The sequence below is a fragment of the Rousettus aegyptiacus genome, unplaced genomic scaffold, assembly GCF_014176215.1.
Source record: "Rousettus aegyptiacus isolate mRouAeg1 unplaced genomic scaffold, mRouAeg1.p scaffold_m13_p_13, whole genome shotgun sequence".
In the NCBI taxonomy this organism is placed as follows: domain Eukaryota; kingdom Metazoa; phylum Chordata; class Mammalia; order Chiroptera; family Pteropodidae; genus Rousettus; species Rousettus aegyptiacus.
Genome location: NW_023416288.1, coordinates 38,116,008 through 38,260,186, shown reverse-complemented (window position 1 = coordinate 38,260,186; position 144,179 = coordinate 38,116,008). Strand labels below are relative to the sequence as shown.

The 144,179-nt window shown below is 40.1% G+C and overlaps 2 protein-coding genes across 5 annotated transcripts in view; both read right to left on the bottom strand.

The window, feature by feature from the left end:
• The window catches only part of PPP1R17 (protein phosphatase 1 regulatory subunit 17), a 16,541-nt gene extending 770 nt beyond the window's left edge, over positions 1 to 15,771 (bottom strand). The window contains exons 1-4 of the mRNA XM_016160277.2: positions 15,690 to 15,771; positions 10,357 to 10,474; positions 7,053 to 7,205; positions 5,552 to 5,704 (exon numbers count right to left, since the gene is read on the bottom strand). Of these exons, the coding sequence (XP_016015763.1) occupies positions 5,552 to 5,704; positions 7,053 to 7,205; positions 10,357 to 10,438 (388 nt within the window). The 5' untranslated portion in view covers positions 10,439 to 10,474; positions 15,690 to 15,771. The remainder of the gene's footprint in view (positions 1 to 5,551; positions 5,705 to 7,052; positions 7,206 to 10,356; positions 10,475 to 15,689) is intronic.
• Positions 15,772 to 39,685: 23,914 nt separating this feature from the next.
• ITPRID1 (ITPR interacting domain containing 1) lies at positions 39,686 to 134,182 on the bottom strand. Of its 4 annotated transcripts, none has more exons than XM_036230465.1 (15): positions 134,041 to 134,182; positions 115,507 to 115,688; positions 113,215 to 113,263; positions 112,884 to 112,921; positions 99,248 to 99,299; positions 97,365 to 97,451; positions 95,213 to 95,415; positions 91,087 to 91,661; positions 86,848 to 86,905; positions 49,808 to 49,890; positions 48,124 to 49,419; positions 44,782 to 44,909; positions 43,924 to 44,038; positions 43,287 to 43,452; positions 39,686 to 41,877 (listed from the first exon to the last, which is right to left on the bottom strand). In XM_036230465.1, exons 2-15 carry the CDS (start codon positions 115,664 to 115,666, stop codon positions 41,765 to 41,767), a joined length of 3,123 nt encoding a protein of 1,040 aa, XP_036086358.1. In that variant the 5' UTR covers positions 115,667 to 115,688; positions 134,041 to 134,182; the 3' UTR covers positions 39,686 to 41,764. The 4 variants fall into 4 exon arrangements, with proteins under 4 accessions (XP_036086358.1, XP_036086356.1, XP_036086355.1 ...); XM_036230463.1 differs by having other exon boundaries at positions 41,751 to 41,877; positions 43,141 to 43,452; XM_036230462.1 differs by having other exon boundaries at positions 41,751 to 43,452.
• Positions 134,183 to 144,179: the final 9,997 nt, after the last annotated feature.

Sequence of the window (144,179 nt, the reverse complement as noted above, 5' to 3'; positions counted from 1 at the left end):
CATCACTCTGATTACCAGGGGACTCTCGACCAGGGAGTCAGAGGCGACCTTCAGCCTCGTCTCTACATTCTGCCTGCAGCTCTGTAGGATGGAAAACACGTGAATTTTGGATTCTCAATGTTTTGGATTTCTCATTCTGCCATTCAATCTGTGTTGGGCCAGTTAACACCTTCATACCTAAATTGTCTCATGAGTAAAATTAGGATGCTAATACTTACATAAAGGTTATTTTGACAATTAAATAAGAAGTATATAATGATGTTTAGCACTGTGCCACACCTGTGAGCAACTAAAAGCCAGTTTTTCCCTTCCTCTCACAATTTTCTAGTTTATTTTCCTTTTGTAAAGAACTGGTAAGCCTCATGAAGTCAAACGTCAACAGATTTTACTAACATCTGGGGAAAATATTGAGCTGAGGCTCTGAATATGCCATTTCTAAATGCCAGTACTGGTAGATAAAGTTTACATACTTTAGAGCAAAGTGAGAAAATAAGGAATGTGTACTGAGGTTTTCATACAGTTAGAAGGCTATAATTTTAAAAAGTTGTTCTTTTATTTCAAGATGATTCTTTGTCTTCTATGGGGATTAAAATCTCCTTTCTTTTATGAAAGTTCAGGAATGTTAAATGGTTGCTTTTTCAGCATCCTACTAGGCAAAATTCAAAGCTTCTTATCCTACGTTGGGCTCCATGATATTTTATTTTTAAAAGTTTACTGGTTTGTGAAATTCAGAAGCCTAAGCTCAATTTTCTAGACTAATCAGCCTAGAAAAGGCCATCCGAGATCTGGGAGGTCCTGCTTGTGCTGTGTGTGACTTGTGAAGTCGGGCCATTTTAATAAAAAGGCAAAGGAAGCTACGATTCAAGGTCGGTCCCTTGTGACATCTGTGTTCTCACTCCAGCCGGCCAGTTTTGCCTCTCACCACCTCCTTGCACTGGCCCCCACTCTCTCATAATTAGAGATCTTTCAGTCCATAAAGCATTTCATAAAGACCTGAACTTAAGGGGAAGAGAGCTGTGTACCACAAGAGGCCTCTCTACAACCCTGAGATCCACTCAACAGCAGCAAATTCATAAAAACTATGTGTTAATCTTGATGGCTATTCATTTGCTTCAGTTGCTAGTTTGTTCACATGGGTTCTTTACCAATTAGCCGATATTTATTGCAGGAGAAAACAATTTCAAGAGTCTAGCTGAAACTAAGCCTTTTACATAAATCACTTATGAAACACAGTGGGAGGCATTTTTCTCTTCTTCCAGCTGCATTGAGGTTTGGGTTTTTATTTGGAATTCAGACTACCTTGGAAGGAGAACACAGAGTTAGCTGTGCGGAGCCTGTTAACTTTTTATTCTAATTTCCTTGATATTGCTTCACAGGAAGCCAAATCGGGGGTCAATTAAAAGTGAGCAAGAGCCTTAAACTGTCCAGATCCCAGTCAGCACTCTGATTATTTTGGGTATCCCTGAAGCCTAGTCATGAGTATCTGAGGAGGAAAGAAGTCTTGAGGTTTTAGGGAAGGGAGGAGCCTGTTTAATCAAGGCCAGCCCTTCCCAAAGTGGGCTAGCTTTCCAGAGGGACATGGGAAATAATTGCAAATGGAAAGTGAACTAGCATTTGTATTAGTATAGTTAAACATTAATTTTTAATATCTTATAATGAGAAATATATGGTAGTTCATCCAAATCTTGATTTCATGAATATCGTGGCTTAGAATGAGGCTTAAATCACTCACATCTATTTATAGCATCTACATACAATTGCTACCTTCTGATTCTTGATGCTTTCTGTTGTTTGGTGATTTGAAGATTGAACAAGTTTTGTTAACACATTGGTCTTTCTGGTTTACCCAGTCCTGATTCCCGTGTTCTCTTGTGGGAAGCAGAAGGTATGTTCTCCAGAGCCCGAAAGCTGCCTTTGGTGGTCATTCAGTGCTTTGGGCAAAGGACTGAACCTATCTGAGCCTTAGTTTATTCATCTGCAAAACTGGGGGAAAAAAATTTGTATCTCCCATAGTGAGTGATGCCACCAGATAGAGTTAGGCTAACATCCTTTCACGCATCCACCACACCTTAATAGAAAGCTTCATTAAAGCACTTTTCACATTGTAGGAATCACTGGAAAATACATTCCTCTCCCCCACTGAATGGTGAGGTTCTCACAGAATATTTTAACATCCATACAGTGGGGATTTAGAAAATGTCATTTTTTCTTCCCTTCTGCTCTCTATGGGGGAGTTTAGGGAACTTGGCTGCTTGTTAGAGCTCCTGTGTTTTTAATGCCAAAGCTGTCAGTCCAAGGTCTCTAAAGGTCAGTTAGCCTTGCAGAAAGCTGCTTAAGGCCATGACCCCACCCAGAGCACCTTCTAAAGCTGGTCACCTGCGTTGTAGATGTATACCTCTGATCTAAGTGAGCCAGGCTAAGATACTACCTCTCCAGGTAAACTACACCTGAGAGAATGCTCTTTTCTCAGCAGGACATAGGTGTCACTTTCAAGGGACATATATCTTCTATCTATAAGCACATACTAAGCTTTGCTCTCCAAATGCTCACAGCTCATGGATCACTTTTCCAGGAGACCCCTCTTCAATAATTCTAGCCTCATGATTTTTTTACTTTCCCTGGTTCCTTTTGCCACAGATTGCAACTAATGACTTCTTTTTCCTTAAGCACATCTCAGCTACTCAGATCTGACCAATCATAACCCAATGCTCCCTGCCCTGCAGCCACCAAGATGGGGGCCCCTGGCAACTGTGGGCCAAGTTGAGAGCAAACCTTGGGGCGGTGATGAAGCCTGAGATGACTCCTCAGTGAGGAGTCGTCTGGCAATTGGAATCCGTCAGATAAACTCATTAACCTAGGGGAATGGGGTAGTTAGTGAGAGATTTAGAAGGAAGAGCAAATCTCTGTCCAGTCTTCTCTTGCCAAGGGCTAATGAGAGAAGACATCTCTGGAGTGCATTTGTCTGTGAGTTCCTCGCTACATTCTTATAAGAACCAATGCGAGTTTCTCTGAACATCTGCTGAAGGCTCTATCCTTATCAGCCTAACTAGCATTTCGATTACTGCCAAATCTTTAGATACTAAAAGGCTCTTCAAAAATAAAGGGATTCAGCTAACATGCTAATAAAAGCTAGAATCATAGAATGCGATCTATAATTGTAAATACGACACAGAGATTTGCTGATTCGAGGAATTTCATACTGTGTACAGAGTCTGTGGATATACAGTCCCCCCTCAACCCCGCCTCCAGCTCTGTGTACTTTTCACTGTTTTACAAACAATTTTTATTCAGCTGGAAGCTGCTCTCTTAGGATGCAGATATTGAGATGCAGGCAGTATCTATTACCAGATAAACAGCTCAACATTTTAGGAAGTCCCTTGAGTCAGCAGGTTTATGTGGAGAGGTAAAACATGGAGGCCAGGAAAATTCTCACCTTTAGAAATGATTTGACTTATTTCAAAGAATAGAAGCTTGAACAGAGAATGAAGGGGAACTAACATTTTTTGAGGTCTTTGAATAAGCTGGTACCTGTCCTAACTGCTTTATATGCTTTGTTTAATTGTGTTAACAATCCTAGAAGATAGGTTTTATGGTCCTCCTTTCAGAGATGGATGAAACCAAGGAGACTCTGTGTTAGTTGCCCAGGGTCACAAAGCTAGAATGGAGCAGATCCAGAGATCAGACCTAGACCTTTCTGACTTTAAGTCCCATGTTCAATGCTGTATACTAAGGTGACTCTTCAATTATTTTTGTTTCTCTACCAAGTCTTACCTTAGAAGGACTTCAATAAACACAAATATAAGAATGGGTAAAAAAATAAATCTCCTAATGGAGAACTTGAACTGCAGAATTATGACTGCCAGATAGAACTTATTAAAAGAACACAAATACATATGGAGTATCGCTATATAGAGGGACTGGACTAGACGTCAAGGTCAATACCAGTAACGTAAGTCAATCACAGGCCGGTTCTCATGAATTCATCAAACGAGTCATTGGTGTAAGTCAACTGAAATAACAGCTACGATAACAGCAACAAGAACGATAAGAATACTAAAAGGGGTGACGGTCTTGGGATTTGCATGCCCATGTCTAATACAGAGCTAGTTCAGGACAGAAAAGATTCACTTTGGACTTGGAGGGGTCTGTTAGCTGAGACTTCTTGCCAGCTAAGCCTTGAGAGGTGACTGGAACCTGGACAGAGGCAGGACTTGGGGGAAACGTGTGATTGGTTGCAGGATCGGTGTAGGTGGGAATGCGTGTAACCTACGAGAAGCGTGGCTCAGGCAGGTTCGGAGCCTCCCAGTTGGCCTTTCTTTGGTCTGTTTCTCCAGAGAAGTGCCTCTTCATGCTCCGCCCCTCCTTGCCTGGTCTGCTCTTCAGAAATCAGTGATTCTGTCTGCACTCCTGACAGCCTTTTCATGATGTCTTCTGAGCCATCTTTCAATTTTTTTCTTTATTAAATGAAATAATGGGGGAACATGGTTTTATAGTAATAGCCAAATGTCACCTCCTCCCTAAAGTGTGCCCTCTGGATTGCTATAACGCTAAAAGTCCAACCAATAGCATAGTATAATGAAAAAACTGCCCACAGGTGAGACAGACCCGGGGTTAGAACCCTAGTGTTCGATTTTGAGCATACTTTGCTCCATTCATGTATCATCTGATCATCTCATTATCAGTCCATTCAGCCAATCATCCATCTACCCATCCACTTCATCCACAGAAGCCTTCAAAGTGGCTAAGTTACTTAAATGTCTTTATCTGTAAAGGGAAACAATAGCTAATTTATTGTGCTATTCAGTTGATTTTTAAAAATCCATGAGACATGCCAAACTCAGTCCCTTACATTTAGTAAGGTCTCAATAAACATTGATATGTTTTCTCCTCTACCACCCCCTACCAATTATCTATAAAACACACACACACACACACACACACACACACACACACACACACACACAAATACACTGTCTTACACTCTGATCATGAATGTACGTGTCTTATTTCCCAACTTGCACAAGAAATTCTCAGGGAAAAGATTATACCTCACACATTGGCTGCCTTCAAGCCTGGGGTTGTGCACATAGTTCAGTAAGATTTCTTGGTTTAATTCGACACGTATTAAGATAGCTATCATTTTTTTGAATCTCTCTCTCCCTCTTTCTCCTGTTTTGATGGTTTCGACAATATATCTAGGTGTCTTGGGAGAATCAGCCATCAGCTATAGGATCGTAATCTGTAGAAGACGGGGTGGGGGAGTCTTCTCAAGGACTCACTGACATTTCTATTGCATCAGTTTGGTAAATCTGACCAGTTTTGCTGAAGCATGAGTAAATCTCTGCCCCGCCCCCCATCTCCATGTCAGCCCTGGGAGAGCTGCAAATGAGGGTAAACCTGAAAGGCAGCCAGAAATGCTGCTCCTCCCCCAGAGCACTTCCCTGCAACACAGATTGCCAGGACAAAGGTCACGCCCGCGGCACCTCCAGATGGTAGGGGTCTTGACCCGTTCCCATCATCCCCTGCGAACAGCCTGCACCAGCTCTTTTACCTGCGGCAAAAGGGGACATGTGCAGGGCAGGTGTGTCTTTTCTCCTTGGCTTTTTCTGTTCCAGGTCAGTGTTATGGAGGGCCGGACTCGTTCTGCCCTTGGGGTGTCTCTCTTGGACCTCGTATCTTTTAATTAAGTGTTCCGAAAGCACACCTGCATAGTTCGGAGAACAGAGGGAGAAACAGAGTCAAAACCATAACCTCATTCACAAAGAATGTACGTCATATTTGTACCTATATGGTCATCGATAAATCTTTTCAAATTATTTTATAAAAGCAGTTTTGTTTTGTTGTTGTTGTTGTTGTTGTTTTTTAAAAAAACAAGAGTTAGTAGTATCTATTGAGGCTACACTGGAGAACATTTTCCAGGTGAGGTTTTTACATGCCTGATTTGAAATTACTATTATTGCCAGCGTCACGTGTCTGAGGAAAGTGAAGCAAAGAAATGAGCCCAAGGCAATGCAGCTCTGAGGGGTCAGAAATGGAGCCCAGGTCCGTCTGCCTCCAAAGTCTGTCTGGTCAGAGGGATGGATTATTTGCTGCTCTGGGAGCCATGCCCCCCACTCTTCCATGACTTAATTAGTTGCCTACCTCTACCTGCCTGGCTTCTCACCTCTCTTCTACCTGTGAAAATTTTTGTCATTGTTTATAAACTCTCTGAAAACAGACTTCTCTACAAATTTTCCAGCATTCACTGACCAGACTAAGCTTCTGGGGTCTTTAACTAAGGGCGTCCCTTATGACGTTACTTCCTAATGTACATTTCAGCTATTTGTGTGCTTTCATTATTTATTGATTTAAAATTAAATTTATTGGGATAACATCGGTCCTTCCCAGAACTCTGCGTTCTGTTTACTTTGTCTCCCTCCAAGTGGGCGGAGAATAAAGAGGGCATTAAATAAGCGACCTGGACGGAAGGAGACAAGGAAAGAAGACGCAACAAATTTTCAGGAATAAGTATGCCACATGTCACAAGCTAGCTTGTTACAGAGACACGTTAGTGTTTATCCGACCGTTTTGCTTTTCTCCCGAGCACATGGCTGGGCTGCATTTCTCAGCCTCCCTTGCAGTTCGGTGAGGTCTGCGACTGACAGAAGCGGCGTGGGCCACTTGCGGGCCCGTCAGTCCTCCTCTCTGTCGCCCTCGTACCTACAGGATGCTGGTGCGTGTGGTGACTCTGGACGCCATGTGCTGATGACGTCTCCACCTCCATCAGCCTGAGTCCCTGAAGGACCTCCGTTTGGAGCAGAGCCTGCCACCCTTCGCCCCAAACTTCCAACTTGGTGAGTGAAAACTAAACCTCTGTTGTGTTACGCCACTCATATTTTGGAATTTATCTGTCTTAGCAGCTAGCCATATTGAAACCAAAACAGATATTGCAGATATTGTACCATTGATTAAGAAAACAGCCGCATTTTTAAGGGAAACATGGCAAGACCAATGTGCTCCAGTGGCAAGCGGCTCCCTTTACAGACATGCAAACTGACCTCATCGCCCGTTACCTGGTATAAACGGGGGCATGTGCAGTGCCGGTGTATCTTTCCTCCTTGGTTTTTTTTGGTCTGACTCGATGTTCAGGGCGACCTGTACATTTTTCCCCTTTCTTGGCTTCTTTTTGAGTTCACAGTCCTTAATGAACTGGTCCGAAAGATCATCTGATTTCGACAGGATGCAAAGAAAAAGACAACATGAATGAGTAAGGGCCTAGTCACAAATCGGTTGGTTTCCAATTCTGCCTGATGAAAGGGGCAGAAACCATTGGTCTGAAAAAGAAAAGTATTTCTTTATTCTGGCTTCTTCTACAGAGAATTTTAGTAGCCTTGCATAATACCTATACCAAAATGGAAAAGTAGAATTCTGTAAAACTCCAAATAAAGAGAACTCAAATGAGATGAGTACCCAAGGCAAAGAGGAACTTTAAAACATCATTAGGCAAGCCGTGGAATAGGTCTGAGTTACATTGCTGATGGGAGAATAAGGTTTTCTGTGCTAAAGGCTCCTTCTCCATGTCCTCTGCTCAAGGCTCGCTCTCTTTGGAGCCTCCCAGGGCTGGAAGAAGCCTTATGCGCTCGTGGGTCTTACATTGGGTCCTCAGTAAATTGCTCACTCGCCTTCACTTCCATGGCCAGGCAAGTCACAATGATGATTCACACTTGGGCTTCAGCGTTAGTCTGTTCACTGTCCTGGCTTCGCGATTCTTCTGTTTGCCCCCTATGTAAACCCAAGTCCCTCTTGTCTTCTTATTTATCTCTTTACTCTTTTCAGTCCCCTGTAGCACCTCACCAGAGCTTTCGAGGTCTGAATCTATCATCACATGTTTATTCGATCTGATCACTTCTTACCCCATTGAAGGACCTTCTTTAGCCCATCTTATTCCCCAACCCTTTGGTTTAAGTTGCTCTCCATTGAGCTCTTTTGTCACGATTCTAGCACCTGTTCATTCTGTAATGATTGATCTTCTGTTCTAGACAGAGCCGTCTTAGAGATTAAAAATTATGTCGCTTTTATAATTTTATTCTTAATTGCCTCTTCTTCCTATAAATGCATATCGAATGGTGAAAGTTGGTTAGACTGATCTGAGTTCAAATCCTGACTCTGTCGCTTGCTAGTTCTGAGAACTTGGGCCTTAATTTCTAGGAACTTTAATATTCTCTCAGCTTTTAGTGTGTGCGTGTGTGTGTGTGTGTGTGTGTGTGTGTGAGAGAGAGAGAGAGACAGACAGACAGACAGACAGAGACAGAGAGAGATAGAGAGAGACAGAGGTGGAGAGACAGAGACCGAGACAAAGGGACAGAACTAAATTAGCTAAGGCTGGTAAAGCACCTGGTACATTTGACACATTTCGGATGTTCACTCCGGCCATCGCTCACCCCCTAACACGTTCCACTGGGCCCAGAGGAAAGACCCCCATCTTCATAAGTCCTTCTATATTGACCTGTCCTGGGTGTTTATTCTCATTTCCTGAACATCCACAGCATTTTTGCTCACGTAACATCTTTAAAAGATAATTTAGTTATTATTTCCACGTATGTTTTCTTTGCCCTCTTTGCTGACAGGTATTTTGTGTTGTGTCTTGTTAGCAATGATGAATAAATATTTACTACATATGTGCTCGAGTGAATGAAGTCAAACATATTATGTATAAGGAACTATTCCGTTAGGATTCAAAGAGGCTATAAGGCAATAAAGCTCTTTGTGTTTTCACTTTAGTTTTGTGGGTCTAGGTATAACCTGTGTCATTCGTTCACTTATTTATTCCAAAAATGTTGGAAAGCCTATTTTATGCCAGGCCTTGAGCTAGACTCTAGGACTAAAAGGACAAGTAAAAATGGTCCTTGATTTCCAGTTGCATGTGGTTTATTAGGCTTAATATCTGGACGATCCCTTGTTTTAGAAAACCCAATACATACAAGGCACTGAACATCAGAAATATTTAGTAACCATACATCATTATGGCTGTCATCAAAAGATCACAATGCATAACCGAAAAAGCAAATAGCGTCATTCTCTTGGGTCTAAATCAAATAGTGCCATATTTAATAGTAGCAAATTATTTCCTTTTACCTAAAATATTTTATTAGTTGCTATTCCATCATTTCGATTTAATAAACATTTATTGAGATTGTACTATGTGATTTCACATCATTCTGGTGTATGGGATGGACTAATATCTTCTCTGATTTGTCAATGCCTGTGTTTTTACCATATCATCTTGAACACATTATCTCTTTTGGTTCTCAAACCAAGGCTACAAGGAAGGTGTACTCCTATCCCCAATTTGCAGATGAGGAAACCGAGGTTTGGAAGGTCAGATAGAAGGCCAAAGGTCACACTGCTGGTGGGTGCTGGCATCAGGATTATAGCCAGGTTCTTGGGACCATTAAACTTAATGCTCAGGTGAACATGCAACTTTAAAGATTTGTTACCACATAATCAGTTAATTTCCTCCCACATTATATATAACATAGACATTTGTTGAATGACTGAGTGTTGCTCAGAGTGGGCGCAGCCTGTCTTTGGGGTCTCCAGGTGAACAGGCTGGATATGAACTAGTCATAGGTCACCATTCAACCCCTGGAGGCAACTCAGCCAAGACATTTGTTTCAATTCTGGCTTTTACTTCAATTACACATTTTCCCATTTTTGGAGAAATATCGAATATAAAATATCTTGATGGCAAATGGGGAGGGAGAGAGGCTGGGGGTGTCATAACCAGGCGAGGCATAAACAAAGGCTATGAATATGCAAAAGGCCCATCCATCAAAGACGGAGCGGCTCATTTTTAGAAATGGGTAGAGGCAGAAATGTTTCTGGTATTTTCATTACAAAGGTTATGCAGAAAGTCAGTTCTGGAAAGGAAACAGATTGACAATAAAGCAGAAAAAGGCTATTTAAAATTCTGTCTTGATAGACAGAGATATTTGAAATATTTTATTGGCACTACACATGGCATGTAAGTGTGCTAGGAAATACTGGATGTAAGCTATACTGCCGCATTCCATTTATTGCCTCAAAAATGCTCTGCCTGGAACTCTTTCAGACCCTGAAAAAGATGATAATGCCTCTTCTCCCTCCCTCTCTCTCTCTCTTTTAACGCTAATGAACTTCTCTCCAGCGCTTCAGCTAATATTTACATGGCAGACCCCACAGACCCATGACTATTTGTCTGTCCATCTGGTGTTGGCTATTATCAGAAGACACAAACCGTCAGGGTCCAGGGGACCTCCTTCTCACTTGCCCGCAAACTGAATGACAAAGACCTCTGCTTTCTGACTTCCACTCGTGACATGCACACTGGAGCTTTACCTAAGTGGCTGCAACGAGGGTCGAGCTTGTCCAGTCTGTCTTCTGAGAGCTCCAGTGGCTGCATTTGCTCAGTGGACATCATCAAAGGCGGGCGGCCGTGTGTATTTATTCTGTGGCGCTACAGAAGTATGAGATACAAGTTTATCAGTATGTCTTCTGTTCATTCATTCATTCATTCATTTTTTTAAATGAGTATATTTATTGAACATATATTATTATGTTCCCAATTCCATTCTATATTTCAAGTCTGTATCTTCTACTTAGTTACTAGAAGCTCTAATGTGAGATTTAAGCCAAAATAGATGAATCTCTCTCCCTTGCCCCCTTGTCACACACACACGTATGTGCGCACATACACATGGATTTATTGGTAATTGTCACGTATCAAATATTCAATGTTTGCCCTCTCTCAGAGGCACTGTGGGAGTTTCAAGATGAACACTTGTCAAGTCTGAATTATAAATGAGTTGGCTGAAACTTACAGAAAATCTCGATTAAACCTCGCCTATATTTCCTATGTTGAGTTCTGCAAAGTAAGATTAGTCCTACTTTGTAGATGAGAAAACTAAGGCTAAGAAAATCTAATTAACTTATTTAATCGCACATCTATTACGTTGCCAAACCGGGATTCAAATCTACTTCTGCAGACTTCCACTAGATACCCAAGTCTCTTAAAAATACTGTGCATTTGGTGAGTCCTAATTGAACAAGGCTTCTGCTTTTTGACCATTAAATCCTGTAACTATAAAGTAATGAGATCTCCCTATCCATATGATGATGGTGGTAGAGAGGTGGTAGGGACAGATCTAGGTCTTGAAATTGATCTTTATTATTTTCTCCTCAGAGATTTATGACAATAAAGCAAGTCTGTTTCCTCTTCCCTTCCCCCATCCCCCATTTTCCCTAGACCACAAATCCATTAAGCTTTTCAGACCTATTAGTTGTAGCAATTGTCCAGGAGAAGTGTAAATCCAGAATGGACATGTGTCAAGTCTGAATGAGAGATGCATTAGTTGAGATTTGTAGAAAACCTTCATTACAGTCTGCCTAGTTTCTGCTACTTGAATTCCTTTCAGATAATTTTTTACTCATGTCCTACCATAGCAAGAATGACTGGAGAGGAATAACATTAAAAGGACCCAGTTGATCCTCTCCTCTTGATTCTTGGATCCCTGGCCTGCGGGTGAACTCAGACCAGCCTTTGTTAACATTTTGAGCTCATAGAATCAGTTCACCTCAGTTGTCTTATGTGGGGTAAGCCAGTTTTCTCAGGGATAGCTAGAGAGCCTCTCCCCCTGCAGGCTGAGATCATTGCGTAGCAGATGGAGCCATTAACGGATTACTTGAGCCGGGCTTTTAGTGTCGCTCAGAGTAGACTGATGATACTGAGTGATTTCAGCAGAAATCAATTTAGACCATTGTGTTTAGTGTTTGTACAGAGACTTCCAACTCCCTGGAACCATAAGAAAGTATGCTGTTAACTTGGGTGGCCCACCCCCACCTGCTTGAGCGGAGAGGAAAACTGTGGGACCCTCTCTCAGGACGAGTGGGCTCAGTGCTAAGGACTAGAGGCAAAGTTACAGCCCTGAACACAGGCTGTGCACCTACATAACCAATCTTCCTCCTCTTTGGGCAGAAACACATTAGCTCTGCCATAGACTTTGTGCTGAAAATCACCCCATTGAGAACCTGGTCAAAGTATTCATTCTCCAGAAGAAACCGAGGCTCAAAGTGGTTCAAATGCCCTACCATTACTCACACACTTAGAGTTAGAGTCATCATTTGACATCATGCCTCCTACATTCTACTCCAGGTCCTGTCTGACAATAGTACCTCTCTCCATCTCTCCAAACTACGGTAACTGTTCTTTATACTTAGACCATGTGGCTGCTCCTGTGTGCTCAATAGATGGTTATTTAATTTAAACCCAAGCGTTCGAGCCAAATGGATCTAGGTTAAATCAGAGCTCTGTAACTAAAAGGCCATGTGACTTTGATGAAGTAGATACATCTTAATGACATAGTGAGAGTAAATGGTGCCTAAGTGCAATATAATCACTTGTTCCCTTTCTCCCTACAACCGATTGCTGCTGTGATGGAGATTGCAAAGGCTGGCACCTTTGTACTGTGCACCTAGACTAATGCCCAGGGACATCTGTCTCTTTCCACACCCTCCCTCCCCCTTCTTACCCTGTTTTCTTATCTGTTATATAAAGATGATAGTATCTGTCTTACAGAATTACTATGAAGATTAAATAAGATAGCTTCTTACGTTGCATATCGTAGGCACTTGAGTGACCATCATTGTTATGTAACATCATTATGCAGACTGATGAAGACCAGGCGTACAATTGAAAAATTCTAAAAAGCCAGTGAATCTTTCATTTTCATCTAGCTATTGAACCATGGGACAACCAGCCCTTATCTGAGCAAAATGGCTATTGCTGTTCTGAACTTGAGAGGAGACTGCCCTTGGGAGATAAACTGTGCAAGCGGTAGAAGTCCCTGAACAAGGCAGGGGTATTCAGTTATTAGTCACAAAACCGACACATGCTTCCTCCCAGGTGAGCACCTACTGTCTGTGGAGAAGCAACACTATTTTAAATCAGCGGAAATGAAAGAATGATGGCGGTGAACTGGCAAGCCTCTGTTTGCTAGGGGGCTGAGAGATGATTTTCAGATTTGGGATTTTCCATTACAAAACTACCCCGTGCTGGGCAGGGATATGTTTTGCCCCTGGGATTAGACGACACTTTTATTGCAGATGATGTCATTACGATCTTCTTGGCAGAAAACCTTTACACAAGGGAAAGAACAAGTAAGGGGAGGAGAAGGATATTTGGAGTTTAGCATTGTCTTATTAATAGCAGTCATGTTACCCGCTTGTTGAGTGTTAGCATGAGATGCCCCCATCTCCTGACCCCCTCTCCATTTCTATCCTCAGTGAGAAGGGGTAAGACTATCCGCAGAGAAAGACTGAGCCACTGTAAGACCGGGGCTGGTCTAATTCTTGAACTAAGAAGCCGAATGCTTCTACTTACTAGTCCTGATTTGTCCTTGCATTCCTCTCTTTAATTCGGTCTCCACCGCAAGCACTGTTCCCTGTCCTGCTGCCCTGGGAAGGTTTCGTCATCTCCCTCGGTAGCTCGTTGTAATTTGGGAACTTTCCGAAGCACCTGCTCGTTGTTTCATGCCTAAATACCTGCTCCTCTGGGTCTTCGGATTCGAACCAGAGGTTGAGAGCCTTAAGAGATGCTTTGCGTGTGTCTCATACCTGTTCTCTAGTACGGAGATTTGTGACCCTTTAATACCCTCTTGCAGTTTATTGCTTCATTGTAGTCCCTGGGTTTTAGAACTCACACTGCGACAACTTGGACTGCCGCTGTGTCGATGTTGGCCTGCCCACCCTCACCTGAAAAGCCTTGGGCCACACATGTGCTGTGGACGTCAGGAAATAATTCTTATTACGACATTCCAGAGGGGCTCGGGATACCACAATCACATGCATTGCTTTTGCAGCAAAAATATGAATATTTGTACTAAATGACTTAACTAAAGACTACAAAAAGATTTGTATCCTTTTAGGTCACATTTTGCTACCAAACGAATTTATGTTGGACCTAACAATAACAACAGCAACAACAACGAACTTTTGGTTTTCAGAGCATTTTAGATTTCTCAATGAAAGTATAAAGAACCGTGGGCCTGTATTATTTTTTCCATTGCTATTGTTTAAAAGAATGTGGGTGGTTTGCTGTAGCATGTATAACAGACCAAGTGAATCATTTCAGGGGTTTTAGGAAGTTTTCAGGCCCCCAATGCTAAATTCTTGCAACTTCTTCTTGCGAATTCTTACATTTGACACCCCTTCCTCCCCCCCCCCACCATGTTCTTTTTACCCCCCACAGAGAGACGCTTGTAAAGCAAATATCACTGAGAGAGCAAATATATTAACTCATGTAAGACGCAGGAATTATTAATGACATAGGTCACTTTCTCTCGAGAACTGGAACTGTAAGGTCCAGGGAATTGGGTGCTCTGGAAGGAATGCCACTAAGGTGCGAAAGGACAGGGACCCAGAGCAGCTTCCAGTAAAGCTGAGGACACAGGTAGGGGAGACGGCTCCACTAGCTCAGAGCCAATGACCACTTCAGATAGCAGTGCTATTTCTGCAGCTAAAAGATGGGCCAGTTCACTCCGAGGTCAGAGGCCAGTCTGGGCATTTTGTCCTCTCTCTAAAAATTGAGTAGATTTCTCAGTTGGGTGTTCGAATACACAGTTTAATTCGTGGACAGAAAATTCCTCGGTGACTACAGCATTTGATGCTGGGAGGCAACGTGAGGGAGAAACAGATGTTAGGTAATGGTACCAGCGCCAGCTGGGTGAACTTGGGGAAATTATATGTCCTCTTAGAAGCTTAGTTTTCCCGTCTGTAAAATAGGCGGGATTGTTGAGAATATTAATGATACAATGTGTATAAAGCTCCCAGCTCAGATCCCGGGACACACACGGACACTTTAAGAAGTGCGAGTTGCCTTCTTTGCTCTTTCAATCCTCCTCTTGTGATTTTAGCATGCATATCTAAGTCGAATGATTGGAATCATCCCCTCGTCCCAGCTCTGGCCTTTTCTGAAGCTAATGATGAGATCAGAACAATACAAGGTATAAACCAGTTGCAAACACCCTTTGCCAGGCCTTCGGAATGTGGTAATGCTGCTTCTTAGGAGTGAGCTGACACGTGGCTTAGTTGTAAGGCGTTCTAAAGAATTTCCCCAAAGTAATCAGGACTGGCTTTACTCAATGGCAGAGAAAGCTAGAAGGTCCGCAGGTCCACAGGCCAATGCGGTGTCTGGTTGCAGTGCCCTCTGGTAATGTAAAATTTATATCCTTTGTCATATCTCTTTTTTACCCTGAGGACTGAATTCAGATCAAAAAATGCCACGTTTTAGGTCAAGGTTGCTCATTTGGAAGACCTAAATTTGCAGCATTCCTGGAGGGGAGACTGTTCCTTGAAGTAGGGCGTGGAGAGGTTTTCTGATCAGCACACTCGCCCCAGCCTTGGAAAGTAAAGCATTCCCTTCATCTCAAAACTCCTCGCTTTAATGTGTAAGGACTCTGGCTCTTACAAGCCTCGGGACTCCAGCTCCCTTGGAAAAATGGCTAAAACGTGGTGACTTTTCTAGTGCACAAAGCCCCAGCTTCAGAAGCTTCCCCCCCCCCCCGCCCACTTCCTACAGCCTCCTTTGTCCCAGCAACAATAAAGAAATTGTAACTTATCGGAAACTTGCTTTTCCCCCCAAGAAAGTTCTCTGAGTGAAGATCCGAAGCACTTACCCGTCAGTGCCGGTGCTGGGATGAGGTGGCCCGGAGGGGAGGGCGTGTGTCCTGCCTGAAGCCCTGCCGGCTCCTCTGCTGAAGTGGCTGCTACTGCTGCCGGGCTCCAGCTCCTCTTATCCAGGGACCAGCTGCCGCCGTTGCCATGGGGATGCTCTGTTTCTCAGGCGCCAGGGCAAGGGGGATGGAGAGAGAAAGAGGACTACTCTCACGGCCGCTGCTCCCAATTGCGATAATTGTCCATTACAAAACACACTACACAGGGTCGTGCTTCGAGTACCCCGTGCGCAAAGCTGGAGAAATCCAGACCAACCAACTAGATCCTTTAATCCCCATGACGACCCTAGGCAGTAAGTTTTTTTCCAGCCTGACTTTGCAAATTTGGAAACTGAGGCACAGAAAGGTTAAGCAGCTTGCCCCAAAGGTGCTACGAGCTCATGTTAACCCACACTTCCATTCGAGTTTAAATGCAAAGTACTTGCGCTCACCTCTGCTGCCTCTCAGAGCAGGGTTATGATGAGAAGAAGAGAAACGGTCTCAATGGCTGAGGTCTAAAGAAGGCTTCCCGCGTGCTGCACATAGGGACTCAGTCAGTCCTCCTCACAGCTTCGTGAGGTAAGCTGCTGGCACCGTCCCCGTTCCACTGACGAGGAAGCCGGGGCACAGAGCTGATCAGCCCTCTGCCTAGTCTCACCAGTGGTGAATGGTAGAGCTATGGTTTGAACTGGGCACTTGGATGCTAGAATCCATGCTCTTGACAGCTTTGCGGTACTGCTCGCCAAAGGGAGAATTTCAGAGAGAAACGGCGCACAGCAAAGAAAGCAGCCTTCACCATAGAGGTCGGGGTGCGGAGGCTGGGAAAAATGTGCTTCTCCAAAGGAACTAAACCAGATGTTCCAATATTAGGAATCCTTATGCACTCCAGGAAAGGCTCGGAGCCAAAGGGCAGAGGGTGTGACCTGCCATCAGACAGAGAGGAAGGGTCTGTGTTTCAATCAGGCTCACTGGAAGGTTGTGTCACTGAGTGGTCTGGGCATCAAGAACAGGAAGGTGAGTCTGGGGTCAGCACAGACAGGAAGGGCTTGCAACACCTGTGGGAAGCCCAGAGGCCACCCACCAGTGATGCCATGAGATGGGCTCTCACAGAAGAGGCATGGGTGCTGCCCACGCATGTTGCTTCCTTTCCCTCCCCAGGTTGCCCCAGGAAGCCCCTCATGGGCTTCCGCTACCTGTTAGTCACTGGTAATGAGTTGATGGATGCCTCTTTTCCAATTGCCAGTATCCCAAATAATAGAGCTAGAACGGCGATAAACTCATCCCAAGGTCGACTAGCAGGGTTAGAATGTCTACTGCGACCACGGTAACGAATCAGTAGGGAATGGGCTTCCTTGTTTGATAGTTTGTCTTGGTCTTTATCGAAATTTCCTAAGTAGAGATGGAGGCTGCCAAAAGGAAGTGCTCTTGGCCAGACGGGAGAACCCTCGCCGCCGACAGGAAGTCCCTGGTCCCTGCGAGCAGCCTCTGCTCCAAACTGCCCGCCCCTTTCTTCTCATGGACAGCCTTGCTGGCCAGCGGGTTAACAACATCTTCATTTCCAAAAGTGGTTGGAAAAAAACATACTTTCTTCCTAAACTCTTCAATTCTTTTTAGAAAATTAAACCTTTTTGACATAACTGTTGATTCACATGCAGTTCCAAGAAATAATACAGGGAAATCTCTTGTACTCTTTAAGCAATTTCCTCCAATGGTGCCGCTTAGAAAACTATAGCATGATATCTCAACCGGTATTTGGATAATAAATACAGTCCTGTCAAGACACAGAACAGTTTTATCACCACGAGGATCCCTCATGTTGCCCCGTGTAGCCACATCCATCCCTACCGCATCCTTCCTTCCTCTCCCTTCCAGCTGTAAAGCGTATAAAGTTGAGATTACTTCTGAGGCTCTTTGGAGAAGCTGGACTGTGTTAAGAATTTTAAAATGCACATTTGTCACTTGATTTCCCAAGTTCAAAGGGAATATTTTCAAAGAGAGAAGAGAGTATGAATTCTTTATTTCCCATTAACCCTTGATCACTACTGATGTGTTTTCCATTTTTATATTTTTGTCATTTCTAAAGTGTTCTGTAAACGGAATCATACACTATGCATCTGTTTTGGGTTTGCTTTTTTTTCCCCATCAGCATTCTTCCTGGTGACTTATCCAATTTATTGCATGTGTTAACAATTCGTTCCTTTCCGTCGATGGGTAGTATTCCACGGTATGTCCCAAAGTTTAACCACTCACTTGTTGTGGGACGCCTGGGTAGGTCCTAGCGTTTGGGAATTATGAATGAGCTGTTATGGAAATTCATGTACAGGCCTTTGTGTAAACAGATCTCTGGGGTAATTGCCCAGGCGGGGAACTACTGGCTCCTATGGCAATTGCATGTTTAATTTTATGAGAAACTGCCAAGCCATTGTCCAGGGTGTCTTCACCATTTCATACTTGTACCAGTCGTTTATGAGTGATTCAGTTTCTCCACACACTTGCCAGCGTTCAGTTCTGTTACAGTTTTTTAAAGTTATTCTCATAGGTGTGTAGGGATATCTCATCGTGGATTTCATTTGCATCCCCATTGGCTAATGATATTAAACATATTTTCACGTGCTTTGCTGCCATCTGTATGTTTCTTTGGCGAAATGTCTCTTTGTGTCTTTTACCCACTTTTCTAATTGGACCGTTTGCTTTTTTACTGTTGAGTTTTGAAACTTCTTTATGTATTCTAGATACTAGTCCTTTATCAGAAAAACACTTTTGCAAATGTTTTCTCCCAGTTCATAGCTCATCTTTTCAAACTCTTAACAGTCTTTCATAGAGCAAAAGTTTTCCATTTTTATCAAGTCTCATTGATCATTAAATTATTTTTAAAGCACATAAAGTCGAGATTACTTCCGAGGCTCCTCAGAGAAGCTGAACTGTGTTAGGAATTTTAAAACACTCTTTTGTCACTTAATTTCCCAAGTTCAAAGGGAATATTTTCAAAGAGAGAAGAGAGTATGAATTCCTTATTTCCCCTTTGAATAGACATGTGTACTTCTCCCAAGTTCAGGTTGTCGTTGGGGTGGTTTTTTCCCAGGGCTTTCTAGGCATACTTTAATTGGTTATGCCCCCCTCCCCCGCCCTTTTAAGGCAGATGTAAACAGCAAGTAGATGGCAGATGGTAATGTAAATCTATACCTCGGGAGAGTTCTAAATAACAGCCGCATATGCGCGGGGTTGAAGTCATAGACACTTGGCCTACAGCGAGTGCTTCCAGTGTGTGCGCAAGGAGCCACTGTGTCCATGACATGATTTGTAGGTCCAAGAGCCCTCGGACGTGTGGCTAGATTGGCTTCTGGCTTCGCTCCTGATTATGCCTAATGGTAACTAGCTTCAAATGAATATATTCACATTTTAGCCTCAAATATTCAATCTTTATGAATAAGAATGATCACAGTGATGCACATTTCCAGACAATTTATTTCGGTCAATAGCCTATAAAATGTGCACTTCAAATATTTGCCTTCCAAAAGCAATCTGAGGCGGTTTCTGTGTTGGTGGGCGATGGGGCTCCAGCTCCTCAGTTGAGACAGACAGACAGACAGACAGAGAGAGAGAGAGAGAGAGAGAGAGAGAGAGAGAGAGAGAACCTTGAACATTTGCAGGCTTGTTTTATCCCAGGGATCTTGTTGGATCTCTTTGGTTGTCTCCTTCAGCCCTTAGGGAGAAATAACTGTTTCAGATCAATATCTTCTCATAAGTAAATGTCTATGTCTCTGCTTTAGGAAGTTTTGATCACATTTTAGCCTTTCATAACCAGACTATTTGAGTTAATCAATATGAAATTCCGATATCATTTATTCTCATCCAATTGAAATAAAAATATAGAACACAATTAACATTTCAGAAATTGTCAAATACTTAAGTGATTATTGAAATAATATTTTTATTTGTGATAAATGTAGATTCACATGCAATTATAAGAAACAAAACAGATAGATACCTTCTACAGTGTGTTCAGTTTCCCCCAATGGGGACATTTTGTAAGACTATGGTACAGTATCACAGCTGGCTATCGACAGCGATACAGTTCACCTGTCTTATTCCTACGTCTCCAGTTGTGTGTGCGTGTTCATCTGTATTAAGTTTCACACAATTTTAACACCTGTGCAGGTTCGTGTACCCACCACCACAGTCAAGATGCTGAAAGTTTCTGCCACCATGAAGACCCCTCATGCTATTCTTTTATAACCACATCCATCTTCCCTTCCTATTCTCTCTGCCTCGCCTCCTAACCCCTGGCAACCTCTAATCTGTTTTCTAGTCCCATAATTTCATCATTTCCAGAACGTTATATAAATGGCATTATACAGCATGTAACCTTTGCTATTGGCTTTTTTCACTCAATGTAACTCTTTGGAGATTCATCGAGGTCATTGCATGTGTCAAGAATTAATTTTTTTTTTTTTTATTGCTGTGATGTACTCTATTTCATGGATATAGAGTAGTTTGTTTCACCATTCACTGGCTGAAGAATATTTGGGCCGGTTCCAGTTGTCATCTACCATGGATAAAGCTGCTGTGTACATTTGTGGACAGGCTTTTGTGTGAATGCAAGGTTTCATTTCTCTGGGATAAATACCAAGGAGTTCGATTGCTGCCCAGTACGGCAGTTGCATGTTTATTTATTTTTTGCACAAACACCTTTTATTCTAATTGCTCCTCAAAACGTATTTCAACATGGTGACCACAGAAGAACACATACACGTGGGAATGAGACGATGCATTTTTTAATCTCATAAGAAACCACCAAACTATTTTCTAGAGCAGCTATTGTCATTTTATACTCCCAACAGCAGTGTATGATAAGTCCTATAGTTTTTCTGCATCCTCACCAGCATTTGACACTGTCACTATTTCTTATTTTAGCCATTGTGATAGACGTGCGTTGATATCTCACTGAAGTCTTAATTTGCGTGTCACTGATGACTCATGATATTGAACACCTTTTAATGTACTTAATTTGCTACCTGCATATCTTCTTCATTGAAATGTCTCTTTGTGTCTTTTGCCCATTGTCTAATTAAATTGTTTTATTTTTACTGTTAAGTTTCATGAGTTACTTATATACTCTAGATGTTAGTTTTTTGTTGGATAAGTGACTAGAAAAGGTATTTTTCTCATCGGTAGCTTACTTATTCATCTTCTTTGCATGGGTTTCATAGAGCAAACGTTTTAAATTTTAATTAGGTCTAATTTATCAATTTTCCCCTTTTTGGATCATGCTTTTGATGTCAAGTCTAAGAACTCTTTGCCTACCTCTAAATTCCAAAAGTTTTCTCCTATTTCTTTCTATAAGTTTACCGTTCTATGTTTTACTTTCATTCTGTGACCACATTGAGTTCATTTTTACATAAGGTGTGAGGTTTAGGACAAGGTTAATTTTTTTTCCCAGCACCATTTGTTAAAAGGCTAAACTTCCTCTGTGAATTGCTGTGCTTCTTTGACAAAAATCATCTGGGTATGATTGTGTGGATCTACCTCTGGGTTTTCTATTCTCCGTTTATCTATGTTTCTACGTCTCGGCCAACATCACATTGTCTTAGTTATGAGCTACATAGTAAGCCTTAATATCCAGGAGAGTAATTCTCCCCATCTTTTTTCCATCTTGTTTACGATTATGAAAAACTTTGCTTAGTATATAGAGATGCAATTGACTTTTGTGTGATTTTTTTTATCCTACAATATTATCAAACTCACTTATTAGTTCTAGCAGTTCTTTTGTACTTTTTAAAAATTTTATACATAAACAATTGCGTCATATGCAAGTAGAGGTAATTTTATTTCTTCCTTTCTACTCTGTATGTCTTATTTCTTTTTCTTGCTTTAGTGTGTTGGCTAAAACTCTTGGTACCATGCAGTATGGCATCCTTGCCTAAGATTTCAGTCTTTCACCTGTAGGTATGATGTTAGCTGTAGGGTTTTTGTAGATCCTTTATCAAGTTGAGATTATTCCTGTCTGTTTCTAACTTGCTGAGAGGTTTTTAAATCAAGAATTGTATTGAATTTTGTCAAAGGCTTTTTCTGCATCAATTCATACAATTATTTATATAATTTCACTTCTTTAACTTGTTAAGGTGGGTTACATTGATTGAATTTCAAATGTTGAGCCAGATTGTATACCTGGAATAAATTCTACTTGGTCACAGTGCACAATTCTTTTTATATTTTGTTAGATTTTGTTTGCTAATTTTTTGTTGAGAATTTTTGCATCTAAGTTCATGAGAGATATTGGCCTGTAGTTTTCTTTTTCGTTTTCTCTTTAGTCAGTTTTGCTATCAAGTTAATACTGGCCTCATGAAATGAGTTGGAAAGTGTTCTTTACTCTTTTATTTTCTGGAGTTATTCAGATGGCCTATTTGATCTTAGTTAAATTTTGGTAGTTAATAGTTTTCAAGGATTGGTCCATTTCTTCTAAGTTATTAAATTTACGAGCATAAAGTTGTTCCTTTATTATCTTTTCAATGACTGCAGTATATGTAGTGATATCCCCTATTTTATTCTTGATATTGGTAATTTTTATTTTTATTTTTGTCAGTCTTGCCAGAGATATATCAGTTTTATTGATATTTTCCCAAATAACCAACTTTTTATTTCATCGATTTTCTCTATTATTTTTCTTTTTAAAATTTCATTAATTTCTGCTCCTATCTGTACTATTTTCTCTTTTCTGCTTACTTTGAATTTATTATGCCTTTCTTTCACTAGTTTCTTGAGGCCAGAACTTAGGTTATTGATTTGACACCTTTATTTGTGTGTCAGGTAAACATTAAATGATATAAATTTCCCTTCAGCATTGCTTTAGCTGTATCTCACATATTTTGATGTGTTGTATTTTCATTTTCATTTAATTCCAGGTATTTTTAAATGTCCTTTGAGACTTCTTTTTTTTACCTACAGATATAGAAATGTGTTGTTTAATTTCCACATGTTTATAGGTTTTTCTGTTGTTTTCCTGTTATTGATTTCTACTTTGATTCTATTGTGGTTAGAGAACACACTTTATATAATTTTAATTCTTTTAAATTTGTCGAGGTTTGTTTACTGGGTCAAGATATGATCTATCTTTGGTGAATGTCCTATGGTTGCTCAAAAAAAATTCTGCTGTGGTTGGGGGGAATGATATTTTGGCCTCAAGGATAATCTTTCCCCAGGAATGTGGGTGAAATTTAAATGCCTTTAAATGCATTGAGCTGGTCCCTACTTTCCAATGTCAATTGACTGGCCTGAATGACTCAGAGGACTCGCCATTCACCTGTCAGGGCATGACGCTGGAACTTTCTGATACTTGACTGGATATTTGATCAGCGACACATCCTCATTTCCCACACATAACCCATCTTTTATCCCACCTTTATCTCTGCCGTTATTTCTCTCCTTTCCTGCAACTGATTCAATTCCAGGGCTTGCCTCACCCAGGTGCACTTCTATTTAGTCTCCAGGTCTTGGCCTATATTGGTTTGTTTTATCCAGTGGATCTCTAGAGCCATTAGATCCTTGAGCATCATTCTGACGAAGGAACCATAGTCTCACTGACCCCGAGTGCCTTTTTGACCCAGCGGGTCATCATCACACCGACTGATCTTGAGCACCGTTCTGGTCCAAACAAGCACAGTAACTCTGACCTAACTACCTTTTATTAAGTTTCTACTTCAATCTCCTAACTATATTCTGGTTAATTCTCCTTACAACCTTATCAGGTGTATGTTATGTTATAGGTTTAAAAGCTGATTTTCAGAGACCCAGTTCACTTGTCAGTGTTGAATAGCTGCTAAAGAGCAATGGGGTAATTTGGATCCAGGGCTCTCTTCACCGGAGTCCATGTTTCTCCCTCTACCTTGTTTTGTAATGAGTGTGACACTTCCCCAGCTGCACGAGTGGCTTCTGTACTGGTGGTCTTCCCATGTTTCATGCGCTTCTACTCTCGTACCGCAACAAAACTGGCGGATCTGACCCATCATTGGCTCCTTCATGAAAAACAAGCTGATTTTATTCTTTTTGAGGGACACGCTTTCAAAGCTGGACATCTGGCTATTGTGTAAAACCGTGATCACCACTCAGCGGAACAGCAAGGGAGCCATGTGGCTTTTATTCGGTTACTAATCCAAAGCTTTGCTTGAATATTAATTCTACCACAGCTTCTCTGATGCTCGATTAAGTAAGTGTACTAAAGATGAGAAACATACTGAAAATATGCTAACTAATGCAACTCTAAGTCATTAAGGGAACCTGAATGCACTCTGGTCACTGGTTACCTCTCATAGCACATGGGAATGAATAGGCCTATGGAGAAGGAATTCATTGCTTTTTCCCATGCTTGCTTTCTCCCAGCTAAGCTATTATAATTTTCCAAATCTGAGACTATCCTGGATTCTGAGAAATCTCCACCGGAGAGGCGGCATAATGAAGAAATAGAGCCTAATCCCTACTGCATTACCAAAGCTTGTCGAATGTTACTGCTAAGCATTCGTATAAGGCTGCCTTGTTGGAGGAAGCCAGCAAGGGAATTGATGTCAGCTACCAGATGGTAATAGTGGCAGACTCAACATACTGTTAATGGGGGCTTCTAAACACAGAGGGAGCAAGCACATATATTTTCCCAAAGGGCACATATGATTTTAAGGTATGTGCAATGTAGTTTAAAGCTTTTGTTGCTCAGAGAGAAGTAGTTAAATGAGGGGTTCTCATGTTTGAATTGCATTGCAAAGATATTAATAAGTAAGTTCATTAACTCTCTATGAGCATAAGGAAAAGTGTTGACTAAGGCTTTTATGATGCGGGGGGAAAATTCTTTTAAACTTTTAGAATTTTGCCTCTTTGGTTTCAACTATGTGAAAAATGACACACAATTTAGGAATATGTGAAAGCAAATTTTAAACCCAGCATGTATTTAAAATAGCGACTATAACTTCTGCGCTGGATTTCAAGGAAATTACATGCCTCATATTACTACACTCATAAAGCCCAGTAGGAAACTCTCTTGCCTTTTTTTCCCGGTGAGGTCGGCTACCCAATGTCTGGCAAGAGGCTCTAGGCAGAGCTCTGGCTTCTGCTCCTGAATGTCCAGTACGGCCTGGCCTGGCAGTGGCGGCCGTAGAGTGCCTACATAGGACCAGCTCCGGAGCTCACTCTGGGTGGAAGGAGAGGAGAGACGACCTGCCTCTAAGCTTCATTTGCCAAGCAAGTACGTGGTTATTGTTAGATTGCATGTTCCTCTGGGTTTGGATTGGTGGTGCACACCATGTGGAGACAGAGCCAACCAGCCCTTTTCTCTGCCAGCGTTTCCAGAAAGACTTTTCGTACATCTCCATCACAACCCAGGAACTTGAAATGACACCAATTGCCCTTCAGGTTAATTTCAAACATCTACATCTAGAGTCAAGGCTCATCTGATCTGATTCCATCTTCTTTCCAAACTGGTTACCCACTACTGCCTAAATGACTTCCTCTCTGTTCCTCACACATCTTGTCTCAAGTGTATAACATACCAAGAAAGAAAGCACAAGATTTGAAATCATAGAGAAATGGACTTAGATACTATCATGGCTAGTTACAGACTGGGTGACCACAGACAATTTAATCTCTGAGACCTCATTTTCCCCACCTGTAAAATGGAGACCTGTAATTCCTGTCTTACAGAGTCGTGATGAGTATTAAGAGAGATAATATTCAAAAAATATCTGATACCATGCTTGACTTATAGCAAGCACCTAATAAATACTATTCCTTTTCTTTTGCCTCATCTTTTATTCTAAAATTCCTGTTAATTATAAAATCAAGTTTAATTTTGTCAAATAGGAACCTCCTGGATCAACTTAGACAAAATCTATATTTGGTGGTTCAATGGAACTTGGAAATCGTGTGTGAGAACATCTAGTAAGAGGTTATAGCTCCATGACCATTCAAAGCATGTTTGTTATGTTCAAAGGTGGGGACAAAATTTTACCAAGTTAAATATGAAAGCTGCATATTTTCATAATGAGAACAAGCAAGACAAGCCACAAAAATTATAGTGTTTTGTTTTTTTTTTTGTAAGAAACCTACCGAAAAGTTGAGGATATAAAGAAAGTTAAATGAGCTAAAAATGAGAGTAGGTGACAAACCTTTTCTAGGAGAAAATAGACCTATGGTTGCCTTTATTGACAATGAGGGATGGGAAGGAAGAGGAATCTATTACAGATAGAGATGTAGAGAAATCAATGTCTGGGTATAAGCTTAAGTGATGGATTAGAATCCTGAAGACCCCTGGCCAGAGTGAATCTATAACAACTTGCTATTACTTTCCCAAGGGTTTTCACTGAATGCAAGAGGGGAGGTAGTGTGCTGAAGGCAGAGGCAAGGCAGGAAGGCGGGAGGAAGGCAGAGATATCCTCCTCGAGACTCATGGCACCTTCTCCAAGGTAAACGTAGTGGTGAATTCCACTGAAGTTTGCACATAAGGCAGGAGAGCTAAGGGAGATTCCCCCGGCAAGTACTTCAGGTCTTGACTGAGTGCAAGGCAGGGACCCACTGAAAGTAAGGACCAGAGCAAGAAAACCAAGAGAAATTACTCCGAGGCACTCCAAGCTATTGCCAGGTACACATTAGAGACAGTCAAAATCTAGACTCCGGGTAACAAGATGGAGAGAAATCTTCCAGAAGTACACAAAACCGGAAGAGGGGCCACAGAGCAAAGAGAATGCCCCAGTGATTCAAAAAGCGAAGAGCTGGGCTGTTAAGGTGAGTGAGATACCCAGTGGTTCTGAAAGCAGGCAGCTGGGCAGTGAATTTTAAAGAGACCTTGAAATCATTAATATGTAGAGACCAAGACCTGCTGAAGGGAAAGTCCTTGTCCCATTCGAAAGTAGCTGGAGCCAGTGGTGAGCTGAACTTAGTGAAGGCTATAAGGAAGCCCCAGCCCACCTTAACTTCAGATTAGCTTTATTCCTGCTCCCATGCTCGTGCCTGACAGAAGTATAAATGTGCCCTTTTTCTGAGGGTAAATATCATTTATCTCAGTCTCTACTGTTCTTTTATCCATGACATCTGGCACACAGTAAATTGTGAGACATCCGAAGAAGCAAGAAAATATGATGCGTGGAAATGGTAAATGTGAAAAAACATAGAATGCTTTTTTAAAATTTTCTCAATTAAAAAAAATTATACCCACATACTTAAAGCATAAAGAATTACAATTGATTGTCAAGATTATATCACAGAGAAGTGAAATGTATGAAACAAGCGAGCAAAGGTTGGAAAAGAAGTAAAAGGAAACATACTATTATTAGGTTCTTATATATAAAATGGCATAGCATCACTTGAAGGTACACTGTAATATGTTAAAGCTACAATTATAAACCATCGGGAACAACTTAAGAAAGAAAATACATTTGTATGTTTAATAAATCAAATGATGATGAAATGGAATCCTAAGAAATATTCGATTAGTTCAAATCAAGGCAGGTATTGAAAAAAAAATGGAATAAAGAATCCATGGAATGGATAAAAAGTATTAAGACTGTAGAATTACTATGGACAATATTTGTGATTAAATTAAATGTAAATGGAATAAATATTCAAATTAAAAAACAAAGATTGTCCAATTGTACAAAAAAAAGGCCAAACTGTATACTATTTATAAGATATGGACTTTAAATACAAAGACACAATAGGATAAAAGCAAAAACTTGAGAAAAATATGTCAGGCAAATAGTAAGCTTAAGAAAGCTTGAATATGTAGAATGTTAATAATAGACAAAGTAGACTTCAGGAAAAGAACAATTACCAGAAATAAAGAGGGACATTTCAAAAGGACAAAAACTTCAATCAATTAAGAATACCTATATATCATAAATGTGTTGGTACCTAATAACAAGATTTAATGAAACAATAATTGTCATAGCTAAAGGAAAAAATAGAGAAATTTATAATTATAGAGTTTTTAACCCTCCTCTCTCATTGATTGATAGTACAAGTAGAAAAACAATCAATAGCAATATAACATATTTGAACAATACTGTCAACCAAAATAAATTAGCTGAGACTTTAGGACATTTCACGCAACAGCACATTCTTTTCAAGAGAGTATTGAACATTACTAATATGGACATGGTGCTAAACCATAAACAAACACACTCGGTTTTTAAACATTGACATAGTACCGAGTACATTTTCTGGCCGCACTGGAGTGAAATTAGAAATTAAAAAATGAAATGTTTGGAAAATACTCAAATATTTGATAATTAAGGCACACAATTCAAAATTGCCCATTGGTCAAGAAATAAAAATAAAATCTATGTATTTTTAACTGAATGATAATAAAAATATAACATCAAAATTTGCAGGGTGTCATTAAAGAAATACTCAGAGGACACAAATTACCAAAATGGGTACAAGAAAAAAAAATAGAAAATCTGAATAGCCCTTTATCTACAAGGAAATTTAATTCATATTAAAATCTTGCACGAAGAAAACTGCCAGCCCAGATGGCTTCACTGCTAAATTTACCAACATTTAAGATGAAAATAACACCAAGTTTACATAATATCTTACAGAAAATAGAGAGAAGGAAACACTTCCCAAAACACTCCATAGGGCCAACAAAATTTTCATAACAAATCCAGGCAAGGACATTACAAGAAAACTATCAATCAATATCCCTCATAAATATAAAACTCAAAACCCTTAAGAATATAAATAAATCAAATCCAGTAATACATAAAAGGGATGCTACATCATAAATAACTGACGTTTATGTCAAGAATTCAAGTTTCACATTCAGAACTCAATCAATGCAATTCACTACACCACCGGAATAAAAGAGAAAATGTGCGTGATCATCTCACTAGATGCAGAAATAGTGTTTAATAAAATTAAACATGCATGGTAAAATCTATCTTTAAGCTAGAAATTTCTACACGTGGTAAAGAATATCTAGGATAAAACCTACTGCTAACAAAATGCTTATTAGTAAAAATCTAAACTCTCTCCCCCCCTAGGATAAGTAATAAGGAAATATTGGAAAGGAAGGTGACAGTCCCTGGCTCAGCTGCACTGGCACATCTTTCGCTTTCTGCCCCAGGCTTCCCTGGCACTGTGCTGAGGAGCACGGCAGGAGCCCGCTCAGCCACTCTGGCGAACGTGCAAACGTGAAAGCATCGCGGTATTAACAAGGCAGTATCTTCTGAGACAGCTCTAGGAGATGGGAACCAGTGGTTAAGTCTGTTTCAGGTGGTGGATTCTAAGGCATATTGTGCATAGTTCTTCAGATGGATACCCTGGCACCTGCTTTGTTGAGATGTTGTCAGTGGATTTGGGTTTTGTTATCCTGTTGTCCTATCTTTTTTCCCCAGTGGATAATTTAGTAAAGAAACTACATCTCCACTGTTAGTATTTTCCCACAGTTTTTCTTTATACATTTAGCACATTTGTATCCCCAATCAATATATTATTTTTGCATCTTTGTGAAACTTATGTAAGTGCAGTTACAATATCGGTATTCTGTTGCCTCCCCCGCTCTTTTTTACGTGTTCTGAGATCCACCTGTGATGTATGTAGTTGTGTGTATCAGTTAAGGACCAGTCAGGAAAATAAACACCGCTCTAGGTATGAAACAAAATGCAGTGCCCTGGTTCCATGGAAGATGGAAGATCTGAAAAGTCAAGTAGAGAATGATGAAGCAAGCTGGCTTCACAAAGCCTCCACTATCCCTAGGGCTGGAAGGACATAGGAGGTAGTTTAACTAGAGCCCAGACCTGAGTTGTCTGGCAAGACCTATGGAGCCATAGCAGGCGTTGAATTCTTAGAGCAAGGAATTATCTAGTGAGTAACAGCAGAGATGTGGATTACTATAGAAGAAGTCCACTAAAGCAGAGAAAAAGAGGGAGAAATACCCCGGATTCCTCCTTCTTCCAATTCCCTAGCCTCTATCCTGTGCATCCCATTGGAGAGAATGTACGACTAACCTTAAATTAGTTAGCAAGGGAACTGAAGAAACGTAATTTGAAGGAGAAAGAAAAAGAATAAATCTGAGAACAATTAGGCAATAGCTGGCTGTAATTCATTCATTTTTAGTGCTGTATAGTATTCCATTGAATGACTATCCCATCATTTATCTATTCTATTGATGGACATTTGGAATATTTCTGATTTTTTTCCTATAGAAGTGACGCCCCAAGAAATATTCTTATTCTTATTTTTTGATTCATATGTGCAAGCGTTTCTCAAATATATACTCCTGGCAGTGGAATATCTGTGTGGTAGAGTATGACCGCGTTGAACTTTTCTAGATAATTCTAGATTCTTTTCTAAAGTGGTTGTAGCAGGGTATATTCTAATTAGTGGTGTTTAAGAATTCTGGTTTTTCCTCACTTTGTATTATTCACTTTTTAAATGTTTACCAATCTGATACATATAAAATTTCATCTTATAGTTTTAATTTGCATTTTGTTGATTACCAGTGAGTTTAAATGTAATTTCATGTTTATGGGACATTCACACTTCTTCTTGTTCATGTATTTTGCCATTTCTTTTTTACTTTTCTCCTCTCTATTATTGGTTCATATTTTTTTTTTTTTTCAAAAAAAATATTTTGGATTCTAATTTGCAACAAGCATATGAGTAGCAAATATCATTGACTATTTTGTGAATGTTTTTTTCTATTTATATTACCGAACAGAAGTCAAATGTAAATTCCTTTGATTTATGGCTTGTCCAATATGTGTCTTTTTTAAAACTTGCTTTCTCACGACAGGGCCATAAGGATATTGCCTAATATATTCCATGTCAGTAAGGGTTGAATGCAGACGACATAAACTAGTTATTCTAACCAGTGGGTGGTTTAAAAGAGAGAGTTAATTCTAAAGAAATCTGGATCCAGGATCAAAAAGCCATAATCACAAAGCTGCCACAGTCATCGAGTCAGCTGCATCTTACCAGCTCTGAAGCTGGTGACCGAAGCTTGGCATGGCTCAGCACTGCGGCCACTGCCACAGCCCCTCCACCGATGGGTCAGGGTGCTGGTGGCTCCCTCCAAGGTCTTGTTTAAGAGCTGAAAACAGCCGAAAGCAGCAAGTAGGTGGCGTTGGCCTCATTACTACCCTCTAAATCTCACGTGAGCGCACCTATTTGATGAGACCTAATTTGTATTCTGGTCCTTAGCTACGGGGTTTGAGAAGTGTCTTTTTTTTTTTTTTTTTTAAAGATTTCTGCAGTGCAGGGATACACATCAGAAAAAAGTAGAAATGGATTCTGAGCCTCGGTCAACTGCCTCTCACACCTCTTCCAAAGTTTTCAGTTTTGCCTTCTTATCGAAGTCCCGAATTCCGCTGGTATTAGACTGTCAGGAAGGAATCTTACTTTATATATCCATGTGGAGAGCTGATTGTTCAAGTCCCATTTCTTGAAAAGTAGAGCTTCCTCCAGTGATCTGTCACGTGAGTCCCACCGTAGATGCAGTTTTTGCATACGTGTGGGCTTTTTCTGGATTCTCTATTCTGTTTCATTGGTCAGTTTTTCCATTTCTGCAACACTACCACACTGCATTGATTAATATGTCTTTATATTTTTCTTGATATCTAGCAATATTCTCCTGATCTTGATTTTTCTGGAAGTGTTTTAGCTCTTCTTTAGGTTTTTGGGGTTTTTTGGTCTTTTCTAACATTTTATTATATAAATTTCCAAACATTTAAAAAGTCAAAAGCATTTTACAGGAAATAACATATACCCATTACCCAAATATTATCATTGACATTTTACTATACTCACTTTACGTATAGCTATCCATCTAATTATTCCACTATCCTTCCATTAGTGCATATAATTTTGGAAACAGTTCAAAGTAAGTTATAGACAACAATAGGCAAAATTAATGTGTGTCAGGAAAAATTGGAATAGTGATCACCTCTGTAGGGTGGGTGAAGAAAGAACATGTGGGAACTTATGAAATAATTGTGACATTTAGTATCTTGATAATAGTTTGAGTCACATAGGTTTACCCACTTGTCAAAAGTCACTGAACAGTATATTCAAGACTTGTACATTTCATTATATGTTTAGAGGGGAAAAACTGTAAACACATGCTAAGCCCTTGTGAATCAGATGCTTGTTCCTACCGCAACAATTAATTCTGGATTTTCTTTTAAGTGCCCACAATAATGTTTACTCCCTGCCCTTCCTCCACACTGGACTTATTGTTTACAGCTCTATAAGGCACTTCATAAACTCAGAGTTTAATTAAAAATTCACATGCTGATCTTATAATCTCATCAAACCGAAGCTATTGGTGGGAACATATCAATAAGCAATGGATGGCTTTGTTAATATATGATGCTGATGCAACTGCTTATCAGTTTAGATGAAAAGTAAACTAGTTGTCTACCACCCACCTTACACCAGCATAAATTCCAAATATATTAAAAGAAAAGTACAAGTATTAGAAGAAAATACAGGAGAATATTTTATCTTTGAATGTAAAAATCTTTTCAAGCTCACTAAAGCAGAGGCTATGAAAATTAATAGTTTATACAAAGTTTAAAAGCTGATATAACATAAACGCATTTAAACAAATTCAAAACTCAGGATCAGTTTGTAACATACATGTTAAAGATCGAATTTCCTTATTTTACAGGGTTCTTATACATCAAAGAGAAGGAGATATCTTTTCCCTTCTAAAAGACTGAATATACAAACAGACAATTAATTACTAGACCATTAAACAAAACAATACAAAACAAAACAAAACAAAATGCCACAGCTGGGCAATTACTGCCACCTTGCCTAATTTTTGCCCCAGGTCCAATTCAAGACCAACTGAAGAAAGTCAGATATGCTTCCCAAACCATCCCACGAGATGGCCTACTTCTAGTTAGTTCATTTCCAGCTTCTCATGCCAACAACTTCCAATCAGAGTGCACTCGAAACCTTCCCTTTATTTCACTAGGAAGCTTTCCCACTTGCCTGCTTGCCCTTGAGTCACTGCCAAATGCAAGTGATGAGGGCTGACTCTCTTGTTATAGCAAGCCCTGAAATGAATAGTCTCTGCTTGCTCTCACTGAGTGCTCTTCATTTATTTCCACACTCCCAAACATGTGCAAAGAATATGAGTAGGCAATTAAAACCCAAAAAAGAAAAAAAGAGTCTGAAGTATATGTAAATATGTTTAATCTCACTGATATTCAGATGAATGCAAATGAAACTCAACTATCAAATTGGTAAAGAGTTAAATGAATGATACTGACTTATCGTGAAGAGGATATGGACTAAGGGTCATCCTCGGTGAGTTTATGTTGAGAGGGAAATACTTTGGGAACATGTATTTAAAGCTTTAAAAAGTTCATGTTTTGATTCTGAAATTCTACTTTTATTAATTGAATCTGCTAAATCTGTTTGTCATGTGTACAAAGGTATATATTTCATTGTAAATAAATAAGAGGGAAACATAGGAAACTATCTCTATGTCAACATGCAGAATTAGCAGTGTTAGAAAACAATTTCTGATCAACTATGATGCTGCCGTGAAACAACGTCCATGTTTTCAACTGTGCAAATTTTTTAAAAGATCATACATTGTGTTTTCCCTTCTTGATAAGACATACCTCCTGTGCCTTCGCCAAGCAGTTTTTTTTTGTTTTGTTTTTTTGACATTAGCAGTGAGATGTGAGGTCTGAGGCTTCTTGTCCCAGGGGAGGGGAGGACTGATAATGTCTAGAACAAGTTATAGCTCAACTTTGAGCATTTCAGAGTTCTTATCATGATAAAAATAATAAAAACAGGGCTTCAGAAAAAATATATCAATTTTCTAGAAAATCCCCAAAGTGAGTTTCCGCACATCCAGAATCAGTCCTAGTAACATGAAAGAATGGAGGTTATAATGAAAGAAACATTCTTATCACACAGCTACAAACATTCTTGTGGAGTTAGGGGCGGGAGTAGCTAGGGGAGAGATGAAAGAGGGAAAATGATTTGGTTTTAGCGTGGATTTCGTGCCCTACTTCTGGTGCCCTGTTAGATTCTTGTTAAAACTTTGGGGTTCCCCAATAGAGGTTTGGGGACCGCAAAGCTGAGGAGACTCACAGCTGACTTCCCATCTGAGCTTCTGATTGGCTGCCTAAGTGTCTGTCCCATGGCTGTGTGTTGATATGTTCCATAGTTTTATGGGCGGGCACAATGGAAATGCCAGCATGGCGGCTTTAGATAGAGAGTCTGGGACAGGGTGCCATGATCCTCCACAGCATGATGTCGAAGAGTGTGTCCCAGTTTGGTGTCGGGAGGTATGAAGTGGAGCATGCACAGCAGGTAGCTAAGAGCTGAGAACCAGGAGACCCGTGAGGCTATCACCATGGCACAAGGCAACCAGTGAGCACTGAGGTACAACAGGGCTTTGTAACAGAGGTGGTAAGATAGTCTCATAGCAGTTTATAGACAGGGCTTGCGCCTGAAGTTTTAAAGTTTACCTGCTTTAAAACATAGTATGACATCTCTAGAATCCGAGTTATAATTGTCAACAGTTATCAATTAGAGAGATTAAGGGTAAAACAAAGTTCGCAATGAGATATGTAGGATCGTAAAGGAGAGAACTGAGAAGGAAGTTGCACTGAAGCAGAGGGCAAGTTTAGAATCAATAAACAGGATCTTAAATGATCGTTACAATCACCAGTAGGTATGACTCAATTTTATGGACGAGTGGGCATGTGGTAAGCTATGAACATTTAGAGCTGGCTGAAAGACAAGGTGTCAAATCACTCATACCTTCAAGGTTGATTGGCTCCTGACATAGAAATATCTGGGTCAACTGGAGAGAGAGTTTGGGACCTGTCACGAGGTGGGAGGAAGGCTAACGAAGTCCCAGGTCGGAGTTGGGCATTCCAAGGCTACTCATGGTACTCTGCTGATCACACTTCCTCCATAAGATAAACTGACAAACTTGCGAGGATGGGCCCAGAGAAAAGAAGGGAGGTTTTGTATTCTCTCTTTTTAAAATTATATTTTACAATCGAAATGTCTGTAGGTGGCAATTCAATCCTGGGGAAAGTGCCTATTGAAAATGGTGTTGAATCACAGACCTCGAATCTCTTCACATGAGTGATGGCCTGGCACAGCCTGCCTATTCTTTGCCACCCACTTGAGCTTTCACGACAGACATGACCCCTTAGGCAAGTGGAGGAGCCTAATGTGAATGCCGGTTTTCTACAGATGCCTTATTGTTCCTTTTCCAAATATAGCTTGTTTGCTGTGTAAGAAACTCATCTGTCTGCTGTAAGCCAGGAAACTGGTGTGGAAAGAGTTGTCATAGGCAAATAAAGTGGTCTATGTTTTACTTTGACGGTGCTATTAGGAGTGAAAAGCAGGTTTTAGTACTAAATTAGGATAATACCTTGTCTATAAGGACTAATTATATAAGAGTAGCTTAAATTTTTCATTATTAATAGGTTGTTCTCTTGTGACCAGTGACGTACGTCTTCTTTGAGGTACCAAAGGTTAAGAGGGTCAAATATTTTGGCTACAGTCTTTTTCTGGGACGACTCATGAGAACCGTTCTGCTAAATATAAAGTGACCTTGCTTTTTGTTTATTATAAAAAGAAGAGAAGAGAGAAGAAAAGAGAAAAAGAAAAAGAAATCTACTACATTTCTGAGCGTTGCCCAGACAACCGTAGTGGGTCTTCCTGATTCCTTTCTTGCTCCCTGAGTCACTTACCCCTAAAGTAGCCAGCCCAATGTGACAGAATGTGACTATGCATCACATCATGTCACTATCCAACTTCGGACCCTCCTGTGGCTTCTCAGTACGTTCAAAGTGAAATCCAGACTCCCTACCATGGCTTTGTAGACCCCGTCTGAGCTGGTACCCGCTTGCTTCTCCTTTCTCCACTGGCACTGGCCTTACTTTCTCTCTGTGCCTTATACAGGGCGAATTCTTTCCCAGCTCAGGTGGTGGACTTGCTCTTCACTCGGTGGAAACACCCTGCCCCGAGTGTTTGCATGCTTGCCTTGTTTTCTGTAATACTTCATTTAGATTTGACTTACATACAATACAATTAAAGTGAACCATTTAATGAGTTTTAGTACCTTTTCAGAACCAAACATTACTGTAATCTAATTTGAGAATATTTTCCTCACCCCCGAAGAAATCTTTTACCCTTTGACTATCACTCCGTTCTCCTGCCTCATTGTCCAGCCCTAGACGACCGTCGATTTACAGATTTACAGATTTGATTATTCTGGCGGTTTTATATAAATGGGATCATAAGATCTAGTCTTTTGTGGCTGGTTTCCCTGTAACCAGGAGATGACTCTTCTAATTTAAAAGGAGAATTATCCTGAGGCAAGAGGAAGAACAGTTACTTGGGGAACATTAACTTTATTAAAGACTCGCTATTTTGTCCTAATAATTTTTTCTAAACTTCTCCACTTTCTGGTGAAACCAATGGTCTCAGGCTTGGAAACCTTGCTGTGGATGAGGAGTTTTTGATTAAAAAAAAAAAAAAAAAAAAAAAAAAAAAAAAAAGAAGTAACATGGACAGATTATTAGCTAAACATGTTTTCCTCCCCATACTAAAAATTCCTTAATGGATTAGACTGTGTCTTATTTATGTGAATCCAATGTTTATTAGTGTTGGTATATTGATTAGTTAACTAATTAATTAATTCTCTAGGCCCTTCACTCATCAAATTGTTGTATGAACTTATTATGTGTTAGGCAGTGTTTTAAGCCTGGGGATAAAATATGGAAAGATGACAGATAAGTCTCTTCCCCATAAAGCTTGCATTCTAACAAGGGGGACAGCTACAAAACAAATGAAGTAATAAAAGCCCATACAATAAATGTTATGAAGAAAACAAAGTAGGATAAGTGGATAGAAATTATACAGCGATGTGTGTAGGAAGATGCCCTATTTTGGATAGGCTGTAGAGTTGCCTTTCTGAAGTGGGGCATTGGAATGGAAATCTGAACGAGGAGGTACCAGCCATCTGAGTATCTGGGGAAAGTAGAATAGGAAATGCAAAGAGAGAACAGCAAACGGAAATACCCCTGAAGTGGAAGTGACCGTAAGGTGCTCAGGAATGAGTAAGAAGATCCATGAAACTGGACTGTGTTCTGAGACAGGGAGAGAGCAGTATGAAATGAGGTCATCATGGAAGTATGCAGGGCAGAGCCACGCAGAGCTTTGCAGATCTTGTTAAGGAGCCAGATTCAATTATAACTATACTGAAAAGCCATTGGCGATTCTTATGCAGGAAAGAAATGTACCTCATTTATGTATTAAAAAGACCACTCTGGCTATTGGGTGGCAAGTGGATACTGGAAGAATTAAATATTATTGTGATGCTCCATTATGAGCATAAATGTCTTGGTTAGGTGAGGTAGGCTGAGTATTGCAAGACACAGAACAGAAAAATATTCCACCAGCCCTATCTCTGGGAAACCATCACAGTCTAAAAGGACTCAATTAATCTCTTTGAAGGGAAAAGTTCCTTTGAGAGACGAGACAATTCCTGTTGGATGATGTCCCGTGCTGTTGGCGAGAGTTTATAAAAATACCGTTCCTTCAAACCATCTCAGACATAGTAATCCAGGAGGATTCAGGTACTGTATCTTAATTGCTGTCATCATAAACAGTTGCATCTGGTTGCTGGAAAGCCAGACACATGAGTTTGCGTTCCATACCAATGGTAACTGGAACATCATTTTCTATTATGTTCTGACAGACAAATGATTAATTAGCACAATCAGCATCTCTCCTTGAAAATGGCCATGGATCAGTGTGTTCCCTCCATCATGTAATTGAATCAGGGCCCACACACCTGTTTCCACTTCCTTTAAACAAACACCTGCCCAATAACCAACACAAAGCAATATTAAATCTCACCCTGCCTTGCGCATAAGTACATCTTTCAACTTGACCTAATCAATGCTGAAAGCTAGGAAAATATGGGTCTCAGAGAGAAGACGATTACCTGATCCTCACATGTACTCAGAGCATCTGCAGCTCTGGCCCCACTCAGGCTGCATAAAGGAGCTGGCCATGGCTGTACTGCAGAGTGATTCAGAGTTCGGCTCTGGAGCCAGACCAGCCTAAGATGATACCTGATTTTCCAGTTGTGTGACATTGAGCAATCCACTTAACCCTTGTAAGTCTTGGTTTCCTCATCTCTAAAATGGGGATAATGACGTTTGCCACAAGTGTGAGTTGTTTTCCATAAGTCAGTCATAATGTAAAAGGCTTAGCACAGTATTTGCACGAAGTCAGTGAGTATGAGCATTTTTTTTTACTATAATAAGAGAATATCAAAAACACTTAGGTTGGCAAATTTCAGTTCTAATTAAGATGGAGTAAGTGCATGCCACCCCATCTTTCCCACCGGTTACAACTAAAAGTCTTCAACAGAATCTATAAAACAGCTACCTGAGGACTCTGAAAAGTGTATAATGACAAGTCAACTGGAACAGAGAGTAAAAAACTCAAAGAACTAGCTCATGGAGATGAGTTTCTTTTCTCTCATATTTTCTGGAATATTTTAGGGCAGCCTGAAGCTTGAAACTGTGCAACAGAAGAAGCTGTGGGAAAAATCCTCTCTTTTGGGTTAGAGGGCTGTGACAGGAATCCCTGGGGAAAGATCTTTTACTTCTCTAAGCCCTACTTTCGGCATGCCCACGTCATGGAGTGGCAGTCCCACGACAGTGACCACAGCAGCAGCAGTGCTGGTGGCTTCAGGTGTGGCAGCTACAGCACCAGGGGATCTACAGGCTCTTTTCTGTTAGTACTTTTCCCTGAGGTAGACCCAGCTGCAGGACATTCATTACAGGGCATGAATGCTAAAGCCATGGTGTTCTAGGCCAAGCCATGAAAAGTAACCCGTAGAAATCAGAGTGTGAGTGTGTGTGGGGAATCACGGAGAAGAGTCAGCTGGAGAAAGGGATCCTTTAAATCTGCATATAAAGCGTTAAGCACAACGTGAGCTATGAGGCATAAGACTTGATCATAAGCAACATAAAAAGGCTTTGAGAACTGAACTACAGGGCAGCTCCCCACTCAGGTCTGAGGATGAGCACTATCCAGTGCTCATCCTCAGACCTGAGTGCAGGGTGGGCCAGATAGAACGGAAAGGCTGTGCCAAGCAAATGGACACCGAAACCACAGCCTGCATGTGAGTCAGGACTGTGGTCTGAACCTAACTTGATTGATAGCCTACTAAAGCAAACAAACAGGAAAACAGAAAAATCAACACTTCCCAGAAAATTTTTAACAGAACACAGAATCTCCTAACATTATATGAAAATGTCCAGGATAGGATCCAAAATCACTCGACATACGAAGAACCAGGAAAATGTTAACAACCTTCATAGGAAAGATCAACCGACACACGCAAACTCCAAGATGGGAATTATCAGACAAAAATTTTAAAGCACCTCTTATGATATGATCTATGAAGTAAGGATGAAAACTTGAAATAAATGGGAAGATAGATAGACATTTTCAGCAAAGAACTAGAAGATATATCAAAGAACCAAACGGAAAATTTTGAAGTCATAGGTATAACAATAGAAATAAAAAGCCCCCTGGAAGACTTCAAAAGCAGAATGGAGATGAGAAAGAAAAGAGTCAATGGGCTTGAAAGTGGATCAATAAAATTTATCCAATCTGGAAATAGTTTATTGAATAATAAACAGAGCCTCAAAGAACTGTGGGACAATATCAGAAGTTTTTATATCAGTGTTATTGCAGTTCTGGAAAGAGAAGAGAAAAAAATGGTGCAGAAATATATTTGAAGAAATAATGGCTAAAAATTTCCCAAATTTGGTGAAGGACATATTTGCAAATATAAGCTGTTCAGCAAATTTCACATAGAATAAACTCCAAGAAAACCATGCTTTGAGTCATCAAAGAACAAAAAACAAATAAAGCAAAAAATCTTGAAAAGGCCGGAGAGAAAAAATACATTACAGATAAGGAATCAATGCTTCAAGTGATGGCAGATTTCTTATCAGAAACCATGGAGTCAAAAGAAAAGAAAAACAAAAAACAAAGAATTGAAATAATATTTTTAAAGTGTTGAAATACTGTCAATGTACATTTCCATACCCAGTAAAAAATATCACTAGGGACTTTAGAACTGAGATCAGGTCCGATGTTTAACTTACACACACACACACACAATTTTTTTTTTCCACCAAATGCCCCTACCACATGCTAGTGTTGTGTGCTCAGTATGAATGATTCCTGAAAGATAGTCAACCTCTCCCTTCAAAACACTTATTTTGAAGTCCAGGGGAAGGTGGAAATGTGAGCAATTAAGTGCCATGTGTACACTGGAATTAAGGATGCAGTCCGTAGGGGTACCCTGGAGGCACGAAGGAGGAGGTAGTTGTCTCTCTATTTAGTAAAGAGAGGGAACCAAGCATAGTTTCAAGAGGAGATTATGTTCAACTTGACTATCCTAAGGTACATCTCAATGGTAGAGAAGCTAGTGCAGCAGATGCTCTAGTAACAGGCAGTAACACGAACACAACCTGCTGGGGTTTGTTGGCATATCTGGGCAACTTAAATGTTTTAATTATTATAGCGCGTATACCTCTGGCCAATTTTTTCCCCCATTCCAACCAAGTTTCCGACAGCCAGACCCTGCAGTGCATTGATCGAGGGCTGGATCCAATTGTTCCTGCACACAGAGCAATCTGACAATACTGGGGAATTAATGCTCTTAGAGCAGCTTTCGACCAATGACTGATGAGAGTTGATGAATAGATAGTCCAAATCCCACATCCTTTGGATGGGTAGCTCTGTAGCATGGTCTCCACCGGGTCTCAGATTTCCCCAGTGGGATTAAGCTCTGGGTGCCCACCGTCGTTAACTTGCTTGATAAATAGCACATTCCTGATTTTCTTCTCTTCCCTCTCTTACTTTCCTGTGGCCTTACTAGAGTTCTCAGGGATCACATTTCAAACAAACTACTTGAACTTGTATCCCTGTGTCAGGGTCTACTTCTGAGAAAATTCAAACTAAAATAATTTCACAGATTACATTTCCAAGAAAGCAGATTCTGAAGTATAGATGTAAAGTTTATCAAGGAATACTCTTGGAATTAACATCCATGAAAGGGGAGAAGGAAGTTTTACCCGCAGAGGGAGAGATTGGGCCCTAGTCACAACAAAGATCTCAGGTAACCCCCATGGGGAACTCTGAAGCTGGTGGCCCTCGAGAGTTATTTCAAGTTGAGGCGAGGAGGGCTTGGCATACATACCTGTATCTCAACCAGTCATTAGATGCAAGTTGCCCTGAGAAAGGGGTCTTGACCTTGAGAAAAGTAGTTCCTTTTAGGTGCATGACAAAGAAAGTGTAGCTTGCCTCGAAGTAGCTATTAATAGAAACATGTTAAAGGCAGTTTTGGTGAGGCCTCAGGAAGAAAAGAGGAGAGCTGGAGGGAAAGCTTCTATTGTCTTAGAGAGTAAATGTGCCATCACGAGCAGGATGCTCGTAGAAATATGTATGTTACAAGCAATCTGGTCGAGGTCTCAGACGGAAATGAGCAGGGGGCTATTTGGAACTGGAGGAAAGGCTATTCTTGTAATAAAGTGGCAAAGAACTTGGCTGAATTGTGTCCTAGTGTTTTGTGGAAGGCAGTACCAGCAAGCAATGAAATTGGGTATTTAACTGAAATCACAAAGTGTCGAAGGTGCAGCCTAGTTTTTCTTTACTACTTATAGTCAAATGCAAGATGAGAGAGATAAATTGGAAGAGTTATTGAGCAAAAAAAAATCAGACTTAAAGATTTGGGAAATCGTCAGCCTATTCATATTGCAAAAGATGAGAAAGATTTTTCAGACAAGAACACGCACCTCAAAACTCTTCGAGCCTCTACCCGTCACCCAGTTTCAAAGCCATTCCCACATTTTTAGGAAATTTGTTGCAGCAGCATTCCACTTTACGACACTAAAATCTTAGTCTCTTTGGGGCTGCCATAACAAAATATCAACAACTGGGTGGCTCAAACAACAGAAATTTACTTTTTCAGTGTTCTAGGGGATAGAAGTCCAAGATTTAGTAGCCATTGGTGTTGGCGTCTGGTGAGGATTCTCTTCCTGGCTTGTCGATGGCTTCCTTTGCTCTGTGTCTTCGCATGGCTTTTCCTCTGTGCAAATGTGAAGAGAGAAAGAGAGAGGTCTCTAGTGTTTTGTACTCTTCTTATAAATTCACCTGTCCTGTTGGATTAGGGTCCCATCATTATGACCACGTTTAGCCTTAATTACCTCCTCAAACACCCTCTCTCCAAATGCAGTACATTGTGGATTAGGGCTTCAACTTATAAATTTGGGGGAGCCTGGAGTCGGTCCAGCTGCCCACCTCTGAGACGTCCTCTCTCCGCCAGTCCCTGTCACTCAGGCCCTCAGCCACTCTGGCTGTTTCTGTCTCAGGGCCTTCAGACTTTCTGTTCCCTCTGCTTACAATGTTCTTTCCCCAGAATTCCTCACGGCTTCCTCCTCCTCACCATTCTGGTCTTACTCAAAGAGCCTTCTCTATCCCCCTGATGAATGTGGCACACCCTTCACCCCACATCGCCCTCCATGGTGCCTTTGGCACGGCACTCGTCAGCACTGGAATTTATTTATTTGTTTGTTGTGGTTGTTTTCATTTCTTTGTGAGTAGAAAGCCTGTCTGTTTGATGCATGGTTCTGTCACCAGCACAAGAAAAGTTCCTGGCACACTTCCTTCCGGCTGGCAGACAGACAGACTCGAGGCTTTCTGGAAAGGCTTTGGTGCCTGGACCTTCTCTCTTTCTTCAGTTGTCAGTCCCTGGCCCTCCTGATAGCCTCATCTGAACTGAACTCCCTGCTATTTCTTAAAACCCCATTATTTCCTTCAAAGCAATTTCACAGTTTTTAAATTCATATATGTTCGTTCACAATTTCTCTCTCTCAGTAGACTGGAAGCTACAGCGTGGCCAAGACTACACCACACATACCTTGAGCTACACAGAAGGTCCTCGAATAACATAATTTTGTTCAATGTCGTTTTGTTATAACATTGATGAGATGCAGTGGGAACTTAACTCTTGTTTATAACAATTGTATAACTGAGGGTAAAACTGGTTTTATTATATGCCATTTTGCTTAAAGTCACAGAACCTACTGACGATATTAAGTGAGGACTTACTGTATACATCTTGGCCAACAACACAGTCCCTGTGCCAGGCACATAGAAAGTGCTCACTTATTATGCGTTACATGAATATTACAATCTTCTGAGTTCCTCCTGGGTTTAACCACAGAGTGGAATATTAAAAGGAAAACAGCAGGTGAAGGGTTGATGGGTACTTCTCCTTGGGGAAAATTTAGATATCCTTGCTCTGGCTAGAACATGCTCTTACATTTGGCAGGAAGGCCAGCAAACCTACTCTGATCTAGTGGAAGACATTTGTATGCTTTTCTCCAGTGAGATGATTTGTCAAAGGGGCCAGACCGAACTCCCCCCAAGCTGGAGGAGACATCCTGGTGCTGTTCTCCAAGACGGGTGGAGGAAAGGCAGCCAGATGGGTTGAACCTGAGCAGGAGGCCTGCTGGCCATCATCGGGAGGACAGGCAGCCCCGGGCACCGTGACGGGGTGGATGTCCGCACAGGAAGTCTGGCCATTCTTTTCTTCCATCCAGTCATATTGACGCGGATTCGTACAGTGTTCAGGTAGTTCTCCTGTGAGAAGCTCAAGCTGCTGAGAGGAAAACAGGAACAAAAACAGTGGACAAGTTACCATATTTACACCAAACGGCTGGCTCAGACTCATGGAAAAGGCGCTGACGGGTAGTGAATTCTCTAGATCGGGCTCCGAGAGCTAGGAGCAGATTCCGGCAGTGACTCAGCCCACATGTGGTCAAAAGCTGCGTTTCTTGTTCTCGTGTGGAAAATGGGCTAATAAAACTCATCTCTTATTTACGAGGCAGAGAAAAAGATTGGCATGGGAGTTAGGGGACCCGAGCTCTAATCCCGAATCACCATCGACTAGCCATGTAGCCTTGAGCAAAACGATGTACTTTTCCGGGCTTCAATTTCTTTATCCTTAAAAGAATGGTGTCGGTACATAACCCTAGACTCTGAAATGACTTCACAATCAGGTTTCTCATTTAGTGAGGCCCTCCTGGGGTGGGCAGGATACAGTCACACTCCCCACCCCGGCGCCTCATACCAATTGAGTCCCTTCTTCTCGGATTTGGCGAGCCCGGTCTCCCAACTGAAACTCGAGCTCCTCCACCTGCTGCCGCAGGGCCTCGCGTAAAGTTTGCAGTTGCTCAGCCTCCTTCCTGCAAATAAACAATAGAAAATATGGTTCTGTCTTCCATGGCTCTTCTCAAAATGTAGGTCGCTCCTTTGATAGCTCTTACAAGAGAATGTCGCCTTCTTTATTTGTATCAGTTTCAGACATAGGTCTGTTACTAGGGCAGGTCTTTTTTCTTTTCCTTTCTCTCTTTTGTTTTTTATATAGAACTCTTGTTAATTTTTTTTTTAAATTTATTGCAGAATAATTTACATACCATGAAGTTTACCTATTTTAAGAGTACAACTCAATGATTTTTAGTAAATTTGCTAGGTTGTGTGACTATCGCCATGCATTTTTGAAACACTTCCTTCTCCCCAACGACCCTCACACCCCTTTGCAGTGAATCCCTATTTCTACCTCTCAACTTCAAGCAACTACTAATCCACTTCTGGACACATACTCTTAATCTGTGTGAAAATAATGCAGATTTTTGAAACTCTAATAAACCCTGACATTTGCATTTGATGAGCCCAACCCCCTCCTCCCAGCTGCAGCTCACCTTCTGACCTCAGACACCCCGCCTTAAACAGTGGTGTTATTATCTAGCAAATGGCTCTCGCAAACTCCCAATGAGAAAGCAAGAGCAAGAACATGAAAGCAAAGGAAACACTGGCCAATTTCTCAGTAGCCCTGCTCCCCAGTGCTCAGCTCTCCTGCCCTGATTACCTTTCTTTGCTCCAGGTAGGTGGGCTGCTACTTACTTTTATGGCTCCCTTGGATAATTACCTCTCCTCTTCTGACACATCCCTGGAAAAGAGTGCCTGCTGCCCTACAAGGGGTGGCTCGATTTCCTCTAAATGCTCCCGGAAACTCTGGCATAGCATCTTCATTGCTTCCATCTCGTGGACTGAGCACTAAGAACAATTAGAAAGAGCTGAGAAGGAAGTCCTTTCTGATTCACTGCGAGAATTCACCATGGCGGAGCCTGCCATCCCGCTTGGGTTCACGGGTGTACCCTACTTCTAATGTGTGGGGAAAGAGACCAGGGAGAAGGCAGCCTTTGGCTTCTCTGAGCAACTTAGAGGCAGTACTTGGTTGGGACTGGAGGGCAGAAATCATTGGATGACCCTTGCAGACATGACGCCCTGGAAACAGGAAGGCAGTCTGGAGGACTCCGTGAGGTAGGGATTGGGGGATGTAGACAGCAGAAGGGAGGAGGGAAGGGCCAGAGTGTGGGCTTGTGTTTAGAAACGTTGGCTCTATCTCATTTAACTTTGTTTCTGAGTCCTGCCTCACTCTGAATCTCAATAACACTGAACAGAGAAAGTCTGCTTAGAATATTTTTTATTAACCTTAGCTCAGCTTAACCACAGTCCCTGGTGGCTGACATCAGCAGGATCATCCCCAGCCAGCTAACAAGCCCGTTCAGAGTGAGGCATGCATGGATAGGCACCCATGCATCCATGCATTGGAATCTAGAATTAAACTGTTTATCCTCCTAATCCTGCTCCTCATTGCTTGCGATGTGAATTATTCTTTAAATTTTACTTTCTCTGTATGACTTTCTTTTGTCTTGGCTTCCTTATTTGAATACTTTCTTGCAGCTACCAAGCCTAGTCCACTTATCAGGCACTCTGCTGATTTGCTGAGTTCTTACCAGAGAGCCCTTGTTTTCTAGTCCAGGTTGGATCATGCTTTAAATAGATCCATAATCCAAAACCCCAGCATCTCTACCCATCTGACCTCGAGTGATATCAATGCTAGTTGGAGCCTCATGTTCTCTCTATAAGGTCCAAGGGTTTAGAAGCCCTTCCTGATTAGTGTAGCAGAGGCTGCCAGTTGCCTACCCACTGTCTTTCTCCTCTTCATTCTTACAAACTAAATTCCAATATCTTAGGAGAACAATGTATCTCCTAAAACAAAAAAAAACTACATTTCCCAGTATCCCTTGCAGATAGGCTAGCAATCAGATGGAAGTAGAGAGCATGATGTGGGGCTTACGGGAAGCTTTTTAAAGGAAATCGACTTCATAGTCAGGCCTTTTAAAGACTTTTCGTCTTCCTCCTTCCATGGAAACCAATCTAACCGCTATGTTAATTCCTTTCAGCCCTGTTTCTAAGAAGTTCCAGATTTCGTACCCTTTCAAAAACCCAACAGCCATGATCCTGGCAGACTGATGGCTATTTTTACTGGAATTGTCATAATGGAACGTTTTCCAAGAATGTAGTTTTTTATATTAATAACTCTCCATCATCTTGGTTCTGGAGAGTTTGGTTTTGATTCTATCCTCTAATTTTTATACCAAAGAACATATTTTGTACAGCAAAAGTCTCCAATTACTTTAGCTTCAGTGTGCGTGCATTTGAATCAGTTAGAGAAGTAGTTTGAGGCATGATTGATGTTGGAAAGAGTGCTTGAAAGGTGATGACAATTATGGCTTCTAAAACCAGGAAAGATCTTAGAGACCATGAAGGACTTCTTTTATAAAGTGTTCTGACACAGAATGGTTAACTAACTTGTCCAAGGTCCAAAAATGGCAGTCAGATGGCAAACCTTGGTTCATTTCTTTTCTCATAACTGAGTCACAGCAGAGACTACAGTGTGGCTGGCCACAAAGGGAAGTTATTTGTCCCTTAGAAGTGAGTCGACCGAGTGGTCCTAGTAGATTCTTACAAAGTGACCATGTTCTAGGGACACTGAGGCCAAGGACATGGAAATATGGTGCTCAAGTAGACTGAACATTATAAACACTGAATTTTATGTTTTATTTAGCTATTTTGGGTTTCGCGATCCGTTGGTGTAGAGGCGGGGAGGTAGGAACCTCTGTGGGTGTGCAGCTCTCAGGAGGGAATGGTATGGAAGATTCTCAAACGGTGCCACCTTCTGGCCATTTCGAAACACTAAAAAACGTTTTAACACTAGAACAGGTATAGAAAAAAAGGAAAACTTAGGCAAGAAAAAAAGAAAAAGGACTATTTTGTCCTCTTTTTTTTTTTTCTGGATGGCACGGTTTGCCTGATGGAGTAGGCATCTCCCTGGCACCTGTCGTCAGGCCCACCTTTTGAATGACAGAGTCACTCTGGACTCAGGTGTCTCGTTTGTCTGTGCTGACTTGTCATAGTCGGCTCAACCACACCAAATAACCTCATTAGGTAGGATGAGTTTCGTTTTGTGCCTGGGAGGCTGAATTATCCTTTCCTCTTTGTTCCATTTGTAGTCATACATCTGAATAACTGATAGGCTAATTGATCATCAATATACAGCTGTTTCCATAGATATTTGATTATAATATTAATAAATTAAGTGATAGTGCTTCCCAAAGACAATGTGATGTGATAGACTTCTAACTCCTTAGTCTATGGATACATGTTGGTTATTTCTTTTAACGTACTCATTAAGTAATTTATATTGTTTTTAAGAGTGGTGACGTGATTGATAGTATATTATTTTGAAATAAATACCTGCAACATTTAGACTAAATGAATGACATTGGGTATGTCTAAAAGGACCATTTCTTCTGAAGTTTTTAACACAATTTTCATTTTTTATACTTCATTATTTTAACAAGATATAAAACTAAATGTGGTTTAATTTATATATCCTTGCAAAGCTTATCTTAAAATGCAAATTAGAAAAGTAATCCTTTTTTTTCAGGATAGGTTAGACCAACAACCTGGTTTTCATCATGGAAATTGGAGTACCTAATTATAGGATTTAATCGTTTTTTTCCAGCCTCTTAAAATATCACCTCTTCCAGCTATCGCTTATCGCTAACATTTTTCAGCGTGAACTATGTGGTCAAGTAAATGTTTATTCCCTTAGAGCTGAGTTTTTCAACCTTGACACTGTCAACAGTTTGGGCCAGATTACTCCTTGTGGTGGGGGCTGTCCCGTGTATCATAGGATGTTTAGCAGCATCCTGGCCTCCACTCGCTAAAGATAGTAGCACCCACCTCAATTGTGACAACCCGGAATGCTCCAAACGTTGCCAAATGTCAACGAGGGGCAAATTACTTCTAATTGAAAACTACTGCCTTAGAGCATTTAAAGTCTCTTAATTAATACCAGTGATGATGATAAGGATGATGCCTTATTATTCTCCCCGCCTTTACAGAGGTGACTACTTACAGAGCACAGCTCCCTCACTGCAGCGTCCTGAAGGACTTTCAAAGCCTTCATGAACCGGGCTTCCAGATGACCGTGCGAGCACAGGCGATGGCCATGGGCTGACGGCACAGGGCTGGGGCTCTGTCTCTCCGCGGGGCGGTGGGGGCGGTGATGGTAACAGTGGCAGCAGTGGGTGGGTGCGGCGTGGCAGCTGTCCACGGGGTAGATTCTAGGGAAGCCTGCGTCCAGAGAGACAGATTTGGTGAGGGGCTGTGCCCTGTAACTTGGAGCTGAACGGTGATGCTGGGACCTGGGCTCACATCGATAAATATGAACAGAAACGTCAGCGAGCTGTCTCGCCTCTGTCCCCAGTTCTGGTTCTGTTGTGGCGACAGGGTCATACACAGTGCATTCGAAAGTTGTTCCTCTAGAGTCAGCCCCCGAAGTCACAGCAGTCTGAGCAGCCAAAGCCAGATTGGGGGACATCTGGACTGTCACTGACTTGGAGCTAACAGTGTTCACGTCAGCATTTGGAGGGAGGTTTCCCATCCCAGATTCTGCCCCAGGTGGTGTTTGACCAAGAACACTGCACCTCGGCTTCTCTTGGGGAGTAGCACCCCCAGACAGCTCATCTAGGTGGGGGATGGACTTGTCGGATGCTTGAATAAGGTCAGCTGTATGGGGCGTGACTTTACCGGGCTCGGGGACACGCCATGGTAAACCTTCCCATGTCGGTAAGGTGTCGTTGATGTCGGAACAGAGTTTACTGGGTTCTGCTCCTCCTGGGGCCTCAAGGTCAATGGGAAGGAGCTGGCCTTGAACATGACCAGTTCCAGGTGATCTTGGAGACTCACGGTGGTGGCTTTGCACACACCTTTCCCCAACTCCCTCAGGCCCCACAAACCCGTCCTTCACGTCTGTGGGACAAGTCATTATAAACCTGAGTAGACGATCCTGTTCGGAGGTAACCATGCCTACACCGTCCTCATGTTCAGTTTGGGGCCCAGGCAGCTGCGGCCTCAGACGGCCGTCTCTCCTTGGCTGTTCTCCCCCAATGGTGGCTGTGTCTGGGGTCAACAGTTCTGGTGGTCCCTCCACGGCCTCAAACTGAGACTCCTTCTCCACCACAGATGCTGAGGCCTTTTCTTCCAAGACATTCCAGTCTTGACTTGAAAAAGCTGTGCTCACAACACTCTTGAAAGCAGACTCGTCTGACTCTGGCTGGCAGTCCTGGGCTGACACTGAGTGCTGGCTGTGACCCCCTGGCTTCAGACATCCATTCTCAGTGGGACCCTGGCTGCCTGGCAAGGGAGGTAGCTGCGGAAGACATGGGGAGAAAGGCAGATGCGTCAGGAAGGTGGGGGAGGCTCCGGGTTTCGGAAGTGCTTTGGTTTTTTTCCTTATCATAGCCCCGGCCTAGGAGTCAGGAGAGAAGGGTTAGGAACTCAGTTTTCTGTTGGCTTACTACTTTGACGGGGACCTTCTTCCCATGAGGCTCGGTTTCTCTGTTAACATCCAAAGAAGATGAAAGGAAAAGGGATGCCGAGCTTTCCTGCACCTTGTGCCGTGTGACTCCGTTGTCCCCTGTCCCCCGGGGGCCTGTGGCGTGTGTCTCCTAAGCACTGGTTTTCCTTCCCAACTGAGGCAGCTCAGCGTAAACTTATACTTCCTTCCATCCTGCGCCAGCCCTGTGGGGGCCCCCTACCTGCAGGGGCGGAGGCTCCGGGGGCTCCTCCAGGAACCCACTGCTGTCGGACTGGCAGCTGTTGGCTCGGGTCACCGTGGCACCTGGGGAGGGAGGTGAAGAGGCCTGGGGTGAGCGGAGTGAAAACAGACTGACAACAAGACCGCGATTGAACCCTCTCTGGGCCAACGCGCGTCGGTCCTCAGTGAACGGCCACTGCGCGGAAGTGGACGTGCGTCAGGCAATGCCGGGGATTTTTTTTCCCCCCTCGAATGTCAGAGACTCCATGTAAAATCGCGTCACTGGTTTTCTCGTACGTGGAGTAAAACATGAAACGAAGGAAGAAGAACTGACATGTCATAAAATTAAATGACGAGATGATCGTGAGCTGCATCTTTACTCAGGGGAAGAAATCCCAGAAGGAAATGCACGCGCCCTCAATATCACATTAACAAACGATCAAACCCCGAATTTATATATCTGATTGTGTATACATATTGCAATGAACTGAATATTTGTGTCCCTCCTAAGTTTAAATGTTGAAATTCTAACTCTCAAGGTGATAATATTGCAGGTGGGGCCTTTGGGAGGTTATGTGGTAATGAGGTCTGAGCTCTTATTAATGGGATTAGTGCCTTTACGAAAGCGAATCCCGAGAGCTCTCTTGCCCTTCCCGCCATGGACACGGCCGGAGGATGACCATCTGTGGACCAGGCAGTGGGTCCTCACCAGACACCGAATCTGTTGGCACCTCGATCTTAGACTTCTAGACTTCAGAACCATGGATATAAAATATCTGTTGTTTCTACGCCACTCAGTCTTTGGTATTCTGTTACAGCAGTCCAGGTGGACTAAGACATATATATTCTTCTTCTTTTTACTAATGCTGGCTAAGAACCAATTACTGACCCATATAGACTATGTATGTGACTACCAGTCCATGCTCAGGTTTTAGAATGCTGCTCTTGTCATACCAGGGGGCTGGAAGGGGCCGAGAAAGAACGATGTTTACGTGTGGGCAGCTAACGACTCTGAAAACATGAGCGCCTTTAAATTCTAAATCTGTCTGTAAATTCTGACATAAATAGTAGGTTATGTTAGGGGGATGGGGAAATGGTTAGCTACTAAGGGGTCAATCTGCTAAAGATTAAATCGTAGGATTGTTTTTTTCCTCTTCTATAATGAGAAATGCTTCCAGCTACAGTATGGGCTAGAATAGGAAGTCTCCTGGGAGGAGGCTGGTTGGGATGCAGCCTCCTTATAATACAAGACACAGAAGGAGGAGCCTTATTTGTCTTGGAAGAAAAGACTGGGTCTGGGGGGTGGGTCTAACGGTCAGTGGATGTGATGCTTGTATGTCTGCTACTGAAGTGAGAGATACGGAAGTTGCCTTTGCTTGAAGAACCAGCTGCTGTAGAAGAGTGCAAAGGAAAAAACAAAGAAGCGATCCAGCCTCTGCTTATGTTTCGTAGGTGCATCCTTCGCGGACAGCCCAGCTAACAAGGGCCGCAGGCCCTCATCCATCAGGTTGCCACCGACCAGCCTTAACTGCCCACATATCTGAGCAGAGACAGCTGGTGGAGACATGGCTCCAGAGGTGGTCCACCCAACCCAGATCCCAACAACCCTGCCCTAAAGTCAATATCATTAGGAAGAAGCTTAGCTTTGTAGAATTAAAACTTATAAACCCTATATCCATTAATTTGCTTCAAATAAAATGAAAGGTTAAAACTCAGAGGATGTAAGTTTTTAGTAGCTGAATCCTAGAGAGATGGAGGAGATTTGAGTTAAGCTGTGAGGAAACAATGTGTGTTACCTCTTATTACAGAGTTAAAGGTAAATTATGGAAAATATTTACTAGTCAGATAAGACTTCTGCTTCTAGTAATAGAAACTAGATTTTTCCTCACCAAAGACAACTAAAAAACTGGACAAAGTATATGAAAATATGGTTACAAGAAGTATTTGAAAATATGGTTTCAGATAATTAAAGACAGTGGTCCCTGAGAGGCAGGAATGAATAATGTAAGACCCATGGTCACCCAGCTTCCTGCCTTGAGAGTGTTTACAGGCCACAGCACAGGGAGAGTAAATCCAGGCAGAACCTGCCTACTCCCCAAGTTGAGGAAACAGAACTAAGAGTCTGGAAAGACTGAGCCAGCTGACGTTGGCAGAGGAGGGTGGGAGAAAGAGTTGCGATGAGGGTCATATCCAATAATATCTACAGGAAGACTTTATGCACATGGAAAAGGTGATATAATTACACACATACATTTTTGCTGCAGAACGTCTTATCTATTAGAACACGATCGCTATTAATACTAAATGTCATTAATGAATCCAGTTATGAGTATTGACGTTTATTAGAAATTACCTTTTCGGCACAGGACTCTCTTCACAGAGTTGGCTTTCACCCTGCCAGTTCAGGGGGGACCCTGCCTGGGAAGGACTGGCTGGCTCTTCCGCCTTTGGAAACATTTCTGCCGGGGAAGAGACAGATGCCTCGGGCACTTTGCGCGAACAATCGCGAGGTGGCAGCATCACACCAAGCACGGCGCAGAGGAGCCCGCGGCGCTGCCCGGAGCCCGGGGCGTGGCTAACCCCGCAGGAGAAGTCAACCGCGAGGGCGGCTTTTCTGAGCGGGGCTGGTAAAAGCCTCTGACTCCTGCGGGGCAAGTTTCACACTTTAGTTTGAGTTCCCAGAGGCTCGGTGGGGAGAAAGCCTGTAGCCCTGGAACATAAATGAGTGAGTGAAGGGAGAAAAGAAAAGGGGTCTTTCGGGACGCGATGCACACTAGCGTCGTGCCGAGCAAGGGAAGCGCTTCGACCTTGGACTGCGTGGGGTTTACCGTCTCCATCTTTCCTTTGCTGTTGTTCTACTTGACCCATTTCTTGGCCAGCTTCCTCTGTCTTCTGTCCCCCAATGGTAGAACATTCTGTGACTACTCTGTGGTGAAACTGAGTCACACGAGCAACAATCGCCCTTGAACCGGGCCGGACATTACAGATAATGCTAACTCAGACGTCTGCAGGAGTTGGGCAGGTGGCATTAAGTACGGGAAGAAGCTGGGTTTTGGACAACGGGGAGCAAACGGTCGGGGTTGTCTGGATTTGAGAGTGTGTGTTTCCCCAAAGGTATTTTTAAAAATTCATTTTCAATGTTTTGTAGAACAAACAAAACCTCTCTGTGGGGCCACAGTCAAGTCCACCCAGTCTCTCTTCCAGAACATTCCTTATACATGGCCATCTAGCCAGTGCTTACACGCTTGTGGTGACATGAACTCATCCCATGTCATCGGAGCATGGCATCCCGTTCGAGAAACGCTTCTTTATATTAAGCCTCATCTGCTTTAGTGTTTCCTGTTTGCTTGTCACAGTTCTGCTCCATGGAGCCCTCTAACCCCTTCTCCCCCAAAACCACACTCTTGTACTTGCCAGGCCTTTTCTCTCCAGCTTAAATCTCCCCGGATCCTTTAAACTAGCCCTCACAGGGCGGGGTCTCTGGGCCATCTGTGTCTTGCACTCTTGAAAAAAAGCTCTTAACAATGTCTGCTGTAAAATCTGGCACCAGAACTGGATTCAGAGGTTGAGATGTGTTCGGCCTAGCGTGGAACAGAGGAGGTCTTTTCTGGCTTCTGTACACACAGCCTAAGGCTGCGTCAGACTAGACAGAAGCAGTGTTCCCTGAGCTGGGTCATACTGAGGTCGGTCTCTATTTTGACATCAAGAAATACATGTTTTGAAAACTAAATGACTGATCGAGTTTGCATTTTTGTGAAATTTGATCTGGCTAATTTGGGACCATGGTTGCGTCCTGTCAAGGATAATTTTCATCTTCATCCTGAAGTCTATTCATGTTATCTCTGGCTTTGGAACCATTCTGGCTGTGGGCCAAGTCGCTCTTAATATTATGGAGAGAACAGGTAACAGAGGCAGAGCCTGGGGCTGCTCTATGCAAAACCCCACTCTTTCCTCGAACGAATGTTCGCTGGGTCCCCGAGGGGTCCTACACTGTTCTAGAAACTCCATGGACAGTGTCAACAAAGGTCCTGCCCTCACAGGGCTTTTATTTTTCTTGACTTGGTTGCTAGAACTGAAGAAAAGCTGAGAATATTCATGACTGTGGCAAATATTCCTGAAGCAATTCATTTTCCCCTCTATGTCAGAAGATTTGAGCAGAGAGATTTCTGTCCTGTAAAGGTTACAAAATTTCTCTCCTATAAACATTGACACAACGTTTTGATAACTTCCATTAGTGCCCTGATGACGTTTTTGTTTCAATCTCTTTTACAACCTGAGAATTTTTCCTTTTTCCTTCTTTCCTTCCTTCCTTCCTCCTTTCCTCCCTCCCTTCCTTTTGTTTATTGCTCCAGGTTTCGCAGTTTCTCCTTTGTTCCTTAGAATAACTTTACATCATTAAAAAAAGTTACTTCTCTATAATTAACTTCTATTTGGCTCAATATCATCGTCAGCATTATAGAAGTTATACATAGTGGTGAGGAAAATTTGAAAAATGAAAAACTAGAAAATAAAAATCATACAAATCTAATCATACAGGAACATTACATATATTTCTATGTATTTTAATCCAGTACATTTTCTTCGTGCATGCGTATCTGTGTGTTTTGTAAAATCATCATGACATACACAGTTTGTGTTCTGCTCCTCTTCACATAATATATTGTGATTATAAAAATTCCTTTAATTTATTTGCGTGCACATGGGTGTGTTTGTGAGCACATGCACTTATGTTTTCAAAATTTTTGTATCATGATTGTGCTGCTTTGACAAATATAACTGGATAGGTTTCTCTCTCTCTCTCTCTCTCTCTTTATGCTCTTAAGCAGATGTAGTATCACTTCTTTAAAATTTTATAAGAAGTCAGCCATAAAACACTGACCATGGTATATCTTAAAAGATAAAATTATTTGGCTACTATTAATTTTTTCAATAGTTATTGCGATTTCAGGAGTCCTACCCTTGAGTTAATAGTAATATTTTAAAAAGCATTTTCTAATGTCATCGAATTATTTATTTTCATTCTATATTCTCTAAAAAGGGAAAAGTCTATGTTCCTGCCTCTTGTCATAGCGGTAGACTTGTTTCATGAATTTTCGTATGCATTTTTTCTTGAATTTTGCTTTATTTAATAGTAATGCTGTCGCTCCTGTTCTCCTATTGTTTGCATGGGCACAATTTTTGGTATATTTTTTTCATTTCTTCTGCTTTTTAACTTTTAATTCTTTATTTTAAATGTGGATAACACTTTAAAATAATCTTTGAGTCCTTTGTTAGATGTATTTATTTCCATCTATAATCATCTTCATAAGATATGCATTTAGTTTCATTGTTTCTAACTGTTACCTCTTTTTATAACTGTACATGATGTAGTACATATGGGGCACACTTGATGAAAACCCTCCCCATTGTTCGGAAAATAGGCATCACGAAAGGTCTATGAGAGTTTTTCCCGCCGACCTGGGATTTGGCCTCAATATTTATCCGTCCAACATTACTAATGGCTAATGCTAACCAATGAAACAACTTATAATCTGTCTTTGTTATCCTACCATTGTATTAATAAAGGCCGTAACTTCACATTTGAGCAGACCTGATATTGAACAGCATCATAAAAACAGCAATCTCAGAGACTTAAATGAGGATTAAAGGAGAATGGGAAACACTTATCGCCGTGCCTGGCCTCAATATTTGGCGGTATTATTAATATAGTTAATTTTCAATGTTTATTCTTTTGCCAAGTGGCCTATATTCTTTTGGATTGCTTTTTCCCGTTGGTAATTCAGATGGTATAAAGTGTTTTAAAATTTAATTAGTGGTAACTTTAAAAACTCAAGCATATTTCAAATTGCAATTACCAAATCAAGAATTGAACAATTTCAAGAGGCTCCCCGCAGAATCGGTATTTGTTGACAATTTTATTATCTTCTCCATTTAGTTTTCTATGATGCGATCTAGGATTTTAGATCCGGAAGGTTATTAAATTATTTTCATGTTCCTTCTCTTTTAAGAATTTCATGATATTTGCATTATGCTTGCATGATTTAATTCCTGAGATGTTGTCTTCCTGTCCTCGTAAACATAGCTTCCTCATCCGGTAGGCTGGTGTGGACCACTGACATTTCTTTCTCAGAAAGCAAAGACAAGTGCTCTACTTCCTGAGACTTTGCTTATCTGAAATATTGCTTCACAAATATATGGCAACCCAAAAGGGTATAGAATTCTTGACCTGAAATTTCCACTTTAAAACCCAACTGTGAGCACCCACTGTCTTCTGGCATCTGATAAGAGAATATATATTGAGAGGTAAGTGATCATGAAGAACTTTCCCTATTGGTTCCATTGTATGATGATTGTATTTTTAAATACATCATTCACAATGCTTCCTCTGGCATCTTTTCAATACCATTGTCTTAAAAATCGTCACATGAACACACTACCTTAAGGCCAGTGTGCCTGGAGAAGGGTCATAAAGTAGTCAGGGGTTTGGGCATGCAGAATCATGCCCCCAAACAACATTTGTATGACTCTATAAAGATTGTATTATTTCAAAACACACACCTTCTTTGTCTACGTAGATACTTATTAGATATTTCTGATACCATAAAAGGGGCACAGATCCCATTTTTAATTGCAAGCCTGCATTCACTGTCTTGGAAAAATGTAATTTAGAGTCAATGCTAATCTCATATTTAAAAATAGAGGTTTCCAGAGCAAAATGAGCCATATCCGCATCACCATTTGAGATAATAGGTGGATTGCAAATTCTTAAATGCCAATTTCTTTGGAGCTTTAAATTTCTGTACTGATTCAATTACCGTAGTTTTAGAGACGACCAGTCCACATGTTTTTTCTCTTGCAAAGCTGTCTAGGAGCAAACCTCCCTGCTTCAGTCAACTGCTTGATTGGCAGGTGGTTACGCCACAGGCTCAGAATGTAAGAGGCAATAGCAGTCCTTACACATGGCAGACTACTTTATCAAAAGAAATAATGTAGGATGAAAAAGGCAAAAAAAAATTTTTGGAGTCACTAAGCTGGAGAACTAAGATTTCCATCAAGAATCAGGCTTACGATTTTCATCGAGCTGAATTCCAGGGGACAGCTATAGGACTCGTGGCTGCATCGGAGACAAAAGGGAGCTCTCAGGGAAGGTAGCTGAGTGTTGGTTGTTCTCCGTTTCCTCTTCTTCGCCTCCTTTGTCCCCAGCACAGTCGTTCTCTGCCTTGTCTGCGCTCCAGGTTTTCACCTGTGTTCATTCAGTCAACAGGAAGTGCCAGTAGAAACAGGAGAAGGAAGGGCTGGAGAAAGAGCATGGTGTATTCATTCACCACCATCTCCTCAGGGGACTTGTTAAAAACAGCTGCGATTCTTCGTGGTAAAAGCTCACGGTGAGGCATTTCTCTTCGAAGGCTTCAACTTTCAGCAGGCTTCGAGAACATGCTTCTTTCTCTCTGTGTTTTCGGACCTATGGGTGATCACGGCTTTCTACTCTTGGTAGCCTTGTGGTGCTTCCTATTGGCAACTTGAATCCGGCCCACCTCAGTAAATAGTTACTTTTCAAAGTTCTTTTCAGTTAAACCCTCTGTGGATGCTCTCTCTTTCCTGCCTGAGTGATGCACCTAGTACAATCAACTAGACAACTACAAACGCCTCGCCATGGTTAACCTAGTTTTCACATAGCATTGCATCTTTTTATTTTAATTCTGATTAATTTGCTTTTTAATAAAAAGGAGGTTTGAGCTTTCAGAAACTTCAACGCATTCAAGCTTGGAGGAAAGATTTGGGGCGCTGCCTTCCATGTTTAATCACTTTAATCTCTTGGTCCTGTTCATGTTAATGATTCTCTAAAGAATATCTTCTTGGCACTTTTTTATTTTGTGGCACTACTAATGTTATTTATTTATTTATTTTACTGCTTCTAAGTCATTTTAAATTCTGAAAACAATTATTTTATATATATTTTAATTCATTCATTTAACAACGATTGGCTACCCTGTGCCAGGCATCGGATGGATAATGGGGAGAATTGAAAGACACTGTCCAGCATTTAAGGAGCTTGTCTAGTGGACAAAGCCACAGATTAAGGATAAAATACGTGGTAAAGAGAAATCCTAAGAACGTCCTTTAATTTCATTTTCTGACAATGAAAAATACCACAGAACGCCTTCCCCAACATATGTGTTTTAGAAACACGTAATTCACAAGGTACGCCTTCTATACAATGGAATAAAATAATCTTAAAACTTATGACTAGCCACCTTCTAGAAGAAAGTTTGTTATATTCGTTTATTCACTCCACAAACATTTACCTGTTGAGTTCTTACCGCGTGTTAGGCAATGTGCTAGATTAAGGGGATACATGATGAATAAGACCATGTCTGCGTCTCTCCTCTCCAGAAGTTCACGAGCTAATGTTCTCAGAATGAACCCCGAGAACGTCATTAGCGCTTCCAAAGAGTAAAACTGCCTTTATGATAAGACTCTTTGGGCACATTTAAAACTAAGTCCCTTTATCTGGGGCTCTAGCAGCACTGGCTCCTTCTTCGGAGCCAGACATGTGAAAACTGTTGAGACCCAAATGCTAAAAGCTATTCAGGAGAAATCCTGAATCACTACAACAGGGAAAGCGAATCAGGCAGCTGCATCCCTCTCCGTGATATTCGTGATAGCGAAGGGAAGCATGACACCGAGAGAAGAGGACAACCACGGATATACAGAGAGTAAAATGCGAACAATACTGTGTTAGAAAAATTGATGTCCACCTAGTAGCACTAGATCGGTGATGACAATTAAAAATGTTATCAGTGGCGGTGCTCAGGACATGAGGTTATACACCCGAACGTAAAGCATGATTGCGTAACTCCTTTAAAAGGAGTGAGGCGGTGGTCTCATTTCAAACAAGCAATCTTAAGGTCTTTAGTCACACAAAATGTAATCTATTGCTTTATGTGATGTTATGATTCTTTTTCTGGACTTTGCTCTTATGAAAGGAAAACCAGAAGATGCATGCACAGTAACAGATTTTGAGGCTGAATTCTTTTTTTCTTGGGAGAACATGTTTTTGCCAAGTTTACAACCCACTTGAACTTCTGTCTGTTCTTTCAATTTAGAATCAACTTGGGCACCGTTAAACATTGGAAAAAATCACAGATTTAGTCATCGATAAAGAAGTCTTAGCAAAGTTTACAGAAGATATTTATCATCACCAAATATCTGTAAACAAAGAATTTTCTTATTAACATTCTGTGTAGCTGAATCTGAAATATAGTGTTTTAATTTTAGGAGAGATCATTTTATTTTGGTTAGGGCTTTATACCCTAACTCTATAAAGGGAAAGATTTTTAAAAAGATATCCTAAGAAAAGCTTACTCTAATTTTTATCTGTTTAAAAAACATTCTTTATTTAAAAACCTATTTGATCATTCATTTCCTCAACATACATATTTTTGAATCTTTTGCCTGTGTGTTAGGCACTAAGGCAAGTTATGGGGACTGAAGAAAAATCAGACATTCCTTCTGATGTCAAAATACTGTAGTGTAGTGGATTTAACTGAAACTGCTTAAACTGAGCTTTACACATATGGTTAAAACATTGAATAAGTCAGGAATACGTTACACAGAGAATTGTTTCGTTATGAAATAATCAGAATTGAAAGTTCAGAACTAAGAGTCTTCCATCTGGGTTTGTCATTAATTACCATTGCCACTTGGAACAAACCTCATGGGCCTTTCTTTCCTCATATGTGAAGTACACAGGTTAGTCTAGAAGTGTAGTCATTAAAGCGTCCATTTTAGAATGACAAAAATCTCATTACCTCAAATTAATTATAACCCCCAAATATCTTACATGGGTATGCATATTGGCTCAAAATGCTTCGCTAAAGCTTGCGGAGATAGAAAGAATACCTTGCATGTGTTTACAAAAATCTATCTTTAAAGACTAATAAAATATTATAGTTCATATAAACAGATTAAAGGTAGCATAAATATATTTTAGAAACTGGAAGAAGACAAAAGTGAACAGGGAGTCACAGAGGAGAGGAGAGAAGAATGTCCTCTTGGTATACTATCAAGTGATGAGCAATTAGGTCCTACAGAGTGAATCTCGAAATGTTTTGTGCCACCCACTCCTCGTGATGCAAGTCATAGACCATTTATCCATTTGGCTTCTAATAGAACTCAATCTGTGACGGCAAAGCACAGTTTATAATTCGGTTACACTGGGAGCTTATTTGCAGCATGGACTTTATAGGACACACCATTTGGAATCAGAGATCTGGGCTTTGTCCTGATGCCAACACTTGCCAGCTGGGTGAACTTGAGCAAGTTACTTAACTTTTATAAGTCTTGGTTTCCTGACTTGCTAATTAGAAATAATTGTAGATACCTCTTAATACTCAGCTACAGTTTTTGGGTTCTACATCTGCTTTTGGCCTACTTTGGCTCCCTTTGGCTTTCTAGCCCAAAGCCTTTTCTAACATCATCACTACCTTCTCTAAGGAAAAGAGCTTCCTGGAGGCATTTGGTCTTGGGATTGGGCCAAGAAACATTCTGTACCTTCCCTTTCTTGACCAAAAGTTTGTGAAAAACTTGGGAACCAAGAATTAACAACACCCAGATGTCTCTATCAGCGTCGGGTATCAGAAGAAAAGGGCATGACAAAGATGCCCCAAAGAACAATGTCAACTTTGCATTTTCCCATCGACAGCCCTAGTTATTTGTTGGGGGGGGTGTTGGTCCTACTGTGTGTGTGTGTGGAGAGAGAGAGGCAAATTGAGTAGTGATTGGAGAGAGATACATAAAGTAGAAATGTCCTTAAGTTTGGAGGAAAGATTATACTTGTGATGTGGGTACAGACATCACAGTCCTTGTTACTGAACCACTAATGGTACCCAGAGAGCATAATATTTACTAAGAGTCTGTGAGCTAGATGGGCTTCTGTTTTCTCCGGGTTTCGTTTGGATCCAGGGAGGCCATAGGACAAGGAAATGTCTGAAGAGCATGTACAGTTTCTCTAATAGCAATAAATATGTGTGCTTCTGAAATTCTTTCTCTACCATTTCTCTTGTTACGAATGGAAAAGGCACTTTATTTCCTTTTCCTCCAGTGATTTTTAGTGTGAGAAGTAAATTTAAGTACCTTTCCTTTGAAGAAGTCAAATATTTTCTACTGAAATTCAAATATTTTATCTCTTCCTTCAACCCAACTTACTGCACTTATTTTAGGTAGACTAGTGTCCCTAAAGGACTTTGGGAGCTAGAGGGGGGTGGGGGAGGGGCACAAATATAAACCAGGAAATTATAAGAGAGTATGGAAGGAAAGTGATTTTTTTCCTTAAAAGATGAAGCATTGAATTATTTGTAAAGTAAGAGATTTGTCTAGAGAGCAACCGTTAGTGGAGAACACCAGTTGGAATGTGTTTCCTCCGAAATCATTTTGTCTGAACTCTGTTATTCTCATTTACAATGGTGTCTTCTTCATAAAAAGCAAGATGGTTTTGATTTTATGCTAATACACATTTCTTTTAATTAAACTGTTGGGGGCATTTGGTGACCATTTCAATGCCCCTCTGCCTAGCTTAGAATTGCTTAATACTGCATAGATGTATGATATGTTTGGCACTTTAGAAGTAAGGCTAATTTTATTATAGATTTTCAATGAAAATACTTGACATTGAGAAAGTCCTTAACATTAACCAGCCTCTCAGCAGAGGTCTGTCACTCTTTAACCGACGATATTACCTCCATTCTAATTAGAATTGTGCTGCAAATTTACGGAGGCTATCAGAGTAATAATAGGATTGTCTCTTCTCTCAAGCTTTGCTTCCTGAAGGATGCCAAATGCGTTAACATTTGAACAAGTTGATAGACAAGCGGTACTGGGACAGCACTCCGACCGCTGATGCGAACCATCTCTGGGGGTAGATCCCTTTAGCTGTTTGCCATCTCCCCGTGGTGCCTAGGAGCAATTGGTCGAAAAGGAAAGAAGAATGCCACTTAGCATGCAAGCAACACGGGGTGTGAGGAAGAGAAGAAGTAATTATCTAGACTGAAATCTAACCAGGATAACTGCACCGTATATGAAAATCACCTAGATTAAAATCATTCCTCTTATAAATGGCGTACTTGGGTTTGGAAAGGCAAGGAGTATAAGCAGGAGAGGTTTGGGAGTCTGACAGTTGTTTGAAAGACAAGCTAATGTTTTTATGTTGCCAACATATGCATTTTAGAAACCTTTGAGATCTTTTATTTCTTTTTTCTTTTTTTTTTTGGTCTCATTCACTGTGCATAATCCTCATGCTGTTTCTTGCTTTGGGCACAGAGGAAATCTGAAAAAAGCCATTCAAAACCTACTCTTCCAACTATCTGGGGAATGAATTTGTTGTGTGATTTAAGGTAGTAGCTATTTTCAAAGCTAAACTAAGCAATAGTGCTTGTGGTTATCAATGAGATGATCTTCGTCGGTCTAGGGAAGGGTGTGTTAAAAAGTGTATTACCTCCTTCTCTTCATCGTGCCTTTCTTCACCCACCTCGTGTTTTTCCTGGGAACACTGCCTAATACATCACTTTAACACAAACTTTTTCCCAAAGTCCATTTCTGGGGAACGCAATCTAAGACGAACGGTATAGATGATTCAAAACTCTGGAGCCTACATGTTAAAAAATGTAATTATTGAAAACAAAAAGCTCAAATGTATAAATATTCATCACTTGGCCTTGAAGGGCTAACCATAAATATAATAATGGGAAAAATTAAATTAACAATAATTTGCATTTTAAGGAATCAAGAAGTAACAATTGAAAACCATGATCGATTCAAGACGATGGTATTAATATATTGATAAAAAAATCATAATTCTTGAAGATTGCAAGAATTCCAACAATTGATATGTTTGTATGTATAGGAGACATCTTGTAACAGTGTCGAAACATTATATAGCTGTCAGACCTCTTAACACAAAGCTGAGTTAAAAGTCTCAGTAAACCCCAACACACTTCTTATATTAATCCTTAATTAGTCACTTAGTATGTTACTAGTGATGGTCCTAATCATCTCTGAAAATTAAGTCCTATGTAACAAACTTTGCTCATCAGAATCAAAGAAAGGATTAAATATCTCATTTTGCTGAAGAGAGTACTAATGACAATACATTGATAATTATTGGTAATGTCTTTATATCTTTGTCCACAGAAATGACAGAGGAGGATTTGCAAATTAATTTCAAGAGGAATCCATAGTAATAACAATAATCTAGTAGCTACCAGTTACTGCTCGCCATTATTGTTCTGATATTCTGTATATGTTTCTAATCCTTACAACTGCCAAGTGGGTAGATTTTATCATCCCAAAAGGAAAATGGAAACACTGAGGTCTGTGGGCCTCGAATAACTTACTGTAGGTCACATACATAATACCTGTGACCTGACCTTATGTTTATGCTTGTTCTACTAAAGCACATGCATTGAATCTTTCTTTACGAGTCAGTCTTATATCCATGTCCACAGAAGAAATGAGGATATATTGACAGTATATGTTTAATGAACCAATATCACTTTATTTTCTAAGGGTTAAAGTCTAGATTATGCTAATTTATATAATTTTGCTAATCATTATGTTCTAGAAGCCACTTTGTTCTCCTTAAGAAAATTAATATAAAAGTAACCTGAATATAGTTTACAACGTACAGCTTAGAAAGAAATGTCCATTTAGTCCCTTGGTTGATGGTGACGGGAGACATTAGCAATGGACTACAGTAGGTTTGATATTTATCCCTGTCATTCTACTTCAGGGAACAAGAAAGGACATTCCGGGATTCCCTGTGATCTGACAGTATAAATGAAGCTGCTGAGTCAGCAGTTTTCTCCGAGGTGGTTTCTCAAGTAGGTTTCAAAAAATAAATGTTGACTATCCTAACCTCTGACAACAAGGTTGTTCAATACTTTCTCAATTTTCTAATATACTATAGCTCTCTGTATTCTGTTGTCCCATTTAATGTTTTTATAGGCATTAAAAAAACATTTGAAATTATTATTAGTTAATTGATTAATTTTATAAATATTGAGTAGCCATATGTACTAAGATCTGCAAATATTCTAGGGATCTGGGTATACAGAATTGAGCAAAATAGAGAAAATTACTATACTCAAGAGATATACATAATTATTAATTGTGTCATCTCTGTCTTTTGTAGAGGCTTTTGTATAGCTTTGGACACATATTCAGCACTCAGTAAATGTTTGCTAAATTACTAGAAACAGTATAAGTTTGCAGACCTTCATTTAGAGTTGTTTTTTAAATTTGAGCGAAAGTTGAGTCTTACACTCCTCTTCCATAGCCTCCTCCTCACCAAAATCCAACGTATCTATCTTCAGCCTTCCTTTGTAAACACATTTTTATTGGAAATGGTTATGGACTGACCTCTTCCTCCCCCTTATTTTAGGTGCTTATGAAGATATTGAAGGCGATATGGATACTTTAAGCATTGGAATGTTTGAACTAAATAAAATCTGAAACTTCATGATACCTGGAGTCGAGGACATTGGATGGCATGATAAAGAGGCCTCCAAACTTTAACTTAGGGGACTTGGCTTCAACTCTTTACTAGTTAGTGTCCACTTACTGGTTGTTCCGTGGAAAGTCACTTAACTCCATTGAGCCAAAATTTAGCATCTGAAAAATGTGGACAAGCCTGACTACTTGAGCTATTTACACAGGTGACTATAAGAAAAAAAAAAAAACACAAGGTAGGAAATATTGAAGCTCTTATTAATGGCTAGAATGGCACAAATGTAACAATGTCATTATGCTGTACAAAGAGCAATAAAGGGTTCAAAATGATATCTACATTTCTGAGAAGTCATTTTTCAAATTCAAGAAGGTCCAGAGTGCTAGCTATTGATTACACAACATAAATACAAACATAACCAATGGATCTTGCTTTAGACTGAAATGAAACAGACTGCTGATCATATGGGGATTTAAAAGAAAGATGGCCTTAACCAAGAATAGCTTTCCTTCTGGTGTGTCTTACTACCTGATCTTCCACTAGTAGAAAATGCTAAATCCATTGTTACTAAATAATAAAACAAATGTAGACTATGAACAAAAATAGTAGAATAAACACACATAATTTTTACAGTAAAGTGGATTTTATCACAAAGACATAAAGGGAGAGAAGTATTTATGAAATAGTAGAAATCTGAAGTCCAAAGCCCCATTACTCCATAAGAACAATAAGAACACTGGCAAATATTGTCAAAATTAGCATTTTCATAACTCTAGAAGTTAATCAATGGCTCACAATAACCCAAGAAACACGGGTTCAAGAAAAAAAATAGCTGGCTATAAATAAGAATAGTAAACTGTGTCGCATTTTAACTTATTCTAACCTCATCACCCTCTCCCCAGCTCTGTATTAACCTTAAAAGCCAGATGCATTAAAACAATGATAGCTATGAAGATGAGAAGCCCCAGCAGTTACTGGAGGAAGAAGAAAGGGTGTGAATGTCTTTTTAAAAAGCCCCATTCCTTGAGAGCTGTCACTATTCGACCTGTCTGGAAGCTCTCTGTCAAAGCCCCATTTACTAGGTTTTCCTTTATATGACCTGACTTACAGCTACTTAAGTAAGGCAAGTCATATCATCAGGGTATTTATTAAAAACAATCAATGATGATTATTTAATCTTGCAGCTGTTTGAAATAGTGAAACTAGTCAGGCAAACAAGAAGCTAGCTCATACCCATAGAAAACTTTAAGAAGTTCTGATATAATTCCTGTGGATCTTGAAGGCTGTACACATGTGCAGGACTGTGGGCAAGATGAGAAAATATTTGAGAAGACCCTAATCTCTCACCTCTGGTTGACCATGAGCATCTGTACAAGCAGGAAGTGAAGACTAAGCCGAGTTGTGAATAGTTGGAACACTGAAGGCATGCAGAAAAAGCATCAGCAAAGGGAGGGAGACTTATTTGTTCAAAGCATTTAAGGATATTTCTGTCCAATAATTAACTGACCACTAAGCTATCGGAGGTTTCAATCTCAGTGTCTAGAGACTTCAGTGGCTACAAGAAATATAGATTTTTTTCAGAATTAATCCAGAATAGTCACTTTAAAACAAACAAACAAAAAAGAAACAATAACAACAACAACAAACTACAATAAGAGCAAACCATAGGGGGATAGCTGAGATCAAGAATTGCCATATTATATTATTTAAAATGTCTACTTTAAAACAAAAAAATTATAAGACATGCAAAAAACGTGAAAGTGTGGTCCATATACAAGGGAAAAAAATAAATAAAAAATTCCTGAGGAAATACAGATGTTGGATTCACTAGACAAAAACAATAAATCAATCATTAAAAAATATATTTAAAGAATTAAAGGAAAGAATATCTAAAAATTAAAGTAGTATGTGAGAAAAATGTCTCATCAAATACAGAACACTAATAAAGATGGAAATTACAAAATAACCAAATAAAATTTTGGAGTTGAAAAGTACGATAACTAAAATTAAAAATTCAGTGCAGGAGCTCAACATTAGATTCAGGCAGGCAGAAAAAAGAATCAGCATCTATGAAAATAAGTTGGTTGAAGTGATCCAAGTTGGAAGAAAAGATAAAAACTAATGAAGAAACATGAATAGAGTCTCTGAAACCTATGGAATACCATCAAATGTAGCAACATACATAGCGGGAGTTCTAGAAAAAAGAAGAGATAAGAAAGAGGCACAGAGAATATTTCAGGAAATAGTGGCCTCAAACTTCCCAAATTTGACCAAAAAAACATTAATTTACATAACTGAAAAGCTTAATGAACTGCAGGTAGGATAAATTCAAGAATTACACATCTAGACACATGATATTCAAACTGTCAAAAGACAAAGAGTCTCAAAAGCAGCAAGAGAGAAATGACTCACCACATACAAGGGAAACTCAGTAAGATTAACAGCTAACTTCTCATCACAAACTATGAAGACCAGAAGGCTATGGGATGACATATCCAAAGTACTGAAAAAAAAAAAAAAGAATTCTATATCTAGCAAAACTATTCTTCAAAAATAAGAGACAATTCGAAATATTCCTGGATAAACAAAACTGAGAGAATTCATCACTAGAGGACCCGACCTATGAAAAAAACTAATGTAAGTCCGTTAGGTGAAGTGAAAGACCATGAGACAGTAACCCAGACCCACAGGTGTAAATAAACAGCACCAGAAAAGTAACTACATGGGTAAATACAAGCACGGTAAGAATGTATTTTAGCTTGTTATTATTTTATTCTCTTATCTGATTTAAAAGACTTCTTAATGAGGCAATAGTTGTTAAATTGGGTTAAAGAGAATTATAACATATAAAAATGTAATTTGTATGGCAATAATACCACGAAGAAGGGAGGAGAGAGTGAAAGTATATTGGAGCATATATATTATTAAAATTAAGCTGGTATTAATCCTAGCAACCAATGAAAACATAACTTAAAAAAATAATAATAAAAGAAAGAAGATAATTAAAATGGTACACTAGAAAATACCTATCTAACTTAGCAAATGTAGTAATGGAAGAATCAATAAATTTAAAAAATGATATTTAAAAATATATAAGAAAATGGCAGACATAAAACCTACCTTATCAATAATTACATTAAACTTAATTAGATTAAACATTCCAAACAAAAGAGATTGGAAAAATGGGAAAAAATATGCAACTATCTGCAGTCTATAAGAAATAAATATTTTAGATTTAAGAAGTAAATAGCTTGAAAGTAAAATTATGAAAATAAATATAACATGCAAATAATAACCAAAGAGAGATGGGCGGCTATATATTGTTATATAATGTTATGCTATATTATGTTTTGTTATGTTAATGTTAAAATAAAAATTGTTACTAAGGACAGAAAAAAGACCTTTCATAATGATAAGAGTCAATCCACCAAGAAGACAAAACAATTAAAAACACATATGTACCTAAAAACATAGACCCAAAATATATAAAACAAATTTTGACAGAAACGAAGAGAGAAATAGACAATCTGACAATAGCGGTAGAAGACTTTAGTACTTCATCTTCAGTAATGGATAGAATAACTACAAAGTGGAAGCTTTAAACTGTAAAGCAACTAGACCTTTCTGATATCTATAGAACACTCTACCCTACCAAAAAATGCACATTCTTCTCATGTGTACATGAAACACTCTTCAGGATAGACCATATGTAACACTGTAAAATAAGCCTCAATAAATTTAAAAGAGCTGGAATTATACAAAGTATGTTTTCTAACTGCAATGGAATGAAATTAGAAATCAGTTACAAGGAAATTTGGGAAATTACAAATATGTGGAAATTAAACAACACGATCCTAAATAAACAAATAAGCAAAGAAGATAATCACAGAGAAATCAGAATATGCATTAAGATGAGTAGAAACAAAAACTCTACACATCAAAATTTATGCAATGCGGCTAAAGCATTTCAAGGGAATTTTGCATCTGTAAATGACTATTTATCCAAGAAGAGTAAAAATGTATGTCTACACAAAAACTTATACATAAATGTTCAAAAGCAGCATTATTCATTATAGACAATATGTGAAAACTATCCAAATATCTACCAACTGATGAATGGATAAATAAAATGTGGCATATTTATACGCTAGAATATTATTCATCAATAAAAAAGGAATAAAGGACTCATACAAGCTACAACATAGATGAATATCAAAGATGTTATAAGTGAAAGAAGCTGGTTTCAAAAGACCACATATTGTACAATTCTATTTATGTGAACTGCCCAACATAGGCACTGAAACAAAAAGTAGATTAGCAATTGTCATAGAGTAGGAGGAGGGAGCATCAGGAATAAAGAAGTCACTGATAATGGGTATGGGGTCGACTTTGGGGGAGGGGAACGATGAAATCTTTTAATAAAATTAATGATAATGGTTGCACAACTATGAATACACTAAAATCTACTGAATTCTACATAATAAAAGGGGGAATTTTATAGTATGCAAATTATATCTCAATAAAGTTATAAAAATAAATGAAAGATGAAACAAAAAATACATAAGGGGAGACCTGAAAGGAGATGAAAACACCTAGTTTTTATAGCTACAAAGCAGATGGAGGAGAGTCACTCACTTGTTAGAGAATGTCGAATCACGATATAATGAGGACTGGTTCTATTTATAACTCAGAATCATCAAAAGATACAAGAATTCAGTGCCTTGTATCAATGTAGCAGTGACTTCTGGAACTGAAGGTAAAAGTGGACATAAAAATAAAAATAAGAGTGATTGGAAGGGAGGAGTTTGAGAAGCAGTTAGACCCTAATTTTTCCTCATCCCAAGCCTACAATAATGAATGGCTACCCACCCCCACCACAGTAAAATCATGGAAGTTTTGTTCACTGGATCTGGGAATACAGAGGATCCTTGGATCTAGTATCCAATGACCTTCTGTGAACGGCATGGCGATCATATGATAGACATGTGTACATTGAATACTGAATGTCAAAATCTTTAAACTCTTCTTGACTAGGTTCCCAGATCACTGATTACCTGATTGTTATTCTAGGCAGGACATTAGAAAAATATTCTCCATGGATCTTGACCGGTCAAAGAGAAATGATCAGTTTCTTCATTAATATCCTTGATGATATCCCAGTTGATACAATAGTTGATATTAATATTTGGAAACAATAGTCTAATGGACATAAAAGAAAACCTTTTATTTCTCTGAATTCAAAGTTCTTTCTCCACATCAACTCATATTGACAGAAATATATGATACTGGATTGTGTTATCTTTGCAAAATTTTACCCAAGTAACCTTGGTTTCATCTAAGACTTGAGTTTGGCCATCACAAGTTTCTGTCTGCCTCTGTCCATCTCTGTCTCTCTCAGTTGTCTTATATTATTGCACTATGCAGACATCTAGAGAGGGACTTGATTTTGTTGTCTTTTCATCATAGGTAGAAATACAGCCTCTCATTCACCCATCGAACAAACACATTTTGAGCTTCCAAAAGGTGTCAGGTTCTCTAGTTATCAGGGCATTCATGTTATGGTCTTTGGACTGCTAGGAAATCATAATTAGTTTACCTTACAGTTAACAAAGAGCAAATGCCATTTTTAGAAACAGTCTTATTTCTCAGAAGGCAAGGATTTATCCTATTAAAATTATCTATTAATATAATAGCAACAGTAATAGTACAACAATAATAAATACAGAACTCCCTGTAGACCAACTCTACACATTTTTCAAAGAATTTCATTTAATGAAAATAGAATATCTAAAGTTCATATCATGTTATAGTTTATAAAATAAATTTTAAATCTCGTTGGTTAATGTGACAGACCCCGACTGAGGTTGAACCTGTGTGGCTGCCATGCAGGTGGGCAAATTGCACATACTGAAGGAAACAGACCATGTCAGAGATCATTGCTGATGCCTGCACGGGCACCAGACGCAGACTGGAGCTGGCAGCGGAAGAAACCAATCAAAATCTCAGCTGCTCTGGCTCCGAGCCTCTCTCTAGCCTCTCTTCCCAGGAAGAAGAACCAGCCTCACCTCTGGCTTCAACTTTCCCAGAGATGGGTAGGAGGGGAGAATGCCAGCTCCCTCTCCAAGGTGGGAGAACAGCCAGTTATGGACCGAGGAACCCTAGTACTCAAAGCCTCTTCTAACACCAGTTTCCTTTTCGTTGAAATACCTTATTTGCTCCATGCTAATCATACAGAATGAATGTTTGCTACACAAAAAAAGAACTGGCAACTTCCTTCTAACAGATCCTGGAAAAGGAGTTGGGAAGCTGTGATTTCCTCTTGCTTTCTTCCAAGACATTGATTTTCACATTACTTCTGTATTGCCTCGGACTGATGGCAAAACACGAACTCCTTAACGGCCTAGTTCCTTAAGGTGATGTTCACTTTGAATGGTTTTATATTAGCGCTTGGCCAGTGATTAAAGGGGCCTGGAAAGGAGAAGGGGGAAAGCGGTGGGGTGGGCCTGGGGCACGCAAGAATAGAGGATAAAATGTGAGATAAAGAGCATCTGAAATGTATCCACTTTGCTCCCCTTCCTCCTTCTTCGGGGGCTTTTATCAACCACCTTGGCCACACCCTCCCTCCCTCCCATAATCACCTCTCCACACACAAAATGTCCTGTGAGAGGCCAATTTTCTAATCCCCTTCCAAAACAACCTCTCAGGGTAAAATAAAATAAAGGAATCTTGGTTGCATATCTGATATAAAGTATCCTCTGAAAAACCCTTAAAACACATCTCTTGTTAAATAAATTAATTTTTATAAAGAGCATGAAGAAGCATGCTCCTGTTTATTTTATACCTAGCATAGTTCTGTGGGGGTTTTAATTATCATCATCATCATCTTTATCTTTTATTATTATTATTATTAAGCCTGAATTTTAATAAACTCAACCCACAGTAAAATAATAAACTTTGGTTTGCTCCCTTTTTTGGTGAGGAGTATTTCAACTATATTAATAGACTTTAATTTTAATATTCCCTTAGAAATATGGCAGGGTTTTCTTTGTTGAACTATATATCTACTTCTATCTACATATTTGTATTAAGGTGGAATCTTGACTATTCTAACATAATAACATTACGATTCTTGCTAGGTCAAGAGAAGAGTGTTTTAGCAAGAATAAAAACTGTGGGATCAGACATATTTGGGAATCCTAACTCAATCACTCAGTAACTAGGTTACTTTGATTTACTTAAACTCTCTGAGAGTCGGTTCTCTCATCTGTAAAATAGAAGTAAAATCCATTTACTCCTTTGGTTGTTTTGAGGATGAAATAAAAATACGGAGTGCCTTGTTTAGTGCCTGAAACCCAGGAATCTCAGGATAGGTTTATTCCCGCTTCTCAAACCCATCCTTCATGCCGACCCCTCTGTGGATGTGATGCCAATCCCTGGCCGAAAGATGGCAAAATGCCGTACACAAAGAATCCTTAAAGGAAGTAATTATTTAGTTAGGGACATATGTTTCATGCCAGCTAACTGTAACTCAAGGCAAACTGCATTAGGGCCTATGCTAAAGTCCTATCAAAATTTATGGGCGCACTGAAGAAGGAATTCGAGGAATAGGGTTCTTGGAGGAGATGACAGAAGAGATAATGACTGAGCTGCGACCTTGAAGGATGGCTTTTGGCAGGTGAAAGGAGACTGGAAGAGGATTCCATGAACAGGCAGCAATATCCTCACAGAGCTGTAAAAGTGGGTGGGGGAGGGTGCTGGGGAATGCCGAGCAACCCGATCCATACAGCATTTAGGCTGTGGGAGAGAAAGGGAGGTGGTCAGGGTGGACTGAGGCCAAAACGGCATTGACCTTGAATTCAGTCCTAAGGAGATTTACATTCATAGACAATGAATAGAAATGATTAAAAAAAAAAAAAAAAACACGAGCAAACCCTGCAGCATCCTTATGGACGTGAAAGCTCCCGAACAAGTGTAGGGTTTATATCTATAAAACTTAGCGTCGAGCAACTGCCCCCTTCATTCGACAGTGGATAATACCAGGCTTCACACTATTGGAACATACTCAGTCAATTAAGAGAAGTACTGGTTGCCGGCTGCAAAATATCCCCATGGTGCCAAAATGTCTGCGGAGTGGGTGGGGAGGGGGAGGGAAGGTGTGATAATTAAAAGAATTGTTACTTGCGATGTCACAGGAGCCGATGTGTTAACTCCGCATGCTGGGAAGCTCGAGTGCTCCCAGCTGCCACGGGGAGGGAGGCTGTGGTTTGATCCCTGGCACCACTCGTTGGGACAAGATGAATCACAAATGTGTTAATAGTGAGGTTCTATGTCATAATGTGCCAGATGGAGGTGGTTACATCTCTGATTGATTGCCTCCTGGCCAAGACAGGGGTTTTCCAGAAGGCGAATGTCTCCAAATTGGCATTGTAGCTCTAGGGATGAGCAGGTCTTTATTTTGGTCAACATGGACCTGACATCCTCGACTTTATGAAGTGTGGCTACTTCCAAGAAACGGGCAGCCGGAAATGGCACAGAGTGAAGACCAATGGGCTGAGGGTGTGAAATAGGGAAGACACAATTTTGTGCTGGACAGAGCTCTAGCTTAGCCAGGCTGTTCACAAATCTACGGACGTACTGAAAATTAGGGGGCAGGTGGGGAGCTGCAGTAGAACCCTGCTTGTGAACAAATTAAATAACTAGAGAGAAAGAGAGAGAGAAAAAAAAGAAAAAAAAAGAAAAGAAGAGAAAGAGCAGGAAGGAAACGCTTCCCAGCCTCAGACACCAAATCCCCATAGCAAATGAGTCGGATGCCAAACCGAGGCCACCAGGCGGAACTACAGAGCAGAGCACTGAGGGGTGACCTTCCCGCCAGTTCCCCTCCATCACCCCAACTGCAACCGCCCAGCCCTTTGTTGTGGTTGTTTTTTCTTCCCCCCAGTGCAAGCTTCCAACTGTAAACAGCCAACTACAAGGGCAATAACTGTGGCGTCCTACTGGGAACTAACGCAGCCTCTCCTGCAGGCGTGGGGTCCTAATACAGGACAGTGAATAAAGCTTCATTACAGAACAATGGAGTTAGCTGCCAGAGCCTACAGATTTGAATAAACAACAAATAAGCAACATCTGCTCCAGCATATGTGTATGGTAAAAAAAAAAGTCACAAAATAAAAGAATTTGTAAATGCCAAAAGCAACACTAAACTGCCAATGCTACTGTAGAGTGAATTTTTAATTGCACATGCAAAGAGGCAGGCTGTGGGTATTAGTCTCACATATGTCTTCTTGCTGCCAACCTGGGAGTATAGATGAATTTAATTAAATAAGGATTATCCCTTCTCCCCAGTACAATTACTTATTTATAACAATGATAAAATTGCCTAATAAAAAAAAAATTGTAATATTTCAAAACAAGCCCAGAAAACACACCCTGCTTTCCGTGTAAGTCGTTCAGGGCTGTTTGAGCTTGAGTGTGTCTTTTAAAATTAAGTCTTCGCCTATTGCCAAAAAAACAAACAAAAAAAACCAGACAACAACCCTTATCATAAAGCCTGCCGCAGTTAAACAGCCGGGGACGGCATTATGGAGAAATATAAAGAAGACACAGAGCAGCACGGGAATTGGCTTTCGTGGGGTGTGCAGAAAATTAAGCAATTGGACTCAAAATGAGGCCAGGCGACCGAGCCAAGGGGCAGGGCCACTGAGACTTGTGCTCCACCAGCGTCCTGGTCCTAATCTGTCTCGTGAACAGGCAGTCAACAGCGAACGGTTCATTTTTGGCTATCGTTCCCGTGTGCGAGTTCCCTGAAAACAAATAACAGTACCCAAACCAAACGACTAAAAGGACGGGCACTCCGTCCCCTTTTCTCAGTGCCCGCGGAGTCCATTTTTACCTCCAAGTTAGCGACCCACTTCGGCAGGTAATAGTCCACGTATGACACCGTAGATGGCAAAGTGGATTCACGTGTGCGAGGTTGGTACAGAAATCAGTATCTTCTGAGTCTTGTGATCTAAGTTTTTTTTTTTAATCTGAGCAATTTTGTTGTTTTAATAGCTTTTCTGCACTAGAAGTGAAAGCGAGCACTAAGAACTTATGACCTGGAGTATTTTCTCAAGGTTAATTCAGAAGGCAACCAGAAACGAAGGACAGTCAGGGGCTCTGAGGTTTGTGGCCATGGGCAGTTACGCAATCATCACTCTACCCCAGTTTCCTCATCTGTGCAATGGGAACGATGGAAGCATCTATCTCTAAGGGAGGATTCGATGAATTCATACTTCTAAAGTGCCTAGAACAGAGTAAGCACTCAAAAGTTGCCAAGAATTTAAAGGAATGCTTTAATTTAGCAAGGCCCTCGAGTCTGTGCATGACTCTTTCCTGGATGATAGCAGCTTTCGATTCATCCTGTCTTTTTCTTCATGACACTTAACCACACTCTAATTCGATAATTAATTGTTTTCTCCTAATTCTGACAAGCTCCATGAAGCTAGGTTCTGTATTGCTTCCATTTGTATTGCCAGCACCTAGAACACGTTTTTGTAGGTACAAGTGCTCACTAAATATTTATTGAATGAATGAATTCAGTATGGAAGGAAGACTAGATTTGAATTCAAAAGATCCTGGCTTCCTTTTGTTACTGAATTTGTTGATGTCTTATCTCTAAAAAGGAAAGAATAGTGTTACATTAAGTCGTGTGACTAAAAACGCTTGAGACACTAAAGATCTGTGTTGATGTAAACTGTTAATTAACAATGACCTGCTCTCTAATAATAATTGTAATTGATTGGAATATACAATTAACAACAAAGTCAATGTATATTCAGGCATACTAGCTTTTTGAGAATTGCTAGAATGTGTGCAAAACCAAAGTAAATGAAGTCTACATTACTTAGGACCAAATGCAACGTGCAAAAATAAGATGCTCATTCATAGATTTGAAAGGAAGATACAAATTAGATACAGTCCTAATTTACAAATATTGACATGCCTGCCAGCAAAATCATTAAAAATACCACATACTATATTTTAAGGTAGTCATTATAATCTGCCCACAATGTGTTAACTGTTTCAAGGTTAAATCGTCATAAGTTAATTAGAATAAAAACTCTCCTGGCTAAGACAAGAGAAGCCCAGATGGTGGCATGACCAACATGGAGAAGTGGCAAGTTAGTATGAGGTCTCAGAAGGGTCAGGCACTGAGCTAGGCCTGGGATGTCAGGTAAATAAGATGATTCCTGCCCACAAGCAGAACACCATTTAGCATAAGAGAGCAAACAGTTACAGTTTCTCCAGACAGTTCTGTAGAGGTGACGTTTACTAAGCAAAGTGATAGCATATGTTTAGAGGTTGCGGGTAAGAGAAAATAAAGGAAGGAGAACAGAGAAGAGACTGGAATTTGTCTGCTAGAGAAAGGAGAAGGGTCCATTTTTGACGTCCTTATAAATTAGTATACGAGCCCCTTTGAGATAACACAGAAAGGAGAGAGATCATGTGAGAATGAAGGTGGGAAATTGAAAGAGAATGAACAGACTCTAGTTGAGTGGTAGCTGCTGAGGAAAAACACCAACCAGGAGATAAGGTATAAGAGGGATCGCTTCAGAGTCACCTTTTCCAAATCTGCTTTGGAGTAAAAATCCTATTAGCAAAGTCTTAATACTTTAGCTCTCACTAAATCCCTGAAGACACTCGAATTGTAAAAATCAACATTTAGGATTATTTTTGTTGCGTGATTGTTCTGTTGCGGAAATTAAAAAACGGAGATAAGCAAAGGAAGGAAAAACCAGATGCAATTCTATCACCTAGGGAATGTCACGTCAACACTGCGATCTCTCTCTCTCCCCCTCTCTGTCTCTGTATTGATCGACATATTTGCGTGTGTGTGTGTGTGTGTGCGTGTATGTGTGTTTGTATGTGTTTATGTCTGCATGTGTGTGTGGAAGTGTAAGGTTACATACTTGTTTTGAAATTTTAAATTTGTACAATATAGAAAGTAAAAAGAAGAAAAAAATACTACCTAAACTCATCACCGTACTATTAACTGTGGTTTATCTCATACACAATTTTTATGTGTATTCTATAGATTATATACATAATTTTATATCTAAGTGAACTAATTATTTTCCTGTAGGAATGTACACTTTGTTTTATAACTTGTTTTTACCTTTTAACTCTAAGTTTTTAACCACTGTAGTATGAAATACCAGTATATTCTCATTTTTAACAACCACCCGATATCCCATTGTAGGTAGCATTATTTACTTAAACACACTCCTCTACATTGGATATTTAGACTAGTTCTCATTTTCCGCACCTCTTTATAATTGCCTTAGGATAACTTTCCAGAGGGTATACATAGGTCAGAAGGTAAGTTTAAATGCACACATCATTATACTGCCTTCAAAAAGCAATCTGTATTATTGACAACATGAGATTATTTCATCTTTTAAGCCTCCAACAATTTAATAACTCATCTGTCTATTTTAGTGTAATTTAAATTTGTATTTCTTAGATTACTACTGAGGTTGAAAATTGCTTCATTTATGGTATCTTATTGAGGAATATTCCTATTTACACCTTTGTTTTTTGTTAAATTTTCTCACATTGGGAGACAGTTCAAATACATAAAAAATATCGAAAATAGCACAAGACATATCTATTCCTTGTAACCATCCACCAGCTCTATTAAAATGTAATATTTTACCATAGTTCAGATCTTTTTTAAGAGTAGAAGCCTTGGGTTTATTTCATCTCGATCTCACTTTCTTCTCTTTTCCATCCTCTTGGAGTTAGCCAGGATCCTGAATTTGGTGTTAATATTTTCTCTTGAATATTTTTGTACTTTTACTTTGTATATGGATTATTAATACGCAGCAAATATTGCTAAGGCTTCTATGTAAGGCTCTTATATATTGTATGTACCCAACTGTAAATTGTTCACCCTCACGTTATATCTGATATAATATTTATCTGCATTTAAATCACCATTATTTTATTGGAAAAATTTTGTGTCTGTATTTATAAGTAAAATTTATCAACTTTGTGAGCCATTTTAGTTGTATTTTGATATTAAGTTTTTCAAAAATCTAAAAGGAACTGGAAAGATTTACAAACGTTTACATTATTTGGAAGATTTATATAGAAGATCAATTATATTTGAAGAACTGAAAGACTCAGGTTATATAACAATTTCATTTTTTTGTTGTTTTTGTTGGTTATTGTTTTTCTTAGAGTTTTTGTAAACTTAATTTTTATTTGTTTCTCCCACTATGGTGTTTGTTTATTTAGCTTTTCTGTTATGTTATTTTGTTAATTTTTTTGGTTTTAAATATATATGGATACATAAATATTGGTACTATAATACCAATATGAGATTTGGTAATCTAAATGTGTATTTTAAATTATCATCCACATTAATTTCTCTGGTTGTAATTGCACTAGTTGAACTGAGTTTCCTTTATAATTTAAAAATAAATTTTGCATATTATATAATTTATTTTCTATATAAGTGGTTATATGTATGTCTTCAATTTTACTTTGCTTATATAATTTTATTCGTGTTCATTTCTCTTTCATTATTAGACAGCTTTGTCTTTTTTCTACATTCACAAGAACACTACTACTTAAATTTTATTCATCAAATCACTTGTTTTCTGCTTCCCAGATTATTAATTTTCACTTCTTTATTAATCTCTGTCCTTTAATGATGATTTTTATGATTTTTTGAGTTAAATACTTAGGTTTTTTTGTTTGATAATGAAAGCACTTAATGCTATGAATTTGCCTCAGATTGTTGCTTCTGTTCCAATTCTTCAATTTTATATGAAATGTTCATTATTATTCAAGAGAGCCACACTTAGAGTCTTAACAGCATATTCTGCACTTTTCTTTAGGGTGGAGGACTCAATTCCCAAGTCCTGGAATTGGTATTTTGTTTTGTTTGCTTTGAGGAGGGAAGCGCTATTAATATTTTAATATTGAATTCAAATATTACTGTACTGCTATCTATGGCAAAGTGACAAACATATACATTATGTGTGAGAGTGTATGTGCATGTGTGTGTGTGTGTGTAAGAAATCAATAATCTCTTCATTTATAAATTATTTGATATTTTAATAAAGATATTAATAATATTAATATCTTTTTTATCACTTTTTGTTATTTCATGCTTGACCTGTAAAAGATAAGGGGAATATTACAGTCTCCTAATTTGGAGGGAGATGTTGATCAAAGGATACAAAGCTGCAGTTATATAGGATGAGAGGTCTAGAGATCTAAGGTACAGCATGATAGCTACAATAAATAATACTTCTTGAACACTGGAAATTTCCTAAAGGAGATTTCAGGTTCACCCATTACATATACAGAAAGGTAATTATGTGAAAAGATGATATGTCAATCAATTTGGTTATAGTAATTATTTCACTTCATATATGTACATCATACCATCATGTTCTACATCTTAAATATGTATAATTTTTATTAAAAAATTTTTAAATTAAAAATCACAAATGTTTTGGACTGGTTGTTATGGGAAATGGAGCAGGGAATTAACAAAACAAAATTTCCCATTTTTATTGTGTCAATTTCCTATAGTATTGCCAGAATTTTTTGCTAAGTAGTGTTATGAAAATAACATATGTACATGGTTACGAAAGAAAAGTAAAAGATACCAATTAATTTAAAGCATGTGAGTTCCCCGTCTGTTAAGGTACCGCCATTATATGTTCTTTCTGAAGCGTTCTGTGCATACTTCCCCCTCAATAGAAGTAGATACACTGCTTCAATACAAAGAGGAATCTTTTATCCCCTTGTTTAACAATTGTATATCTCAGACATTTCCATGTCAACACATACACATCTGCCTCGTTTTTTGAAAATAATGTCTAAATCCATTTTAATATAAAGACGTAAATAATTGCTTAGAGCAAACGTATTTTGGGGCACGTAAGCTGCCTCTCGTTATTTGTTATTATAAACATTCTTGCAGTAAAAATCTTTGTGTGCATGTCTGAGTCTATTGGTAACCCCGATTCTAGAACTATAATAGTTTCATTAAAATTGCATACATTTAAAATTGTGTGACACAGACAAATTATACTTTAAGTAATTGTGACAATTTAACTTCTAATTAACAGTGGCGAATGTATGTTTTACATTTTTATTATCATCGGAGATCATTCAGTCTTTAAATATTTGTTAATATGATAGGTGAAACACGTTATCATTATTATTTAAATTTGCATTTCTTTAGTTACAGGAGACATTGATTATGTTTTACCATTTTTATGGAGTTTGTATATTCCTCCTTGGACTGCCTCTGTATTTCCTTTCATTAATCTAATAGATCTGTTGTCGCTTTTCTCATTGATAATGTAGGGGCTTTTACATATTTATAAAATCAGACTTTATGTATTAAACATTAATTACTTGGTATGTAATGATTTATAATTGTTAAACTTTAAATGAGGTTTATAATTTTGATTAATTTTTAAAAGTCTTCTTTTTGCTTTAATGTTTTCTTTATCAAACAAAAAAATCTAAGTATACCTTGAGGCATACTTCATTAAGTTTTACTATTATAAGCCCTGAGCATCTTTATATATTTTTATTCTATTTCCAACATTTTACAAAACTTTGTTGTAATAAAATAGGATTTAAGCAAATAATTATTATAAATTTTATTTTTTATTTCAAGTTATGTCGTAATATTTTATTTCTTTCAAAAGTTTTAATGATAATTAACTAACTTTTGCTGTATTTTTTTTTTACTTGAGCTTGCCTTTTCCATACTTTATTTTAATTATTCTAGAGTATTTTGAGTAACATCTTATTCAATCAGGACATTGTCTTGAATGGGTGGTAAGGAATATACTTTAGGAGTCCTCCTTTGAGTGTGAATTTACGCTGCTCTTGTATGTAGAGGAGATGGATGGATATAAAACCATTGGTTCATATTTTTCCACTTCTAAATTATGTGTTTTTTAGTTTACTCCCATCTGCATATTTTTGTTGCAATATTTATTTAATCAAAGTAGTACATACACTTTATAAAGTAAAGTATTACATACACAGTAAAAATAAATTTTTCAAAGGTAAAAAATGCTTTTAAACTTTTTGATTTGTGATTCTTCTGGTTATATAGTTTACTTCTAAATAATATGCTTTCATCTCCATTTTTTTACTTATTAATAATATATTATTGAGTGTTTACCATGTTCCACCCTTCTAATCTCCTTACACGAATTACTCTATAAATTATATTGCTAGTATTTTACATATGAAAAAAATTGAGTCATGGAAATATTGACTAATTTGCTCTAGATTAGCTTTTATAGGCAGTGAAACTCACCAGGAGTTCGATGTAGGTCTATCTGATTCCTTTATGAAAGACAAGTTTAGCTAATTTAAACTGCTATTCCAATCTTTTTGTCATCTGTGTATGTACGTATGTATATATGTATGGATGTGCGTGTATGGCTGTATCTGTTATCTATCTATCTATCTATCTATCTATCTATCTATCTATCTATCTATCAATTTCTATCATCACCATCATTTACCTATGTAACATCCATCTATCTCATCTATCATCTATCTAATCTATCCAATCTGAACTTTTCTCTAAGCCCATCAGCTTTCATCAGTATTTACCTTCCTGCTAAGGTAAAGACATTAGTGTCCTGTGTTGAATACTTTCTAATTGTTTCTCCAGAGACACTTTCTCTTCCACCAGTTCTGTGTTTTTGTCTCACATGGACTAAACAATGAGCTTCCGCGATCTCAGCTTCAGCTTGAGTCTGGCCACTGGAGACTGGAGGAGAGGAAGAAAGGGAGGTCGGTGTATCCACTTCCCCACCTGCCTCCACGGCGTGGCTGCCTCCCTCTGCAGACCGCAGCCTTCCATACGGCTATCCACTCCAGGTTGGAGCCACTGCTCCCTCCTCTGCCCTCATAACCCTAAGAGTGGTCATTTGCCCCTGATGTTTCTGAAGCGAGGATTGGCGCCATCCATTGCTGGTCTTGCTACAGCTTGCTCATGCTTTTGCGGAAACCACTGCTCCGTCACCCGGGTTGGTGCCGTCTGTTTGCTTTTCGGAGGAAGTCCCTATCCTTCCCCTGCCTTCTTCAGACTTCCCATCTACCGCTTCTCAACAGTTGTATTTCTACCTTCGAAATGTCCACTTTGATAACATTTCCAATAAGTCTCCCTGTTTGTCTCTTTGTTGACATTTTCAAAGCTGAAAATCAGTTGACCACATTTACACGTCATGGCTGTGTAAATATAACTCGCCACAAGGCCACTAGTTTGGTTAGATGGCTTTTCCTTTTCTTCACATCCACGGTCATCAAATGGCATTAGATACCAGTAATTTTAAGACTCACATTATTTATGTACTACTAAAAAAGGAACGAACAAAACCTCTGCCGATTAAAATCCGACCTGCCATCGATTGTAGCATGTCTCCTGATTTCAAGAAAAATGTTCTTTTTCTAGTTGGTGAAATATAGTGGTCAACTCCTCTTGTGTTTCTGGCCAGTTCTTGCGAAGTTTTCAACCTGGAGTCACATGCCATTCCACGGCCCACATTTTTATTCTCTTTCATGAGACATGTGTCTTCCAACTGCAGGGGAGTCCTTTCAGAGTTGTGTGGTGCAGTGTTTAAGGGTGCAGGCTCTGGTGCTAGGTGGCCTGAACTTGAATCCTGGAACCACTTTACTCTCTGTGAGACTATGGGAAGTATTTACCTCTCCACGTTTCAGTTTCCTCATCTCATAATTAGGGATAATAATAGTGGCTGCCTGAAAGGTTTGTCTCGAAGATTAAATGATGTAATGCATGTGAAGCATTCTCACACTCTGACTGTTTGTTAACTATAGTGAGGTTGCTCCACGAGTGGTCTCCTTAAGGCCTCTTACTGCTTCGGGGTAAAGCTAGCACCGTGAATCCTCCTCTAAGTGGTGGAAGGGGAGAGCAGATGGGCCTTCGTAGTCACGAAGCTTCTTCAATATTTTCTTTCTCTCTGCAACGTGTCTCTTCTTTATATACACAATGACAGGCTGAAAAGGTTCAAGACTTGTGAAACTGGGTCCTACAATTTCCTTCGAAAAGTTGCATATAACGATTTGTCACACATTGACTTTGTATCTGATATTTATCTTTGTTAGAACCTCAGTCAAAACTAAGATGCAAAGACTCTAACTCTAACCACCTGTTACATCTATGTAATATTCCTTGAATCTGTCTTCCTTGACATTTCGCTTATTATATTCATTTCTTTTTCCGCTCAATTTTAAAATAATGTCTCGTACCTCTCCTACTTCGACAATCTAGTTATTTTCCTGAAGTAGTTAATCTGTCACTTACTGTCTTCATTGTATTTTTTGAATCATATTTTAATTTTCCTGTTAGCATTTTGCTACACATCTGCAACTTTTTTTGGTGGTTGCATCATAACCTTAATTTTTCAGTCTACTTAAATTTAACATTGTACCACTTCATGTAAAATGGAGAAGCCTTAGAGCTGTGTTGGTCCATTACCAACCTCTCCATTCTCCATGTTATAACTGTTATATGCGTTACATTGACATATGGTATAAACACCACAATTCGCCGTCCATATTTAGTTGGAAGAACTTCTTGTAACACTGTTTGCAGAGCAGGTATGCTCATAATGTCATCTTAGTTTCCTTTTATCTAAAAATGTCTTTATCTCATGCTCAGCCTTGAAAGGTTACTTTTACTGCATATAGACTCCAGTTCACAGTAGCTATTTTATAGTCTCTTTGTTTCCAATGAGGAGTCTTCGGTCATTCAAATCTTTATTCCCTTTATGCAATATGTCATTTTCCTGAACGTGCTTTGAATATTTTCTTTTTATCTTTGATTTTTATCAGTTTGATCTTGACATCATCTAAGTATAGTTGTATTTATCCTATTTGGAAATTGCTGACCTTATTGAATCTGTAAATGTAAATCTTTGAACAAAATTGGAAAATTTTCCACCATTGCTTCTTCAAAATTTTTTTTGCACAATTCTTTCTATCTTTTCCTTTCTTGACTACAACTGCATGTATATTTGACCTTTTGATATTGTCTCACAGGTTCTCAAACTCAGATAATTTTTAAATATACATTTTTAATGTCTCTTTTCCCCTGTACTTCAGATTGTTGTATAATTTCTTTTGATATATATTAAAGTTCGTCAAGTCTTTCTTTTTCCACTTTATATCTGCTAGTTAGCACATTCAATAAATTTCATGTTTCAGAAATTATAGCTTTCATTTATAGAATTTCCATTTCATTCTTTATTATAACTTCTATTTTGTTTTTGAGATTTTCTATTGTTTGATTCATTGCGAGCATATTTTACTTTATATCCTTTAGCATGATTATAATAAGCTCTTTAAGATACTGATCTACTGATTCCAACATCTGGGTTTTCTCAAGGTTTGTCTCCATTAATTGTCTTTTTCTTGAGCATAGGTTGTATTTCCTTATTTCCTCATATGTCCAATAGCAAGCAAGAAAACTGGTTGGACTCAAACTCCAATTTGAAATATTAATTTGTTTCTTTTAGCCTTAACTGAGATTCTTGAAGTCTTCCCAAGAATATATAGTTAAAGAATTGGCTAGATTTGGGTAGGTTTCGTACTCAGATTGAGAATTTTCTACTCTGGCTCTCTCCTTTCTGAGACTTCTTGCCTCACTTTCCAACTGTTATTATTGGCCCAAACTGTCTTCTGATTCTCCTAACTAGTAAGACTGTTGATTCCTATAATTTTTTTTGAGACTGGTGTTAATTAGAGTCTGTCACCAGGCTAAACGACTTTTAGAAAATGGGAAATTCATCCAGTGCCATTCCTTCTTTCCAAGTGTTGAAACCTTCTCCACTATCTGCCTACTTTTGTTCACTCTTCAGGGACTTTAGATAGGAGTTTTTTAAATATTTTACCCAGAGTTTATAGTTATCTGTGGGAGGGTTGGTCTGTTAGGGGTTACTTCATCATTATCAGAAGCGAAAGCAGACATTGTGTATTTTACATGAAAGAAATGTTTATTCATTGACCATTCTTACATAGATGCAATGTCTTCATACATCTCACTGAGGCCGTCTAATGATTTTTTGTAGTCATTCATTTATAGGTAAGCCTTTCTTCTGAATAGCCTTTGATTGTGAACTGCTAGATCTTATAATGATTTGCTGTGTGTGCTGATTTTACAAGGAGACAGGGAAGGTATGTCCTGTCCAATTTCAGAGGGATAAGAGATTCTTTTAGAAATTATTAACTTAATGTGTAAGTAAGTTCAGCAGTGGACTTGTCTCTTTAATCCCTAGGCGACCTCTTCCTATAGAAGTGTCTGCAGCCTCACCCATGGTGTATCCCACACCCACAATAAATTCCTCAAGGATTCTGGAATATGGATGACTGAATCACTCCACCCCCTTTTCAAGAGCACTGTCATGTACTTCCTTCTTACATTTATAGTCCTTTGCCATTTCAGTGTAATTTTTCAGGGGTTAAGGGGAGATGGTATATTCGTGGTCTTGGGTACCCATCTTTTATAAGAAGTGATTTTACTCAAATCTACTTAAGAAAATGCTTAAATATACCTTCCCTGCTAATATTCAGAGAATTGCGCATGAGTAGATAAAACACGGTCTTTAAAATGTCTTAACTAAGTTTTAAAGGTATCTGAAGAGTTTGCCACATGCCTTCATCTATTTGTGTCGACACGTGTGGCTCAAAACCACAGTTTTTATCTCTCATCGTTCTTTCCGTAGGTTGACTCAGCTCAGTTATGTGGTTGTCGCTTAGAATTTCTCACGCCGTTGACGTCAGATGGCATCTGGACTGGAGTCGTCCGAAAGGAGGACTGGACCGGACATCCGAAATGGCCTGTTCACACGAGAGCGCGTTCAGGTTGTGCACCGGGGCGCCTGCACGTGGCATCCACACGTGGCGTGCGCCTTCCACAAGGCGAGGGCTGGGTTCTCGGAGCAAACATTGCGAGAGCCAGGAAGCACACAGGCGAGTGGTGGGCGAGGCTCCGGAAGTAGCACGGCATCACTTCTGCCATATTTTATTGGTCAAAACGGTCCGTGTGCCTTTATCTTTTGAATTTTTTAAACTTTGAGTCAAAAATTTATTTACATATAATTATATGTCATTCATTCATATTAAATGTCAAAAAAATAATTTCCCCTTTCTCCATTAATTGAGCCGAAATTTATTTATTATTTTCTGTCCTCTTGTTTTTTGGGTCAGCAACATTTTTTTTTTTTTAGTTTTTATTATGGGGACATTGTTTTTTTTTTTTTTTTTTTTTTTGAAAATAATACAATCCCATTTGTTTTAACTGTAATTCAGATTTTCTTTATTAGGCTAATCTTCACCCATCTTACTATGCTCTTTAAATTTGAGATTAAATGTAGACTAGTAATCTTGCCTAACTTCCCGAATCATTTTTTGGAATGATTGGGGTGACTAACATGATATCAGCAAACCTCTTAATTAAATGTCAAGGAAAGCAGATTCTATTGGCAAGGGGACCTCCAGCTTCATCGAGAAGCATTCAACTAAATGGAAAACAGATGCTTATTTTTGTCTTATAAACCTCAATGCAGGTTATGTGATAATTACTTCGAAGAGCAGGATAACAATTTATGTAATCAGCAGGACCCCATAATTACTAATGCATAATTTCTAAACAGCATTTAGCAAAATGAGGCCCATATACATATTTAGTAATGAAAAAGATGTGTTTGACACCACACTAAATTAAATTAAAAATTTGCATATTTTCTTCCAGGAAATGTACTAGCTTCAGCTGCTTTATTTTGCTTCACTAATCCCTGTCTAGTTTTAGCTCTGTTATAGGATTATGGAGATGCTGAATCACAGTGATGGCTGAATAGGGGCATAAGAACCATGAGTACAGAAAGACTTCCTTCTCTTTTGTCTGGAATAATTTAAGATCATTCTAAGAGATGATTTGGAAAGTTACATCTCTGTAACTTTTTTTCACTGAGAGTTTAATATGAAGGTCATTCAATCATTTAATTTAGAATATAAGTGCTGACGGAGAACTTAAAAATTATCTGTACTTATCTCTTTATAACAGGTAAAAAAAAAAAAAAACCCGAGGCCTCAAAAAATAATATGACTTGTGCAACATCAAGCAGTTGGCAGTAGAAGTAAGAAAGTATTCAACCAATTATCCCCAGTCCTGTGCAAAATCCATTCCACTATCCTGGTCAGATTATATAACGTCAGACAAACTACTTTACTACATTAGCCCCAGTGATACTAAACATCGCTGTATTAAGTATTTTGAAATTTACATGTATAGTTGCATTGCTAGTTAGGTTTTTAATAGCAGTAGTCAGAAATAGTAATAGTAGTAGTAGATAGTAGTTGTAAGTAGGTATGGCATCACCTAGCAATACTTTAAGTTCTACATATTGAGAAAGTTGAGTAGCAGTTACTTGCATTCTCTTTTTGACAGACCATTGATGAAATCGCATATCTTGATGAATTCTTACCTTCGGTTCCTGAACTCAGGTCAAGAGGATTACCAATCTCTTCTTCAAAGCTCTGGACCTGAGACATCAAAATGCATCGATCTTATTATAAATGTTTTCATAATAAATATACTTCATTTATTTAATTAACATACAATAAGTGCCTGCTGGTTACTGCTAGGAGGATTAAACATGACTTCCAAACTCAAACAGCGTATGGTCTGCTGCAGTCAAGTGGCACGTACAAGGCACCCAAAATATATATTCAAAGAGCTAAAGGGGGTCAGGAGAACGCATGGGAAGATCACTTCTGGGTAAGAGGAAGAGAGGCCCTGTCTGGAACATACGGCATTTGCACTAAAATAATAATGTTATTATTATTTTTGTAGTTTTTTTTTTTTTTTTAATTTCAAAGAGCTTTAAATATATTTGGAGAAAGTGAGCTTTTCCCCACATTTAACTTTAGCTCTCTAAGGGTTTATTTATGACTCGGTTAATTTATGGAGAGCAGTTCAAAAAATTCCTCACTCAGTTGCTCTATAAAGCTTAGATAGCTCAAAGAAAATTTGATTTTCAAATTGATAAAGCAGAATTTATTTTTAAAACTCTTTTAAAAAATTAATAAATACTCCTCTAGAGATAAGAATAAAATATTTCTTTAACAATAATAACATTGTTTACTATAGAAACTTAATACATATAAAAATTTTTTAAAGGTAGAAAAACAGTTACTGTTACTATTTGAGTTTGTCTTTGCAGGTTTTTAAAATACATTTATTCCGGATATAGCTGTGTAGTCAAATTTTTTCACTCAAAATTGAGGAGAATCTTTTTTTCCTACATCATAAAATTTATTTAAAACCACCACCTTTAATGGACTGCATGATAGGCCATATTTTAAAGTTATATTAATTGACGTAATGATTTTCCCAATGTTGGAATGTTTTCTAAATTTTGCAAATGGAAATAATGCTGAGATGATTATCCTTGTACATTAATCTATTTCTACATCATATTATTTATTTGAGACTGTTATTTGAACATTGAAAGCTGAGTCAGAGGACATATGCATTTTAAACATTTTGGTACAAGTAACCTTTAACCCAGGAAAAATGTAGGAATATGAGCATATAGCTCAGAAATGTACGAAGAAATATTTATACTCTCCTTTTAATCTTTTATCTTTTCTTCAAAGAAGTTACTTTATACTTGTAATTAGATATATTTCTTAAGTTTATTTTTAGTGGTTTTGTAACTGAAAACACTGTGTATCACATAAATTTACAAATATAATAGGAATATTATCTTGCTATGACTGTTATCATGGAGAAAAATCCAGTTAATGCAATGTAGAGTATATTCGTCTTTTGAAAAAAAAAAAAAGTCCCAACAATTAAAAATGGAAACCAGGCATATTCCTGGGTTATTCTACCTGAGCCAAAATTAATAAATTAAAAAAAATAAAACTAAAGAAATGATTATAACGTTTAAAACATTTCCCACCTAATCAAGATGCCGATTGGTAATGTTTAATAACATTACCAACTCTTACATATGATTCTAGAGCAGATTCCTATATGCAAGTGAGACGGAGGGCTAAATATGTTTTATTGTGGGCATGAAGAAGCATTCTACCTCGAGTGTACTACTGCAGAAGTTTCGTAAACATTAAATTCTCGTAATATATTTGGGGAGTAAAAAAGAAACACACTTTATCTTACTAAGTAAAATTAAATACAAAAATATGTTGATTTTTGCATGAAAAATCTATGTGCAGTTTTGCTGGAATCATAATTTCGAGGAGAAAGCCAAATATTGCCCAAATCAGCCTTTAGTAGGACTTTAGGGAAAATAATCATAGATTGATCTGGAGGCAAAATTTGGCTGAAATTACAGCTGAAATTCTGATAGCTAGATATTTAAGTACATTGGCTTATGTTTTGAATGCCATGAAAATCTGCCAATTTCACACATATTTTTTATTTCTTTTAGTTGTGTTTCTAAATTTGCCATTGAGAAATGACTATTAAATTTGGCATTTGCTCCTGTTTAAGATGCAACCTACCCAAGCTTCATTTATTCGTCCACTGGTATTGAGTAAAATAAATATTTTACCCCTAGTCTGTGTAATGAGGATGTAATGTTTTAAGTAAAAATTTTAGAAAATAAAATTCAGGTAGTGAGTTTTCTTTATATTGTTTTTTAGGCTCTCTCTCTGCCTTACACACACACATACATCCTCTGATGCATATAAATGTAGGCAAATAGTGTAGAAATACCATAAACAAAGTTGGTCATGAAGTTCAGCAAAACATTCTGTTTTTCCATGAGCCACCCACAGACTAAATTAATATTATCAAATACTCTTAATGTTAATTTACTCATTCACAAATATTTACTGTGTACCTACTACGTTCCAAAAAACATGTGTTCGCTTTCATTTATTTTGATGTCTGAGTGTTCTTTCTTCCCATCCCTTTATATACCAATATGTAGCTTTTCCTTGAATAACTGTTATTTAAGAATATTTGAAATTATGCCATATAAGTACTGACTTTTTTTTCATAGTTCTTTATGTTGAATATGATGTTTATCTCTTCCCGCATGCTCACACATAGATGACATCCAATGAACATTATTTTCTTCTAAATCTGTCTAGTTAGAAGCAGAAGAAATTTGGTAAGGGGAAAGTTGAGTCCAGCAAGGTTTGCCAACAGGCTGGAGTTTGGTAAAAATTTCTCATTTGAATCCTACATAATAGAACAGACTGACTCATGAATTGCAGATTTTCTTGATATTCTTTATAGTAATTTAACTATTAGTTTGGTAATCAAATAATCTTTGCAATATTGAATTAAAAGAAAACACTCATTTTAGTGCTGCCTATTTATCTTTGAATCAGAGCACTTGACGAAAATGTTTTTTTCTCCATTTATAATTTTTACTCATTTTTAGGCTACTGTTTTAAAATTCTGATTAATAGTTTAAGGTTCTTAAAGTAATTTTGATATAGCATATGCATACATAAAATATATACATAGGTATTAGGATATTAACAGCTATATATTTTGAGGCAACCTTTATACTTTTATGGAATATGGGGGCTATCAATAGTCATATTCACCTAGTTCTTATTCTTCTTTTAAGGTTATAATTAAACGTTTCTTCCAAGCTTCTTGAGCCTCTTAGCTCCCTGGCTAGCTAAGAATCCCTTTTCTTGCTTTCCATACATCCCAAACATGTCTCTATGGTGACAAAAAAGTTTATCAGTAAAGCTGTCACTGTCCCTACCATAACTGATTTCTGTGCTCATCCCTGCCACAATAGTGTGGTCCTCTTTAGGGTAGGGTCTGTGCCCCAGAGCCTATCACAAAGCCTCACAGTAAAGGGTTCAAAGAAGAGGTGGCCCAATGTTGGGCTCTGTGTATAAATATCCTGTCTCGCTTCTGGATAAGCTAATGCAAAAGGATGGGGGACCTTGCCTTTTTTTTTTTTTTTTGTACTTCCTTTATAATTATATTGAAGAATAGAGAAATGAGTGACAATGTACACACATACATATTTTTAAAAGACTGAGAAGTGCAGGTGAGATGTCTTCTAAAAGGGTGGAAATTAACGTGAATGGGTGAAGGCGGGGATCAAAAAGCAGAGAATATGTCTGAAATGGGGCTCGGGCTATGTGATTATCAATAAATCCCAAAGTGAACTAACAAAATTCTGGTCCCAGAAAAATCAAAGCCAAATCCCGACTTCTTTGTTCAAGGCCCTACATTAGGCACCATGGGGGAAATATTTCTCAGACACACCCCTTGATGTCAAAACCTGGTCATCTAATAGTCTAGTGGGAGGATGTCAGTTACACACACCCAGTCTGTACCATGACAAGCCCTCCCTGCCGTGACTCTGAGAATCCACTGACCTCCAAAGAAGGTAAAATGTGCAAAGTTAGAGTAGATAAATGCATCCCGCGATGCATAATAAAACAGTGAGCAAAAAGGCAAAGTCAGAAATAACCCGTGGATTCCACTGTGAGCAAGGGAAAGCAAAGGAATCAGAGAAAGCGAAGGCTGGTCTCATACCAGTTTGGTTCTGACTGAAGCAAGTAGAATGACCTTGAATGTCCTAGACTAAATAGGAGTGTAAAACAATAATGCTGCCGAGGGGTTGAAAGATGAAGTGGTTAAATGAGGGCTGGAGGCAAAAGATGCCTCCGTGAGTGTTGTTTCTCTTAGAAGCTGAGCACACGGGCACAACACTGACCTCTTCCATTTCAAAGGAGTCTGGTGCTTTGCTCGCAAGACGAGGCAAGTTCTTGAGCTTGTCAGTCTGAATTGAGTTTTCTTTTTGAGTTCTGTCCTTGACTGACCCCTCAGACACACAGGAAGGTGGAGCCTGCTTGGCTAGCACGGCTGAGTAAGGCCACTGCTTTTTTAGGGGAACTCGGGGAGGACGACAAGGTATCAAGTCATCACAGGCTCGGAGGGACGAATGCTCTGCTGAAGGAGACAAATGACTTTGGCCGTGGTTGCCTGTCCTAGCTGGGAACTCTTCTCCACACCCCCCTGGTTTTGCAGAGGTGATGGAAAATTCTTCCCTCGTCTTCAATGACTCTGCTGCTTCCGAATCACAGTCTCTTCTGGTGTTCTGCTTTGGAGCGCTCCTGAAAAGTTCACCCACTCTCCTCTGGTGCTCTTTGGCTCTACTCACTGAGGTTCTTTGCACACTTTCCCCTCCATCTTTCTCTCTGGCTTTGTTCTGCAGGGCGCTAACATCATTCAGTAAAGATGAAAAGGCAGTGGCCACGTGGTCCAGGATTTCCAGCTGTCGGAAACGGCCTGAACAATATAAAAAACACACAGTTTTTAGACTGGGTCTTTTTAATGAAACTACATGAAGGTAATTAAAACTGAACAGGTTGGTTAACACAGGGATTTTCAAGATGGGCAGGACTTTAAGCTTTTGCAACTCGAGTTTTTCTTAGTACACACCACTAATTATTAGGGGGTGATTCCCCTACATAATGAGATGTCACCGTGTTATGGGGAAACTGAATACCTTTTGTATTTAAGTTGAATGTGCATAACTATATAGATGCATATTTGCCTATAGTTTTTATGTATTAATCCATAAATCTGACAGGCAAAGATGAATCTTGAGTTTGATCTTGTAAAATAAATTAAATTAAATGTCAAAACGTGAACCCAGCTCTTTCAGATGAGATGGACTTGAAAATTTTTCCCCAGCTTTAGGCAGCAGAAATCTCTGCTGTCACCTCCATTACCTCTATCTATACTTTCACCTGAGAGGGTGGAAAAATCATAGCATGTGGAGTCGGGAGGCCCAGATCCATATCTCAGGTCCAGTAATCATTGAGAGTATGACTGCAAAGTAAGTGAGTTAATAGATTCATGGTGCTCAGCCCTGTGCCGGGCACACAGTAAATGGTCAGTTTGTTCATCTGCAGAATGAGGGTAATGATACCTGTGTTTTCACATCTTTGTGAAAACACAATGTTACGTAAATATCAGTCATTAATACTATAAATGTGCAAGACTCAGCAGGGGAGCATACTGCCTTCAGTCCTCCAAGAAAAGATAGTCATTATTTGTTTTCCAAACAAACAAGCTTCTCAACTTGTGAGTCCTTCTGGATGATCTGACCTCAATCATTTAGGCACTATATGAGTACTGACCTAATTAGCATATGGGTGAGCCCTAATGCAATAAAGGCTGATTATGGGACACGCCGCCATTTTGAAAAAAAAATTGTGAAAAATGTTTTTGCTATCTCCAGGTAATAAAAACCATGGTAACAGAAACAGAGCGTTTTGTTTTCATCACACAGTCTTCTCTCAACCTCAACACGTGGGGTCGCATAGCTCGTCGGTGGGGCAGGATGCTGTGCTGTTCGCACCCTCAGAGCAACGCTACTCTTTCATGAGCACATCTTTGTGCCTGTTTCTTTCACCTGAAAGGGGAGGATGTTGACTATTCATTCTTCTACTCCAAAAAGTGTGATAGGCTTCTCATAGAGCACTATGATATTCATTCAAGACTTAGAGGGATTCTTGGGTTCTGGTTGTTTTCAGAAGCATTCTGAGTACACTTTGCCCCTAAATTCAGTTTTAGTTGAAACTAAATGTCTTTTGTCAGCCTAAGGGTATGATTAAACGCAATTCCACTTTCATTATTGTCTTAACATCTATCCTACAGCAGATTTTTACTTAAAATGAGACAGAAACCTACCAATTTAATTGGTTCAGTCAATTCAGAGAATACAATGGTACAAAGCATTGGAGGAGTGGGTTTTGTTTTGCCTTTGGGTAGATTAAACAATGAGCCAAATGATTCTCATTTTCTCAAGTTTGAAACTTTTGTATTAACTCTGAATGAGACATACTTGTCTATTCTGTCTTTAGAACAACCAACTAATTACTATTATTCCTTGGTTTACATTTGACCTTATCTGCTTTGATGAGTCAAAAGTATACTGATGGAAATGTTGAGTAAGAATAGTTACCAGGCCGTACTGGCACAGTGTTGAGAGGTGGAAATAAGAACGGCCTGCAATCACTCGGTCCTCTACGATCCATGTGTCCATTTTCTATAAAATGTTGATTTCACAGATCAGCTCAAACACTCCTCAGATATTGGTAAGCATTATTATTCTCTCTAAAAAAAGAATCAATCAAAGAACTTGTATCTCCATGCGGCTTGGAGAAGATGACAACAAATGATATTAATTTCTTCTACAATGTAAAGAAATATTACACTGCAACACCTTCAGGTTTACATACTCAGTTTTGAGAATCTCAGTGCTGAGATTTTTAAGACCCATCTCACCCCAGGAAGACAGGGGAGACAGAAACAAAAACGAAAAATCTACAGGATTTGTTGGAGAGAAACATTTTATCTCATTTTCCTTTTAGTGAATTTATTTTTTTTAAAAAATTTATTTCAGAAATGAAATTTTGGCATTATCTTCAGTCCAGGATTCTGCAAACTCTGTCTCATGGAGGAGATTTTTCATGGCTTCTCCAAGAAGGGTTCTGTAATTCAATGATTTTGAAACACTGCACTGTACCCTCTTAGGAGCCCGGAAGTTCACCTCAACAAGCCATCTCTCCTCCACATTATATGAGCACAGTACACATATCCCAAGCACACCCTTAGTCATGTCCTACAGAAAAGTATTCCATTGACCACCAGTAGGGGAAGGATAGCAGCAGGCATGATAACTGAAAGGTTTAGGCACAGTTAATGCACACATCTGGATATATGTCAGATTAGTAACTACTACTGTTGGCTCATGGTGGAATAAGTAGTGTTCTAAGCCTCACAGGTGAGGAAATTAAGGTGTTACCTAGTGACTCATGATAAGCCGTGTCAGACCTTCCATTTCTCTGCCTCCCGTGTATGCGGCTACAGTATCTATCAGTGCTGTTCATCAGTATTGAGTTTTCTTCCTTCTGGGCATATGTTAGGATTGCTCATTCTCATCCCTTGGAGTTAAGTGTGGTCACGTGATTTATCATGGATAATGAAATCTGGGCAGACCTGACACGTGTAAATTCTGAGAAGGATATGAAAGTCGAGTACGATTCTCCATTTCTACTTTTTTTCTCTCTTTGCAACCAGTGACATTCCAGATGGTGGGGCCAAGTTCATCAATGAGGGCAACATGGAGCAGATGTCCCCTCCCCCAAACATACACACCGACCCGCCGCAGATGTGTAGAGTGGTCAAGATAGAAACTGCTCTGTGTTCAGCCTGAGACAGGGGGGTCGACATCTGCTGCCCACATCTCCCAGACCACCGCTCTCAGTACTGGGCTCATCTCACTGCTCATCGTGTGACTGCAGAACCAGCTCAAAATGACCTTTTCCTGTTTCTAACAAGATACTGAGTTGTTTTTCAGGGACAACAGACCCGAACATGTGGCCGAAGAGAATTTTACCTCCAATGACACCTGAGACCAAAGTCTTTCTACCCCATGGAACCAAAGGACCGGGATGTAACTGGAACCTGAACACGAGAATCCTTTCAGGAGCAAAGGGTCTGTTGTCCAGGAAGGTTGGGTGCCGAAGCCCCTTACCATATCTTACCACAAAAGGGTAAGTTCCAAAGCCCTTCAATTGAAACGCCCCCAACAGTGCTTTCGCATACCAGCCTGCTCCTCCCAAGCTCTAAAACCTTGTTTCGAACCCTGGATCAGGAGACAGGTTTGAGCTCTGTCACTAGCGTCCTTGCTGGCGGACCTCGCGATCGAGTCGTTTCATCACTCAGAACATGGCGTCCTAGTCCTGGCTGCTGCGTGTGACGGGCAGCGGGCCCTTGCCCAGTTAACAACCGCCACTGCTGCGATTCGGGTTTCACGTGGTCCTCACCGTACAAGTCGGGGTTCTCAATGTCCATGCGCTGCTTCTGAGCTTCAAGAAACACACGGATATCGATTCCTCTGGCTGCAGAGCCGCAGCCCAGGAATCTGGCCGGGATCTGTGTGCAGATGTCCGGCTCATCAGCTCCAAACCCCAGATCCAAGAGAACCTCCACTGGATCATTTTCCCAAAATTCCAGCCACTCGGGAATGCTGCAGTGGAAAAAAAAATATGAATATCTTTATCCAGTAATATTTCACTTAACCAATAGCCCTATTTTTTTCTAGTCACCTCGACCACCCTATCTTCCAGAAATTGAGTGAAAGAGAAATCTGAACAGACAAACAGCTGTTGCATTTTTTAGAGCTCACATATACGTGAAGGACAGTCCATCACTCCCACTCAGGGACCACTTGCCTGTACCTTACAATCAATATCAGTGACCTTATTTACGTGGCTTGCCATTGCAAATAGGCAAATGCTCCATTAGACAGGACCGAGAGATTATGGCACAGAAGCCAGGGGCAGGGCGCTGAAAACCACAGTAAAATGATAGTCGAAGGCAAGAGAAGACTGAAAAAAAAGAAGACTGTAGATAGCAGACTCAAAGATGACTAGTTTTAAGGAGTAGCGGTCTGGGGTGTGCTCTGCTGCACACACTTGTCGAGGCTATGCAAACTCTAAGGGGCGACGTTTACAAACAGTGCTTTTAGGTTCGTAGGTAGGGTTAAAGCACATTCTGTATATTTTTAGTCTTGGCTAAGAAACGAGAAGTGTTCATCCAATTACTTTATTCAGCTTTGGCACTTAAGATGATAACCTTCCATTATATGGAAACTGTATCTGTGCGTACGAACTCCCCTCCCAACCACTGCACTTCTCAGTGACTGTGCCATTGACCCTGTAGAAATCAGAGACTCTACGAGAACCGGAACCTTTGATGCGGCTTTTCCGGGTTCGCTTGGCTCTTTTGTCGATGTTCGTTGGCCTTTACTTCACATGCAACACGAAGGAGCTTGTTTGAGATAGGATAACTTTACTTTCAACACCCCATCATTTAAATTGGATGAATTACAATTCACTTATTTGACCGATCACACGTTCATCACCAGCCACCTATAGTCTCACCAGGCAGGTACTTACCAGACGCCACCCAACAGCTCTTTGACACTTTCTAATGCAACATAGGGATCTGGTGCTTTGCTGGTTTATCAAGGAAGAAATGACCAGCCATGACCCTTTACTGTGGGCCTTAAATGGCTCGGCTTGGATGTCTTATTTACTGAAAAGAATTGGAGGACTGAGAGGGTGCCAATCGCTTGATAATTTAATATAAAGAGGTTTAAGAAAGAAAAACAATTTTTTCAAGAAATCTAAATTGTGTGTGAAAGATTTAATCTGTTGTCTTATTGACCTCGTTGTACACATTTTTATTCTACCTGTTTATACAAATATTTGTTAAACAGGTATCATGCCATAGGCTCCCTGCTAGGCACCCAAGGCACAAAGGCTCAGTCTCATGGCCAAGCATGTAACTATTGACTGACTTGTCATTAAACGTATTTCCAGTGCCATTAACTATTTTTTACTTATATTTAATTTTGCAAGAAAAGGTGAGTATCTTTATTCATTAATAGTACACTTAACCAAAAATCCCTTCTTTTTCTAGTCACCTCAACATAAAATATACTCACGTTGTTAAAAAATTGAACTATTACACGTAAGGCTCTCTCTTCCCTTGGCCATTTATAGGTATCTTTACAGGCATTTTCCTGGTTAATTACATACATGCTTTATAATTTTCACATGTTTACTCTGTAAATAAATAGTAACATACTCTATGTATCTTTTTGCATCTTACATTTTTCCTCCTAAAACTATGACTTGAGGATCATAAGTTGGCATATATATATTCCTCTTGTCATTGTATAGAATTCCATAAAATGGAGAGCAAATAATTTATTTGGACATTTTCCTCAATGACAGATATTTAGCCTGTTTCCAATTTCTCTGACTTATATTGTTCTTGCAAACTGGAGTTCAGAAATCCTTCATTCATTCTCTCATCCATCCATTCAACCAGCACCTACTTATAATTTCCTAAAATCCACGGTGGCCCAGGATAATACTCCTGGGCACACAGGGCCTGAAAATCACATACCTCTGTGGTATGCCTGCGGCAGAGTGGCAAGAGTTGAAACTGGTCCCTCTGGATAGGGTAGGAGTTTCTGAAAACTGGTGCAGGGATCTGCAGTGGGGGTTGGGGGGGATACCAAGGATGAGAAATGTCGGTTTAGATGGTGCCTTGGGAGGTCATCGATTATCTTTCCTTTCTAGAGCCAACATTTGCATCTCCTCTTCATTTCTAATAATCCCGTAATGGCCACACCTTAGAAGAAGGGCAAGCTGCTCCTCTTTCCAAGAGTGTTGTGTTACAGAAGGTGTGAGAATTTAAGTGTTAGGTGCCTGCTAGTGCTCATTATGAAGGTGACAGAATGCCTCACTTTTGACAGATGGCAAGTCATTGGGGAACCTCTCAGGAAGATTCTGCATTAATTCTCATAATGGTGAAGGATTTCATATTGCATGGTTGACAATCTCTAAATGCTGTCTCCAGGCTCCCGTGGCCAACCATATGCAACAGTAACAAACTTCCTTACAAAAACCAGCGTCACTCTATCCAAAGACATCTGCATTGCAAGCCATTCGAAAGTGTTTCCAGACAGAATGGACCCCGTTATAGTTCACTTTTATATAGCTCAGATATACCATAGCTGCATCTAGCCTCATCAAACAGAACAGCCAGTGGGCATGAAATTGGAACTTATCGAAGGATACAATGTAAACATCAGTTTTCCTTAAGAGATGGTAGCTCGGTTCACCTTGGTCCTGCCAGCTATTAGTAGGACTAGCTCGGCTCTGCCTCTTTGTTCAATTGTTTCACTGCATTAAGGTCAAGAAAGTGCATGGTTCTGAATAATAGAGACTATTTCAATAGACAGTTGAGCTTACTGGGGGCCTTGGAGGCAGGCAGAAGATAGCTTTTCCTTCATTGCCTCACCTGCCGTCATCTTTGTTTCATTTGGGGTTGGAGGGCCATCCCCTATTTTTTAATAGCTGCCCAAAACTTCACCAGCTTTGGGTCCAGGAGAAGCCATATGTCATCACGGTTCTAAGCAAGCCACAGGAACGCGAGTGAGTCACTAACCATGGCTCTTATTTTCCTCTTCGATGAAATGAAAGAATTGCCTGAGAGATGTCTGTGGTCCCTATGGCTCCGTGATTTTGTGAGTAGCAAAAACCACTAATCCTTTAAGAGGGAAAAACTATGACAAAGTAGCATTTTTTTTTGGTGTGAATTGGTAGGAGTCTGGGGAATACAGTATTGAATATCTGGTTTTTAACTAGTTGGAATTATCCTGAAAATGCAAGAGCGTCTGAATCACGGGAAGCAGAATTCGCAGCCTTAAAAATCTCAGTCTAATGTAACGGTTCTTACGTTAGAGCACACCTCAGAGTCATCAGAGGGCCCTGCGAAACTGCCGTTCCTGAACCCTACCCCCAGATTCTCTGATTCACAATGTCTGCGGTGGGACTCGAAAATCTGCAGTCCATGAAGGTCCCAGGTGATGTGGATGCTGCTGTTTAAGACCTAGTCTTTCATCCCATGAAGAGGCTCTCACTGCTTTCTACCTAACAGTGGAATTTCTACGTGTTATTTTCCAGCAAATAGCGTGATGGTTGATAACACAGGCAATATAAAAATAGTTGGCCCTTATGAATAGCTGAATTATACTTGAATGCCATTTAGGCACACGTTTTAATTAAACTTCCTCTCCCACAAGTCAGCATTCATTGATTTAATTTGCTCACTCCTTCATGACATCTGAAGACATTCTATTTCTCTCAAGGTTAGCGAAAACATTGTAGGCACTGTGGCTAACCCAGTGACACGATCTCAAGACCCATGTCATTATTTAGAAGCCGCCTCACTTCCGTTTCGAGCCGTGGCTGAAGAGAAGTCACCCCGATTCTGTCGCCTACCTCAGGTAGTCTTTCACAGTCATTTGAACCATTCCTTGCTCATGCAGATTCACTGCAACGACAACAACAACAAGGGAGAGGTGAACTTAATTTTCTTTTGTCTCACGGAAGACTTTTTTTTTCATCCTTAAGTAAACCAACATGGGATTGAACGCCATATCTGAGATTCTACAGATCTGAGACACAGGCATCTCTGTAGTGAACGAGACAATGTAATTAATGGCTCGGTTGTGTGGCCCTTGCTCAGCGAAGAGAAAAGGCAATGGCAAATGAAATGGTCAGCAAAGGTTTTGTAGAGAAAGCAGCACTTGTCTTGGATTTTTTCCCCCACCATGAATCTTTTATTATTATTATTATTATTATGGAAACATAGGTTAACGAAATCCAATAAGTTTCAAGTGTACGATTCAACAGTAAGTCATGCATACATTGCATTGTGTGTTCACCGCCCATAGTTAGATTTCTTTCTGTCACCACATACTTGACCCTTTTTACCCCGTCTACCTCTCCCCTCCGCCTGGATATTTAATAATTTCCAACCATAATTTGATGGTTGGAAAAGTGGTGTTATCGCGCATGAAGGGTGTCTGTGGCGAGTGCCAAGCACAGTGACAGGGCCCATCTGACTAGATCATAGGGGACTTCGGAATTCTCTCTCACAGTACGTAAGAGTGGGAAGCAAGGGCAGGGACAGGCAGAAAGGACACACGAAGGATCCAGTGTTTATGTAACATCTTCCATTCAGCTGTATCATCTAATCCTTATCATAACCTTACAATTTAGGAGCTATTCTCATTTTTCAGATACAAAAAATGAGACTCACATAAGTTGAGTCACGAGCCCATGATCACACAGTCAAAAGCAGCAGATCCGGGAATTCATCATTACCGTTACTACTGATGATAGCGATAACGGTTACTGTTCATTGGGCATTATCTTTGTGTGAGCCAACGTGCTAAGCATGTTACGTATATAATCTCTTTTAGTTCTCACAGGAAATTCATGACATGGGTATTATTAACCTCCATTTAATGAGACGCGAACTGAAGCTCGGGGAGGTTAAATACGTTTCCGATGGCTTGTAGGATGTCACGGCTTATTTTTGCTGGTTGCTGTTGCTCCTTTTCAAAATACCACGCTGACAACAGGATGTCTCATAGCTTCTTTGAAAGCCAGAGAGAAGAGTCTGTATGTATGTGTCAGGCCACGGAAAACCATGAAAGCCTTCCGAGCAAACAAGTAAACATGACAAAGATAACGCCGAAGGTCCATTTGCCTGGTTGGTGGTGCTGAGGCTGGCAGAGAAAAGCTAAATATTGCGTGTCACGGAGGCCCCTTCAGGAGCACTGCAGTGTTCAGAACCTGTGGCACGACATGACGTCACACACACATCGGCGGAAGGAAACGTCCGGAACACCGGCAAGTTTCTCAGAAGCTTCACCAGGCTTCTCACATCCTCTCACCGGTGGCTCTCCTAGTGTGTGACATGTGTAAAACTGGGAAGCCTTGTCGCCCTGCACGTCTACGAAAATATGAGGTTTTTCTCCATGAGAAAGATAATATAGGTTGGGAGAAATTTGGGGAAACAAAGAAAACTGAATGACTGAGATATTAAAAAAAAAAAGGCTGAAAATAATAAAGGGCTCTTCGGTCTGGGGCCAGATTTCTTGTCTGGATAGGGGTTTATGAATAGATCTCAAGGTATCTGTAAACTTGTCTGTGCATTTCAAATTTTTAGGGGTGGAGATAAAATATCTAATGTTTTCAGCTTTCTCCCCGCCCCAAAGGCTTAGTGACCCTGCTGAATGAAAAAGGAACAGTGGTCTAGACAAATGCTAGAGGTATATCACTGAGTAAAAAGTGGATTCTTACCTAAGCCTAGAATACACAGCGACAATTTAAAGAGGTAGCGAGAGAACAGAAACAATAAATGTCTGCCCTACAAAACAAAGGGAACTCGGTCACCACAAGAGTCATGTAGAGTGAAACACGTAAATCTATGATAAAGTCTTAAAAATAGAGCAGAGACATATACGGTCCCCGTACGACCACTTCTAGCCACTCTCCCGGAGCAGACATCACTAATCAATCACATCACTTTACCAGAGAGACGAAATAGGCTCTCGAAATTGTCAGGAAGGTTGCTAACGATCGATTGAATGAGACGAAGCTTGTTTGCTATCCTTCGTTTAGAATAAATTTCATGAGCGGGTTTTTGAGAAAAAAAAAAACAATAATTTCGGGGCACATAACTAAACTTTAGAAATTGGAAACTTGAAGGAAATATATAACTTCTTCCTAAAATACTCTAGGGAGCCACTGGATGCAATAGTAAGGCAAGTGATCATTACTATGATACAAGTGTGACATCTCTCCAATGTCCTTTGTGACACCTGGTGACACATTCACGTATAAGTTAAAATACCTGACTCAAACCTATGTACCACGTTAGAAATAAACTCAGAACCAAAGCTCTAGTCTTCTTTACCCATTACATCGCTGGTTTTAAAACTTTTGGTTTGAGCGGTGTTTTTTGCAAAATTCTAATAATTTAAATAGATAAAAAGGGAGCTGTCTTGACAGCATTCTCCCATTTAGGTCTTCCTTCACAGTGCGAGGCACCTCCAAGGACCGGTTTCAAATATGCCGTTGGTTCAGTCCGAATCTCTCACCTCGGGAGGCGTTGCTAATCCACAGCAGCCCTCTTACTCACCGGACTCGACTCAGCATCAGAGCTCCTCAAACCAGAAAGCCACTCCCAACTGAAGTTGTCACATGCGAGGAAGCCTATTTGCCACTTTATTAGCCACGTTACAGAAGCAAGCCCAGTATAATTTTTGACCCTCAAATTATAATGACTCAACGCCATAATTAATTAATAACAACTTGCCCAAAATGAAGGCTAAAATAAATATTTATCATTCTAAGCATTTTTTTTTTTCCTAATTCTCCCTGTTGCCCTTCCTGTCACCACCACCTCCATCTACTGCTTTGCATGTGACTCACAAAGGCAGGTGCCGTTGTGCCTGGACAGCTCATCCAGAAAATTCTGGCACCTCCTCTCTCCCAAAACATTCCATGGTTCAGAGACTCCTGGCTGCGTGTTCTGCTGGGACCCCCACCCTTGCCACTGCCTCCGTCGCTCCTGGTTGCCGGCTACGGCTCTGGATTTCCTAGAATGTATGACTGAATGTGTACATCCGGGCCAGGGGTCTGGTGCGGTGGCCACAGTAGATTGCTCAAACTGTCAGAGAGGAAATGATCCATTCCCATCTCGATGAGAAGAGTTAGCTCAGTCTTGCTGCCTTTTCAAAAACCCTAGCCCTGCAGAAAAACTAGTCATCCAGAAAACTCTGTAGCTCCTCACTCAGGCATCTTCATGGATTCTAGCGCGCATGCAGATCTCGCAGCCACACTCCATGGACCACAGCCCGCGACCCTGCCATCGATGTTCAGAAGCAATCTGGTTGCCAGGAAACCAAGGGGAGCCCCGAAGAGGAAAAGAAGCCTCTAAAGGCAACACGTCTTCCAGGAAATGTGCAAAGTGGACCTGGCTAGGTCACAAGGAAGACAGTTTCTGGTCTGATGGCACACATAAAAGACCTACCCTGTTTTAACACTACCTTCTCTCCTTCCATCTTTCAGCACCCCAAGGCAGCCATCGCTGATAATTAGGGAACGGTTGGGGCATTTGAACCCCCTCACCTGAATCCCACCCTCACTGATGTACAGATACAACTTTTACATTCTTCGTTTGGTTTCTTTTATTCTTTCTTCTGGATCTTATTTAAAACGACACAGGCATCTACCCTCATCTACTACCTTTAGACACGTAGCCTCCTAGAGTCTGGAGAAAATCAAGAGAGGGAAAATCAATACAATTTTTTAAAATTCACAGAATAAGCCTGTTTTTAAAATGATAACAAAATTCATTAAAAACTAATTTGGTGCACTGTCTGATTTCCTGTTTGCATTTCCGGGCTCCCTGGGTCCTGTGAGACTAAGGGGCATTTTCAGCGTTACTGTGTGTTCACTTCCTGATGACCGCGGAAGCAGTGACCAGCCATTCCAACACTCACACCCAGGCACTTGAGAGTCTTGCACAGGGCAGTGTGAAATTATTGTTCCTTGCCTGTTGGAGGGTTTTTATTTATTTATTTTCTTTATTATTATTATTATTATTATTATTTTAAAATTTTTTCCCACTTTGCCAAATTTGCGAGGTACACTTCCTGGAGCCTGAGGATGGGCATGTCAGGGTCAAGTCCTTGCTTCCCTTTGCCTGTTTTCAATAACAAACCTGAACTGAGAGGCCCAAGCTGGTGGCCCAGGTCTCACTGGCCTTGAGATTCCTAGAATTTCCTTAAAACTCAGAGAATCCAGCAACACTGGCTAGGGCCTCTCGGGGCAGCAATCTCAGAGGCAACGAGCTCTGTTGTCCTCTGCTTTGTCCTGCCTGCTTGGTTCATTAGTGGCTACCGTCCTGCCTCATGGAGGCGTTTGAGTCTGCTACCTCTGATCGGAGCAAGAATGAGACATCTAGGGGATGCCATAATGGGACAGACAGACTGCTCCTGTTACCCTGGATTTCCTCAAACTTCTGCAGACACCGAGCTTGAGGCTGCCCCAGGTAGGGGGTAGGACCCTCTCAAATGCACCTGTAAGCACCACAAAAAGCCTTCCTAGCTCGTTAGGCCTTCTTAATTCCTTCCTTGCTTCTCTAGTTGGTTGGCTTTTCTCCTCCTTCCAAGATACCCTTATTAGGCTTTTAAAACCAGATTTTACTTATGTGCATTGCATATTAATTACAACAGCCAAGATACAAAGCAACCCAAATGTCTATCAACAGATGACTGGATAAAGAAGACATGGTAGATATATTCAATGGAATATTACTTGGCCACAGAAAAAGAATAAAATCTTACCATTTGTGACAACATGGATAAACCTAGGGGGCATTATGCTAAGCAAAAAAGAAGTCAGAGAAAGACAGAGAAAGACAAATGCTATATGATTTTCCTTATTTGTGGCATCTAAAGAACAAAGTAAATGAACAAAGAAAACAGAAACAGACTCAAAAATACAGAAAACAAACCGATGGTCACCAGATGGAGGAGGGGTTAGAGGGCTGGGTGAAAAAGGTGAAGGGGTTAAGAACTACAAATTGGTAGTTGCAAAGTAGTCAAGGGGATGTATTGCACAGCATAGGGAATACAGTCAATAATATTATAACTGTGTATGGTGTCAGATGGGTATTAGATTTATCGGGGTGATCAATTCTTAAGTTATATAAAGGTCTATACCTGAAACTAATATGATATTAAATACCGACTAACTGGGGTGGGGGGGGGGGACAGATTTTGCTTTCTGAAAGCACTGAGGGATGAAGAAAGAAAAAAAATTAAGGTCCTACTCTTATCAAGTTTTGTAAGGATTGATTTGAAGAATTAAAGCAAAAAAAAAAAAAAATGTCCTCCGGTCTGCACGAGGCATCCCGTTGCATGGGCTAAAACGCCGGCTCTGAGTCTCTTTCAGAGACTCGAGTCTCCCGCCGCCCTCCCCACGGGGAGGCGGACTCCTGCCTTCTGAAGCAGCAGACACCGCACTTAACCCCGCGAAACGTATTACTGGGGAAGATGCAGTGAGATATGCAGAAGGCGCTAATTAGCACCTTTATTGGCTTAGAAAGCATTTTTTATTTTGGTTTTCCTAAGCATTTCTGACTGATTCATGGAAGACATTTGGTTTTTTGGAATATCGTCCAATAGACTAATCACATTACATTTTCACAGGGCTCTGAAATAATAGCATTCTGCAGCTTTCGGTACATTTAACTCCCGCGTGACCGAGACACCGAGGAGAGGAGGTTGGCGTGGTTTATCTCGTTTGACGAATTATTAATTTATATTCTGACAAAAAAGGAGGCTCTGCACTGTCCCCACACTCATGCTGACAACCTTAAAACCAACTGTCACACTTTGCTTTTTTTCACCCGCATATTTATTTTGCAAATGCTGTCGACTCGTCCTCTCTGTTGCACTGCTGACACCCGCCCTACGCCCTCACGACCTCAAGCCTGAGGTCACAGTGGCTTCTTCCGAAGGTATGCACCTCCCTCCCGTTGCCAGGATGAGCACGGGATTCTGTCATTTCTCTTCTTAGAAACCATTCATAACTCACTACAACAGAAATGGCAAGTGTGTAACAGGCGTCCTTCACTTCCACAGCGCTGCACCTATGGGAGCTGTCACTTAGGATTTGCGACTCTCTACCCAGGTGAACAAAGACATGGCTTCAAAATCCTACTCAGCACAGATCCATCCATCCTTCGACTGAAACCCGAGATGACACTTCTTTGCTACCCACGTCCTGAGGCATCCAAGTGCAAGTCCCTCTTTCTGGATTTTGAGGCATTTATAACCTCACAACGCCCTGTTTAACAACAACAACAAAAAATTGTCCCCCTTTGCTCCCTAGCATGGAACCAGTTCTCCAGCCTGACCGCCCTCATGCATTTCTGCATACATTCAGTTCTCTTCTCCTTCTCTGCCTTCGTGCAAGCTCCCCCTGCTTCCCCAAGTGACAAGTGTTTTTCTTTGCCTCCTTGTTTTTTCAAAACCACATCTCTCTGTGACGGACTAGCCAGAGTCTTGCCTCTTCTCTGAAGATTTCCTAATCGGACTACATCATCTTCATTATCGACCAGTTTTACTAAGATCCTTTTGTTGGTTAGCGTCGTGGAAATCAGATGTGTTAGAGAGAATTCTTGCCTCGGCGTCATTTACAACTTTGTTAGTGAGGCCAGCCATATCCCTAGTAATTCGAGGCAGCACAGATCAAATGCCGTATGGATAGAGCCCATGATGGATGTGACCGATGTTCAGAAGCGAGATCGAGTCTCTTCATGCAGATATCGGGATGGGTATAGAGAAGATGAAACTTGAGTTGGAACTCAAAAGAAGGGCAAGCGGTGAACGGAACAGGAAAGACTTTAAGACTGGAGGAACCGGATGAAGAGAGAAAAAGAACTGAACTAGAGATGTAGTGAGAGGCGATAAGACTACAGGGTCTTTCAGATGGTAATGGTCCCGGAAAGTCAGAGTGACACTCTTGAGAGCGGGAGCCATCTATTCCACATCTTTGTTCCCTCCACCTTTCACCGTTTCTTGCCCTGAAGGCTTTCTTTTGATAAGCATTAAGGGAAATCTGTTGTGTTTAATTGGATTTACTTTGACCTTTTTAAAATATATATCTATATATAATAGAGAATACAAAAATCAGAATTTGACTTTGCAAAGCATTTAATAAATTCCTTTTGGAAAGAGATGAGTTTACGTGTCAGGGAGGGATCTCCTTGGGGGTTAGAGAAGAAATAGCTAAATATTAAAAAGGACACATGAATTAACCACCCATCAAGTCATCAGTGGCACCAGGCAAATCTTCGACAGACACGGTCCTTCTGTTGAAGGAGTTCGTTCCAGTGTTTTCATTTGCAGTTACGCCTGGACGGCTGTTAAGCAAGTCCCATTATATACCCCTGACATTGACACGTGCATTTGGCGTATGCGCCTGTCCTTACGGTGTCATGACGATGCACTCGGAGTCAGGCAGTGCTAATGTTCAGTTTGTTTTCCTGGGACGGGAATGGGTTTGCCACAAATCAGCTCCTCTCTGCAGGCTTCCTTACCCACAGCTTTAATATGGAATCTGAGATTAAGAACGAGTCAATAGCCTGAGGAGAGGGACCTTTACGTCCATGACCTTGGTCCATTTAGCACCATGACTGACCCCAAAGAGGCTCTGAATGTTTTATTGTGTTTGTGGTGATGGGAAAGGTCCATGGATCCTCACTGAGTCCAAACTCATTTGCTTGTGCAGTTGGTGACCACTAGGAGCAGTTAATCTGTACCCACTGGTGGTGATTCTTGGAAAGGAAAAGGAGTAAGAAATTGAAGGATGCCACGCGGCTCTTCACCATAAGTCATCCATGTGCCCTGAGCAGGTAATGTCCCGGAGGTACTTACAAAGGAGACACTCAGACAACTCAGTAAGTTGCCCTTACGTTTGTGGGAAGAGAGGGCAGGCTGGTGAGGGACCGACCATTCTTTGTGAAGCGCTTTAGTGAGACTTGGAACACAAACGTCATGGGCAGCTAAAGAAGGACCAAAGGAAAGTCTCTGTCGTAAAAGGAAAAGCCCGAATAATTTCCATCAGTCAATAAGCTAGGGTGAGCAATGTTTCGGTAGGAGAGACCTCAAACCCCCAAGAGAAAAGGTCCCAGAGGGGAGCTCCAGGCTCTACCGGCCGCTCTAGTGAATCCAGGGCAAGGTGCCACATCCGGCTCAGTACATTCCGGCTGCTGGATCATTCCCCTCAGCTGACTCATATCTTACAGTTGCTCTCATCCCCCCAAAAGAAAGTCCCCTTTTTCCTTCCTTTCTTCCAGCTACCATTTAAATTAACTGCTCTCTTTTGCCTGGCAACTCTTCCAAATACTTCCTTTTATATTAAGTCCACTAACTGCAGAAGGTTGGGCAGCTGCCCATGCTGCTAGCATCCCGAGTCTCACTAGCGTGCTTCACAAAGGACGGTCTCTGGCTAGTCGGCCCCGTCTTCTGTCAGAATTTTGTGTGCTTATGCACAAGGACATGAAGTCGATAGCATGTCTGGCCTACAGTCTCCAGCCAAAGTCTGTGTCTTAAGGAGAGAGACGGGCTGCGGAAGAAGCTGAAAAATGATTTCCATCTTGGACTTTGTGTGACACGAACACCGGTGATGCTCCCCAGATTCCCGCACGCAGTGCAACAGAAATGAGCGTCTCTACAAGAAACACCGAACCATAAGGACTCAAAGGCAACGAAGGCAGTGCCCAGAGCAGAAGAACCGATGTTCAGGAAGTGACGAAACATGACTTGTCTGCATGGTGACACCTAGGGAATCCTACTGGAGTCACAACGGTGACAAGGGAAGACGATCCATTCATGAAAACATGTGAGGCATCTCCTGATGACTCCCTGAAATGCTTATGGGGGCAACTTTGCAATAGACTCTGTGTCACTAGGATGTGGGCAACTGTCCGTCAGAGTTGTGGTACTAACTCATTACAGCTTAATCTTTACCCACAACTGGTGAGACCCGAGGCAAATTTGAGTAACAGGAGTTATTTATAGGTCAATTTCAGAATAGCTTTGTACTTTTTTCTTTTACAATCGTTTTTAATTAATAATGTACAAATCTGCTTTATGAACCTCAGGTTTACAGGTTCTAGAGTATGGCTCAACATGAGAGACCTTAGGAAGGGTCCCTTTCTGCCATCCTTGGCTTACAGAAAGAAGGACAAGCTAGAGAGAAAAGCATTGACAGTGGACTTAGACCGCTGGGCGTCACCACAGGTGCTATACTGGCTTTTGGTGGAAAGAGCCTGAACTTTGAAATCAGATGGACTTGAAGTCAAATCATGTCTTCATCTCTTATTGGCTGTGCGATTTTAGGCAAATTTCTTAACTCTACTGAGTCTATGTTACCTCGGTATTTAATGGGGTTAATCAATCACCTTGCTGTTTTGTTTGAAGGGTACCTCGTAATAATTTATACATATATAAAATAGGTGCCCAATATATAATAATTACTAATTATAATCAGTATTATGATTACTTTTGAGATCGAAAGGTATGGAGATCAGAAATCTAGTGAGCCTCAGAAAAAAAAAAACACAATAACCGGATAATTTCCCATTATTTGACACATCTTTTTTTTTTAATTTTAAGATCTAGATATGGCCATTTTACTTTTCTGTAGACACTTGATTGACATAAAAAAAAATTAGGGTTGCCCCGTTTCAAAAAATTTAAATTAAAGAGGACGGGGCCATGGCCCTGGCGGCTGGTACACGGGAGTCAGGAGACCGGGAGGGAGAAGGAAATACCAGCGAACTCGCCCACCTGGCTCCAGCTTCGACTTTTCCGGCAGGGGCGGCAGGGGCGTTAACTCATTAACTCAGAGCTTTCCTCCCAGGGGTTTCCTTGCATGACATGCACAGCGAGTTACGCTAGTCCTCTAGACTAGCGAACATTTGGTCCTGTCCAAAATGCCCAAGGAGACCTGCATGCGGTCTACGCCAAAATGTCCTTGACATTTGGTCCGGGCCCAAACGTGCATGGTGAACATAAATTCCTCTCTTCCGCGAGGTTTGAGCCCTAACCCACCTACCCAACTCCATGTGCCGTGACCAGCTCGGCCACCAAGGCGAGAAGTGATTACTGACCATACAGCCACAACACAATTATTGGGCCAACAAGCGTGACAGTATTTTTATGTATTAATCCTGTAAACTAAAAGTATAAATAAATGAACCCAGGGATGTTTGCAAAATGTGGACATTTTTGACAGGATCAAATGTCAAGGGCCGTTTGGCATGGGTCAGATATGCTCATGGAGATTTTCGATAAGACCAAATTTCCAGGACCTTTTGATGCGGTCCAAATGACTCAGTGGACAGGGCCAAATATCCTACAAGGGTCCTCTAGAGAGGCAGCTCGTCTGTAGGGTCAGACAGATCCAAGTTTAAATTTACCCAACTCCCTTATCTACTACTAACTGTGCTACTTTGGGCAAGTTACTTAACCTTTCTGAACCTCATTTTCCTCCTTGTAAAATTTAATAATGGCAATATCTACCTTAGATGATGGCTCTGGTAAATGAGATAATATATATCATGTGTGTGTGCCCTCGATATGTACTAATTTCTTGCCCCTCCCAGCTCTCCTGATGAAGAGGCTGAAGCGCCAAGGGTTAGGGGCTTTACTTAGCACAGTGCTGGTAAACAGGATGGAAAATAGACCAATCAGATTCCAGTTTAGCAAAAATGAGACTTCAAGTAGCCACACAGAAGCGTGAAAGCCAAAGACTCCCCATTAAAGGCCGAGACCCCACCTTGGCCATCTCAAGACGCAAGAGAAAATCAGCAACGGGACTGCTCGTGCCGTATTTCACCTCTTCATTTTATTTGGGGCACACAGTCCAAAGCCTGGAGGTCCACTAGAATGAATCCCATGAGAGGTACCTGTAAGATGAGCAGGCACCTTGATCTTGTTGCTATTTTAATGTGTAAAGTCTCAGACTGATCAATGAGGGAAACCAGCTCAGACTGATTTCTGCTTATCGTGGGTTGCATAGTAGCACCCCAAGTTTTTACTTCTGTATCTGAAATTTCACTTATGAATGTGTCCTTTTTTCTGGAAGTAGGGTCTTGGGGATATAACGTGCAAAGGTGAGGTCATAGTTGATTAAGGTAGATCCTAAATCCTAAATCCAATAACAGGTGTCCTTATAAGAGAAGACCCGCAGGAAAAGAAAGTCGTATGAAGAGGGAGGCAGAGAATGGAATGATGTAGCTATAAACCAAGGAATGCCGAGGGTGGATGGGAGCCACACAAAGCCACAGAGAGGCAAGGAAGGATTCTTCCCTGGAACCTTCAGAGAGAGAATGACCTTGCTGACACTTTGAATTCAGACTTCCAGGCTTCAGAACGGCGAGAGAATACATTTCTGTTTTAAGCCACCACACTGCGGCCATTTGTCAGCGCTGCCCTATGAAACGAACGCACCTCTCTACGTCACGTTAGGATTCTGAGTCTTCATAGGCGTTTGTTTCCCTTCTGTAGTGAGTACTTTTCTTTCTCCTCCAGCTCTTTTTGTTTCGCCAGTTTTTCTCCCTGCCACACTCCCCCCAACCTTCAGGTCCTAGTTTCTGGAATTCTAGCTTCCGCACTTTTCAGCGCGGCTCTTGGCTTCCCTGAATTCAGTGTGTATCAATCTCACCAGCTCGCAGAGGGACTAATAGAACACCGGGCCTCAAATCCCTCCACCTGCCACTAACCGGCTGCGACTGAAAACTGTGGCACGTGACTACTCTGTGCCCCAGATTCCCCACCTGCAGAACAGAAATAAACACCAGCCTTGCTACCAACCACACAGGTCACTGAGTTTCAAATCTGACAGAGGAGAAAGGGCCTTGTAAACGTGAAGGCTCAATTAAACTTGTAAGAAGCTATTCCATTCTTATTAGAATCCTCGCTGAAGAGAAGGGACCTGGCAAGCTGAAACTGTGTTTCTGCTCTCAGAGTTGTTCTGACATCCCTCCTTTCTTCCATGTCCTCTCCTCATGCCTGTGCCTTTATAGGTCATTGACTTGATTAGGAGGAGGACGGGCCGTGACTTGTCTTTTATTTCTGGGGAGTAAAGCTTTTAATAGTTACTGACAACCCCAGAATGGTGTCAGGCCCCCAAACACGACCTGGGCAAGATGAAACTTCAAGGGGGTATGAAATGCTGACTATATTTCTTACGTTCCCACCTTTCCTTGAGTCAGAACTATTATGAACAGAATTACTTAAGTTCGATTTATTGGCAAATGAACATGTCCAGAGACTTTTACATCATGGAACTTTTACATTAAAACAAACAAACAAACAAACAAACTTGACAAATCAGGAAACTTCAATGATATACTTACCTTTTTTAAGTAAAAAAATTCCTAATTTAAACTGGTTTGTAACCAATGGTCAATCTTAATTTTAAAGGCAGTGAAGAAAGCAACATAATCAAAATCAGCCAAGTAAGTAACAATTAGACTAATAATTTTTTCCTCTAATCATTAAACTCCTAATTTATGTCATTTCTAAATACATTATTAATGGCATTTCATCAATTTTAAAACAGATATTTTTCACATTTTATCACCTATGAAATCACAATGCAATATACATATTATGTATTATTGAATCATACACTTGAAACCCATATAAATTTATTAACTAATGTCACCCTCAATAAATTTAATAAAAATTAAAGTAAACAAAAAAGTAAATATAAATTATTTGATTAAAATAAATTAATTAATTTAAAATAAAGTTAAAAAAGAAATGAGCTATACCAATGTTGCCTTTCTTTCATAATTGCGAGGGCTTGTGTTTTTTTAATTTTCCTATCTGAGTGGAACTTAAAATGTTAGCATATGATCAAGGGGTCTTAGAGTCTATGAAATATGGTATCTTATTTAATGAAGATGGAAACTGTGAGACTTGTAATTAAATTTCTTTTTCTTTTTATAATGTTCTTAGCAAATTTCAATGTAACCAGTGTGGTACATTTTCTGCCTCAGAAATACATATTTGTACTGTTTGCCATAGAATTCGGTCCTTTGTTCTTTTTGAGAACAAATCCATCATTAGAAAGAGAGGATATGATTTTGAGACCAAAGAATAGAAAGAAATGAGATTTATAAATAAAACTACAGTACGGTGTGAGGAAAAGTGAAACTATTTCATTTTCATAATTACATCTTTGCAAAAATGTCTTCATAGAACCCAGGGAGTGTTCTGCTCCGGTCTGCAATAATGATGTCTAAGAGTCCTGCTTTCCAGCCACCAACCCGCCGCCGGACACCCCCTATCTTTTCTGAGCTTCAATCTTATATGTCAAAGTAATTGATAAGAGCTGTATGTTTTTTGAGAGTTGTTCCATTTCTAGGAATCTGTTCATTCTCCTTTTGAGAAGATTTGCACAGACATGTTCATTAATACATCCCTTATTCGAGTTCCCAAAGCATAAGAGCTCCCGGGTCCCCTCGCCTTACCAGCGTGGTCGCTGACTTGCTGAAAGTTTTCATTTACACTGTAAAGAAATGAAAGTATTGTGAATCAAACAATGTGTGTAAATAAATTATACTAACCCACTTTTTAATTAAACAGATGAGAGTAAATGCAGAGTTAGGCTTTATCAGGAGAGGACTATTCTATTTTGCACTTTTAAACTGATACGTGGACTTTGCAATAATACAAGTAATCTGTCAAGCTCTGAGTTACAGTGAAAATCCCTATGTGTCACACCTTGCCCCAGAAGAATTAGCACATTGTTTTTGTGGATCTTTGCGAGAGAAATGTGTAAGGGCACAAAGAATCACTTACAAGAATCCAGAGTCCAGCCACTGCTGAATACTTTCCTGTTTGGCATCTTCTACAAATGAGAAGAAACAGACCATTCGGTCAAAGCACAAGCTGCTAAAACGACTCTACTTCATTATTCAGCCACCACCCAGGAGCTCCCTTTTTTACATGTGTAGTCACATGTTTCCATAAGCATATTCATTTCTTTCCCCAAGGCAAAACTTCCTGTTTTCCATAATCAGCCTTCCCTGAGAATGAAGTATAAATTTGCCAAAGGACTGTAACTTAAAAAAAAAAAAGAAGAAGAAAAGAAAAAGATGCTATAAACAGGAGGAAAAAGAAATTACCGAAGAGCAAGTGATGTTAGAATAATTATTAAATTACCTGGCGTGAGTGCGAAGGGAGAACAAGCATTTGAGACGTTTGTCTTGTAGAACGTAAATCACCCTGAAGCTCTCCTTATTGAATCACGACATTTACCTAAGGCAGCTAGCCAGGGATGTTTATTTGCAAGGAATTCTCTGCCAGGTTAGAAACCAAATTTGCATTCATTCCAGGGACAAATTGCGCTAGACTCCCAGGATTGCCAAAGGCACCTTGTGTTAAAAAGGTACCAGACTTTGAAGGTGGATCTTTACACTGGCACAAAAGAGAGGGCTATAAAGGCAGCATTTCCTGTTAAATATTTGTTTCCTGTTAAACATTTGTTTCAATTCTGGTTAGCTACAGGCTACTCTAGGCTGATTTCCTTTAACTTTATCCTACCAAACAGTGAGGCACAAGAATTACCTTCTCACCAGGTGTCTGGTGAACTAGAAAGGCCATGTGGACATAGGAGGTGTTTATACTTCAGCTGAGGTAATGTGAAGGGGTAGAACCGTTAAACAGTTCATCACAGTGGAGAGAGAGTGTTTTCTTATTACTCTTTAAACTATTAAATTCTTGTTGCTGCTTCATGTAAGACCCAGCAAATAAGAGCCTTTTGATATAGAGTCTGAAGTCCAGAAGGAAGCCTTGTGTCTCTGGCATAGACTCCACATAGCTTTGGGGTACTGGGAGTCTTAGGATGAGGGGATTTTCAAGTGGAAAGGAAACAAGTTAGTCTATTTCCATCAAGAAGGTCTATGTTTTGAGTGTCTGTAGGAGAAATCAGGAGTGCCCATTGCAGCAGAGGACCTGAATAGACATTTCTCCTAAGAGGACAGAGAGATGGCCAAAAGGCATGTGAAAAGATGCTCAACATCACTCATCATCAGAGAAATACAAATTAAAACCACCATGAGCTATCACCTCACACCTGTCAGAATGGCTATCATCAATAAATCAAAAACCAACAGGCAAGGGCAAAGATGTGGAGAAAAGGGAACTCTTGTGCCCTTTGGTGGGATTAAAAATTGATGTAGCCACTACGAAAAATATTATGAAGTTTCCCCAAAAATATTAAAAAAAGAAATACCTTATGATCCAGTAATTCTACCTCTAGGTGTTTATATGAAAAACCCCAAAACACTAATTTGAAAAGACATGTGCATCCCTATGTTCACTGCAGTGTTATTTACAATAGCCAAGATATGGAAGCAACCTAAATGTCCATCGATAGATGACTAGATAAAGAAGATGTGGGGTGTGTGTGTGTGTGTGTGTGTGTGTGTAATGTAATATTACTCAGTCACAAAAAAAAGAATGAAATCTTACCATTGCAACAACATGAATAAACCTAGAGGGTATTAGGTTAAGCGAAATAAGTCAGACAGAGAAAGACAAATACTGTGTGATTTCTCTTATTTGTGGAATCTACAGACCAAATAAACAAACAAAACAGAAACAAACTCATAGATACAGAGAACAGTTTGATGGTCACTAGATGAGAGGAGTATTGGGGGATTGTGTGAAAAAAGGTGAAAGAATTAAGAGGTACAAATTGGCAGTTACAAAACAGTCATGGGGGTGTATAGTACGGCATAGGGAATATAGTCAATAGTATAGTAATAACTTTGTGTGGCGCCAGACGGGGACTAGACTTATTAGGGGGATCCCTTTGTAAATTATATAAATGTCTAATCACTACGCCATATACCTGAAATTAATATAATATTGAATGCCAACTGTAATTGGAAAATAAGTATAATAAAATTATTTGACTTCTAAAAAAAAAATAAAGAAGTGCCCATTTCATAAAGTTTCTGGCACCATGCCAGGAGCACTGTTAGCTTCAAAAACAAGTCTTTTTTCCCTAAATCACCATCAAAGCCCCCACATCCTTCACTTCCCACAGCAGGATGGCTTCAGACAGCCCCGAGGGCCCGCTCTCACCCAGCGTGGGGATGGAGAGATGCTGGCTTTCCTCCTCAGAGCCTGGAGGCATCCGCTCGTCCAGGGGGGCCCATGCGCTCTTGGTGGACCTCAGGATGTCTCTCCTGCTCTTTTCTTGGCTTCCTTGAAGACTGTCAGATCCATGTGACTTCTCCGCCATCACAGGAGAGTTGTTCAGCACACTGATTCAAAACACACACAAATCAGACACAGTGAGCGCAGCTTTCGGGCCTGGCTCAGAGAGAGGGAGAGGCCAGAATGCTTACAGTCCAGTGAGCGGAGCCAGGTTCGCCATCTCCGGCAGCCTGGCTCACCCACCCAAGCCGAAGTCCCTGCTTCAATGCAGGCAAATGGTTCTCTCTCCATGGAGAGGTGTGGGAGACCAGGGACAAATGTGGCATCGCCCATCACCAGGCCACATCCGCCCTCCGGTAGATTCTATCCGGTGGACTGAGATGGGAATAGAGAGTAAAGAAATTGAGCTAGTGGACACACCCAGCTAAGGAAAAGTTTAAAAACAGCGATTAACACAATAGGTGTCCTGAAAATTCATGCAACAGTTACATCTGTAAAAATAGTTTTACAGACCCAAAATGTAAAAAACAAGGGCTTTGGTAACAGATCAACTCGGCCAAGTTTCATCTCTGCAACTTATTGTGTGGCCTTGGGCAAATTATATAACCTCTCTGCATTTCCTTATTTTTTAGTGGAGGATAAATTGTACTGAATTTTTAATAACTGTTAACCTCAGCAGAATGCGTATTAAGTGCTAGAGTCCACACTGAATTCTATACAGCTGTTATTTAATCTAATTGTCAATGAAGGAAGTAATCTAAATGTCACAATTACACAGTAAATTGAAGAGCAGAGGGATTGAGTTGCAAACTGCAAGCCACACAACAACCAGGATCGAAGCACCTTCCCATGACTACGAAGCTTTACGAGCTGCCTCATGGGGTAGTTGAAACAGTGAGAATATTGACAAATATATTTTGCACGTGGCACAAGAAATGTAGACTTCCCCGTTATCTTACTTGACATTATTAACATCCTTAGGAGGCTCAGAGAGTAAGAGAAAGAGACAGAAGCTTAGAACACCTGTCAAAATTGCCTAAACTCCCGATTATCAGCACACTGGGAACAAGGGACCCACTCTTACTCACTGATGTGTCTCTACTACATGACTGAATTCTCAGCACATAGAAGGTGCTAAATAAATATATACAAAATTAACTGAGCAAAGCTAGGGGTTAAAGCCACATTTTCTGACTAAATTCTTTCTACGTCATCTACTTGAATTTGCATTAGTTTATTCTTCAAGCCTAGAGGGAGATGACTAACTAGTCAACACCCACTTTAGCATCATGTCCTGCATCCCTAAACTTATGCATAGTCCCTGATCACATGACATGTAGACCATTTTTAATCAGTGTTTCGACAAGACAAATCATTCAGATTTATTGTAAACAACTGAATATTCTAAGTATAGGTGAACATTCTAGGTGCAATTGGCAAAAAGAGACTCTATGCTTTATATATTAAAAACTTCATCATTTATTAGAAGTGTAAATATACATTTAGTGTTGCAGTAGTAAATTACTGAAAAAAATTAATGACAAGTGTGATGACTATTAATAGTCTGTTAAAATAAAGCAATTACTAAGACATTTCAATTAATTAAACATTTGGGTAAAAGGTAGACAGTTAATACCTATATTAACAATGAGCATTGTTACCAGGAAACGTCAGAAAGCTAACTTTATGAATATATTCTGGGAGGAAATAAATATTTATAAAAATTTCAATAACACAAGACAAAATTTCAATAAATATTTATAAAATAATACAGATTACACTGTATTTTTAATGTTTACAAAATTGATAAACCAGAATTCATAACACTAAACAAAATAACCTTCAGGAACTGCATTTAATTTTTCATTATTTAATTTTATGTAAGCCTTGAGTTTTCTGAGTAAATAAAAAGTTCCCTTTGGCAACGTCTTGCATCTTATGTATTATAACTAGAACATCAACTCTGACAGTGCAAAATCTCAAAAGGAAGAAAAAAATACAAAATCATGTTTAACAATATTCATGAAATATCAGACTCTATAAAGAATCAAGGTTTGAAGAAAGGAATAACGTATCATGGAAGAATAAAATGCCCCAAATAATCTTGCTTCTTTACTGACCTCGGCTAAAAGTTAGTTTTTATTTATCATGAGAGATTCTGCTCTGTAGTGAGAGCAGGAGCTGTCAAGCAGTTGAGAAATTGCTGAATTTGTTGAATTTTAACCTAGCTACCACTTTTTCAAATGTAACACTAAAAATCATCAAATTTTTGCATGAAAGTGCTGCTTTATTGGTTGGTCCCCAAACTTCCACACTACAACGGCATGTGCCATCTCAGCCGCCCGCCTTGAACAACCAGTGAGGACATGCTCCCTGTCAGCTCAGTTGTACTTGGCCTCAGAGTACAAAAAATTTTGCCAGGGAAAGCGGGAACCCTTGCTAAACGTAAGGGTCAGGGGCCAGTTTGTAAAGAAAAACTCTTTGTTCCTTCTGTTTTAGTGGCTACCTTCCCAGTTAGTAAACAAATCTGCTTCCGGAAATGGATTCTCTGATGGCTCAAAAGGTCTTCCGTCGGTGTCCACTGGCTTGGCCCCTGGAACGGCCCTTCGGAAAGGGACCCAGATCAGAGGGCAGCCTTGAACTGCCCAGTGGACTGACAGGGCAGAAGGTGTGGCGTGCGGCCTCTGCTAAACCCTCTAGTTAACGACTCTGTCACCAGGACTCTTGCAACCAAATTCTTGCCAACGCCGACTTGACCCAAAGTGAGTTCCCATTCTGCACTGGCCGTCCCCTGCGCCGGCCCTCCTCTCTCTTCAGATTATTTCTATTCCGATCACTATGCCCGTTAGTCCTTATGTGTATAAAGAACTCCCGTTAATGTGGGAAATTTCTTATATTATCATGTTTAATTTTAAAAAAGAGGATGCCAAACCATTTACATAGACCAAGAATTCAATTTTGTAAAAACAAGACAAGTATTGAAAAGACAAAAAAGAAATGTACCGAAATGTTACCAAGTGTTTATAATTTTAAAAACAATTAAAATGAGAAAAGAATTGGCTTTGTTTTATTAATTTTACATCACATTTTCTTTCGAGCTATCATAAGAGATCAAAGTGTCCAGACCTGCCTTGCTCCTCTCCATCCTCCAGATATGGTGACTTTCCAGGAGCAGGATCTGTGTGTATGTGTTTTTTTTTTTTTACTTCCATTTTAAAGCAGAGATTTCTAAGTAATCACTTGATTCCCACTTTCGCCATTTCGGCCAAAGCTATCTGAGTAAATACCTTCTTTTACCTCCTTTCCAACAGCTAAAAAAACAGATAAAGATCTTAATTCATCACTGGAGAAACAGAAAAAAAATTATTTTAATTAATTGACAAATAGTTAATTAGTTGCACGATTTTGGGCATGTAGTTTTAAGTTGTCTTGGAATGTAATTTCCTCTTGCAAATGTGAGAGAATTGGATGAGACGAGAGAACTCCATAAGTTGATTATTGTATTTCTAGCCTCCACATAAACTGTTCAATATTTGACCAACGGAGTTCATATTTAAGAAATATTTTAAAGCTATGTTTATCAAAACGATAAAAATGAGAAGAATCAAACATTGTTCCTGTGATTTATAGGTTAGGGAGACCACTCAGCAACTCAAACCACAAAGCCAAGCCAGGAACACCCTTCTGCTCTTCCTTCCCATCCAAGTATCAAAGTCCCACAAACACGTCTAAAGATTTCCAAATGATTCAGTGAAGTAGAGGCAGATCCTGGGGAAGAGAATGTTCTATCAACACTCTGCTGGGAAGAACAAGCAGTCTGCAATGACTTGTTCTGTGGGTGGTTTCCTCCCACCATGAAATATGTGAAGGGTGCTCACTTCTGCCATTTCAGAGCAAGCTGGATTGAAAGACAAGGCCGTTATGCCCAAGTTGGAACCCAAAGTCAGTTTCTTGGACTTGGAGTTTTCAACTTTTGCTGGTGAAATAAGCAAAAGATTATTAATTCAAGAACCAGTTTCCTGGAAACCTGAAAGGCCTTCGAGGCTGGTAAAGTTGGATCGAGTGATTTATGCGCTGTTAGCCCTGTTCCAATTCCATGCCAACTTTCAAGTTGTTTTTCTTTCTCAACGAGTCCCTCTTTTCTCAACATTTCTACTCTTGTCTTCTCAGCGTTTGCCTTGTCTCATCCTGGGCGGGGAGAACGAAAGGACGTGGAGGCGTCCATGATCTCCCTCTGCGTCCCCACTCGCACATCGTGGCGATCCAGGTCCCTCGTGCGCACCACATTCTGGATGCACAGAATCACTTGTTCTCAGATCCGCCCTCCCTGCCGACACCACGTGGCGAAGATCCCTCTACTAGCAGCGCGCTCCTTTTCACTCAGGACCACTCCATGGTCCACACAGAACTCTTCTCCTGATCCCTCTCCATTCCCACCCTCGCCTGCTCCTGGCACTCACAGCATCTTGTGCAACCCCGTGCTGCAGCCCTCTTCACACTCAGGTCAAGTGGTTTCTGTACGCTTCTGCCTTCCCCACGCAACTAAATGGATTCCTTGGGGGCAAGGGCCGTGACTTATTTATTTTCGTATCCATGGCACTTAGTCTGGTACATGGATAATAATAGGTGATTAGCAACAACCGTTTAAGGAAATAATAACTTCTGACCCTGGTCCCTGCTTGTGCTTTCAGTGGGTGGCAATCGTGACTTATTCATCTTTGTGGTTTCTCGCATGTCAGGCACAGTACCATTCACTAGTAGTTACAAAAGCACATTACATAAATGAACTATTGATAAATAAATTCAATAGATATCTACTAATTCAATTCACACACAGATTTCTCACCCTAACGTGAATAGGCATCATGCAGTCTGCTGAGGGCCTGAATAGAAGGAAAAGGTAAAGGAAAAATTCTCGTTCCTCAGCCTCACTGGGAGAGCTAAGACATCAGTCTCTCCCTGCTCTGGAACTGGGATTTATAGTGTTGATATTCCTGGTTCTAAAGCCCTGGACTCAAAATGGAACTACACCACCAGCTTTCCTGGGTCCCCGGCCTGTGGATGGCAGCTCATGAAACTTCTCAGGTCCCAAAATTATATGAGCCAAATTCCTCATGATAAATCTCTCTATAGATAGATAAATAGATGTAGATCTTTCTTTCTTTCTTCCTTTCCTTTCCTTTCCTTTCCTTTCCTTTCCTTTCCTTTCCTTTCCTTTCCTTTCCTTCCTTTCCTTCCTTCCTTCCTTCCTTCCTTCTCTCTCTCTCTTTCTTTTCGTTCTTTTCTTTTCTTTCTTTTCTTTTTCCTCTCTTCTTTCTTTTCTCTTTCTCTCTCTATACATATCTATCTCTATCTCTATCATCTATATCTTTATCTATATATCTATCAATACACAAACACACATGTACACACACACACACACACACACACACACACACACTTATTCTATTTCATTTCTCTGGAGAACCCTGACCAAGGCAGTTGGCTATTTCTCTTAAGAACACTTTAGTCGAGCTCTGTTACACCTCCCTTCCATATACCTTTCCTAATACCTTTGAAAGATGACTGGTTGAGCAATTCACCTTAGTATCTTCAGGTGCACACATCTCATGTTTAAAACTGTATTGTTACACATTAAAAATTGCAACATTTTTTTCAGTCCAGTAGGAAACCATCATGATGGTAAAGTTCTTAATTTCATAAACAGGAAAGTGTTCCGTCCAAGAACACAAAGACATATCTGGTAGTGAGGAGAAGAGGTTTACGCCGGCTCCTGTGTCTAAATCCCTTTTCATCATTCTTCCTTTCCCGCCATGATCAATCAGAACCACAAAATCTCAGGGAATGTAGAGAAGGGAACAGGTATTATTCTTTACAAATGATTAAGAAACTGTCATGACATCACAACTTCGTACCCATTGATTATACCAGGAAGACGAAGCCAATTCTACTAAAAAATCCATACATGTAGAAATAGGTTATTTATGCACTGTTGAAAAGATTCTTCCACTAAGACAGGTAGACTTTATTATTTCTGACAACTGTATGCAAATCTATAATTATGTCTAAATTAAATAAGTAATTAAACAAATGAAATACAAAAGGAAACAGAGTCCTAAATTATTCATCAAAATAAATTTCAATAGTGTTAAGAATTTAATGTGAAAAAAATGAAATAAAAGTAGTCCTAGAAAAAAATATTGGTGAACATTTTTCTAATTTCGAGGTGGTGAACGTCTGTAGAGAAATGACACGGCGGGTAATGAAGGGTAATCATAATGGATTTGACCACATAAAATCTTAAAATTTACTGTGGTAAAAATAATGAACATGTCCAACAGTTAAAAAAAATAATGTAAAATTTTCAGTATATGTGTCATTAAAATTTTTCGTATTTTTCATGTATGACATTCAATTACAAATCAATAAGAAAAAGATACATGGAAGTAGAAGCAATGTAATGATCAGGCAATTAAAAAATAAAAAATCTATGAATGACAAGAAATATAAATGTAATGAGCCTAATTAATATTCAAGGAATGAAAACTAAAAAGATAATAGGTTACCATATTTAATTCTCAGCTATAAATTAGAATGAGAATACCTAGAAGGTGGGGAAACTGGCACTATCAACGTTTGTGGAAATATTAATAAGTAAAACATTATTGGTAAGCACTTAGGTAACATGCACCTGTGTCTAAAAGGTGCGGTCTATGGGAAGAAGGGCAAGTCATTTTTAGAGAATGCCAACAAATAATGGTAAAAGGACTGATATAGTTAGAAAATCATCATCTGACTCATCCCTAAATCAAGTTGCCTGGTTTAGCAACTAAAAATATAGGACATGGAGTTCATTTGAATTTCAGATCAAAAACAAATAATTTTTAGCATAAGCATAGTCCATACATTCCTTGGGACAAGTTTATAACAACAACAAAAAATTGCTGTTTATCTAAAATTCAAATGTAACTGGGTTTCTTTTATTTATCTGGCAAGCCTATCCCTGAATCAGTTTTCCCCACTCTTTCGAAACAAGTTTTTTTTTTTTTTTTTTTTTTTTTACTTCTATAGTAGGTTCCACCTGTACCAAACAATCCCACATGGCCCCAGAAGTTCAAGCTCAGTTTTTATATTTAGTGAATTCACTGATTACTTAAAAGCCAAAGAGTTTAACTCTTTTACTTTGTCTTAATGAATTAGACCTCCCTCAGATAGTAAGGGAAAAAAATAATCAGTGAACAGGACACAAAAGTCCCAATATACAAAGAATAACTACAGAAAGAAGGAAAGTGTACTTTCTACATCTGACCTCAGAAACATTGCTTGAAATAAGCGAACAATTTTGAGCCTAGAGCATTCCCATTCCTGTGTTTAGATCTTTTCATGCTAACGGAAGCCACCCATGGGGTGCTGAAGTCATCCGGGCCAGAATCCATGACAATTAGATCACTTATCTTATTGCTAATTGTCTCTCTTCTGAAGAATCACCCGGTCACACAGCTGCAGGTAAAAAAGTTTCAGAACATGCTATATAGCTGCCCTTTCATTCCAACTGAGAGAAAATGAGAACAGAGAACTAATATCCTCTCCCCCACAGGCTAGAAATAAACAAATTATAAGAGCTACTATACTGAAAGAAAGGTGTCTCAGCAGAGAAGTGGCCCTTGGAGCTTGCCGAGCCTGTTCACAAAAAGTGTCTGCAGAGGTCTTGGAGGCCTTCTCGTATCCTTGAACATCACAACTGCTAACACTGGAAAGTCTTTATGACCAGAGAACTCTGACCCAGGTTTGTATCTGCTCTTATTTAGAAGTTGGTCAAGAAAGCCAGGACGGTCAGTCTGCTTATTAAAATCCATGGTCAAGTTGAGGATTAAGATACATAGTGATTCTCTCCTCCCTGCCCTCAAAAGACAAAAGCAGTAAGAGGGTAGTTAGAAATGGTGACAGGTAGGAGTGACAGCAAGTCCTAGACTCAGAAGAGGAATGCTGCGTGAGGAGTGAAGATAATGGCTCCGGGTGTGTTTTTGTTCCTAGAAGCCCTTCTGCTTTTCCTTTAGTGCCCTTTGACCTGTGGCAGGGCGATCAACTCTGAATACAAGACTGAAAGTACTTTGCCCGAGGAAGTAAAGCAAACTTGTCTTCATTTGGTTACCATGGTTATGGTATTGCGAGTTACCACCCCGATGATTTGCATTGCAAACCACTGGAAATGAGGACAGCAGAACTCCATATTCTGGTGGAGAGATTCAATTCACAGGAACTGCTACTGGAAAGTTCAGAGGGAACATAGCATAGATATACACACATACCCCCAAGCCCAAAGGAAGGGGGCCAAACTGTAAGGGCTAATAGCCAGCCCTCTCCTCCAGGAAATTTCAGGATCTATGAAGTATTTTAATTCAAAGACTCGGACAATCTCACTTTAGAAAAGTAAATGAGCATATTATCAATCTCATTCTTAGGATTAAATTTCATGGTCACATTCAGCGTGCATCCTTGTAAAGGTCATATTACTAAATCTGTACCCAAGAATTACTATATTCTTGAGTCATGGGTGCCAACACTACTCTTCATTTTGAAAAGCTGCATTATTAGAGTTTGAAATGATAGAAAAGACCATATGTGTTTCAAGTTATATTTGACTTTAGCAAACAGGAACCTCAAAGCGTGATGGGGAGGTGCTGAGGTCGTCTTCAAGGGGAATGATGGAAAAGCGCTTCAGAGAATCTTCCCTCTCCCCCTGTGACAGCTGGCGAAGTTCCTCTGCAGAGCTCAAATCGGTGAGCAGGATTTGAATCGCCCTATAAACAGGCCCTGAACTAGCTTTGCGGTTTCTCTTATCTTTTAGGATTTCTCCCTCCTCCACCACCGGTGTCTGAGACCTTTCCTCTCAGAAGCCCAGGAGTGTCTGGTGGCCTGAAGTAACCCTGACTCCTTTTCCTCCTGGGGCATCCACTACTTGCTTAGCTATGAGAGGACCAGAAACTTTATACCGTCTATCAGGATATGGTGGTCTTAGACAAAGGCTCATTAACGAAACATATTTTAATTGAAACATCATGTCCAGAACTACACTTGGAAAATGAAGTTTCTATTTCAACAGTTTTCATTTTAGAAGATTTTAATAAAAGTGATTTTTTAAATAAAAATGGGAATGCAATTGCATCCACAAAGAAACTCTCAATTACCTACATTTTAATTACCCATTAGTTATATCTATATTTATTTACAGAGTTATTTATTGAGAGGTTGTAGAACACAATGTACTGAAATCTGCATTAGAAATTAAGAGAAAAGAACCCCATTTAAACCCATCTAATAAAATGGTTTTGGGAAAATCAATTTCTCTTCAGAGGCATAGTTGAGGTAGAAAAATAATGTGTATATCACTGAATTAAAGAAAAAAGCTTTCTGCATTAAAATTAAATAACATATATATCAGAGTCCGTGAAACAATAGGCAATTGATAGCCTGGTTATTCTAAGAACAGTCTTCCACCCTGAGTACTTCCCTTCCGGTCTGTCTTTTAGCATACAGAAGAATATCCTCCTGACTGTCAAAGCGATACTTAAAGCAAGTTGAAGTAGTTCAGTCTAAGGAAGGAGGCAATGAGGAAGTCGCTGTAACAACAGAGCTGCTGAGCTTTGGTGGGGGTGGAGGGTAAAGGTTAGGGCTCTATAGGATCTCATAGGTAGAGCTCTCAGCCTAGTTCTGAAGATTTGCAAAAAGCACCCTGGAAAATCTACAGTCTACGCTTGGTCCTAAAGGAGACTAGAAGTGGGTGGCTACGAGCAGGTGAGGGAGAAGAATGACCTGAAAGGGGGAGATGCTCCAGTTAGCAGGGAGGTGAGGGTAGGGCAAAAGCCGGATTGGAAAACTGATGCCATTCATTTTCCATGTTTTCAATGAGTAAATAATTCTCATTATCTTGATCTCTTTGGATCCACACACTAATCCTGCAATGGAGTGGCAGGGATGAGGAACGTGAGACCCAGAAAAGCTATGATTTGAGAGTGGCACAAAATGACTTTTTAGTGCATTAGCACGAGAACTAAGGTCTCGGGAATCCCCTACATACTGCTTCTACCATTAACGGGTCATCCCGGGAAAACTAAAAGTTTTAATGTATTCCCAATTGTAATGCCCTTCACTTGCAATGCCCTTTGTCTGAAATAGCCTTCTTAATGCTGCCAACAAGTAAATGTAAGCTTTTCCCTCTGCTTGTAGGCAGAGGGAACAGCATAAGCAAAGGTCTGCGGGCAAGAGAGAGAACGGTCCACTTGAAGAATTGCAAGAATCTAAAGGTGGCTACTCCATGATGGATGAAGAGTCTGTCAAGTGGCGTAGCTGGAGAGTGAAGGGGTAACCAGAGCACGAAGGATTCACACGTTGTTAAGAGGTTTGAACTTCATACTGACGGCAGTGGGAAGTGACACAATCAGATTTATATCCTAAAAATTCCTCTTGCTTCAATACAGAGAATGCAGTGAGCGGAAGAAACAAGACTGAAGACAGGAGGCCGGAGACCACGTGAGATATAATGGCGACTGCAACCCCAGCCCCAATATGAGAGATAAAGCCATGAGTGGCTTCTGAACTGCGTGGGGGGGAAAATCAGTAAGTCACACTGGCTGCTCCACTCTGTGGCGAGACAGCGGTCAGAGTCTGTTCTCGGACTTCCCGCTTGGGTAAGTGGTCAATACCATTTCATTCATTAAGCAGGGACTACAGAAAAAGCTATACATTTATGGAAGGGTCTCGTGTGTTTGGTTTTGCAAAGGTGGAGACTGGGGTTCCTGTGGAAACAGCAAGGGGAAGTATCGGCATGCACTTTGGATGCACGAGTCCAGAGTTCAACAGGGAAGTCTGTGCTAACATACGCGTCCAGCCACAAAACAGCTCCTAAATGAAGCCATGGTGACAGATGAGTTCACTATAGGGAGGAGTCTGCAGTCAGTAGGGTCTAGACCCACAAGGAGAGCATGGTGAGGGGAAGGATTAAGGATGCTTGAAGCAGAAGCAGGTATGTGAGCGCAGGAGAATTGAAACCTTTGACTTACATGATAAGTCAAATTATGATCATCATGATGCTGGGTAAGTCTAGAATAGAGTCAGTTGTATTGATAGAATAGCTAATGGGTTTAAACTATCATAGAGACAACAGATAGCTGAGGCTTTTGGCTCAGGGGTTCCCAAACCTGAATACGTGTAGGAGTCCCTAATCTTAGAGGTTTTAGTCAGTAGGTCTGGGATGAGAAAATCTGCATTGTTAGGAAGTTCTCCAAGACAGCTCCCGATGGAGCGGGTCTCAATGAGTAGCATCTCAGAATCACCGTTTCTAGTTAGTGCATCTTTTCAACCTTTCTCAGATTGAACTCAGACCAATTTTATTTCTTGGCATTGTTCTTTTGCGCACATCATTCTCCTATTATTAAACATTTCAAAGATATATTGGTTAGGCTCGGAGTGTTGTGTTACTCTTCCTACTTCCACCCTGGGAAAATTTCTCGTACAGAGAAGATGTGAGTGATGATGGTGGTGATGATTTTAATGCTCAGAGTTCATAAAAGTGTCTAGCAACAGATCCTATACACTTTCCAAACAGTTAGTCCAGGGAAGGAGAGCATATTTTTTTTAGAGATGTCAGACACTTTCTCAGTCTTCCAGTGATTCTGAATTAAAGAGAAGTAGATTTAGCTCAGGTGTTCTTGTTCTACCAAAGTCAAGTCAGAGAATTGGGTGTCACGTTTGTTGAGAGTTTCTAAGCAGGCCCAAGAGCCCTGGCTAAGTGAAGATAAGAGTTAAAGGCAGGTTTTCCTTCCTTCTCCAGTCATGCAAATACAATCAAGCTCAATCATATCTGAACATTTCCAACAAGCCCGGAACTTACTAGAAAATTCCATCTCCGTGTCCAGTAAAATGAAATGATGATTGGGGCTGATTTATAGGTTCGTAAGCTACAAAAACAAATGGGAGGCAATTCTTTTCTAAGTAATATTTAGTAGATAGCATGATGCTAAACGCATATCGTGAGATTAAGTGACCCCAAATAACTCTATGTTCAACTCGATGGACGTTAAAATAGTGTTTCATTTTAGGAAAACATTTAGCAACGCTTATTATATTTTATCCCTTAGAGTTAAATTTGACACATTATGCTCGGCAAAGATTCGGTATTCATTTCCATCGCAATAAATCCTGATCGATCGAGTCAATTCACTGTGAAGGCCCCACCCTCTATTTTGCCCTTACTTGGCTTATGCCAGTCCCAGAGCACATGCCACATGGTGCCTGCCATTAGACCATTGATTCTCAGCTGGAACTTATTTTTCTCCCAAGGGGACATGTGGCAATGTCTGGAGACCATTCTGGTTGTCACGGTGAGGTGGAAGATGCTACTAGTATTTATTTGTAGGGGCCAAGAATCTTGTTAAACATGCTGTAATGCACAGAGCAGCCACCCTCTCCCATAAACAAAAAGTTCTTCAATCCCGAATGTCAAGAGCGTTGAGATAGAAAAAAAAAAAAAAAACTTGTTTTTTTAATAGATCACTTATGACTGAGAGCCACACGTGCTTAGTTCCACCTCTGGCTCCAGCACTTAACTACCTGCGAGACACTGGGCCGGCCTCGATTTCTGAGGCTCAGTATTCTCCCCAGTAAAATGCAAATATTTATTTCATGGATATTCTCCTCTCAGAATTATTGTAGGAGTCACTGCAGTGATACATGAGAAATGGTTTATAAACGGAGTACAATCACCACTGGATGTATTATGATCGTCTGTGTAATGATGACAATAATAATAATAATAATAATAATAATAATAATAATCGTGCAGGCAGTTTGGATACACAGATCTGGAGCTCAGTAATGCAAGGTAGGCTGGATTTAAAATTCGACGTCAAATCTTATTTATTTAAGTTTCATCTCAACGATGTTCATCAAGCAGCATCTCTGGGCTAGCATTCTTCTAGGTACTATAGATATAAAAATAAGATATTCCCTCTGAATTAAAGAGCTTTTTTTTTTTTTTTTTTAGGATAAAGATAGAGTCAAAAAGAAAAAGTTACATTACTGGTAAAATAACCAGGATAACAGAGGTTAGGTGAACAAAGTTTGTTTAGAAGCAGAGCAATTCAAGGTATATTTTAAAAGTTGATGGACTGTGTTATTACTGGCAACAACAACAACAAAAACTTTCTTTACTACCCCACTTCACTCATCCCTATGGGGGAGAATGTAGCGTTACTGCTTGGATTACCCATTCGATGGAATAGATCAAAGATGCTAAGAAAACTGAACCTGTTTTTTAACGATGACTATCTGACCATATAGAAAAGTAACAAAACAAAGACAGCTCTCTAATCTTTAATCCTGAAGTGGATTAAAGAGCCACGACTCAAAATAGCTGCCCATGCTGTGAACTGCTCATGGCTATCACTGAGGTATAACACGCTTTCAGAATCCAAATGAATGGTATCTGGCAGAAGTTTGCTAGGACACTCCAGGCAGCTGGCCTGTGTTCCCATTTACTTTGCTCACAGGAAATAAATAACGCTCAATAAATGTCTGATAAACTAAACGGAATTGACTGGACGCAGTTATATAGGAAGAGGGCACTGATTCTGCCCCTTTCTCCACCATACCATCACAGGTTTGGCTGGAAGAGAGAGTACCAAATATTCAGGGACATTCCACAGAACAGAGTGAGCGGACTCATTTTGCTTAAAACACTGTCTTGGGTACTCAGCAATACCAGGGTCACTGAATAATTGTTAAGTTAGCGACACAGACCTCCTGCACTGTCCTTGGTCATATTCTTTCCTGTGGATCTACCTAAAATGTACGCAGTATTGCCTAGCCTAGTGGTTCCAAGCCATGTTAGTCTAAAGAGACTTTTAGTAGTTAAAGAAGAACCAACACTCTCACAACTACCATTTATGTCAACGAACCTCAAATAGTAAGAAGAAAAGCCTAGGATTTTGTATTATTCTAATGAAAAATAGTTTATGTGGTACAATTTCACATCATGGACACATCGCATACGACCATAAGAGCATCTGAGATTCTCATGGATGCCGTCCAGGAGACTCTCTTACATTTTTGTGGGCTCTGCCTCCAGGAAACCCACCAGGCCCTCACAGTGAAGATGCGAGAAAGAGCCCGTCATGGCTCCGGCAGAGAAAGGGGAAGAGTTGCGACTATGAAATATGTTCAGACCCTTCTCCATAACAAAGGCTTCCTCTCCAGGGAAAAAGACTTCACCAGAATCTCAACCCCGACTGTGGAACAGCATCGCCCCCATTGTAGATCACTTTGGCTTTCTTGTCTCATTTAAGAAAAAACAAAAACTAGTCAACAAGGGTCAGGGCATCAAGGATGTCGATTGGGAGTCTTGAAGCCACGTAGGGTGACTAGAGGCAAGAGGGAAAAGCTTATTCCACTAGAGTAACATTTGTGAAAGTCACAGTCCCAACACAGGCCCTCTACAATACTGAGATCCAATCAGAAGATTCTAGAATGCTTCTTCTGCCCCACCGTTTTCCAACATACCTACAAGGTTCCAATATAATAATAGTGGATTACGGCTCCAAGAGCTGCATGTTTCTCTCTCTCTTTCTCCTAAGTTTCTACCTTAGAAAACTAGAGAAACAAGGGCAAAACAAGCCTAAAGCAAGCAGAAGAAAAAAGTAATAAATATGAGAGCAAAAAGCAGAAAAACAGTTGAGAAAAATTAATGAAACCAAAAGTTGGTCCCTTGAAAAGATAAAAGGGATAAATTTCTAGCTAGACTAACTGCAAACAAAAGGGAAAATACACAAATGTAATGTGGGAGCCAGGTTTCTCACAGGCGTAGTGTAAATTTACAAATAAGCAAGGGGGAGAGGCTGATATGATTGAGGTGGTAATGGATTAGAGTTGGGGACATCAATATTGACTAATGATTAGCTTAATATAGGTACAGATGGTTAAATATAGAATTATTTACATATATAGGTTAGTGTGTGTATACATACATATATATGTACACACACACACACACATACACACATACGCACATACATACCACACATATATTTCCTTCCTCCATCAGCTGAAAGGGCCTGGAAGCAAAATGCCTCACTAATAATAAGCACTCCCAGTGCCCAGATCATTTTTTCTAACACCATTCTCCAATAAAGGGAACCAATGGTCCTTGAGATATGGATGATTGTAGGTGTAGAGCACGAAATATAAAAGATGAGCTTGTAACATCTTATAGTACTAAGGAGTAAGGAAGTAAGGAAGTGGTAAATACCACACACACACACACACACACACACACACACACGTACAATGATGTGGTATGTCAAAGAGACATACAAGCCAGCTGAAAAAGCTCCTAATGGCCAAAGCTGGTATAATTTGAGCACACAATAAGTAAACCAGTATTGGATTTAATCCAAAGTTTAAAACAAATATCCATGAGTCCATACTGGTATAAATAAGTGATCGAATAAATGAGTAATTGTGAGAGAATAAACAGCTTTCCTGGGCACGAGAATACCCAATACTTTATGTACCTAGTCCACCTCCTAACTTTCAGCTCCTTGGGTGCGGGCTATGCAGAGTGACTCTATTCCAAAGAGCAAAGTATGAAAAAAAAGGTGGGGGGGAAATAACTTTACAGTGGAGAAACTTAACAAACGCGACCTGAGCCAGGTGATCGATTTCAACATCGATGGCGATGTCACGATGACCGTATGCACCCTTGGTGGGAGAGTGTGCTGCTTCGCCTCTGTGGCCTTCCTCCGCCACACCCCTAGCCACAAGTCTCACCACGAGGAAAACACCGGACAAAGCACGACTGGAGGACGGTCTACGAAATACCTAATCGGTCGTCTTCGAAACTATCAAGGTCATCACCAACGAGGCAAGACAGAGAAACTGTAACAGTCTCAGGGAGCCTAAGAAGGTGAAACGACTAAGCGTAATGGTGTGTCCTGGAAGGGATCATGCGACAGAAAAAGAACATCAGGCAAGAGCTCGGGAAACTTAAAGAATGGACTGTAGTTAGTAATGATGCATCAATATTGGTTTATCAATTGAAATAAGCATGCCACAGTACTGTAAGGTAATAACAGGGAAAGTGGTATGGGGGACTCTCTGTATTATCTTTGCAATTCTTCTACAAATCTAGAACTATTCAGAAATAAAACTTTTATTTACTTGGTGGTTAAACTAGAGGGTATTTAGTATATCCAATCCAACTGAGATTTGGTGATTCTAAAATAAGATAGTTGTGACAGGGTGTTAAATGACAAATAGCAGCAAGATACATATATTTGTTGACATTATACATGTATTGAGAGAGATTGAAAATATATACATATCTGCATGACTGTGTGTATATATCTACGTAGAGATATAATATCACTACATAAGAATATGTAACAATGTTCAGAGTAGTTATCTCTGAATGGGATGATTACGAACAACTTTTATTTGCTTCATTTTATTTCACAGTATTTTAAAAACAATTGACAAGGACAGATTCTTTTTTGTAAAATAAAAAGAAGTTAGTGGAAGTTTCAATTTTTAAAATCAATGAGTATCCATGATGAATGATGCCTGTCTGTGCAAAGTGCCCCTCTTCCAGGCCCTACCAATACCCTGTCTTGATCCCTGTTATTGTATTTACGAGAAACTATTTTATACATTTGTGTTATTTATCTGTCTTCCTTCCGACAGCATAAAATTCTCAAGAACAACAACAAATATATCCCTTACTTCTGCAGCCTTACTATCTTGTACAGAGTCTGCTCTATTGTGCATTGTTGGGGTATAGGCAGAGAGCAATGCAGTACGAAGTCTTGAACAAGTAACATTTTTACATGTGTAAATATTTTAAGTATGTAAAATGAGAGATGTGGGTTACTGCCATTTCTGGAGTTCCTTCCAGATCTAAGATTCAAGATTCTCTGCCTGTCTCAACAAATTAAGCATAATTTCACAAATCAGAAACACCAGAGAGATTATGTGACTTGCCCAATTTCTTTTGCATTTTCTGGAAGGTGATGGAAGCTTGAAATTTGGGAGATGTCTGCTCTGTGGGATTTGGGTTACAAAGCTGCTTTCCGTAGGTTTTAAATACGTTATTACTTGTAGTTAAATCTGTCCTTGAAAATTTACAAAGTTCTCAACGAATCAGAATGGTTACAATGTAGAAGGATTAAATACAAGAATAATTACTTCATAAGACCTTAGTTAAATTTTTAAATTTTCTACAATATACAGAAAATACCCTGTGTTGGAAAGTGAGCACATCGCTGTACGTGTGTCATTCTAATAATTCTGCTTTTCCGTTAGATTTGAGATTAACGAAGACTGATGGAAAATCACAATCCACTATCTATACATCTGAAAGTCAAACTCTGAGGCCTTTCCAACATCAATGATTCTGCCATCTCTTAGTCAGCAACGTTCTCCAGCTATACCACTCCTAACCCCAACTGACACTGACCACTTGAAACATCAAGTTCACGTAGAAGAGCCCATTACAGTTTGTATTAGTTTCCTATTGAACTCTAACCAATCACTGCAAACTTAGTAGCTAAGATGACACAAGTTTATTCTCTTACAGTTCTGCAAGTCGGAAGTCTAAAATGGATTTCACTGGCCTAAAATCAAGGCGTCGGCCAGGATGCATTTCTTCGTGGGGGCTCCTCGACTTTTCCAGGTTCTAGAGGCTGCACATTCCTTGGCTCGTGGCCTCGCCCTCCACCTTCGAAGCCAGCGGTGCAGCATCTTCCAGTTCTCTGACACTGACCCTCTGCTTTCATCACCACATCTCCTCTGCCTCTGATCCTCCTTGTCTTCCTCTAATAAGGACCCTTAAGACCCCATTGGGCCCACTCAGATAACCCAGGATAATCTCTCCTTCTCAGGATTCTTAACTTAATCTTATCTACAAAGTCTCTTTGATAGGTAAGGTAACATATCGAACATCTTCGATATCCTTGGTATGAGGGCATTTATATATCCATATATATATATAATATATTTATCCATATATCCATATATATTTCATATATCCATGCTTCTCTCATTGTTCAGTGGAGTGGATGCCTCTTGGGTGGCACTTTATTTTCACAGTAACCTCTGAGTTAGGCACCTTTGATATCAGTCACAAATTATCCACAGAGAGACTCAGACTTAATTCTCCTTTGTCTCTTTCTCAGTGAACTTTTTATCACTGAAACCATTCGACATGATTTTATTCGTTTCTAACAACTACAGTCTCATCAATTTCACCTGCATTCAACCCAAACCTATTAGCTTAGTTACAGTCAAAAGATTCTTACAACTAGGAAGAACGAGAAAGAAAGCTGGCTTTCAATGCCTCTCCTCTCTATGATCAGGGAGAACGTTTAGGTGGCTGTGGCACAAAGAAAAACTCTTAATAAATAGTCTTACCTCCCAGAGTTGGCATAGAGCTCAGGTGACAAGCAAAGTTCATCCTCTAAGGAAACTGATCGTCACAGTCTCCTCCACCAACTTCCATCTACCTGCAACCAAAGCTTTGCTCCTGAACTTTCTGAAACGTGTAGACCTGGACAATTCCTGAAGGAAGCAGTGTAGTATTTGACTAATCTTGCATAACATTTTCATAATCCACGCCCATCTGTCATAAGGAAAAACCTGTTTTCCTGAGCTTTTTATATCAGGAAGTATTCAAAACAGGTGACTGAGACTTCCTGCATTCATGGGCCCCACAAGATTTTTGGATGTCTCTCTCGTACTAGACTCTGGACTGGGCAAAAGAGATGTGAAGATGAACAAATCATTCTCTTCTCCCTTAAGGAGCCTGAAACCTGTTTTGGGGGCGGGAGCACAGCTAGTAACTCCCATGGGAGGAGTATCAAGGACACAGAGGGAGGGGGGCCGTATTATCTAATGGGAACTTGGAAAGGCATCTCCAAGGATGCATGAATAGGAGCTTCCTGATGAATTAGAGTTGAGCGAGGCTCGGGGCTGTGGGGAGGGTGTTGAAAGCAGAGGGAGGAGCGTATACGAAGACACGATGTTATGGAGCAGGATGATACATTTGGGGACCTGCAAAGTCATCCCAATGGCTGAAACACAGAACGTGTGGAAGCCCAGGGGAGAGATGAGGCCGCAGAAGTAGGGAGCCTCACCCGGGCTGACTCATGACTTAGTAAACAATACCCGTGAACTTGGCGACAATAACAATTCCACCATTTAATGTCTGAATTCGGCATATAATCTGCAATTGTGTGAGAGAAGCACTAAAGTAAAGAGTTCAATGTGTTTTTAGTTAATCTGTGTGCTTAGAAAGCGGGTGGTCTGGTTGGTCAAATGACCTAGTTTGAATCAAGACACCGAATGCCTACTTTATTCACTAGGAAAGCTATCATTAGTGCATGTGAACATTCCTTTGGCACTTCGGAAGGAACTTCAAGACTTTATAAAGGGTCGAGCTCTCGGAGACTTTTTGAAGGGTTTGCATAACAGCACTCCGAGGGGATTTCCAACAAGATCTACCAGGGAGAAGGTGAGCTTAGGGCCCTCCCATTTTAAAAACCACTTGCGTTGAGAGTATATTTACACTTTCCTGTGCTGCGAAGCCTCCTGACAGATTGAATTGGGGCCGGTGCAGTAAATGAAGCGTCGCACGAAGCATGTTAGTCCAAACAAATAGTCAGGATGAACTGCGCTCCCCACGTGATCTGGCGAACATATGGTCTTGCGGTTGAAACTTGGCAAGGTAATTGTCATAAGAGCCCTGAAAGCAAGGTGGAATGAACCGGTAATTTTACCCCTAGGTCAGACCTTTGTCCTTGATATTTCCCTGTTCCCACAGACTGGCAAACCCTTGAAATAGCGAGTACGTTCTATTGTTAACACTTCTCCGCCCCAGTGAAATCGCACGAATGATTATAATTTGCTCCATTAATGTTGGCTTTACAGCTTCACTGAGTGTTTTCACGGCCATTGTTTTACTTGGTTTCTAAAGAGCCTGTTGGATACCCCAGGCAGGGAAGTTGTGTTTTTCCCTCCTACATTTAACACGTAAGAAACTAAGATTCATGAAGGTGACTTGCACTGTCCAAGGCCACATGAACCTAGCTACAATTCACGTTCCCATCTCCAAGTCTGGATGTAAAATTCTAGCTAGCTTCAATGTTCTTTCCTTCAATTTTCTGAAATTGCATTTCACTGTATACTTGCATCTAGTGTTGTTATTGAGAAATCTGATGTCTCCGATTATTACTCCTCCGTAGGTGATTGTATTCTGCTTGGAAGCTTTCAGACTTTTACTTTTCTTTCATGTTCTTAAATTTCCCCATAACGCAGCTGTAATATATTTTATATCTAATACTTTTTAAAGTTCTTCTTTATGAATTCTCGTTCCAGGTTTATTTCTCTAATATCTTCCCTATCCTTCCTTGAGAATGTTCATTGAAACAATTATTACATATTTATTCATTGTATTGGCATTTATTATGCACCAGGTACTATTTTCCACACTGAGGATATATCTGGGACAAAATAGGTCTTGTTGAATTTACATTATAATGGAGGGAGACAGACAAATAGATAATCAAATAAATATCTGTCGGGTGGTAATAAATGCAGAAAAGAAATATAAAATAAGAAAGGGACAGGAAATGTGTGTGGGAGTCAAGTTTTCAAACCTTATTTTGAAAAAAAATTTATATTTAGAGAAAAATTATAAAAATAGCACATATGGTCTTGCGAAGGGCACTGGGGTGGAGACAAAAAAATCTGGAATCTGGAACATAGTGGGGTCTCCAGACGTTTGAATCGTATTTAATTGTTATGGATTTAAGAACCAGACCAGTCACTTACTAGCCCTGTGACAATGGCAAGCTGTCTAACTCTTTCTGATCTTCAGTTACCTTATCTCACAAATGGGGATAACGATGCCACTCATGCCTGATTCTGAGGGTGGTTTTGCAGGGCAAAAATATTAATAGATATTCATTTGCTTTAAAAAATAGTCCACATGCATTGTATTGATCGCTCAGACTGATATTGGAAGGATTTTACCATGGAAAGAAGATCCGTGTGCTGTAGACCCGCAGAGGGTATCTCTAAATCCTGTCTGTGGTCAGACTGCATCATTGGATGTGGCATTTTATTTTTCATTTACAGATGAATCCCTGATCACCAAGCTCAAGTTCACTGGCTAATTTCTTGTTCAGGGCTAAAAACAGGTGCTGTAACTATTATTACAAGCTCTACGCACTCCCCGCCCTCCGGCCAAAGGGAGTTTTGCTTACCATGAGTTTAGAGGTGATTTAACCGCACCAGTTACTCACAGTCTAATTCCATCCTCTGCAGCCAAGTATTTTAGGCCACTGGCCAAACATTGTGGTGAGAGAATGGGACCGGTGGAATTGAGCTAGGATGCTGTAACCACCACAATGAGGTAGGGAGCAGCTCTGCCTGATGATAGAGTGCATTATATTTCCACCAGAACAAGAGAAAGATGTTGGCCCAACTGCATGAAGAGGCTGTCCAAAGCATAGTGCTTTCATTATCAAAGGATTTTACTTGTGAAAGTTTTTCCCATATGCAAAAGTTTCTCCTTATCTCCTTTCCTGCTCCCACCGAACCAGAATGAATCTACAACCTCTGCACAGGCTAGTGATGGTGAATAAAATATTTCTTTACAACTTAGAGAACCATAGAGCGCTCTGTGAATATCCACTCGAGTCTGTCGAAAGAGCGGGAGCGGCCGTACAAGGTATTGAGACATCGCCGGGTCCTCTTCTGCCTTCCGGCTGTTTTGGGAAGATGCGTGTGGGCAGCCTGACCCTTTCTGCGGACGCTGGAGACAGGGAGCTGACTGAGGACTGGGGAACACGGGCTCTTTGCACCTTCGGTCCCAGGAAATGACACCCGTAGCGTCTCTCCCTCTCCTCCTCTCCCCGGATTTCTTCCATAATGACAGTCACGGGAATATCGGTTTTCCCACAACACGCAAACCGATTTTATGAACAATCGCACCCACGGCCGTACAGGTCACACGTTGTGAAGCTGAGCGGTCGTCCGGGTGTTTGTGTGCCCGCGTGCCTTCGCACCGGTCCACGCCATGCCCGAAGCTCCTCTGCCTTTCCTCCCTGCAGCCCAGAACATCCACCAAGGATCAGGATGAAAACTACGCCCCACGCGCAACGAGGAGGAAGGTTTACGATGAAGAAGGCAATGGGAGGATCTAGTCAGCGCGGTCACCACACACCTCCCTCTTGGGCTTCAATATTTTCAGTAAATATTTACTAAATATCTACACTCTTCCTCGGTCTCTGTTAGGAGATAAGTAAAGTTGAAATATGAGCCATTAGAGCCAGTTTTAGGCAAAAACCGTGGTTTTCGGCTCCTGCTTTGGAGTTTCAGCAGCCCCCACACCATGTCCCCGCCCCCCGCCCCCCCCCCCCCCCGGGGAGCCCAGAAACAGCACCTGCACAGCAGTTCGAGCCCGACATAAAATATTCTTTTTCGCTATATGAATCACTAACATTATGGTTCAACAGAGCAGTATCTTCAAAGCTCTCAGGGGCAGGATGTAGCAGCGGTCTGCTTAAGAGCAGTTGAAGAATAGAGTATAGGAGGCAACCTAAGTGCCCATCGACAGACGACTGGGTAGAGAAATGATGGAATATTACTCAGCCATTAAAAATAATGAAACCCCACCATTTGCAGCGACATGGATAGACCTAGAGGCTATTATGCTGAGCGAAGTAAGTCAGACAGAGAAAGATAAATACCATATGATTTCACTTATATGTGGAATCTAAGGAACAAAAAGAACAAACTAATCAAAAACAGACTCGCAAATATAGTGGACAATTTGGTGACAGACAGAGGGGAGGGGGATTGGCAGGTTGGGAGAACGGGGTGAAGGGTTAAAGAAGTACAAACTAGTAGTTGATAGTTGGTCATGGGGATGGGGAGCACGGCAGAGGGAATGCAATCGGCATTGGTCTGATGGCTGAGTGGGGGGCCAGGGGAGGGAGGGAGAAATTAGGGGGATTGTTTTATGAACTGTGTAGATGTCTAACCAATGTACTGTATGCTTGAAACTAAATTAAATAAATACATTTTAGAAAAAGAATCAAATACAACTTTCTGTTTTAAAAAACTGTGGAATTAATTCCTATAGGCTTGTAAGCTATCGAGCAGCACATCAAGACCACAATAGCACTAGGCTGATGGATGCCAGAGCCAGAGAAGGAAGCAAAGTCACCCCCAAACCGTCTGGTTTGAGCACAGCCAGGGGGCCCCCAGGGACACTGACAGATCCCACAAGCCTGTGACCCACCCTGCAGGCAGCTGCCCCGTGCAGGGCTTGGAGGAGAGGCAGACGTCAGGGCCTGGACTTCTGGGAAGATTCTAGATCCTCAAGGGACTGGTTTTTCAACTTCAGCAAAGAACAGTAAATGTTTTAGATAAGTCTGTTAAAGGCAGGCCAAGGAGGGGGCGTGGAGAACGGGGCTGGGTGATACTCGTTTTCCTTGTTGGTGAAGGCTCGCCCCCTGGGAGCAGGAAAGGAATGTTTGTAAGATAAATGGCAGGTGACTGAGCACGTAGCCAAGCTGGGAAGACAAGTGTTGGCAAGTGTCTTCTGGGTTGTTGTTGTTTTTTCATTCTCTATAGGACAGTGGTCTCCAACCTTTTTGGCACCAGGGACCGGTGCTCCTGTGAGAATCTAATGCCTGATGATCTGAGGTGGAGTCGAGGCGGTGATGCTGCGCTGGGGAGCGGCTGCAAAGACAGATAAAAGTTTGCGGCCTGCCAGTCGCTCAACTCCTGCTGTGCGACCCGGTTCCTAACAGGCCATTGACTGGTAAAGGTCCTTGGCCTAAAGGGTTGGGGACACTTGGCGTAGGACACTTTTGGCTAGTTTGGAGTCAAATTTCCTCTCAGATTTATAAAATAGTTTACATTTCTTACAAAAGCAATTGGAGCTGAAGGGTGAGGCGTCATTTGGTAATAAGAGCTGTTAAGAAAAAACATCTAATCTCTAAATTTCACAATTGACCTTTCCTTAAGCTGCCAGTGTGACATTGTCTTCAACACCTATCCATGTCTGAGACCAAAACCAACAAACACAGTCGTCTTCCAAAGGCCTCTAACACTTAGCTCTTAAGCCGAAAAACAAAATCCCAACGCTCAAGCTGATGTATTTGAAAATTTTTCATTTACTGACGCTTTCATAGATTGACCTTTGGTTATTAAATTCTAGTACTACTGTACCAGGCCAGAGATCAAGACACAGATCAAAACATTGCTTCTTTGGAACTTTTGATACCATTTATATAAGTTAACATATAATTAATTTCTGTACATGTTTAATAGGCATTGTAGTTTAGATTCTCAGTTTGTAAGTATGTATATGTGATATATATATTTTATATCATCTGTATTAATTATATCATTCATATGTTCATATAATCTATAATCTTGCATATAGTTAAACATATCTATCATCTATCATCTATCTATCATCAATCATCTGTCATCTATCTATCTAATCTATATAGTATTTGTTCTAAGGAAAAACTGTTAAGTAGGCCAGCCTGTACTCAAACTCACTCCTTCTATATTATGACTTCATTCTTCAGCTCCTGAGCTCCTAATTTTGCTTCACTTCTTGGTTAATTGGAATGGACCTTCAAATAATTTTATCAGGCAGGATAGCTATGTCACTGGTATATTTTATGAGCTTCCGTTTATCAGAAAAAACATTTTTATTGCCTTCTCACAATTGACCGAAACTAAAATTCATGGATCTAAAAAACTCTTCACTGAGAGAGAAAAGAACACTTCTTTATTGTCTACTGGCATTTAAGGTTATAAATGAGAAACTGAACTAAATTAATGTTTGTTTCTTTGCAGAAAACCTGTTTTTCTTATTTGGATCATAACAGATTTTTATCTTTATCCTAGTTGTTTGTCTTTATGCAAATGTCTAGATGTATGTGTTATTCTCTTAACTTTATATGGAATTTGCAGAAAAATGTTCTTTCGTTATAATTTTATGCATCTTTTACTTTTCCCAGGGTTTCATTCAGAAATAATAATTATTTGCAAGTTGGCCACTTTTATTTGTCTTTAGTGGTTTTTTTTTTAATTGTGGCTTGGCATTGTTCTTTTTATTTTATTTTTTTTTAATTGTCTCTGCATTCTGGAAAAAATATGGAAATATACTGGTATGTTTTTTACACACCAGTCTACTCTCATCCAATGTAAACTTTAATACTGCTATTGTCTTTTAAGATTCTTTGAAATGCTAAATTATCTCATTGAAGTCTACTTTAATTCCACACTCCAACCTTTTAATCCCCATCTGTTCTCTCTTTATGGCTGTCTGCTCACGCTTCACACCGACCATGCCTTTTGGTTCTGTGCTGAATGTACCAAACCACTTCCCAAAATTTTCTTTGGGATCATGAACGGACGATTCATAGAAAGAGCTTCCCTTTATTTTCTCCAAGTGATATGCCAAATGTCCTAGTCAGAAGTTATTCTCTCTCACAGTCGCCACGCTGTTTTCTCACTGTTATTGTCCATCCTTAAAGACAAGTGAGATGTAGTAATTCCCATGTTTATTTTCAGACAAGGAGGAAAGACAGTTTTTTTCCTGCTCTGTTTCTATTTGTCGATTTCCCTTCACAGATCTAAAGCCCAAGGGCAGGTCGACGAGCATGTCTCCCAGATCTATGACCAGTCCTCTCCAGCGAGGTTTTGATTAGTTTATAATCTGCCGGCCACTTTCCTGCCTTAGTTTTCTCATGCTATGAGTCCAAACAAAATACGAAATTTGATCATGCCAAGCTTGCTGTGCTCTGTAAATTTTTTGCCTTGCTCGGACTCGGGTTTCACTTTTTTTTTTTTTTTATAAGATGGAGCTTTCCAGAATGCACTCTGCCCAAGCCCTGCCTTCAGCATCACCTAGTTGAATTCTGAGATTTATAGTCTCTGCCTTAGAGTTAAAAAAAAGCAGGAGGTGAAGGATGGCGGGATAAACAAACTGCTGAGCTGGTGGGTGCGGATCCTGGTTTTTAAGTGTGCGGGAGATCACATGGAAGGAAGAAATCACCTATTATTTCTTTAAAGATACTGATCGATGACGTTAAACCAGGTCATGACACAAACTGGTAGTTCTTTTTTCTTTTCTTTTTCCTAAATTAATTCCATTTACGTTTTATTTAGTAACAAGGCATTCTAAATCTTGATAATAAATTGTCTGTCCATCTCAGTTTCTAATCTTTTGGATTTCCTCTTATTCCATTTCTTCATGAGTATTTAGTAAGGACCTGGGAGAGCCCGCTCAGGGGCTGCACACCAGGCGGCATTCTAAGCAGGAGTTTTATATGATAGGTTTTTAGTAGCTCTTTTGTGAAGGTGGTTAAAATCATCAAGCCATCAGGTATTAACCGGCTAGAAACCTTAAATATCATCCAGTCCAGCCTCATCTACCTTAGATACATGGAACTGTCGGAGAGGAACGTATGCCCAGGCAAACTCTCCAAAACCTGCAATTGCATCAGAGGGATCCGCAGATTTTTCCATCAGCCTCTCGCCATCCCTGGCTGCAGGTCAAGGGCGTTACGCAACGGCTCCGAGAAGCGTGGCCCCGATCACCTTGACAGCTTTCCTGGGAGAAGCTGGTACATTCTGTCACAGCCACGCCAGGAAGTGGAGTCATGTCTTTACCATTTTTTCTCTCCCCCTGTCCCCACTCCCAGCAGAACATGCTCATCCCGGACAGAATTATTCCTCATTAAATTCCTATTTGCAATATTCATATAATAAAGGGGAAGAAGAAAAGTTGGAGTGAACATTGAGCCCACTTGTAGGGAAAGCAGGCAAGATGACAGAATTTGTTTGTCTGTATTCACCTGCCCCCTCTTCCCAATTAGGTCCTGCACACGCGCATGTGTGCATGTGCGCATACACACATACATGCATACACACAAAAAGAGTATGATTGCCCTTACTATATCGCCTTGACGGGGTTTCCCAAATAATAATTCAAGGTCCGTGGGATGTTAATATGGATTGGATTACTATACGGAAACAAAACAACAATCTCCTAGATTAAGAAGTACAAATTGGTAGTTACCAAATAGTGGGGCTATAAAGTACAGCGTAAGGAATATAGTCAGTACTATTGTAATAATGATGCATGCTGTCAGATGGGTACTAGATTTATCAGGGCGATCACTTTGTAAGGTATATAAATGTCTGATCACTACGTTGTGCACCTGAAACTAATATAATATTGTATGTTACCTATAAGTGAAAAATAAAAAAATATATTTGGAAATAAATAAAATACAGCAAGTGAGCAAGCAAGAGAGAGAGAGAGAGAGAGAGAGAGAGAGAGAGAGAACAATCCCCTGAACAGCAGTGGCAGGTGGGCAGCGGCTTGGAGGTCAAACGCATTTGGGAAATGCTGACTAAGCATAAGCAGTCCTCACAGCAAGGATGCTGAGGGTCCTCGCTGTGCTAACATGCACCCGGAATCCAAACGCAGGGCAGACTGGGCCGTGTTTCCCGCCTACGGCTGAACTATGCGTGTTCCACAGGGGTTGGCGCTTTTACCCAGAGCAAGTCTTACAAGCGGTGGACTAAACATCAGCTCCCATTCCCCCTAAACCTTCCAGATTTGGAACTTTGGAATTATAAAGACCTGTATTTATTTATTATTATTTTCAAATTTATTTTATTATTAGTTTCAAGTACATAGTACATTGGTTAGACCTGTATTTAAAACCAGATTCTGCTACTTGTTATGTAGCCTCTGTTAAGCTGGGAAACCATTCTGAGCTTTAGTTTCCTTTTCTACAGTAATTAAAATAATAATACATGTTTCACTGTGTCATCGTAAGGATTAAATGATAATTCCATTCAAGTACTGAGCAGAACTTCTGTCTCCTCTCTCCACCCCCAAGAGCAAGACTCACTTCTGATAAAACGTTTTCGAATATGATAATGAACTTGGTTGACCCTCCTCAAACGTGTAGATCTCCAAGTGGCCAGTAGCTGAAAAAAAAAAAAAAAATCTCATGCTCCCTCCAACCTCCATGAGCTGCCCAGCCCTTTACATGTGGAACATTTGTTTAAAGCACTGTAGACACTGGTAAAACGCAGAGGCCCGTGTGAAGCCCATAACAGCAGTTAGCAGCATGGTGTGAGTCCACGGGTTCTCAGATTATCATCTACTAACCAAAAAGGCCCCTACAGAGAAAGGTAGCTGAGGATATTGCGTGCAGGGGCCAACATTAGGGGACAGGTTTGGAATCCCTGCTCTACCAGTCACTGGTTGGGGACAGGACTGAGTGCTGTGTGAATCTCTTAGCACAATACCTAATACATTGTAGGTACTTGATTTTAAAAGTACGTGTGTACATATTATTGTGCACTTGTTATTTGAACAAAGACTCTGTGCCGGACACTGGGTACACCATTCCTGCTCTCATTGTAGGGATGTGTTCACTGCACTGTTTAAATAGCATTAGATCATTGAGGCCTTGGAAGTCACTCTAATCCACCCCACA

Bases quoted from the DNA above. Each gene is read 5' to 3' on its own strand.
- ITPRID1 (XM_036230462.1), bottom strand. From the start codon at position 115,666: ATGGCGGAGAAGTCACATGGATCTGACAGTCTTCAAGGAAGCCAAGAA. The intron at 113,264-115,506 runs GTGAGAGCGGGC...TCTCATTTGTAG, and splicing joins TCTCTCCATCCCCACGCTGG to AAGATGCCAAACAGGAAAGT. The intron at 49,420-49,807 runs GTAGGGGGCCCC...TGTCTTCCGCAG, and splicing joins CGGAGCCTCCGCCCCTGCAG to CTACCTCCCTTGCCAGGCAG.